Source organism: Neopelma chrysocephalum, unplaced genomic scaffold, assembly GCF_003984885.1.
Source record: "Neopelma chrysocephalum unplaced genomic scaffold, ASM398488v2 Primary Assembly neopelma1_60, whole genome shotgun sequence".
Lineage (NCBI taxonomy): Eukaryota > Metazoa > Chordata > Aves > Passeriformes > Pipridae > Neopelma > Neopelma chrysocephalum.
In genome coordinates this window covers 7350617-7458539 of record NW_020897715.1, presented here as the reverse complement: position 1 = coordinate 7458539, position 107923 = coordinate 7350617, and the positions used below count along the sequence as shown (strand labels likewise).

Below are 107923 nucleotides of genomic sequence, written 5' to 3'. Positions count from 1 at the left end.
AAACTCCTCTACCTTTGGATGAAATTGTGGATGGTTTCTATTTTTTTTTTAATAGTCTTCTTGGCTTCCAACAGCTTTGCCTGGTTAAATTTCTCCCTCCAGCTAAAAAAAGAAATTAGACTGATCTCTTTTGGCAGCTGTGAAATGGTTGCATATTGTGTATGTTTTCTTGATAAGCTTGCATGAAATGGAATTTGGTTTTCTTTGGATGGATACACCACTTTTAGCACAATGTCCCTGCAAGATTAGCAAGTGTCTAATTTTTTTAGAGAATTTTTATGTGCATGTAATGTCATGTATGCCATTTCTATACAGCACTATGAATAGCACATGAAGCTGCTTGAATAGGGAGGCAGAACTGACTGAGGAATGTTTCCTCAGCGAGTACACAATATATGTGATAGTGTGTAGTTTGCTAATCACAAAGCTTCAGTTGATGGCAAAAACTCCACGAGATTCAGGTTTTAATTCTTACCACTTCCTGGAGCCAAATTCAGGTGCTGTAGAGTATATAAAACTGGCTGCGCTGGGTGTGCCCTAAGAACAATTTAGCCCCGTGTTCTGTAATGACAGCGCCCAGATGTGGATGCTTGGGGATGAGGGCAGACATATACTGTAGATCTTACTTTCATACTTCCTCAGCCTCCAATCTTTTTTAGCTCAGACTCTCTGAGCTCCCATTTTCTGCATATATTAGAGCCCACAATGTAGAGAGAGAGAAAGAGGAGGTGCAATTTCCACTGAAGACAACAGATATTACACTGAAAAGTACCGTGGGTGAATGTGATTGCTCTGACTTCTTGTATGGTTATATGCATGAGCCTCAGCCTAGCCTGTGCTTCACTGCAATGCTATTATTAAGAATAAAACCAATGAATGATGAAGGAGATGTTCCAAGACAATAGGGAAAAGGCCAAAATGAGTATAAAAGGGTAATAGTATCATACAAGATCTTTATTATTATAATACTATGAGATCAAGTGGCTGTCATTCTCCCATTCTTTAGCCCAGTGTTTATTTTAGCCATAAAGGTCTTTCACTATTATATTCAAGAGAGTCCAGAAAGAAGTGAGGGGCAAGGAATCAATTCTGTCTTGAAACTAAAAGCTCTTGGGAGGTGGAGGTGGGAACATTTAACCATTTATCTGACAGGACCTCTCAAGATTATATTCAAATGTAAGAAAAACTAAGTACTGGAATAATTAGCAGAGTGTTTTAGTTACTATATACTGTTTGCCTGCCTGTATGGTGAAGCTCTTCAGTACTGGTAGGAGCCAATAATGGCTAATGCAGAATCACAGACTCTAGCCTTGTAGGCTGCAGCCAGACCACCAGTGCAAGCTGGTTTAACTGTGGATTGCCAACAAAAAATTCCCCACTGCCTTCCTTTCATCTGTTTCCCATTCTGTGTCTTCCCAAGGGGCTTCTGAGCCAACTGCATGGGGTGGGTGGGCAGAGGGGGCTTCTACCAGATCAGTTTTCAGCCTGATCTGTGAGCTGTTCCTGCTCATCGAACTGCTGCACGTTGGCAACTCGTGTGGGGAAGTAATGGAAATGTGGAGATCAGGAAACAAAACAGGCAGCTGAACACACAGCAGCAGCTTCTCGTTAGACCAGCTTAAGTGAGCAGCAAAGCTGAAGTCCCAGGGCTGTGGGTTTGGTTTTTCCTTCTCCAACTGCAACAAAGTGCTGCATCTCCAGACAGGCTTCATCCCAACACACACCTGCACAGCCGAGTGGCTCTTGGAGCTGGGGTTTTCAAGGCTTCCAGAGACAGTGTAGGCAGTCCACGAGGCACTGCCATCTCCAGCTTGGTGAATCTCTGTGGAGTCAGGAGTCTTCCCAGGCAGGCTGGCCCAGGCCCAGGGCACAGAGACATATGGTTGGTCTGTGGCTCTGGGGCAGGATGCCAGGGATGCAGGCGGCACTCCAGCTGAACCCTAGCTGGAACTCTGCAACTGGCTTTTCAAGTACAGCATTTTGGCCTCTTCATGTGGGCATTTTTCCACCTGAGTTTGGTTACACATGAGTATTTTCAACCAGCTTGTCATCACAAGTCTTCAGTTTGGAGTAGGGACAAAGAAGAAACAAGGATGAAGTTATTTTCTAAGTTATATGAAACAACTGTAAATTTAGCTTATGGCTCTCACTATAACTGCCTTTAAACCTTCCTGAAGTGATAATTGTGGGTTTTGCTCTTTGACACCAAATTCAGCTTGCAAACAGGAAAAAAAAGGAAGTGCTCAACAGGAACTCCACCGCAGTTACCACTGGTGAACTGAAAAAAACTGTAAAACAGCTTTAGTTTTGTTTGAAATTTCCCTATTACTTGTAAAAATTATATCGAACATACAACATTAAAGAACTAAATCCTGTTTATCTACAGCAGTTAAATGCAGCTCATCTCCAAAGAGAAGGAAAAAAAAAGCAAGAGGCAAAACATAGTGCCCTGGAAAAGGTTACTCTAAGAATTTTTGTACCCTTTCTCCTCAAGGCTGTAGGCAAACAAAGCTTGTAGCTGTTACAAGTAGGCCCTTGCTTGTACTCCTGCAAGAGTTTACATTGCGCTTAACTGTTTCTTTGTGGCTGCAGCAGATAATGTAATATCTCCCTGCCTAACAGCGGGAACACTTCCAGCTATTCAGAGTCCAGAATTGAAGAGCTGCTAATAAAGGAGGTCTATGTGAAAACCAGCACTATTCCTGCATGCTCAGCTCACTGGCCTCTGTCTTTCTGCTCCTCCCCCCTTCCTCTTCTCCTTCCGTTTATATTTCCTTTGCTTGTGTATCTGTTTCTGAAGTGCCTTAGACTCTGTCCTCACCTAACCTTTTGACTCTCCCGTTTTTTCTCCTCTCCTTATTTCATTTCTTCTTGAGGCTTTTGGACACCAAAGATAGGTCTGGTAAACAGGTTGGTTGGTTTGTTTGTATGTGCACATAGGCTGGTGGGAATGTCCTGTGACTGAGCTTATATTAAGGCTGTAGTGAACTCCAGTTTCTTATCAGTCTGTCCTCCCCACTCTCAATAGCACTTTTTTACCTCTTCCTGTAAGCAAGCTACATATTTTTCCTATCAGGTGTGCTTTTCTCTTCCTGGTCACTCTCATAGCAAATAGATTTGCTCCGATGTTTTTGCTTCCTTGCTGGCTTTCTCTGCAACTGCAGCTCCCTTCTGCCCCTTTCCATCACAGAAGGAGCCTCCTCCAGCTAATGATGACTTTCCCATGCTGCAGCCTTACCATTTCTGTTCTGGGATTATTTCTCTGCATGGGCATGTCCAATTGTTTCCTCATGTTCACCAGCTTTTGTCTTCTGAGTCTGTCCATGGAAGTGATCACAACTACCATGTCCTTACCCTTGCCTTTCTTCCCTCTGCAGGCTGAGACTGTTGCAGATGCCTGTAGGGTCTCAGTTCCACTTTCAGCTCTCTCCAAGGCCGAGGCACTGGGTGTACAGTCTGCAAGTCAGGCTGGCCACTGAAAGCAATGCCCTTCTGTGCCTGAAACTTTTCATAGATACCCACAGTCACTCCCTCTTCACAAGGTGACGTGTACACCCAAGAGTATGATTTCTGGGTAAGAGCAAGGTGTGGCTCAGCGATTCTAGTGACGTAACTGCCCACGCTGGTCATGTGGTGGGAACGGAGAAGCAAAGAAATCTTAAACACTGCTGGTTTCTGGATGTCCTGGTAAGAGTAATGCAAAACAGTCACTCAGAATAGCAATTGTCACTTGAAAACATGACTCATTTTGACACTCTTGGCTGTTTTAACTGTATACACCATTTGTAGGGCTCCAATGACTAAGTGTGAAAATTTGCCTGAACAGCTTGGGAAAGGCAGGTCGGTGCTAGAATTAGCCTCAAAGAGAGTCCACCGCAGTTCTAGGGAGGTGGACCTGAATGAAAGGGGGCCCTGAGTGCTGGCAGCTGTATTCCAACATAGGGTGAAAAGCACCAAGAAGTGACTTCCAGTACTAACCTGCCCAGCCTCTGAAACAGATGCCTTTTTGTCTGGCTTTTGTTTTCAAATGGCCAATAAGAACAGATCAGCACTGGCACCATTGTCTGCAATAAATGTCTCTTCACCCAGTGGAAGACTGTGGTGTGTTGTAAACAATCATGGCACTGAGTAAAGCAGAATCGATCACACAAGTGCCACAAAGGATACATTTGCCAAAGCATGGTTTAAAGATCAGGATCTCTATAATGGAGCCACCACACTTAAGCCACAGTGAAAAGGAGGTACCAGCATTTTCTGGGATGAAATATAGAATAGTGTTATAAAAAGACTGCCTAACCCTTTACCATGGTTGCGTTTTCTTCATCACAGTAAAGCTTTATCTTCTGCTTGTCAGAAGGTCCCTCACTGATAAACTGGTATTTTGTATTCTGAGTAACTACAAAATAAATGCCACAGTTCATCTCAGATCCAGACTCAGTTTCTGTTGTGCAGTGACAGATCTTTCTGTATGCCATGGGTCCTTTTCATTGCTAAATTAAAGCTTTTTATTGTTGTCACTCTGCTAAAGTCAGGAATGGCAAATTCGGGTGTTCAGAAACACCCCAGAGTATGAGGCCACAGGAAAAAAATCTGGGTTCTGCAGGGAATATTACAGCTTTCGAAAGGCCACATTCTGTGGCTGTATCTTCTTGCATTTCTCCTTTTCTTCCACCACTGGACAAAACAACTTTTTTCACAAATGAAAGTTTCCCTCCTTCTAGCCAAACCTCATGCTGATAAAGGTCAAGTTAAGCTGCTTTGAAACTCTGGGTTATCAGTACAGCTCTTCATGGTGCAGACAAAAAGGAGGACTTTGGCAGAAGCAGGTGGTTGAAATATAAGCGACTTTGAAAGATGCAACATAAAAATGTCTGTCCTCCAGACAAAGAGATAAGCAGATCCATCCAGAGTTCTGAGGCTTTAGGCATACAAAGAGAGAGGTGATGAAGATCTAAAAAACACAGGTGAGGTAGGAAAGCCAATCCAGACTCAGAACAACATTTAGCCTGACCCCAAGAACAAGCCAAGAGAGCAAATCTACCCGGAGAATACTTCAATTTGTAAGCAGCTTCTGTGTTTTATTTTCTGCTTTTTGTCTGGGCACAGAAGTTACCACCTGGCTTCATCACCACTTTCTCCTCCCCTCAATTAGAGCAATCGATGAGATACTGAGTTTTGATTAGCTGCTTTTAGCAGAAGAGTGACAAACACCATGGTGTTCACCCTCCTGCTGTATGTTGCTGTAATAGCAAATGCAGTCTGACCAGCCTTCTACAGGGTTTTTGTAAATACTCTGCAAAGCTGAGGTTTCTGTGGCAGTATAGGCAGGGGCACCTTCCTGCTTCTCATCTCCTTTTGACACCCACACTGAATCGATGTCAGCAGTGGCTGCTTACACTTGGCACGCTACAGAGACACACCATGTCAGTTCCACCCAGGTTAGCAGAAGCTCAGACAGACTGACAGCATCGGTTTATTCAGGTCATGTTGTCAAACTTCCAATTATTGGCAGGGAAACACCATCACAGAGGAGCACACTCTTCACCTCAGAGGGATGAAGAGTAACTAGAAGCAACTAATGGAATGTAACTAAGTGAAGGCATGTTTTCTATATTGAAGAAAAGATAATATGGAAGACCTTTTAAAGGAAGCTTTTTCATTCTATCCATTTGAATTTGTTACCTGTGTATCAATCCTGTTCACAAGCGAGAGAAAATTGAACTGACTTTCAATAACTTTTATCTTCTCTAACACAGTTACATGCATTTCTTTTTTCAGCACAGTTCTCCCAAACCCAAACACAGTATTAAGTATTCTCTTATTCAAAGAGAAAAGTCAGTGTACTAGAGTACTTATAGCAAAAAACCTCCAGACCTGCCACGCCTAGAACATACCTTTCTGCCCCAAGAAAAGTCTTCTCAGAACAATACTTTTTATTCTGTATTGTTGATGTAGCTGAAGATGATGAAAATCTTCAAGAATGTTTTACTTGAGCTTATAATATGGGCACTCTACAGAAGGCTGTAATGAAATGGCTGCTGGACAGATCAGTACAAAATCAATGAGTGACACTCAAAGATCACAGAGTTTTCATTGTTTTTACTGTTGTTAGATAGCATTTGTCAAATGCAGCAGAAATCCTTCCTGCCGTCACACTAGGAACTTGTGCACTTCCTGTAACAATGGACACAATGATCTACAGATGCTGACAAACCTCTTGAAACCTTCTGCACCAGTTTTTGGCTCTAGTTTCCAGAAAAATTTCACAAACAGTCTGTCTCCCCTGATCTGACTACTGGCTTGTATTCTTTCCCAAATGGATTATTTGAAAAGAGATAAAATGCTCATGGGCCAGCAATACCGAGAGAAGAATAGAGAGAACCCTCTAAAAACTTACAGGAGCCCCCCGACCAAGACAAAACGAGAAACTTCCGCCCTAAAACTAGAGGAGGGATGGAAAACTTTTGATCCCAGGGATGCCAGTTTAATTCTTTGTGTTACTACTGAATAACACTAAGATGCTATTTGAAGTATTGAAAGCCACAGAAAGAGGAAAATATTTTTGAATGAACAATTGCAATTAGTGAGTCATCAAGACGAATATTATCAGAAATAATTACTCTCTCCTTCTGACCTTAGAATATTCACCTTTGTTGATTTTTACAACAGGTAGCTAAGACGTGAGTGAACTGGCAGGTCTCAGCCACTTCTGGGAGTACTGAGACACAACCATTCTTAATTACTAAGACCAGGAATGAAAAAGAACAGAGTAAAACTAGGCTGCAAGTGAAAGACTAGCATTATTCAAATTGTTACTTCTCTTAATGAAAAGCTCTCAACCCTGCTCAGTGTTGCGTGGGAATCATTGCAAAATGGCAGGGCTGTTACTAGGAGGCTGAAAGACAGACATTTCCAGCAACACCAAGCCCTGGAGCAATAGCTAAGCATTAGCTAATACCAGAGAAAGCCCTGGTAATGGCATTTGCTGAATGAAGAAATACATCGGAAGGAGGAAATGGCAGGCGAAAATAACCTTTGCTATCTCAAAGCCTTCCGTGGAACAGTACAGATCCAAAACAGCCAGTGCTCATATCTTCTGTTTACTCAGCCTCACAGCTGCCAATGAACTTTTCCCAAGTTTTATTGCAAGCCTTTGTCGGCAGCCACCCAACCATTTCCTTAAACATTAATTCATCAACAAGCAAGTGGAAAGCGGTGACGCTGCAGGAACTAGGACGGGGTTTTCACAGGCATGTTGTTATGCTGCCGAGGTCTCTGCTGGTCCCAGCCAAAGGGGAGGCGGGAGTGTGCGCATGCACGTGCAGCTGCCTGCGGAGGCACAGAGCAGCATTGACATCCCGCGAGCGGGCAGAGAGCCAGCGTGACAAGACACAGCATCACACTAATGCCTTCTTTTTTTAATTAACATTTGTCAAACTTGGAGAGAAGCCCAGGCTGCAAAATTGGGATGCAAAATTCAAAGAGCGCAGAAGCTGGAAACATTCACATAACAGGCTCTTCATTTATGCCTAGTCTTTTTTATAGGTCATGCAGAGATGACTTAATTGCTCTTATTGTAACCTACAATTAGCAATACAGGGATTTTTTTGTATGTCGTAGTGCACAGTAGAGCTGTACTTCAAAAAAAAAGGGGCAAAGTTTAATAGTAGGTGGACATTTGTTTTCCTTTTCAAGGAAGAATTTTCCCTGACGTTCCTCTCTTTTGGGTGGGGGAAGAGGGGAAGGCCTTTAACGCCACCAGCAGACAGGAGTGAGAATATATTGACCAGATCCAGGAGTTGTTTCTAACTTGGGAGTGGTTTATCAAAGTCACGTGAACTTCTCATTCACCTTCCTGAACAGCACTGCCTGGTGCAAGTTCACATTATTAACTTGTCTCATTGCTGAAACACTGAATTCTCAGCATAAGACTGAAAACCACTATTAAACTCTTGCAATTTCAATAATGAGTCACCAACACCAAGGTCCTCTATGAGAGAATTGGATTAAGAGATAAAAATCCAGCCCTTTGCACTTTCCACCAGCACAGCACATAATATTCAGCAATTTATGCTATCTGCTGTCATTAGAAGAGAATGGGGAGTGGGATACTATATTTATTAAAGTAAGATGGTAATACATGTAACATCACTCTCAGACATCCTAAATGGCCTGTAAACAGCACCTCTAATAGGGTACCATGCACTAAAAGTCTATTTCCAGTTTCCAGCAGAGCACTTACATCCTAGCCTAGACAAAAGACAGCTCAGGGAAATAAGACATTGAGTCATATTATGAGGTTCAGAGGGATGTCAAAGCTGCAGAAACTCTGAGAAGTAATATGCTGCTAGTGTTCCTCTCCTGGAGCTTTGGAGGGTACATGCAAGAGAGTTGGGCTGGCTACATATGAGCCTTCCTCAAAACTCATTTCTAAGAGCCAAGCGTCAGCTTTTCCTGGGGCCATGTACAAGACAGAACTGTTGCAGTCCTCATGGCAAGGACAAAACCCATGGCTTCTCTGACCAGTTAGCAAATGAAGCTCCTTTTTTTGTCCCTCTGCATGACTTCTGGATCTGTCTACAGCTAGCTTCTCTTTGGCTTCTCGATGACATGTGACAGTGACACCATGCCTCCATGCTGATGTGTTTCAGAGGGCTGAAAATGTTAAGAGACCTTGGAAGAGGAGAGCTGTATATAAAAGTTAACTCTTACGAATAGTCCTTCTGCCCTAAATATTCTTCAGAAGAGAGATTCTTTTATAGCACTGCTTCAAATGCATCTTACTAACTTAGGGACACCTTATTTTGTTGCTCTTCAGTTCTGACACTGCATTAGATAATGAGCAATGTAGGAAGTAATGTGAATCAAGTGATTTAATTTTAATGTGGCTTCTGCTTCCTGCATTGATTCAGCAGTGGAGTAATTACACAGATCATTGCTTTTTTAGAAGGGCCTTTCAGGCTGCTCATGACAGGCCTCACTGCTTTCCTCATGCTTTTAAGGAAGGTGGAGTGGCCGCTTGCCGGATCAGTAAGACTGTTTTCAAAGCAGGATCAAGTGGTTTTACTGTCTAAAGGGACAAATGCCACTCTTTGCCAGATGACAAGCAAAGGCCATGTATCACTCCTGAGACAACAACAGAAGTGTCCTACTTAGATTAACGCAGTTTCAGACAGTACCATTAAAAATAATGTAGATCAATTACAGATAATTAGCATGCTATTTTAGAATTACTGTGGCATAAAGGCGGCTAGCTTTTCTTCCGGTGATTTTTCTGTCACATTAGAGGGTTTTTGGCCATGCTTGTCTCAACAGATTCACTTCTAATAGAGTGCTCAGTTCATAAGGGAAGGGTTTTCATTAATTGTGTTTGCTATATTAGCATGAAGGAGGAGTTTTTTGGGGAAAGCACTTATACAGCACAACATTTGAAATCTCAAGGCATCAGAGAGCTGCTTTGCAGGCCATGCAGAAGGGGGTTGCTTTAGCTTAATTTTAACCAACCCCACTGCTAAAAGTATATACGCAGTAGCAACACCACCTAACAAAGGGAATATGAATAATAACTTTTCTAATTTCAGCTGAATGTGGGAGGATATAGGTAGGCAGCAAAAAGAGTTGGAAACCGATTTCCAATGTGATTCATGGAGATTTTCAGCAGTTGCTTGCACAGGTAAATTATAATAGCTGACATTTACATACAGCTTTTCACTTATTAAAATCTAATGGGTTTAGGGCTTTTTCTTTTTGGTAAATGAAATACTCAAGCACAACAAACTTGAACTGGCTCATGGTACTGACTGTGTCAAGTATCTTGACTTTCAGACACAGAACTGATCCACTGATTCTACAAAATACTGTTCACCTTTAAGTGAGAGAAATTGATTGTAAGATGAAGGGAATTGCCTATGATAGTTAGGGGAGGATTTTAATATCACTGGAATTGCACCAATATTGTCCATGGCTTATGAACAACTGGAACCAAAAGGATGTAGTAGTACTTTAATAAGATTATTTCTTTGTTCCATGCTCCTTCATTACCAATAACATCTAGAATCATTCCCTGCCGACACATTTACTAAGACAAAGCGAGCTCCCCTGTTGCCATAACATTTCCAACCCCTTCCGCCTACATTTTTCTTCTCATTCCATATTACTCAACTAGATTTGGCAAGATTTTTCCTTCCCAGAGTTCAAAATTAGGTGTTCTTACAAAAGAACAGAAAACAAGAATAATCCAAATTATGTCCATGGAGCTCTATGACACACTATAAATGAAAGCAGCATTTGACCCAATGCTAATATAAAGTGACTCTGAAACAGTGATGACACATGGAAAAAAATTAGAAAGCCACAGTAATTTCCAAACAGTACTTTCCATCTTCTTTGGTCTTACATAGATTTTGATATCATTGCTGCTGTTAAAGGCAGCGTTGCAGCTGATATCAATTTTGACCCAGCCTTTTAGAAAAGGTAATGCTGTGTTATTTCAATTTCATCAATTAAATACTTTATACTAAATCTATGTAAATGGCAATAACAGACATTTTACATTCCTTTCAAGTCCTTTGCAAGTAATTTCCTTTCAGCACTGTAGAGTATCAAGATTGCAGGCTGTCGGTATCACTCTACAGACTTCCACACTATATAACATTCTCCAATGAAGTAGAGACATCTTCATTAATAAGAATTTATTTGTATATTTGGAAGAGATCTGCAGTAAATCTTTACAGCACAAAACTAAACATGGCTCCATGTTGAGTCCAAAGTGTGAATGTTACTTCTTAAAAAAGTGCATGACAAGCATCTTGTTAAAAAGGAACAAGAAAAAACATAATTCCCCTCTCCCAACAAAAAGGAAACCTCTGAACTCACAAAAAAGCAAATGGTAGAAAACTGTATTTTGGGCAAACCAAGTCAGGTCCAAATAATTTTAATAGGCACCTACTGTGGCTTCTGGAATCATTGTTGCATGCATATCTCTAGTCATATTGGACTTCTCTTTCAGCTTTGACTGGAGTAATGTGTGTTCCATGACACCAATCTGTATGTCCATCTGAATGGTTTCTTGCTTCAATTTTGTTAAGGCCTGTTTAATCTTCACTAGAGGAGCTGCTCAAAAAAAAAAGACAAACAGTGCAACTCTTGACAGCTGCTCAACACAAAAGCATTGTTTTCTATACTTCACTCCTTAAAATTGAAGAGCTGAATGAACAAAAGGGTGTTCTACTCTAAAGACATGATTGTACTGATACATCATTTTAATATGCAAGAATTGTAAAGACAGAAATTGGCAATGATAATTTTGCTCTTTTCTTGACATCTAAGATCTTCATAAAGATTTGCATCAACACTAAGACAGGTTTTTCAATTATGTGTTTTGCTCAGCTGAAAGCCTCATCCCCATACCTGTCTTGAGGTTTGGTAGAGAACAGAAAACACCTTCAATAGAGGGTCATCTTACCTGTGAAAAGCTATTAAATAATTTTTGCTCCAACACTTTGTTTCTAATCCCTCACTTCCCACCATTATGCTGCTGCTGCATCATACTGCTCCTTGTAATTGCTCTTGTTTTATTTTTCTTTAATCAAGTACAAATTATATACCTGTCACTAAGAAAAAGAGTGTTTGGTTTGAAGCAAAAACATACTTACCACCATCAGTCATACTGCTTCCTTTCTCTTCTGTTTCTTGCTTTACTTTCTCTAATACTTCTGTAATCTTAAAATAGATATTTTTTCTTAATTAAACCAGATGAATGTCAAGTTAAAAAAAAAGTCTCTGCTGAATAACTGCATTAGTTAAAAAAAATTAAATAATCCATCTTTCTTATTGAATACAGAGGAAAAAATTTTTCCAAACATTCAGAAAATTTTAATTTAACTTTACCTACGTTAATGTTGTCAAGAATTACAGCAAAAAGAGTAGCAAGTTAAACAAACAGCATGGTGTTACTGAGAGTCTGTGCATCCCGAATGAAAACAACAATGTAAGTGTCTCAGTGTGATGCTGGATGGAAAAAGATAGGAATCCATATCCTTGCAGACCAAGATTCACCAAATAGCCATGCCCACTGCCCCTCTGGAAGTGTCAGGACTTCAGCATCTTACAGTGGAAACCTGAGAAGCAGCACTGCAGCACAAGATGGTGCAGCAGTCAAGCCTGCTGGCACTGGCACAGGTACAGGTATGTAAAGTGCATGTATGAAGAATAAAAATGCATTTCAGCACTGACTATCTATTGCCCAGTGTGCCTTTGTAGACAATGAAGAAAAACCAAATATATCATTCTATGGCACAGTCAAGGTAATAATTCAGTATTTTTGTCTATAATTTAAAAGCAGCCCTTTATTAAGGCTTCAATAAGCCTTTTCAGTAACCAAAAAGAACCATTACTGCACACCTGCAGTGGTAACGGTATCACCAAGCTGGCTGAGGTTTGATTGCACTGAAGGCACATCAGAAGAAACATGCAACATGTCTAGTTTATCTCAGATATGCAGCACTGCATCTACATAGTTTGAAGGATGCCAACCACTAATATATTCATCATCACTAATCAGTCTATCACCTTCCAAAGCACAAACACATTATAAATCTCAAGTCAACATAAAATACATTTTTTTCAAACCTACTTCCTTGAGAGTGAGATAGAAAGCAGCTCTAATTCTGCAGAATTCATATGCTCAGAAATCTTTCCTGGAAAACTCCCATTAAACTGCTGTATTACTTACTGCAATTGGACTAGGTGATCATTATAGGTCCCTCCCAACTGAACTATACTGTCCTAAAACAGCTCAAACTTATTCCACAATTTCCAGCATATTCTTAATGTGTAATCAATTTTATGTTACTTATTCCAGAGACTTTATTGTTTAATAAATAAAGTGGGTTGCTCAAACCCAAACAGAGCCACTAAAAAAATAATTTCAGAATTGGACAAAGGGTTGAAGTATTTGGAAATCGGCCATAATTCTACGTGACATGCCATGAAACATTCAACTTGTGGAGGCAGTTAGGAGTCTGGAGATTTTTCTTTGAATTTGTCAGAGCACTGATTTAAAGGCAAAAAAACCCCACACCAGAAAAACAGATTTGGGTATAATTTTATGTATGGAAACAGTTAATATTTAGCCAAATATTGCTTTTAAGTGCCTGGAAGATGAAAATTTCAAATTGTTAATTTGAACTAAAAATAACAGTTAAGCTTTTCTTCTTCCAAAGAATTTATGGATATGACTTATTACTCCTCAATAATTCTAGGACATAGGTTATAAAATACAGAACATTTACCCTCACTTACAAACTGAGCTCACAATTCAGGACTTAAAAATCAATGGCAGCCTGGGTTTAAAATTTAGGGACTGGACTAGATCACCTCTCCTTAACAAACATTAATCTTTAACATGAGAACAAATCAGAAAGAACTGGTTTCATTGAACTCCAAATACTAAATGCCAACTCCCTGAAGACTGTTTTAAAATAAGATATGTTTTACCTCAGAAAGCACTCTACTCCTTTCAGTTACTCCTCCACTTCCCTCCTGGTACTTCTCTTTAGCCTAGAAAGAAACATGGTTCTTGCTATAATGACAGAGTTGAAGAGATATATGCAGATAGCTCAGAGAAAACACCAAAACTTGCTCTCACATGTTCCAATTCCAGAAACTCTCCCACAAAGTCCTAATGACATTTACAAATGAGGACAGGCTTGAAACATTGGCCCCTGTAATGACTATCATTCAAAACTTAAAAGCAGTTTTCAAAATTGTAATTGCCCAAATACACACCAGATAAGGAGTATGTTTTCTAATCATTGACATGAGGAAATAAACATAAAGAAAATTTGCCAGAACGCAACAGAACTGAATTCCGGAGCCCAGAATAGTACTTTGTCAACAGTAAATTACTATCTTGAAGATATTTAAAAGTTTAACAGCAAGGCAAACAGAAAGCACAGAGGTCAAATCCTGTAAATCTTGTCCTCACGGCCACAAACAGGAGGGCTTGCCAACAGGCAGCTTAAACAGGCCTCCTAACTAGGGTATCAAAAAGCTTCTCAGACAACACTCTATTGGCATAAAAACTAAACAAAGCAAATAAGCAATCAGAGTGCTTTGTGCACATTAGCACAAGTACTTAGTCTAAGAGATGGATGTTGGACTGAGACTGTAGCTTCTCCAGTCCTGACAGATGTGTGAACTGCACAGGGAAAACAGAACTAGCAATTTACTAGCTGTTCAAGACTGGGAACAGATTTAGATAATACTCAAGCAAAAAACATTTACTTTGCCTTGTAGAACAGTTGAATAAAAATTGCTAGTTTAGCTTAGGAAAAACATAATTTTACAAGCAATCAACATGTCCCCTGCTTTATATCCAACAGCAAAATTCATAGATACTCACTCCACTTCTTGGCCTCTAACTCTCACTTAATAGCAACTTAATACTAGAGAAGGGAACAACAAAAGACCAGCAATACCTCACTCAGCAAGGCTTGGGCTGAACGGTATTCTTGAACCAAGTGCTCCAACTGATTGTTGATGTACTTTTCCCTGCTATTGATCTTTTCCAATGTTCTGCTGATCTCATTATGGAGTTTGTCAAGGTAACCCTAGAAAATCACATTCTGTGGGTTGACGGTATACAGACAGTACACAAAGAGTATTGAAATGGTGCTGTAGTTAAGAAAGGATATGGAAACCTACAGTGAGAGAGAAAAATAGTACAGAAATGCTGTGTTTAGCCAACAAAATATTATTCCCAATGTGTTCTGGTTTGCCCACCTCCAAAACACATATTTCAAGCTTTACTGCTTCCATCACAAATGTCAATGTCAGCATGTTACTCCAGCAACAGTATTTGAGAGTATTTTGGTTTTTCTACCAGTACTTATTTTCAGATTCTATTATTCTATTTTGCCTTCTGCAGTCAGCATGTACTTATGGTAATGCATACATTACTGAATCCTGATATCCCTGTTAATCCTCACACATACAACTCTTTCCCACAAGGTATTTTGCCAGTCACGCTGTCCCTAATCATCATTATCATATCTTTCCCTTTTTCATTTTACAGCAATAGCACAAATAAAATGGAGAAAAAAGAGAACAGCTTAGTTCTTAATGTATATCAAATAAAAGAGAAAATAAAAATGCTGACAGATCAGTGAAGTAATCTGTACATACAAGACATACCCTAGTTTCTTTCAAAGAAGAATCAATTCCATCCTTATGCTGGTGCATTTGATCTACATGAATCCTCCAATCCTAAAAAAGATGTCACAAATTAAAACACAGGTAAGTACAACTTTTATCCTCTTCTGGTTACTAAACAAAGGCAGGTATGCAAAGTAGGGTGAGTTCTCTTTTATTTATTACCACATATCATCCTGCCACTGCTTTGTTCATAGCCAGAGGCACTTGCTCAATGTGACACAATTTGTAAATCTCCTAAATGCCACGTGACACTGAGATCGATAAACCAACACTGACATCCTCACTGACACTACAGCAGCTCTGCTTTTGACAGTCTGATCTTCATGGAACTATTTCTGCTAGAAAACACTTCGGACACAAATACTGAAAATATTGAATGTAGCTGCACTAGCTCAGCTTATTCATAGACAAAATTAATGCTTCAGATGCCCAAATCCTACAGTTCCAGACTATCAGTTCTTCCCTTTCTATTTTAGCCCTTACTGTTACCAGAAGAATGGAAAGAAATGAAAGAGGTAGAAATACCTAAACTTAGTTTTGATAATGGGACACAATTAAAAGAGGGAAAATTACTTCCACCTTCTAGATCATAGGAAACATATATGGACTCCGGGCTGGGGGATGAGAAAAGGTGCTGTGAATTGTCACAGGACTTTACACATAAGTTCTAGTTTCTAATGTCATCGATTAAACCATTAACACACTCCTGGTACTACTTTTACATGCACAACTTAGGAAACAGAATATGATGCTTTTCTTGTAGAATGGAAAAACACCAAACACTTCTGTCCAGCTATTTCTGAAAGCATGAAAGCACAGAAGCTAGAAAAAGAATAATCCTCTTTTCATGTTCATTTTGACGTATTCCTTACGGCCAAGAGATGATGCATTAAGCTGGAAGATAGGAAACCTTAGATCCCACAGTGGCTTTAATTTTTCATGTATGTCTTTATTAAGTTTTAATTCCTTACTGTGAGAATCAAGCATCATGTTCTCTGCAACAGATGGGCTTGCTGACGATCACAGAAAAATTGTTTGAACCAGGCAATTCTTCACATAGAAGAATGCAGGATAGTGTAAGACAGGCAAGCAGTTCAGCAGACAGTTGAGAGCTCCCCCCATTTTTGGCAAGATAATTATCTTTCATTGTATTCATGTATATGTATTGTATTGATATATCACTGCTGCAGATTGCTCCAACACCCCAAGTAGCTGGATCACTACAAATGAACAATTTCAATACTGCACTGATCTGTGTGTGCTACCCAAGCTCCTAGAAAAAATGCTTATGGCAATGCCAGGAATAGGTCCTAGGTTTGATTTTGCCAAAGGTAGATGTCTACTTCTAAGCTGCTCATTCCAGACTACTTGAAATAGATTTTGGAGAGAAATACTCATGATGAATATACATATGGGTATATACACATGATGAATTTCCCCTTGAGATAGTTATCTGGATATGGTAAGCAAAATCTGTTGAAAAATTTCTTTTTGCTAAATGTAAGAAAAGCACATAATGACCAGATTAAAGACCAACTTTACTGTCATGTAAAGTTCAGAAAGATGAATTCCACACAATCAACCTTTCATGTGGCAGACAAATGGAACAGTTGAAAGAAGTTCATCAACTCTCTTCCAGGACAATGTTTTAATAGCTGGTAAACTGAGGGTATAATTTTTCAGAAGTGTGATTACATTGGAAATGTCAAAGGATTGAAGAAGTTTCCACTGAGCAAATACACAGAAATAAATATATAGAAGTAAATATACAGAAATAAGGGGCTCTGTAAGTAGCAGAAAAAAATATTACATAACATTGAAAAAACACCCTACTGAAAATTATTGCTTCTACAGTCAAAGTAAGTGGCTAAGGTTCAGACAAGACAGCACTGGAGAGCCCATTTATTCACAAGTCTTGGCATGACAAAAGACAAAACCTGTAAATGGAAAGTAAACAACACTGACCGAAATAACATTTTAATCACCATGTGCACACACACCAATCCATTCTCAGGTACCTTATTGTCGGTCCTGACTGTAACTTTCAGCTGCGGAAGCACACGTTCCACTTCCAGATTCCACTCTGCTGCATCTGTTGTGGACTGTAAAATCTCTTCTTGCTTCGCAGTTTCATTCATGTCCTGTGTAAAAATCACAGTTTATATAGGAAATATCATTGTTATGCACAGTGAGAACTGTTAGAAATCATTATAATTCATATTTAGAAAAATATTTATATCAAGAATTATCTAGACTACAGACATAACAGATTTCTTTAATGGCTTTCCTTGAATTCATAAAGATTAGAAATTAAAACATATATCTTGTCATCATACTTAAAATTGTAAAGAATTAAATGTATAATAAGAAATTACAATACATTTCAGAAATGGTGTTTGCATGTGTCTGTGAGATTAAAATACATTCAAGAAACTAATATCATGTTTCCCTAGAAGTTTCTGCAAAAAATTTCTTGCAAATGTGTCTAGCAGTCCTTCAGTGATTTCAGTTTAGAAACTGGGTGCACATGGTTCCTTTAAAATAAGCTGATTCACGTCAGTTGGAATATTTTTTCAAGTCTAGACTACACAGGGATTTTCAGATTTAAATCAACAGAAACAAATTGCTGCTACAGATGTAAAAACCTTTCAAGAGAGGACTGATGGGTAACAACTTACTGATCTATATGTTTGTGCCTTTAGAACATTCAGGTCAATATAATTTTCTTCATTGTCTGATTCTTCTTCCTTAAGGAAAGTTGCAAAGTTAAATTTCAGTAAGTATTGTAAATCTTTCTCCATAGTTTTATTTTGCAGGAGCACAGAAGAAGAAGTATTAAATTCCATATTTCTGAGCAAAACAAGACATAGAGAGTTTATGATAATAGAGTTTATGAAGAGACACAATACCTGGGACAAGCTGAAAGATGAAAGCTACCCCATATTTCCTTCAGAGTGCCACAGTATTACAAAAATAAACCAAACAACCAAAAAATCCCCCTAAACCTAAGCCCTCTCTCCTCAAATGGGCCATTATCAATAGTTGTATGGTAACTGTAATTTTCTACGTGTTTCTTAAAGCTTTACCTTAAAAATAAAACCAAACCAAAAACCAAACCACACCCAGACCTGAATATAGTTTTCGAGATGTTGTTTGCACTACATATTTGGAGTTGTAGAATGATGCCACATTTTAAGTGTTCAGAATAACACAATTGAAATTGAGGCAACTGGTTTGTTTTCTTGTCTGTGAGACCACACACTGGGCTGACAGTTTTACAGAATTCTCTATTATAGTTTCAAAATTGCATTCTTCAGTGACTATGATCAGCCCAGAGCCCATCACCCATAACATGCATTTTCTGTACATTACCCTCCATCTATCTACACCGTATTTCACCTGCCATCTCATCACCCATACACTTTACCCTTATACACCTTGTCCCTCTGTTAACTGGCTTTTCCATCGAAGTTGAAATTTCATCATCCACCTCCTTTCCAGACAAATCATGAAAGCTGCAATAACACAGGTCTTAGTGAAGAACCCTTCAAGACCCAGTGAAAACCTTGGAGCTTATTCCTCTTGCTTCTACTCTACCCAGTTTGTAACCAAATAGAGACCACTATTTTCTTCTGGCATGTTTGACCCCTAATCCCCGAATACTTGCAAGAAATTACTGGTGACTAGATTGGGACTATCTTTTGCTAAATCGACAATATGTATTTGTGCAGCACTTAGAAGACCTTCCTACCAGAACAGCAAGACTAGTTATCAGAACTGAGAAACCAAACTGTGTAGATTTACTTGCACACCCAGCCTCACTGACTACTGCTGGTCACATAGTACAGGCCACCCAATTCCCCAAGACTTAAAAAAAATTTACAGTTCTGATTTACAGACTAGGCTTGTCTCTGCCCCACCAATTTTATTCAGAAGAATCAAAACAAAAGAACAACCAACGAACCTGATTGCTAGCATTTAACTACTGGAAATATTGCTAAATTCAATTATGGGTACAGCTAATATCAGTATACTGGCAGCAACAATGGACTGGGGGGAAAAACTTACATTGGCCTATAATTAGTCCCTGTAGAACCACTAGGTACTCTAAAACTAGAGTATCCACTTGGTATAAACCATTTGGGAACGAAATACCTGGGAATGAGGCAATAAAACCTCAATGGTTTTATTAACACACACATTCAGGAGAGCCAACAGAACACCTTAGTTGTGAAAATCATGGCCTAGAGCAAACCTGAGAGCAAACCCAGAGGTTCTTTGAAGGGCTTCAACTGTGCTTTGGTTAACTGTTTCATGCCTGCTTCCCCATTTAAGCAGCTTAGACCTTAACAAGATACAGATGACTGTTTTCCTACTTAAACCTTTTAGCCAACAGCTTACGTTTCTGAGGCTGGTCAAAATTGCAACACAGAATGTCTCTTATTCTTCTCAAAATTATTCAAGACCTTTTCCTGTGGAGACTTGAAAGCTGACAAAAATGCAACCAGAAAACCACATCACAATATTTGCATATTGTATGAAAGTTTGGAATTTTTCTTGGCTAATAAAAATGAGCAAAATAATGTAATACTTCGGAAAACTGAGAGAAAAGGAGGAAGAGAAGTAAACTCTTCAACTGTTACATTATTGTGGACTATTGTGTCCTACAAATTGGGACTATAATCAGAACCATATGAAAACGTTACTGGCACTCTATTTCCAACATTTCTGACCTTTATTTTTTCCCAAGCAATTGAACACAAAAGTGGGATAGCTGTGGCATTTTCTATCCAACATTGCTGGGCCTTAGCACTCCAGAAAATTGTTTTTCCCTCAAGTAATTTTTACTGACATGGCAAATGACCACTCCCAGGCTCACAGCTTTCAGTATTTTGGTTTTGATCTACATTTATTTTGCACAGAATCATCAATTTTTGCAGAAATCAGATGTGAAACTAACTTCTTTCTGGAATTTTCACTTTAATTGTCCTCAGCTAACTTCCTCTCCAGAAAAATCTTGTTTAAGTCAACAGCAAAAAGACTCACTTCATGGAGACAAACATGCCTGTTAACATGCCAATGTCTTGTGATCACATTAAGCTACCAGTTTACAATGAGACTCCATCTCTCATAAAACTAATCTTCTGAGAAAGTCAGTCAGCAAGAAAGAACTTCTCTTCAACATCCTCCCATCAAAAAGTCCTAAAAGCATATTAGAACTTTCAGGTGTATTTCATAGGCTGTTTCATAGCCATGACAACTTCACTGTAATTATTACAATTAAAAAGTAGGAATAAATGAAACAGTTGATCCTCAAACATTGCCATATTTTTGATAAAAGGTATTTCAAAGCACACAGAAAGACTTATTCTTCAGTCAGAATGAATGATGAAATACTATTACCACTGCATTCATGGAATATATATCAATGAGCTCCTGTGACCTTTGTCTACAGCAACAGTTCTGCAACCTCTATTTAGGTCTTTGTTGGTATTTTTAAATAAATGTTCTATTTCCAGTTGTTCTTCTCCATCTACTCTGTCCCCAAATTTCAGACAAACTAAATACCAAAGTTACTACTTCCTATTTGCATGAAATCTAAGTTACAATAGTGAGCACTCTATTAATTAAGCACTGGGCAAATTTTAACCAAATATTAGCCAATTCTGTAAACAGGGATTGAAGTTTTGTTTAACATCAAGAGCTTGTATCAGCAGAACACAAACAATTCTGAATCTCTGTGATTTTAATGCATGGTTAGATTCCACTGCACATAAGAACATGTGCTCTGTCTCCGTGAGTTAAAAACCTTATCTGAAAAGCAACAAAAAACTACAGAGAATCTGATGATGCAAGAATGGAGCCACAGGGAAAAAACTGAACAGGTAATAGAAAGGACTTCTTGAACAAAGCCAAACAAACTGAACAGTGAATAAAAACTTGCCCATGGCTGGCCAATACTAGTATCATCAAAAGCGATGACATAAACCTACTGCAACATCCTCTTCCAATTTATTAAGTGTTAATTCTGCATCATCTTCTGTTATTTCTTCTTCTTCTAGCTCTTCTGTTGGATATGCTGGCCTGAAATTAATTCAAAGAACAGCAGAGCTTTTAAACACAGTAAATTGTAAATACCTCTGTAAATTGCTCCTTAGCAAAAAAAACATTTCATGAGAAGTATGGATGGTGTGGATTATAATGAGACAGTGATTAGCATCTCACACATTTAAACAAATAAATTAACAGCCTTAAAAGGCATTGTTTATTTTGGACTGTCTTAAAAGTAAGGGTTATTTACTATGCCAGGCAGAACAGTACATTCATACTACAAAGACATCTGGGGAGTAAATTTTGGTTTTCTTTTTTGGTCTAACCTCTTAAAATTCAAGTGCAAGTCACCACAGACTTATTTTCAGCCCACATTAGAATTTGTGTATTAAACAGAAGTAACAGGAAAATATTTCTAAGGTAGAAATTACTTTGCTACATCCATTTCAAAACCCATCAGAGTGAAGGAATGAAATAAAGAACACTTTTAAAGACATTTTCATACACTTGAAATTATCTGTGATCTAATTTCTCCTAAGATTTCCTTCATATTAAATAAAACTACTGTACCCTACTTGTAACATGATCATATGGTGCCTACCTCCAGTTGAAGAGGTTAAGAATTGATTGATAGAACCTAAAAGGACATTAAATGTTTCAACTCAACTGTCAGATTAACAGGGAGTTATGCATAGGGAAATGAGCAAAAAAAGGTCATCAGTTAAATCTTAATTAGCTAAGTCCAAACTCAAGCTTGCTGGTAACAGACTAAGTTGTGTGAAATTGCATTAGGAATTAATTGGTCCCAGTGCTTCAAGCCTAGTTGAATTTTGCATCTCATGAAACGCCAAGTAAAACATTTTTAGTCATTACTATGTTTTGTCTTTACCATTACAACTTACATCTGTTTGCTGGAAAACAATGCATAAGGGAGGATGCTTGAAAGTGTATTGTACCTTTTCCAGCTAAAGCCAGTGTGTTTCAAGGCTTCTTCAGCTAAACAATCAAGAACATAGCACACTTGCTCTCCACAACCAGCCTTTAATTTTGAGGGAGGAAAATCCACAGGCCTTCCCTAAAATAAAGAGATGTGCTGTTTATTAATGGCCCATTGATCCGAGATTCCTCGCAGGGAGATAAGATCTTCTTACACTAAAACCAAAGTGTCTCTTGTGTATGAAGATTTTATTAATGTTAATTCACATTCTTCCCTTACGCAGCTCCAGTCAGGCAACAGAAGGGAAGAGAAAACATCCCAAGGAACAGATGCAGTGTAGAAATCTTAAAGCACGTGGTAATGAGGATACTAATAAGGAGCAGAAGAGTCAGAAGCCACAAGAGAGATGGATGGTCAAGCACCAAGTGACAAGCTGGCAAGGTAAGAACAGCTATGGAGAAACTTCAGTACTGAGACTTAAATACCAGCTTTTCAACATTGTCTTGTTTGCTCCAGATTTTATTTATAAAATATTTTTATTTATTGCTGTCCTGTAGAATAAAAATATTAGTTTGCTATGGTTTAACTCCTTTAGAGAATAGTCTTAACATCATTCACAGCTCCACTGTAGTATAATCTTCCCTAAGATCATACTTCCGGTAAGTTGATATATTCTCCTGACCTTTGTTTCTGTTAGGTTTTTTTCGGTTTTTTTAATATTGAAAAAAAATCCCAATACTTCCTGGCAGTTTATACAACCTTTTACTCATTAACAAAAAAAAGAAGAAAACATGAACACTATTCTAAACCATTTCCTTCACTGTGAATTATACCATTGATTATGGCAGGAGCAGGATCACATGCACTGTGTAAACTTTCCAGACAAAATCTCTGTAAATTATGCTACTATAAATGAGCAACATATGTGGCACTACAAAAAGTAAACCCAGTTTAATCCATTTTGTAGAACAAAAGTAATTGGAATCATATATAATATTATAAGACCATTTTCTGCAGTGCTAAAAAATTAGCAAGTACGTATAGATTGTATAAACTTCCAATTAACTGAGTAACATAGTAGAAACTTATAAATAGGAAAAGTCTGTCCGGTCTTTGCAAACAAAAGCAGGGAGGAGAGGAAGTGTGTGATTGCAGTTCTTTCTGAAGGTGATGCCCATGTTTGACATATGCCTGGGAAAACAGCCTGCTCGACACTTACAAACGACCGCAGTTCCGAGAGCACGTTTGATATCACTGCATTGGGGTCATCGCATTCCTGGGGCTGCTCGAAGGGACGTCCCGCTTTCGTGATCAGCCAAGCAGCAAGTGTGCAAAACATGAAGAACTGCTCACCGGGGTTGGTGGGCAGTGCAAAGTAGTGCCTGTTTAAAAAGCAGAAAGACTAGCAAATATTTTGAGCTCCTGGAGCTCTTACAGCATTACAGGCCAGCATACACCACAGAGCAGTTTCTTTACCCGACTTTCTCAATGAGTAAGGATGCCTCGTTTCACACATAATCACAGCAGACTAAGTTTGCTACATCCAGCTCACTTGTTTCCAGCTTTGAGTAAGCTATTGATCAACATTAACTTCCAAGGAATCAAATGGAAACTGGGTACTCCTCTCTCCTGCCAGCACCATTATATAGCCTCGGTTAAACACCACCAAATTAGCATTTCCACACAAACCCAAGTTACTCCTCTTGTTTGAGGAGCAACCTGGAGGAGTTGTTTACCTGAACAGTCTCAAATCATGATAAACTCAATTCTGTTACCATTTTAGAGATGCAGAATCCCATCACTTCATAAAAATACTACCACGATGCAATAGATCCATTCAAGTATCCCTTGCATATCATAAAATACTTGGAAGTTCAAAAGAATCCCAAGTCAAAAATCTGCAATTGCCAATAGCTTGTACAAAGAAAGGTATCTATATTTGGGTATATGACTATGCCTCTTTAAAAATAAGCAAGTAAACAAATAAATAAAATTTGCACCAAGTGACCATATGCAAACCTGAATGGCACTCTCTTGTGGAGGGAAGAACAAATTTATGGAAACTTCACTGCCTCACGAGATGTGTCTTATTTCTACATATTGGCATTATCCCTGCCATTATTCCACAGCAACATCACCTCCCTTCTTAACATCCCCAAATTCTATTCTTGACAACAGCAATACATCCTATTCCTTTTATTCCAAGTTCCCCCAAGCACTTGCCCTTCATACATTCCTCATGAGTGGCAAGAAGCTGATGTACCTAAATCAGTGCACTCAGCTCAGGTCAGGAGCACGTTTTGAAGTGATCCTTCTACCCATCCTCACTTACTATGCCTTGGGTTGCTTTGGAGGGCAACCTAGACAAACCAGATCTGCTTTGGATCGCACTAAATTCAAATATATAGTCTTAAGAAGAATTCAGTCCGTAGAACCAGACCACAGTTAGTCCCCCAAAAATGTAAACCACATATGCAGTAAATCACATACTCAGTAAACCATGTTCACACTGGCAACTCAGGACCAAACCCTTCTGTTTACAGACACAACTGCTCACTACAGTACACAAAGGTTTGCTTCCCTGCTCCAAACATTCTGATGGTCTGACAGCTCACTAGAACCAACTTACAGCCGCTGTGCTCGTGCTTGAGCCTCCTTCCCAACAAGGGAATAATCTGGACTGCCTCTTTTTCCCCTACCTACCAAAATGTTGCTTATAGAAAGCTTAACTCTGTGACACGCTGCTGTGGAGCCTGGTTGAACCTGACAAGATGGATTTGAAAGTTATTTGGGCAGATGGATGCTGGGAACGTACTGGTCCCATTTCCCAAGTTTCCTGCCTCTCTCTATAATTAAAAAAAAAAAATAATTACATATGAAACAAATATATACTGGATATGAAAACCCAGACTTAACAAGAATGGATCCAAGACCCTTTTTGTACAGGGTAAAAAAATATACACTCACCACAAATAGTTACTCTGAATTCAAGAATTATTTAGAACTACTTAGAACTTAGGTAGAATTAATTTTTGCACAGATACCTTGGCATGCAGCTATCCAGTACCTGCCAGGGGCAGGGAAGGTCAAGTGCTATTTACTTATCACATCTCAGCCTTCGGCGTTTTGAAAGCTTCCAGATGACACGGGAAGCTGTGCCTCTGGCTGGTTTTGCCTCGAACCAGGACCTGGCTGGACCTGCCAGCCGGGGCCTGCCCTCCTTCCTTCCCTGGGCTCTGACTGCCCGCTGGGATTTCTCCCCCGCCGACCCCCTCCCGCTGCCGCGCGAGTGCCCGGAGGAGGCGGCGCGGGCCAGGAGCACCTGGAGAGCGGCCGCATGTTGTGGCGCCTCAGCGCCTCCTCCTCGTAGCTCAGCAGCTTCAGCTTGTCCAGCAGGTCCTCCATGAGCACGAACATGTGAAAGGCCGCGCCGGGGCCGCGCTCAGCCAGCCCCTCTTCCGCCGACCGCTCCCCTCTCCGGCCCACCCCGGCTTCCTCCGCCATCTTGGTTGCACGTAACCCAGGGCAACCGGGGTCCGGCCACGCCCCCGACCAATCAGCGCGCACGGGGCACAGTAACCCCGCCCACCAATACCATATTTGGCAAAGATTTGCGGGAGCAATTCCCGTGGTTTCGTCAGACTAAAGTTTTAGGCTTTCCCGGTTTAATACAAACTTCCCAGTGCTTCACGCGGTGCCTGCGCAGGGCGGGCAGCACCTTGTGGCCTGAGGTGCGGTACTCTGCAGCTGGATGTGTGGAAGAGTAAGTCTTGGGAGCTGAGGAGCTGTAGCGGGAGACCAGCTGCGGTCGCCGGCTGGAAGTGCCGTGGGGCGGTGGGGAAGGGAGCGGGTGGGAAAGCTGGGACTCCCGGGAATGTGTTTGGCACTGGTGAGGCACTTCGAGTGCTGTGTGACGTTCTGGATTCCTCAGTTTAGGGGGGACACTGAGGTGCTGGAGTGTGCCCGGAGAAGGGCGGTGGAGCTGGGGAAAGGTCTGGAGCACAAGTCTGATGAGGAGCAGCTGGAGGAGCTGAGGGGGCTTAGCCTGGAGAAGAGAAAGCTCAGGGAGACCTCTACAACTCCCTGAAAGGAGGTCGTAGCCAGGTGGGGGTCAGTGACTTCTCCCAAGCAACTAGTGACAGGACAAGAGGACACAGCCTCAAGCTGCACCAGAGGAGGGTTAGGTTGGACATTAGGAGGAATTCAGAGAAAGTGTTGTCCAGCATTGGAATGGGCTGCCCAGGGAGGTGGTGGAGTCACCATCGTTGGAGGTGTTCAAGAAACGCCTGGTTGCGGCACCTTATTCACTAGGTGGTGATCAGTCAAAGGTTGGACTTAATGATCTCAGAGGTCTTTTCCAACCTAAATGAATCTGTATTCAGTGAATGTAGGAAACACACCTCACCTGTGAACTGCTAACACCAGACAAGGTCTTTGAAGAGAGACACCTCTTCTTCCAACTTCTTCCTGCATTTTGTTTGGGTTTTTTGTAAGCCCTCTTCCCAAAAATACTCCAGTTATTCTGTCAGTTTCTCCTACTGGAGACCAGATAGCACATGCAGGGCTTGAGCTGTCCAGAGAAAAAGAAGCACTAGGGAAATATTGTTAGAAAATAATCACCTAACAGTGCAGGCAACACAAGGCACCTACCTCTTGTTTCACATTACCAGCTTTCTGAGAAGAGTGTCATGATGATTTCAATCTTATATTCTTGTTTTCCTGTGCCCACACAGAGCTGACCTCGCTCCCCATGCCAGTGTTCTGGCACTGTAAGGGAATTGTCGGTCTCGCTGCTGCTGCGGTGCTCTGGCTCTCTGGATGCCCCAGCACATTCCCAAGTGGGATCGCCACTGCTATAGGTTTCACATTACTGATGAGAACTGATTTCTTCTCAGTTGCAGCTTGCAGGAATTAAAAGCCAGGCAAAAGAAATGGTTAAGAGAAAAAGTCTTTTAATCCCAAAGAGGGAGAAAGGAACGCGAAAAGTGTGAAAGCTTCACATGTATAGAAACTTAGTTTGCATTGCAGAAACAACTGCTTTCCTTTATGGGAAAGGAATGAACTGTGCCATGTGTATGAGGCAAAGATCAACAGGGAGTGCTGTATATTTGGTTTTTTATATATACCAGCCCTACCTGCTAGTAACGGCAAGACGACTTTGATTTTTGGCTGCTTGTGAAATAAGAGGAGGTAAAAAATCCCTGACGTTCTTATGAGAGCTCTATAATGTAAGTGTACAGAGTGGGGGAGGGTGAGAATATGATAGGTGTATATTGAGCTAAAACACAGTATTTTTGGTCTACTTCCTAAACCAGTTTTGAATGTTTAGATTGTGGGAACCTTCTTCCATTGAGAATATTTCTCAACAAATGAAGTATGAAGTTAGTATTTAAATTGTAAGGGTTTCATTGAAGGGAGATAGAGAATTAATTCTCTTTTCTATTACAGAAAATGCCTCTGAAAAGTCAGTGAGGAAATCCTGAAAAGCTAGTGTCATTATTTCAGGTATGAGATTTTGGCAGTGTGTGATTAATATGTGTTTTTTAGAACTTTACATGTTTGTTTTTCTTGTTTGCTTGTTGGTAAAAATTGAAACCCTCTGGTATTTCCAGTCCTCATAAGTGTGTGTGCTTGAAATGTGGTGTTGTATAGTTACCTTGAAAAGGAATCAGTCAGAATCAGTTTTACTAATAAATAAATAAATTTTGTTTGACAGGGTTAGAAGAATATTTCTATATATCTGCTCTCAAAGTAGGTCACAGAGTAAAGTTCACTGAGCTGATTGCTCTTTGCTAGGGGAGTGGTCTTACCAGGTTTCAGATTGAATGAGAGTTCAAAGAGGAGGAAAGATTTAGGATATGTGGTTTGGTCACTGTTTAACAGAAGAAAAGGAGAGCATGTATTCTTTCCCTATAGTGACCAAAGCAAATGGCCTAGTGGCCCTACCACTATTTGAGCTGTTCAATATGTCTTGGGAGATGCATTTTAGCACCTTGGCTTGCTCTCAGAAACCCTGGCTGAGCTGCTTACCAGTTGAGCCTGTGGTGATTCTGTATGAAGTAATTCTCCTGAAAACTAGAGCATCAGTAACTAACATGACTACAGTGATCTTAATTCTAGTTGTACACTGTCTGTATACATAATTTCATATTTCACTGCAAAGCCTTAGGGCACGATTTCTTGGTTGTACCATTTGTTTTGTGTAACAAACAGGAAAAGCATGTTTGTAGAGTACTTTGTAGTGTGACTCTAACTATTATCATACACACACTTTATGCCTGTAAGACCCCAGACCAGCTGAAAAGACTGGCCAGAGCCTACACTTCCCAGGTTTTTCTGCAGACCAACAAACATTTTTCTCAATATAGTGCAATGGGAAAATCCAAAGCTAAGATTTGTGCTGAACATGAAAATTTTCAGCTGACTAGTTGTAGTTCTGTATTTTAGAGCAGGGTTATTGAGTACAAGTAGAAGATGGGAGGCAGTGTTTGCTGCCCATGCAGCCCCCAAAGGCATCACAGAGGTACTGTTGGAACTACGTTACTCTGAGACCGTCACTGCCAATTAAATGTGACTGTCTATTAAACGTGGCACATCACTCACTAAGGGAAATATAGCATTGATTGCAGTTTTTGAAATTCAAACATCAGGCACAATATGTTGTATCAATCACAAGTTGGAAGTGATGGACAAATGAGTGAAGAATCCAATGAAACATGATGTACACCACTTGCAAATGGAAGGAGAAAAGAAGGTGGATACTGGCAGCTGTTGCTGACATGGAGCAAAGTTATATATCATAAATGTTTGGTTTACTCTTGCGTCACCTCTGTCTCAGATTTAATATCTTGGTGCCTCTTTGTTGTTTTTGGTTTGGTTTGGTTTTTTCTCCTAATGAATAGTGAGAATCCGTAAAACAATCACTGTAACTTTACAAAAGAAATAACATGCAAAAATCATTGGGATGTAGGATTTACGTTCACCACAAATACAGTCACGCACTAGTCAAAATCATTCATTAATATTAAAAGAACTGGCTAGCAAGCTTGGCTAAACTTGTGCCCTGTGTAAGTTAGGAATGGTACCTATAGCTGCCTTTTGAAGAGAAGAAAAGGACTAGGGAAAACTCTTTAAACTCTTTTCAAGCTATTTGATTCGTGAGGTAATTTCTCCACTGTGGTGTGCTGTATTTTAGGATGTTATGCCTGAATGGAGGAAGAGTGCAGTTTATCAGTTACAATAAGATTATTCTTTTTCTATTATGCATGAGAGCCTTCAGTTCATTGCTATTTAATTGACAAACCAGAAGATATGATGAGAGACTCTCCTCCTCCTTTGCATTCCTACCCTACACTTCTATATATACATTTTTGAAAGTTCAGCTGATGTCCTTTTGATCTGGTGAAAAGTAAAGTGTGAAAAGTTCTCTATATCTCCAATATTTGCAAATACAGTCAAATTTCCCATCCAAGAAAGTCAATGTGGTAGTAATCAGTATTATATTTTAAGTAAAAAAAAAAATCAGGGTTGACAAGGGACATATTACATCCTTTTGCAAATTGTACTTGAGCATTTTTCCTTGGTGTCCTGTTTAGAAACAATGATGATTAATATTCCCTAGCCCTGCAAGAACACTGAGAGTAAACACTTTCTATTTATTACAAATGCAATATCAATCTGCAAGGGACTGCAAGGTAATGAGAGGCCCTCAGCCATTATGAAATGCATAGGATCATAAGGCCAAAAATCTGAGCCAAGACTGTTGGAAACAAAAAACATGGTACAAAGGCCTAGAGTTCCTAATAAGATGTACAAAGGAAATGATATCATCATGGTATGACTTTTACCTGCCTTTAAACAAGTTTTCTTCCCTTCTTTTATGTTACCAGTTTGACATGAGTCTACTACGAACCAGTGGAGACCTGAAGGGACAGAACATACCAACTCTTACCATCTATTTATTTTACATCAGTGCTACACTTTGGGGTAAGTTTTAGCTGAAAAATAATAAAGACAACAATTATTACTTATTTCTAATAGGGAGAATTAATTAATTCAAACACTGTTTATTAACGGCAAAGAATCGAGGAATGTGCAAGGAATGCACACCCGAGTTATCTCTGGGGGCTGGGGCAGAGCTCCCTGTCTGTGGTGGCAAAGCTGTTTCAAGAAGTTCTGTCCTTTCTGCCAGTTACATTGTCACGTCCTTTTTCCCTGTGATGGTACAACTGGTTGGCACCATGTGAGGGTGGTTGGTAAGGTGGGTCATTGCAGCATGGCACTGTGAAGGTATGAGGAAGCAGCAAGCTGCATCTCAGAAGGGTTTGAAGTTCAAGGTGGAAAAGGTGTGGAAATACATTTGAAGCTCAGGTGGTGAGGTGGCAGTGTGCTGATTTGAACATGTAGGTGCTTACTCAGGATTTCTACATAAACTGATTGTAAGTTTAAAGACCAGAGCTCTGTGTTATAATATTGATTAAACTGAATGAAGACCCTTTCTGTCCCAAGGGACTCATGCAATGGAAAATCCATGAAAGAGACCTTGACACACTGGGTAGTGCTGCCTGCAAGAGGTTTTTTTTTTTTGTCAGGGATAAGGAAGGGCAGAAATATACTTGTAGACTGGATTAAACTTACTTATTTGTACTTATGGACTTTAGGTTTTACAGAACAGGAAGAAGTTACAGGGCTGTTTTCTGAGGATTGCATCCTTCCTTGTTCTTTTCCACGGGGGGATGATGTTGTAATTCACTGGAGTAAAGGAGGAAAAACTGTGCACTCCTACTACTACCAGAAGGATCAGCCGGCAGATAGCTCAGAATACATTAACAGAACACAGCTTTTCCATGAGAACATCACTAGTGGAAACGCCTCCTTGAAAATTTGTAACCTGACCGTGACTGATGAGGGCACTTATGCATGTTATGTGGGAACAAAGCAAAATCGTACAAACCAGAACGTCACACTACGTGTAAAAGGTCAGTAAGACATCAAAAATGCTTGGATTGCACCAGTGGAAATGGGATGATTTTCTCGTGTTATTTCTCACATGGAATCAAAATCCTCCAACCCAATAGAGCACATTTTGGGCCTGATGGTGTTATGAAGCAATTTGTTTACTCTAGTGAAACACTGTAACATGAGTTGAAAAATTACAGTGCAGCACTTGTTTTCATAACCTACTGCACAGTGATTTCTAAGGGGTTATTAGGTGGTATACATTATGGGTCTTCTCAGAATAGTATAGACCCTGGCATTGACAGTAAGTCGCTATGCTTTCTTCTGAAATCAAACACACATTAAGTGTTGTTCTAATTATTCTCCCCAATGTTATTTCACAAGAGCAATCACTTCAAGTTAAAAACTATTTTGAAAGTAGTAAGATTTATTTTTTTAAACTTTTTTTTTTCATCTACAGTTTCCTCTTATTATGCACTGGAATACCAAAAGACAGACACAGAAAGGAAACTGAAGTGCTATGCCTTTCTCACTTATCCAGCACCAAATATATCTTGGGTACAAGGTAATATATCCATCCAAGAAACAGATCGTGAGGAAACCAGGGATGGAGTTCTCTATTCTCTTAGAAGTGACCAGAACATTATAAACACAAGAGCAGATCCTTACTACTGTCATATTCATGTCCATCGTTTAAACTGGATTGCTGAATGGAAGATGCAAGGTAGGAATGAATGGAAGTCTCTTCCTGCATCATTTCTAAATGTCACAGCTGGCTTCAGAGCCAAACTGAAGACAGTATTTCTGCAGTGGGGCAACATGGATATGGGATAGCACAGAAGGATATGCCTTTCTCTTTGAAACTCATCTATTAGGATTACAAAGCAGCATTACAATTTAAATCCAAGAAGTAGAAATGAGAGGGGCTAGCTCACTCTTCTCTAAGTTGCTTTTACTCTGAATATTTCTTCCATATCAGTTTCACATTTTAAGAGGTACCTAATAAATAAACTTTACAGTCCAGCAAGGAAAGAATGAACTTGGACAAAATACACAGAAATGTATGTGGAATATGTGGGTTATATGAAAGTTTGCCTGCTGCTCTAGATGTGTATGGTCCTTACTCAGTCCATTTCCCATCTTTTGCCAGACTTTTATCAGTACTGTTTGATCCTTCCACTGTATGTGCATTCTTAGGTGCCAGTTTGAGTGCTGGGCTGAGAGCAGCAAACACTGGATTTTAGCAAACAGCAGCTCATTTTGTTAGTTAAGGAAAATCAGGACTATGAAATTTCAACTCTCTGTTTTGTCCTCCTGAATTTCATTGGAAATTCAGTTCGAGTAAATAAATGGTTCTTTTCAACCTCTCCTGTATCTTAGGAAATATTTTTTAATTGGACGAAGAGCAATACAAGAGCAGTTCCCCTGTGAGATGTGCATGGCTGCTTCCATCACCCTGATTTCCCCCTAACATGTACCCAGATGCTCTCAGTTCCTAATCCACTGCATGTGCTTCAGAACAAGAGCGCAGTTTTTAATACATAGAATGGCTTACAATATGGAGAGTTTCAAGTATGGCATCATAGTAGCTAACAATTGCACTGTAAGTGTTTGTTTTGTTAATCTGTGCCTCTGATCCACGAGAGAAAAAGCTACATTTGGTTACACTTTTATTTGAATTTCCCTGCATCCATCTATCCCCTCAGTAGAACATATTGAAAGCAAACTGCTTTACTTTTCCTTCTGTAAGAGTAGTGTGGGGTACAGTTTTGTTTTGTTTTGTCTTCATGATTTTCTGCCCTACACCTCTCTTTGTTCAGCCCTACACACAGAAACCAAGCATAGTTATACCACGTCAAAATAATGTATTAGCTTCCTCTCCAGCTGACTGCCAGCCACCACAGCCTCCTCTGGTTTTCCTTTCTTGGCAGAAAATCCCTGCTGTTAAATTGATAGTTGTGCTATGGTGCTTGTTTGTCTTATCTTAATATTTTATAATTTAGGTATTCTTTCCACTTACCTGCCTTCTCCTTCCTCTTCTTGTTTTTTTAAAGCTATTCATTAACTGTTAAATGTTCAACATAGACAAGTAAAATACTTAAGTCCACTGTAGCTGAAAGCTATTTATAACTAAATACAATGTTTTTATTCTTTTATTAAATTATATTGTAAGAGTTTTATCCTTTTGCTTTAAATGTGCAAGTATCTTATTAGTTGCATTTTCTCTCTGCTCCCAGCATGTGGGATTTCATGCTACTTTACACAGTAACTAAGACTAGACTGAATCACTTCTATTAATGAGCCCCCCAATTAGAGGAGAAATAGTCAAATGAAAAAGAAAGAATTTTTTTTAAGTATTTCCAATACCAATTAGAGTTTTTCTTAGTGTAAGATAGGTTTGTTTTTAAAATCTTCAGATGCTTCTAGAAACATACTGTGATATTTGAATATGATATCAAAGTAGTGAACTCTGTATCTATATTTGTCCGTAGTAGTATTAGACCTCATAAAAAACCCAGAAAACGTCTAAATAACCTTCAGAGTATTTCCAAAATAACCTGCAGAGAGTTCTTTAATTATCTGTTTCAGACCAACTGTCTAAGACAAAAGGAAGTAACGCTGTAATTCCTTGTGAATACATCAATAACACTGCAAACACTGAAGGTGTCTATGTTGTTTGGAAATTAAACAGAAATTCAGTGACTTCAGTCCTGGCCTCCTTCAATGGTACATCCCACTCTTACCAGCCTCGAGCCCAGATAAACAGAAGTGACTTTTCATTGATCCTGCGTGAACTTACTGCAGCTGACAGTGGAGAATATCTGTGTAATATTTCAACACCTCACTACACAAAAGTTATTGTGACAACTTTGCAAGTTGGTAAGTTGCCACTTCTTTCATTTCAGAGGATGAGGACCAGGTAGGGTAATGCACAGCCGAAGAGTCAATTGGAAATCTGTAAAATATTGAGAAAAATCATCTTGTATAATTGGTACAGTTGGGTAGAAGAGATATTTTATTATTGTTGTCCCAGGCAAAAAAAGGTTACCTAAGATGTTTTTATTTAAAAACTAGACATTTCTTATTTTTCAGTCAGCAGCTTTTTTGTGGCCAAGGTCTCAAAATTGGTGGCTGCCTTCAGTTGCCACCAACTGCCCTCAGAGCTGAGGGGACAGGGGGACTCTCAGAATCCTGTCCTAAATGTTCTGCTTACAGCAAATATGGCTTTAAAGGTGGCAGAGGGATGATGGGAAGCCCAAAGACGTGGTATAAGTTTGGCTGCAGAAGAAACCTGATTGAAGAGAACACACAGTTGCTATTTTCAAAACTTTATTTCTACACTGTGGGCCTCTTTTAGGCCTGGGTATATATAAGTTTAAATGCATGCCTGTGTTTTTATGAACTGTAGTAAGTTTCCAGCTGTGAAGTCTTAGTTACAGTTTTTTCATTGTCAGTAGCACATAAAACAACAGTAGCACACAGGCTACTTTAATTTTACACAATTAAATACAATCACCTAAAAGACTGAGAACTAATATAGGGCACCTCATTGGTGTTTTTTAAGAAAGAAGAGAATTTGAAACAAGCCAGGACGTGAAAAATAGTGGCAACATAAGAGAAAAGGGGCTAGAATAAGTGACAATAACTGCATCTTTTTGTCTTCCTTTCTTCCTCCTCCCCCATGATAGCTTAGTTTCATTCTGAAAACTTGATGTTTTAAATGGCAGTGGCTATACACAACCTGAAGGAGGGGAGTTAGATTAAAGAAAACATTGAAGTCAGCCGAACATACTTCCCTACAGATCAAATTCCAGCATGATCTTCCTTATCCTGTAAACCTAATATTGCGCTTCTGAAGTGGAGAGCATTGAACACCTCCAAGGAGTCACACATTTAACTGGCTCTCCTAAGTTACATACACAAGTCCATCAGTCTCCCTATATGTTTACAGAGACAGTCCAAATATGATCAGAGTCATCCCCTACAAATGCCTTTCTCTGGCTGCTCTCTACAGATGGACCTTACAATAGCCATAGGTGATACAAATCCCCTCTTTAGTGGCGAAATTCCTGTGCTGCTCACAGAATCTTCCTGCTCTTGGACCAGAAATACATTATAGAGTACAGAGAAGACACCAGAGAGATTGGCACCTTTGTGGCAGCATAGGCAGAAAGCAGATAAGTGGATAGACAGCAGGGTGGAAGGGAACGAGACAGGTCATTATGTTGCAGAGCAGTCATGGCACAGCAGCTGCTCAAGCATCAGAAGGATTTCCAAGTGTCACTGGAAAGAAGGCTTTTAAGGGGAAAAGAAAGATGAATACACAATCATTTAAGAGGGTCTCTCCTGTGTAAGAAAGGGTTGCAGCTTAAAGCTGCTCTACCAGAGGAACTGACAAGATGTGGATACAGAGTCAAACTAGAGGCAATGACTAGGTTAAATGCTCTGTTTTAGCAGTTCTCATTTTTTAACTGTTTCCAGAGGAGTGTAGAATTTTTCAATTCTTTGGACTAGACACAGCAGTGGAAAGGTAGCCTGAAGTAGAAGAACCATACAGCTCTTCTGACAGTTTGGTGCCACACAGAGGTTTGGGCTAGATGGGCAATTGTGGAATCCATTGTTACCACCCACCTCAGGATTTCTTGTGTCCACCTGGATTGCATGGTTGCACTAAGAAGCTGGGAAATGTTTTAGATTGAAGTTGCAAAGATTTTGCAACAGAAGTCATGAAATCTGTGGTCCAGGCTGGATAACATTTACAGAGCTGCTCTACTGAAAATCGGCAGTGCCGTTAATGGCACTGACACAGTGCCTGGAGACAGTGTTTAATATACTGGGCAGTTGGTTAGTTTTAAATGGGACTACTGTTAAGAAGTCATCAAATCATATCACATCAGCACAAATGGAATTCTTTATCAGCACAATTAAGTAAAATAACGTGCTTTAGGCTATTCACGCTTAACTCAGTAAAGTATTGCTTTAAAGTCACACAGTATGAGTCAAATTACTTGAACGTTGTTGTCTTTGTCTCAGTTTCCTTTTAATGTTTCTTTCTCCCAAAATCATAGCTTTGATATAGTTATTGAACAATAGTGAACATTAATTTGTGATATAAAGCACTTCTGTTAAACTTTTTGTAATTTTTATTTTTAAAGGTAACACCTGGATAGGAGTGGTAGTAGGAGCGGTGGCGGTGGCGGTAGGAGGTGCAGTGGTGCTGGGAGCAGGATACTACGGCCTCTGTATCAAGGTATGTACAATCATTAGAGTATTTATTTTTTTAAGGTACTATTGATACTGAGCCCCTCAAGATTTGCATAGGGGTTTGAGTCAAACTTTGCAACTTTTTATAAAGTTGTTAATCAGTAGCTATAGCTTGACATTTATGATTAAGCAATTGCATTGTGAGCATCATGAGCTAGGATAATCTTTTGTTTTAAGAGACAGGGAAGACAATCTCAGGGCTGATTGGGCTGGCGGGATAGGAGCCACCAGGAGTGAAATCAGCAGAACTGAGCTGTCACTGGGGGAAAGGTTACCCCTCACAAATACTTTCCAGTAAGTTGCTTTAAGAACAATCAAACTGGTGTTTAAAACCAAAGAAAACCCAAACCAAAGCACAAAATCCCTCAAACAATTCATATACCGAGTCTTCATTAGGGCCCAAATTACTGTTTCGGTTGTATCCAGTGTCAAAGCTCATAAAAACCTCAGTTTGAAAAGTTATACTGCATTGCTTTGTTTTGGAGACTGTTATAACCATATGGTCCCTAATCTCATATCTTTGCACACCTCTCCCATTTACTGGAGTACAGCATCTTCAAGTGGATGCATTTTATTCTCATGCATTTGTTATAAGTTGGCTCTGTCTTAGAATATTCTGTCTTTTTCCTCTGCATTTGTTGTGAGTACCCTTAAGAAAAACAAACTTTCATTATTAGTCCATCTTTCTGTGCCTGACAGTACAGCCCTAGCCATGGAGAGATATACCTCCAAACTCCCTGGGTTTTTGTCACAGTCTGAATTTGGTAAGCTTCAGGGAGCATTTGATGATGGTTACCATGAGGTTCAGCAAGAACACATGATTATGCCTCAGGTTTTTTTTCACGTTTCTCTCACTTAGAGATTCACTTACATGCTTTTTAGTCAATTTTAACGCTAACATGCTTTAGAGATGAAAATATACTCTTGCGATGCAGCTCTCTAAAGAATTTAAGCAAGATTAATTTATCTTGGGACCTATTGAGACCTTGAACATACCATAATCAGAGGAAGTGGAACAGTTTACAGGGTAACTCAGCTCTGGTTCCATGGATGAAGGACTAGATGGAAGAAACAGGAATGTTTCTGCACTGTTATGTGGATGCTTATTTTATTTAGATAACGTTAAAATGGAAAATGGTGACTTACCTTTTCAGTGAGTGCATCTTGTTCTGTTCCCACTAGGGGATTAATTTTACACTTCAGTAGTTCTTACAAGCATTTTTGTTTTGCCTAGAAACAGAGAGCAGGAATCCTATGAGCTCCGTGTCCATGTCCTACCAGAAGAAAATGCTTCTCTGCGCACAGGTGCAATTGAAATTGTTGATGAAAAGGACAGAGTTCCTTCACCTTCCCCTTTCAGCAAGAGCCACATGAAAACATGATTCTCTGAGCAACAGTAACAAACAAAGGAAGTGATAGGAGGAAAAAAAGTCAATTGACACTTGTATGCGAGAAGTTGCCATGAAAAAATGGAACTTGGATTTCCTAAAGGAACAAAGAATTTTCCACAGAAGAAGAAATCCCTAAGTTTTGAGGGATTTTTTTTCAGTGTTAGGGAAAGAGAAGGCTTACTGTTTTTCATTTCATTTAGTATTTGTCCTGGGTTACACAAAGACTCTGGTATCCACCTTTTCTCTTTTCCCCAGATATGCTAATTTAGACTCTGGGGAGGGACTTAAGATAAGGAGGGTACTCTATTACTGTAGGAGAAGAAGGTATCCACAAGTGTGAAAAGACTGGGATGCTGATGACTCAGACAATCCAGGTGTGCACACCTTCCACCTCAGGCTAAGGGCTGGATGTTGTTTCTTTGTTCTCACACAAGGGACTCATCTGTGGTAACTCCTCTCAGGGAGGCATCAGGACAAATCACTGCACATGGCCTGAAGATATTCATCTCTGCTGCTGGCCATAGTGGATGCACCTGTGCTGACATAACTGGCAGCCTTAACATCTTAGAAGGTGTCAAAGGTTCTCCTGGAAACCCAAGGCAAGTGCTGTGTGCTGACAGTGGTGGAGAGAACCACTGGATGGCTGGAGATGCACCCTGCACCTCACTCCATTGCCCAGAACACTTCCTTGGGCCTTGAAAATCAAGTCCTGTGGGGACATGGCACCCCAGAAACAACAGCTACTTTAACAATCTGCATATGACATATGTGAGGCTGTGAAGCATTACTGGATTTGCCCTTGGTTTTGATTTTGTCAGAGATCTGACAATTAGGATTTGTTCTAGCATAATGAAGTGGGCTGCTGGCAAGATGTAATCTTTTATTGATCCTTGAGGCTTGGCAAAATAGAAACACAAATAAATGAATGAAATACGCTATAAAGTCTGTTTGGATTTTCACTTGATGTTTATTTCTGTAAGTGCTTATTTTTTTTCTATATCTGCTTTCAGTTGTGCCTGATTATATCAAGTATCTTCTCATATCTGTCAGCTTGGAGTGAACTTACTCCTCTTCATGAACCTGAAATGCAATTGAGTTAGTATACAACTGTTAAAAAGAAAATGAAAGTGTTGAGGGGTTTTAGGGTAAATTCACAAGTAAATGACAAAAGCTTCTATTTACTAATGCTTCTACTTCCTGATATTTTCAGTTTGTATCTGAAATAGAGTAGCAGCAATCTAGCCAACCTTTGCTAACAATACAGCTGTCTTGTCCTGATTCTAGATTATATATATCCCTTTGAGAGCAGAGGACTTCTATACAACCCTGTTTCAATAGATGGTGTTTCCAGGATAATGGGCACTAGTAGCAGTAAACAAGGCATTTCTAATGCTACATGATTAGAGTAGTCTCTACAGTGCCTTTCTCTCCCCAAAGATGTGTCATGACTTTTGGGACAACACTCACTGCCTGAACATGTTTCCTGGCAGCTATTGCTGTTACTGCCACAAAACCCTTTTTTTGGAGCTGACACCTCTGTGTGCACCGTGGAGCCCATCTTTTGGCAGTGCAACACTGCTATAAACCAGAGCTGGATTTGGTGTTGGCAAATAGCATCTGACTAATAAAACCAGACATCCACTGTTCTATGACTTTTGCAAATTTGAGGCAGAAAGAGGGTACTACTAAGATACAGGGAATAAACAGCAATCTTAACAGTATTTAAAAAAATAATTTACTCTCATGGTTTACCTAAATAGGTATGGTGTTGGTATGATGCCATGGCATCATATGTGAATCTGTGAGTTTTCATTTTTTTGTAGGGCTGGAATAATTTAAAGAAAAATCTAGGGAAATTTTTTACTCTTAAAAGCTGCAAATCTTCTTTAAGTTTCAGTTACAGTACTGCTTCCATCATATGTAAATGTGTGAGAGACCAGATATTCATGTAGTTTTAATGTAGCTGTGCTCTAGATGGTGGAGCAACAGTCATTTATATGAGCCAAAGGTGACTCTATTAGTCCAATATGAAATCAGAAGTTACAGTGTTCTCTGCCATAGAATGGTGGCTACAGAAGAGAAGAGGGGAGTGTTGGAATCACATGTGATAAAAATACCAAAATTATAGGGAAAGGTTTTTTTTCACCTCTTTCTTAACTCAGGAGTTGTTATCCCCATAAAACTTAAATAATGTTAAGCATGAAAGTTTATGTTTCACTTGCAAATGAAAGAGATAAAGCAATGAGCCAGCTCCTCTTTTTGTCATTCCTAGAAGTAAGAACCCTACTCTTTTTTGCCACAAGGCAAGCATAGATAAGCAAAGGTTTGCTTTCAGTTCCAGACCAAGAGCTTAGGTACCTTTTAGGTTCATCAACATTATTCTGCTACCATTCATATCAACTGCAAAACACCACAAATATATTTCTAGTAACTAATGACTTCCCAGTACGTAGGTGACTAATCACTAATATTTTATTTTTGTCCAGCTCTTCAAATCAGTACAAGTTCATTAAAAGAGCAATGTTAAAATATCTGGCAATCTGCTAATGGGGTAACCCCCCGGCTGTATTACATACATAGAAAGCTACAACAACAGAGGGAGGAAAATGTGGAGTCTTTTAATATTCCTTGAAAAAGAAAAACTCAAAAAAACGACCATAATAAACCCAACCTTCTGCTGCTGAGCACAGAGGTTAAATGACAACATCAAAAGGACAGAGAATATATTTTGTCTAAGTGTCAGATTGCTGTCCTAAAGGGTTATCTTAATGAAACTAAAAAAATGTAGTAAACAAGAATTTATTCCAGTCTATGCTATTTTTAGAGATGTAACAGATACATAGCATCCACTACTGTGTATTAAATAGTCTCATTTACCCCACACAGTATTACTGTACCTTTTTCATGCCAATATCCCTTGACTTGCTCCTCAGCTTATTAACCTGAGATTCAGCTATTTCAGCCCTTTCTTCAGCATCATCCAGATCATGTTGCTGTTTTCTGTACTTCGAGAGGTACAGATTGGCTTGAGCTTCCTGGTGAGAAAAAACAGTGCAGCAGATTTCCTCCTGTCCACATGAAACAAAGCTTTTCATTTGAAGTGGGATGGAAAGTGCTCAGCGGGATGAGTTAACAGCCATATGGGGACCACTTGCCTCCTGGAGAACTGAGATTGTTGTTTCACAGAGCTAATGTTTCCAGTGGTATTCTCCATTTTAGGTGAACTGTGAGGCTCTCAATGTGCTTTCTGAGGGGCTAGGAGGAAAAAAGTCTTTCCTATTCTTTCCCTTCCCCCCTTCCCTTGCAAATTATACTGCAATCATAAGATAAAATTGAATATCTTAACTATAATCAAAAATATGCCAAATGTTTTATTTTATATGAAATATAAATACAGTTTTATATACTGGGGTTTATATGAAATAAAAATATTAATGCACAAAAAACATGTATTTGTACTAGAAGCTTCTATGGATAAAAGACTGTGGATTTAGAACAGTAAATCTCTCAAAGGTAAAAAGGCCCAAATAGTTACTTACAGCTTCCTCTGCTTGGTGCTTGTAACTCTTCACTTTTAATTGTAGCTTGTCAATCAGATCCTGCATCCTGGCAAGATTCTTCTTATCTTCTTCTGACTGTATCAAAACACTGTTAGTTGGGCTGCTGGAGTAAAAAGGCCTAGAGCATCTCCCACAATGCATGAAGTATAGATGCCATGCATATTTTAGAAACTTATAACTCAAAACACAAACTAGCCATGTTGTGATCCTCCTGTATACAGATGAGAAAATATTCTGTAGGTTCATTGAAGATGTGTGTAAGCGTGGAGGACTGAAAGAGAGTACCCTCTGCATTTATATACATGTAAATATAGATACATATAAACACAGATATATGTATGCACACACTTTCAGAGCTGTACACATACATACACCCAGAGTTCCTCGCTCAGGGATGAAGAACACTCTGGTCATTATAAAGCGTGCTGTGATATAGGGAAACAGACTTATGGAAGAGTCTAAAACGGTAATTTGAATAATTTGAAGTCTGGTTTGGAGGCATTTCTGGCAAAAGGAGCCAGATTTCAGCTGTCACACTCAATAAGCAGAAGGACCAGCTAATTCTACTGGCTCACTGTATTCTAAGAAAACAATCTTCAGCTTCTGCGTACGAAAGTCAAAGTAAAACAACAAGTAGGAGGCTAAATAATCTAAAGCAGATGGATGGGTTTATCTTCTTAAGAATGCTGTTGGAAGCAAAAGGATCAGTGCTCTGTGCTGCAGGCCTTTTTCGAAACAGCAGCTGTTAGCAAACCTGCAGGAGGCTCAAGACTAGACCTTGCTGCTCAGCAATAGGTGACGGGGCCCTGGGACTGAGGAACCCTACACTGAGTGGTGCATTAGAGTCAGCAGAGTCCTTCTGGCTCCCTTTGGCAACAGCGGCACAGCTGAGAGACAGCTGGGCTCTTTCTTCCCTTGCATTGTGAATAGTCATCGAAGCCTGTTCCATATTAATGCTGTACTAAAACTCTCCAAATTCCCAGCGGCAGAGGCTTTCTAACACTAGTTACAACAAATCAGGCAAGAGGATGATGATTACTGGAACAGGATGCCCAGAGAAGCTGTGGATGCCCCATCCTTGGAAGTAGTGTTTAAGGCCAGGCTGGATGGAGCCTGAGCAGCCTGGTGTAGTGGAAAGTGTCCCTGCCCGTGATGGGGAGGTTGGAATGAGATGATCTTAAGGCCCCTTCCAAACCCCAACCATTCTATGCTTCTATGACGGTAGCCCTAGGGAGATATTTCTCCTATGCCTAAAGCTTTGGTTGTAATCAGAAAGCTCTGGGTAATGCCATCCTTTGCTGGAACACTGAGGCAATTTAAGACATGTTTCTTTCCAGTGACTTAGTGGTTACTACAGTCCCCAACATACCTGGTAAGTCAGCTCTTTTATGCGTCTCTCAAACTTGCGGGCTCCTTTTTGGGCATCTGAATTGCGACGGAGTTCAGTCTCAAGTTCATTCTCCAGCTCACGAACCTGCAAAAGAGGAAAAACCCTTGCCATTGTGCTACATATATTTAAAGCAGCAGATAATTTGGCTCACAGTTCAAGAAATGCTTATTTTCTAGGCATCCCCATAGAGTCAAATTTCAAGAAGAGACCAAAATGTCACCTTTCCATTCTGCTTTTTCCTAAATGTATTTAAGCTGCACCAGCAGTCAGAGGTGCAGACATATGCAAAGGCCAGAAAAGTTTAACAAAGCAAGCATTGGAGAGGCTTTTGCTGATTTTAGATGCTGGGGCTTTTAATTTTTTTTTTTTTAATCAAGGGCTTTGGTCGTCTGCTGGTCGCTCATTGTAGCTGGATGATGAAGGGGAAGCACTGCTCACCTGCATTTTGTGAAACAGAGGAAAGCGTTCATACTATCCCTTCTTGGCCTCTATAAACTTACCAGGCCAGCCCTAGGCTACCTACCTAGTACCAATTCTGTAAGAAGGCGGCACTGGTCTGAAGTTGCATCACAAACTTACCCTGGATTCCAGTTTCTGGATCTGCTTCTTGCCACCTTTCAGAGCTATTTGCTCTGCTTCATCCAGTCTCTTCTGGAGGTCTTTAATGGTTTGCTCCATGTTCTTCTTCATTCTTTCTAAGTGAGCACTAGTATCCTGCTCCTTTTTAAGCTCCTCAGCCATCATTGCTGCCTGAAAAATAACCACATTTTACAGCAGCTCTCTTATGCTGTTGGATTATGTTTTGAAATAGAGGGTGGAAGATCAACCTTGAATTGTCTCCTATTTGGATCATTCACTGTACCCAAAGCTCCAGATAATACCTTCTGTGTGTATATCTTGCATGGACAGAGAAAACAGAAGAACAGAAAAACCTTGGAGACCTTTTTTCCCTCCCTATTCAAAAGCTTTAAGATTCCACCTCTCCCTTTTCCTTTCTTTTTTTTTTTTTAAGTTTTATTATCTGTGCTATATCATGTTCTCATTTATAATGCCCACAAGTAAGCCTGTGACACTCACTAGATACATTTTATACAGAAATTATTCAAAATCTAATCTAGGTGTTAGGAGCTCTTGAAAGGTAGTAGCCTAAGACAATTGACAGACAAATTTCCCTGCACAGCCACAGGTGAGAGCTGCCTGGGCAGTTGTAAGAGCAGAGCAACTTCCACAGTCTGTGCTGGGATAGAAAGCTCGGTATCGACATCTTACATAGTCCCTGGTCTTTCTGTAAAACAGGTTAAAAGGGTGCCAAATTAGCTCATTCCTGCTTTGATGTTTGTACCTGCCACCAAGAGCCATTTACAGATTTTGTACCCATCACTGAGCTGTCACCAAAAGACAGCAGTCATTGTAATCCAGGCTGGAGCTGCATCAAGGAGAATCAGCATCTTCTCTATGGCAGGCAGAAATAGAGCTGTCAGCCAAGAACAGTAAAGACCATGATACAGGAATAGCTTCATCCAGGCACTCCAGACACATAACTCACAGAAAGGTCCAGTTTTAGCTTTCATTTTATTTGCCGGTATGATGTGAAACATCATCTGAACTATGAAGATGTGGATTTCTCCAGGTCTGTGGGAAATGAAACCATACCTGCCCAAACACCTCTCCTCCCTAGAAGAATACTCTCCATCTCTCCTCCTGGGATCTTAGGCTTCATGTTTCTCCAATTCAGTAATTTTGTTTCTCACATCATATTCTACGTACACCAGGAGATCAGTTAGTGCTACTTCAGTCTGTGCTGGTTTAAGGTATCCAGGTGAATAACTTACTTCATAAAAAGGTGACATGACCTGAGACTTTGAGGACCAGTGGAAACTGCATTCTTGGGAAAACAAAACCCCGAGAAAACAACCAAAACCAAACCCTAAACATCAGAAAAAAAATTCTGTCCTCTCTTTTACCTCTAGCCTGCTTTATTTTGTAGTTTCATCAGTTATCTGCAGATAACTTTGCATTTATGAGCTCTGTAACAAGCATAGAAATGGTGACCTGAAAATACTTTCTTGGCTGTCCTCAGGCATTGCAGTATGAGAAGAGGTGAGCAAGGAACCAGCCTACTTACATCTGTGATTGCTTTCTTGGCTTTTTCTTCTGCATTCCGGCACTCCTGGACTGATTCTTCCACTTCATTCTGCATTTGGGAAATGTCACCCTCCAGCTTCTTCTTTTGATTGATCAGGCTTGTGTTCTTTTATTAAGTTTTCCCCAGAGGAACAGTGGAAAAGGAGAGAAACTGATGATTAGAGACAGTTCCTCTAAATACTATAGAGCATCAAGACTTACTGATTTTTGCAACTCCTGGATTACACAGAGCAACATTTGGGAAAGGAGACCCAGGTACATGGTAAGAGCTGGCTTCACTAGCAAATGTAGCTTCAGACTGAGGAAATATTAAAATTACTCTCAGAGTTTTAAATATTCAGCTTCTGATTCAGATAAAATAATAAGCAATAAGCTTAGAGGAATGAATAAGGCAGTTCATTCTGGTAAATTAATGATCATTAATAGCCAATGAGGTGATTAAAACAGAAGCTCAACGGCACCAGTGGGCTGGAGGAAACACCGCAGAACATCACCAGCCTGTAGCACATTTTGATTTCTTTGTGACCATTATTTGTGAAGAGAAGCAAAAATGCTGTCGAGTCAGGACATGCCCCTCCGTGGCACCTTAAAAACTGCAGTGTGCACCTCGACAAAGCCCAAAGGCCAATCTTAATGGAGACCTGCAAGGCACAGAGGGCACTGTGCTGCAGGTGGTTTCCTGCCCTGCTTAATCCACCTATTGTTAGAGCCCAACCCCTGTGGTTGCATCACAGGGTTACAACATCAGTGCCCTGCACAAACACAGCACCTGCTTTGCTTCTCCGAAGAAATGCCTCACCATCCCAGACATGGCTTAACTAAAGCAGGAAACTGGCTTTACAGCATGGAAGAATGAAAGAAATAAAATTTACTCTTGTTATTTTCCATCATCACTTTTCCTGGAAGCTGTTTAAAGCAGTTGGATGAATCATAAATCCCAGCTAACTGGAAGGGAGGGAGGTGGCATATCTACAGTGTGACTGAACCGTCCCTCATTTTCTCTCTTGATTTGTGATGGCCATGGACAAACAGTGTCAGTGCTTAACAGAAGGCAGTGAGGGAGAAGGCACAGAAAAATCCAACCTGACTGTGAAGCAGGTTCACACGTTCAGTGGCTTCCAGCAGCTCATGCTCTGCCAGCTTCCTTGCCCGTTCAGTCTGGTCCAGCAAAGCCCTCAGCTCATCCAGCTCCGACTGGAGAAGATTGTTCCTCCTGTCAGAGACTGCCAGCTGCTCCTTCAGATCTTCATTCACATGTCCTGAGTCATCCAGTTGCACCTGGAGCTCCTGAAACAAAGCAGGTGTTTGGTTTTTTTATCAGTATAACTCCATTTCAAACCGCTGTGCTTACACAGGAGGATCCCAGATTGCAGAGGCTAAATGGGGCCCACCTCAAGAATTTCAGTCCTTTTTTTATCTATTATATTTATTTTATGTATTTCCACACTGTAAGCTGAATAGCTTTTGTGGTACACAGTGCAATGGGGGGAAAATCTGTGTGCTCAAATCTGTCATAGCTGGTGGTTCTACCTGAGGCAGAATTAGCTGCTTAGGCACGGGAGAAGCAATAACAGAAGAGGTGCCTTAGCAAAGTGCTTCTTTTTTTTTTTTTTTTTTTTTTGCTACTACAAATATTGATGCAAACAACAAAGCTGAATATACACACACTCCCTGTGCTCCAGCCAACTCACTTGCTCTCCACTTTTAAAAGACTTGCAAGCTCAGAAGAAAATCACAGGTTTTCAGTTTCTCATGCTGTAGCTTTCTGCCCCTGCAGGAGGCTGCAGCCAGCAGGGGTTTTATGACTGGATCTCATCCAGCTTGCATGCAAGTCTGAGAAGAAATCCATATTTCTGTATTCTCTGATGCCAGATGTGATCACTAATTCCCTTTACACTGTTGAGAGTAGCTTCCCTCTTAATTACCATCACCACTGCTGTTTTGATCTGTGCCGATGAAACCCAGCCCGTGAGTACTGTTGGGCACTTGGGACCGACAGTTCCCTGAGTACCTTTATTTGTGTCTGCAAGCCACGTGCTGACTTGGTTGCCTCAGCAGCGTGCCTGTTAGCATGGCTGAGCTGGATTTCCATCTCGTTGAGGTCCCCCTCCATCTTCTTCTTGAGCCGGATGGCCTCATTTCTGCTGCGGGCTTCTGAATCCAGGGTGGACTGCAGTGAATCTATGGCACGTTGCTGGTTTCTCCTGAAAAGGACAAGAAGGATGAATGGAATAATTTTCCTCTCTGCACAGGAATGTAGAACTCCATGCAACAGTACTGTGGTCTCTGAAAGTGTCTCATTTTGAGGCACAGTATATTTCTGAATGCCACGTGTAGCACACATACATAGCATACATAGTTTCTAGTTCTTCACTGCTGTCTAACTGGCTGGTGTGCTTCACACCCTCAGCTAACTCCTGGTCTGTAAGCACCGGTAACATCCTTCTTCTGCATTTCCTTTGGCAATACTGGATCCAGGAGTACTCTCAGACTTCTGGTAAACGCAAGCAAGTACAGATTTGAACCTAACAGGAAGCACTTCAAACCTAGCAGTTACTTCCTAAGGTATTTACTGAATAATTTACTTGGATGTTTTACATCTCAGCCTTTTTATGAAGACATTAGTGGAGGGTATCAATCAAACTGAAGGTAGGTTGCTATGTTCTAAGCTAATTACTCTAGGTGCTCCTTATAGTAAATGGCATGTATAAGCTACAAGTTACTGGGTCTTAAAATAGATGTTGAAAAAACCTTTCTTATGCTAATGGTAAGGGGAATAATTCAGGAATAGAAATCCTGTTTTGGACATCTAAATTTAGAAGAGATTAAACCCACCCAATTAACAGCCTTGCCCCCCTGTGAAAGGCAGCTTAGTGTCAATTTAAAGACAAAATGGATACAAACAGGGGGTTAATTTTCTTGACTCTGCAACAGACAAGTCCTACCATGAAAGTTTTGCTCTCTTACAACCAGAAGGTAACTCAAAGCACAGAATACAACTCACACAGAAACATTTATCTCACTGCTGGCCAAGTTTTGCTAAAAGTGTAGGAGTTCTGGGAAATCATTGAGTCAACAAGGAAAACCTTGAGGGCCTTATTGCTTCAGCAAGATACTGAACTGTGTCCTAGACTCCCAGGAAACAACATAGCCTGTCTGCTGAACATTCATAATGAAGCTGAAGCAGAAAGCACTGGTTAGCTTATCTCTAGGTCTCTGCAATCCAGACATCTGCAGAATATCAGAAGATTAAAGGGCAAAAATATTCTTGGGTGTGAAACAACACTGGCCTGGATGAGCCTTGGACTTTCCCTTCCCTACCCTTTAGTCTACCAATAAACGACATGATTCTTGGGTAAATAGCATTGCAACATTGTCTAATTCAAGGCCAAAGTTTTCTGAATGACTGCACACACACATTGCTGAAAATCTGCCCCAGTGCGGCCTCCTTTTAAGAGTGTAACCCTTCAGTGAATTTGTACTGGGTAGGAGGGAAGAGACAAAAAACGTCATCTTCCTCTTATCTAATTGCTTTCCATTTTTCCTGTTGATCCCTCTCACCTACAAGCTCCTCTCCTGTCATATTCACGCTTTCTGCACCTCTGCAGTTCTCACTGCTTACCCAAATGGTTTACACATAACAGCAACCTCCTCACATCCTCCCACGATCAGTGTAGCTGTAGTTGCATAAATTAACTAAATGCCTTTAGATAACATAGGTTTGAGCACCACTGAGGTAAGTACTGCTGATTTTGCCTGGGGTTCCCCTTGGGAGTCAGCCATCCTACAGGATTAGGAGATGGCAGCACTCTAGATCTACCTGTTTCCATACTGTAAACATAAGAACTTAGTGGCCTTTGATCTGCTGGGAATTTGGTTGTGCCACTCAGTTTTGTTACAGCTGCCACGTGATACACTTGATGGATTTAATTGTGCGCTGACAGAGACTGATCTGACAGGAATATTTGAACTAAGAAATGGTATTGTGATAGGATTACCTTTTGGCAAAAAGTCAGAGCTGTCTTGGTTTCTGGTACAGACAGTACCTGCTTGTTCTGGCATAACTACCTGTGGTGCATTTGACTGGCTCGAGTCTTGAGCATTGTTCTGGTCTTTTGAGACTTTCCCCTTAAAAAACATGCTGCTTCCAGCACGGTACCTTATGTTTTCCATTTCTTCCTCCTTTTCTGCAAGTTTTCTTTCAAACTCTGCTTTAAGCTGAGAAAGTTCAAGCTGAAAACGAAGGGTCTTGCTTTCTTCATGCTCCAAAGCTCCCTGAAATAGAAAGCATCAAGAGCTTGCAAGCCAGGAATTGCCTTTTTTTTTTTTTCCAAATCACAAACAGCTGCACAAAGATGATTCCTTCATGCATCTCTTCCTGTTTCCAATAGCACTACTTCCTCCTTCCCTCTCTCTCTCTAGGCAAGGACATGACTAGCTTACATGGCAAAACAACACACTTACTTGCCTTCTAATGCAACCTGACAGTTGGAAAATCGAGCAGCAAGCTCCTCAGAGGACAAATTGTCAAACAGTCCACAGCTCACAAGAAAATCCCCAAACAACAACACCTTTGGCCCTGCCTGCATGGCTTTGACATCAACAGCTGTTCCCTGCTCTGCACCTCTGTAAAGACACCCTCCGGAAATTCACAGGCTTGTAAGGGATAGGAACAAGCTAAAACAAGATTATTTTTAGGAAGGTGAAGGGCTCCACACATCCATCCTCCAGCTCACAAAAATCTCTCCAAATCACAAAGTGTTGGAAGCCTCCTAATTATATAATCTTATTAGGCAATATGACTTCAAAGGAAGAAATAACAGGTATCATCTCTATATGACAAAATGCAAAAATACTCTGTCATTCTTTCAAATTAAAATGAATTGTCTGTGAAATAGGAGAATTTTGTTCCTATGTCTTTATTGCTACATTTCTCTCATATATGGAAGTGAAGAACTAAGCAGACAACAGCCCATACAGAAATAGCAAGGCCTCTGACTTTCAGGTCTTGCATAAATCAGGCTCAGTGTCATTCTGTCTCCTTGTTGATCAAACAGAGAATGAAAGCACAGAACAGAACATCGTATTTTTTGGAAGTGCTCTCTGAGGGTGGAACTGCACAAGCTTAGCTGTGCTTCCCTTGAGAGATGATGGAAACAGAATGGAGGTTCTGAAAACAGAGCTGTACAAAATCCCTGCTAATCTCTGGCCAACATGCAACAGCTACAAGTCAATCAAATGCACACTTCATGCCAAGGATCCACAACATATTAATGGGAACAACACACAGAAGTTCTGTGTCACCAGCAGTGACTGCCGGAGACCCAAATTCACAAGGGAGGGAGAAAAACTGCATTAAACCATCTCTTCCACAATTAAAATACGATACATCACCCCTTTACTTTTGTTACTTCCTAATATCACAGAGATTTAGGAAGCCATTCCACACAGTCCAGGAAAGTAAAGTGTGCCCCTTAGATTCCTCAAGAACTGATGTATTCTTTCTAGCAAGGGAGGTTTTCTGGCAGAGTACATAATCGTTCTCCACATCTCAGAGCTGTGGAAAAAAGACATGCTCTTCCCTCTGCTCTGGTAATGACACCTGTTTGTTTGGCTGTGAAATCCCTGCAATGTATAAAGCATCCTGTAACAGACCAAAGAAGTTGCACAGCATTTAAGTTGTTAATGGATCCCTGTCACTGGATGATGTTCATTTTAGCAGATATTATTTAGATGCAATTAAACAAAATGCAGCCTTCACTAAAAATCCCTTGCTAAGCGCTTTGTTGTTTCTAGCCAGCACCACCTACACCCTTTCTTAGCTTTGCAATGCACCTCACTTTTGAGAAAACCTGTCAGCTGAGCCCTTTAAGTGAATAACAAGTATTTCCATTTGGCTTGTTCCATATTGTTGTTTCTGGAAATTGGGATGAGGCAACCCTCTTGGGTATGTGCATACTTGTCACTGTAGAAATTAATGCAGTGAGGCCAGATGTCTTTATCAAACTCCTGTTTTCATTTGCTTTCTGAGACTACTGCATCTTTTTAAGTAGGCTGCGCTATCCAACACAATATCTTATAAAACTGGAAGTCATCAGGAGGTTTGTTTTCTTATTCTCATAAACAGAAATTTACTGTTGGAAACTAGATGGCAGAAATATCTGATAAAAGAGTATATGACCATAATTTTCAGCAGTTTGTGTTTTTCAAAAGACTGTAATATTCTATAGTAAAGTGAGCAAGGACTGAATTTTGAGGCAGTGGGCAGAAGATTTCTGAGCTTCCTGAAAGTGAAAAAAAAAAACAAAACACGAAACCAAACAACTAGAGAAGGGCAACAAGGCTAGTGAAGGGTCTAGAAAACATGTCTTGTGAGGAACAGCTGAGGGAGCCTCAAGAAGAGGAGGCTCAGGGGGCATCTCATCTCTCTCTACAACTACTTGAAATGAGGTTGTAGTGAGGTGGTGGCCAGTCTCTTCTACTGCGTCCGCAGTGAGAGGACAAGAGGAAACAGCCTAAAGCTGAGACGGGGCAGATTCAATTTAGATATCAGAAAAAAATTTTCATTGTTAGGGTGGTCAGGCATTGGAATAGGTTGCCCAGGGAGGCGGTGGAGTCCCCATCCCTAGAAGTGTTCATTATATATAATAATGGCCAGTCTTCGCGAACGAAGATTTTGGGAAAGGTCTTTTACCTTTCAAGCCTGCGCAATGGATTTTTTAGGTGAGACACAGCCTGCGCTGAACTGAGCCCACCCTTTAATCCTAAGGTTCATCTGCCGGGGCCAAGCAAGCTTGGACAATGGCAGTGAGGTCCTCAGGACGTAGGTTTGTTTAGAGTGACCTTCTCATAGATGGATGGCCTCACAGGGCTAACGAGCTCCATCTGCCCGGGGGACCGGGGAATCGAACCTGGGTCGCAGCGGTGAGAGTCCTGCATGCTAACCACTAGGCCACCAGGGGTCCCAGAGAAGTGTTCAAGAGGCATCTGGATCTGGCACTGGGCGATACAGTTTAGTGGTTTAGAGGTTACAGTGGTAGTGCTGGGTGGATGGTTGGACTGGTCTGTTCCAACCTTGATGATTCTATGATTCTAACAAAAAAATGAAAGCTGCAAGGCACCTCCTTTAAAAGGGCCTTCACTGATAATCATAGAGCTCACATCTCCAAAAGTCACTGGTCACTCTTGAAGACACTGGTTAGCCAGGCTGGAGGAGCTGAGTGCAGAGAGGTTGCACATGCTAAAAATCAACACATTGGCTATGTTGCTGAGAGGATGAAAAGGATGGAAAATCCTGATAAAGACACCTTTCCCTCTTCCCTTGAGCCTTCTTTCCTTACCTCTGCTTCTTCCAGAGCCAGCTGAACTTCTGATTTCTCTTGTTCAACCTGCTTCTTGATTTTTTCTATTTCATGGAGGCTCTTGTTTCCTTCACTGATCTGATTCGTCAGATCAGAAATCTCCTCTGTAACAAAAGAGGATGGATGGATTTAGCAAACAGAGTGTCTGGACCATACTGCAATTCATGGAGTGTGAATACAGGAATCATGCCTCAACCCGCTGCCTCAAGGGCTTGTCTGTACACAAGCGCTGCCTTATGTTTACTTACAGCAACTTTTTTTGCCTGAACAACTTGAAGGCACAGCCTTTCCTGTGAATACATTTTGAAGTGGTTATAGTAATCTAGATTTTATCTGTGATCTGCAGGCTAGCAACACCATGCTCTGCTTTGAGAGCTGTCTAGGCTTCATCCACTGCACCTCTGTCATTTTTCTTGTTCCTCCCCTGAGAATGGCTCCTCTACCAGTAACCTTTATTGGCAGGGGAACAAAGGGAAGCCTGCTCTTCTCTGGCCATACCAGTTTCTGTGTTCAAAACCTTCATTGCCAGCATCAGTCAGTGTCTTAAATGATATCAGAAAGCTCATCTCAGGATGAGATAAACACCTTTCCCCACAGCTACTACAGGGCACCTGCATCCCTCCAGAAGTCTGCTGATGTGGCTCTTGCACTGGCTGCAGGACCTGAATGAAGCCTACCTTGGAGGTTCTTGTTTTCCCTTTTCAAAGTCTCCAGGTGGTCCAGTGTCTCCTCATAGGCATTCTTCAGCTTGAAGAGCTCAGTGCTGAGGCCACGGGCCTCCTTCTGGGAAGCCTCCAGCTCAGCCTGTGACTCTTCATACTTCTGCTTCCAGTCATTGATGATCTTGTCAAACCCGCGCTGCTTCTTGTCCAGGGAGGCAGCTGCCGAGTTGGCCTTCTCCAGGTCAATCATCATGTCTTCCAGCTCATTCTGCAGCCTGTGCTTTGTCTTTTCCAGAGAAGAGCACTTGGCATTGGCTGCCTCAATTGCTTCCTCAGCTTCTTGCAGTCGAGCAGCAAGCTTCTTCCTACCAGGTGGGAAGACACAGTGAAATGAACAAGTGTCACCACTGATGTGTTATCCAGAAACACTGGCACCAAAGCAATGTCTCAATAAATCAGTTTTGAAAGGGAAAATGGGGAGGGTGGATGGAGGTGAGACAAGGGAAAGGGGAAGAGAGGGGGAAATCAAGCCTCTGTAGAGAAGGGACTATGATGGAATAAAACCCCAGCTTAAATTATGAATGCTGACATGTGGCAGATAATTTTGTGCATGCGTGCCTGTGTATGAATATTTGAAACTGAACTTTTGAACTTACAGGCACCAACTTGCTACTTACGAGCTGTAACCAGAATGGGCTCATTGTAAATATTTCATAAGACCTGGTCTAAATGACAGTGTCATTTTTCTCCAATCAAGAGATATGAGATAACCACCAATTAGGAGGCTGGTCATGCCCTGGGCTTTTGTTCATAGACTATTTAGATTGGGAAAAAAGGGGTCTGGCAAGAAGAAGTCCTGCAAAGACAGGATGGCCCAGAAAGAAGACTGTGAAGATACTAGATGGAGAAAACATGCTGGAAGTGGGAGAAGATCCTAAAGATCAGAGATATATGGAGGCAGATCCTGGAGATGTTCAGAGACCTTGCCCAGTAACACCTGAGCCTGGTAACTGGGAACAGCTGCACAGTGTGAGCCAACATGACTTTCTGCCCTACTTTCCCAGGGCAGCCCATCATCTCCCAGCTACGAAGGGAAGTCAAGACCAAGAAAACGGCACTGGGCCGGGGCAAAGCAAGTAAGTGTGAAAGATAACCAAGTAGGGCTATCTAATTTTGTTCATACTCAAATGAACTCCAGTATCCACAACCACTGCTCCACAGACAAGGACTCAGCAGAAACACTGACCTGCCCAAGCAATATGAAGAACAGAAGGACAGCCACAAATAACAGCAATAAGTCAGAGGGACTTTTCCAACCAGGTTGCCCCATTTCTTAGCACGTAACAAGTCCTAGGAAGTACAGTACTGCCAGACAAGGGCATATATAACTCACTTGGCATCTTCCAGCTCCTCAGTTCTCTGAATGGCATCAGTCTCATACTTTGTTCTCCACTGTGCCACTTCTGCATTTCCCTTAGAGAGAGCCCGCTGCAGCTCTGCCTTGGCTTCTTGCTCCTCCTCATACTGCTCCCTCAAGAGATCACAGTCGTGCCTGGCTGCTTGCAGGGCATGAGCCAGGGCATTTTTGGACTGCAGGGATAGAAAGGTCACAGCATTGCAGGGTTACCTACAGCAAAACCCAAACAAACAGCCCCTAGAAATTCCAGTGGAGGCTTAAGCCTTTTTTTCTTTTTGCCTCTGGCTTTGACAGCCCAGGTCAAGTGAGGTAAGAAGTGTTTGAAGTCATCCCTAATTAGTGACATGTGGAGGAAGCTATCAAGACTGAAGATAATTTAACAGCTTTGGAGAAACATCCAAACATTCAAGATGCAGGATCTGAGACTTTGGCTATCTTACTGGGTAAGTTTTATTTAACGTTTATAGATGCTGATGATTTTCCCAAACTCTTCTCTTGTCACTTGCCTCAGTCAAGGGCAGGAAAGTACATCAGTACAATTGGCACGAATCTCTGTTGCTCCTATGTCTCATTTCAGCTTTTATCCAGGCCTCGACTGAACATAGACATTTTTCCCCATTCCATTCCAATGAATGGACACAGTCAAAGCATTACCTTGGTTTCCTCTTCTAGCTGTCTCTTAAGTTCTTCAATCTGTTGTGTAAATGATGTTTTCCCCCGGGACAGCTGACTTATCAGTGACTCCTTCTCTTCAAGTTGTCTAATAAACTCACCTGCCACAAGATTCAACAAACAAACAAACAAATCAGTATGATGACGTGACAAAGTCCCAGTCAAAAAAATCAAAGTCCCTGTCCAATTCTGCTGAGGAAAAGAACTTACAGTGATTGTGACTGACCTTTTGCGAAGCTTCTTCCAATGTTGTAACCATCAGACACTTCCCCAGGATAATTTTCTTAGGTTTTTTTGGCTTTTTTGTTTGTTTGTTTGTTTATGGGGTTGTTTTAATGGGTTTTGTGGTTTGTGTTTTTTTAATGTAATTTTTTTTGTACTGCCAATACTTTGATTTGTTAATTTTACTTCAGTTCCAGGACTAGGCTAGACTGATGCTTACTTTCACATGCAGCTGTAGCTTGCTTTGTTTATACTCTTTTTCACTACTTTACATTGTTTTTCCACAGACTTCTTTTCAGAGGGCTGCAAGGCATCCTGAGAACCTCGCAACAACCAGCATAAAGAGCAAAAGGATACATAAGGAAAACTTAGTTTAGCACAAGAAGGGTGTCACTGCAGGGTGAAAACTGCAACCTTAAAGGAGTACACAGAACTAATAAGTTCTTTGAAAATATATGGAACAGTTATACCTGATGAGGGTGCAGAAATTAAGTAATACTGCTCTGGCTAAAAAGGTAGCAAGAACTTAGAGGCTATGTGGTATTTTTGGTCACATATGAGCATCTTCTAGGGTGAAATGCCCAAGGTCAGATTGAGGAAGATGGTGTTCAACACAGAGAGCAACAGTATGCCAGCTCCTTCTTTATCCCTCTTGCACTGAAGGATGGGTGTACATGTCCTTGTTCCTGAAACTGGTTACCTAGCTGGCACATCCATTTTGGCTCAAGAGATGGTATCACAGTATGCTAGTAAATATGGGTATAGGTTTGTTTCAAAACCCAGTCCAAGGCAAGGTCTCACCACCAAGGTTATATAAAAGTTAAAGATAGGAATGTCAAAAAACACAAAAACTACTGCTCCATTCAGCAATCCTAATGCAGGTGCCTTCAGAGCAGGTGCCATCACACAACACATCTCACCAATGTGGTGCTGAGGCACCTCTGATAAATTCCTGGGAGACAGTCTATCTGGGCTGAACATGCACATACCATTCTCACTCTGGAGTTTTGTCTTCTGAGTAGTGAGGTCATTCATGAGGCGAGTCATTTCGTCCAGTTTCGTTTTTGTCTCGTTCAGATGGTCTTCATAAGTGCGACAAAGTTTCTCTGCATTGGCCTATTGGGAATCGGGAGAAAAGACAAAGAAAGCTGTAGCCTCCTGGCAGACATTTGGAAGCTGTAGCCTTCCAAATGTATCCTTTTTTTCTGTGTGCATGTTTGTCTTTCAGAGAAATGGCAGATAGCAAAGACACAAATACCAGAGCAGTGGAGCAGGGAAGAATAGCTCCATGCCTATGGTCCCACATCAGGGGACTCCCCATCAGACCACTTTCCCCATTTTTTTCCCCTAAATTGAATTCCACCAGTGTAAAAAGACTGATAAAACTTCAAAAGCAGTCACATGCCTATGAAGATCAGGCATAGCCTCCTCATAATTGCTAGATGGGAAAATCACCTCCAATGAAAATTGCTCTACTGATTCTGCTTTAATTGCCATTTATCATAAATTGGGTTTGATGACAGCTTTCTAACTCTGCGAATATTGACATTTCTTTTCTTCATTTGCACTGAAGGAAATCTATTTAGAGTGCTCTGAAAGCTACCAAGATTATCTACTCAGGAAACAAAATCCACAGTTCATCTGTGAAAATATACAGCATGGTCATGCAAGCCTTTGCTTTGCACTCCTTGCTAACATGAGTCAAAACTGTGAACCAAGGTCAGGATCTGAAAGGACTCTGCTTAGGGTGAGACATTTCCTGCCTTGGATGGCATCACCCCAGTTGTCACTAGCCTGGGGAAGCCTAATTTAAGTGACACATTTTTATGCTCTGAGATACATGGATAAACAGTGTGCCTGGGACTGGGGATGCACTATGTGTTTTAGACAGGCCAATTGCTGTCCCATCTCCAGGTAAGAAGGGTTTTTTACCACCAGCTGGGGAAGTGAGACGCTGTGCACATAAGCACCCTCCAATTGCAAGACACCACCTTCTAAACAGTTCTGGCTGTACCAGGTGTCCTGGGAAACCTTAAGAAAAGCCTTAGCCACACATGGCTTTGGGGGGCTTTGGGAAGTCTCAGGATCCTTACTTTTCCCTTGACCATCTGCTCCATGTTGGATGACAGATCATCCACTTCCATCTTCAGCTCGCTTTTCTCCTTTTCCAGTTTCTGCTTGACCCGCTGCAGGTTGTCCAGCTGCTCCCCCATCTCGGCCACACTGTCCGCGTGCTTCTTCCTCAGGGTGGCGGCCGTGGCCTCGTAGTGCAGCGTGGCCTCCTCGAGGTCCCGCCGCAGCTTCAGGAACTCTGCCTCACGTTTCTTGTTCATCTCCAGCTGGGCAGCTGTGGCTCCTCCAGCCTCCTCAAGTCGCTCACTTAATTCCTCCAGCTCTCGGGCCAGATCTGATCTCTGCTTTTCCACCTTGGCTCGAGCAGCTCTTTCTGCTTCCAACTCCTCTTCTAGTTCTTCTATACGAGCCTGCCAGAGAGACATGAACACCTTTTGATCACCTGCACGAGATTCCCATCAGAAGACCATGGAGCAACTCACAAATTGTTATACCCTCTGACAGCCCACGTTTTACAACACTGGCAACTCAGCAGCTACAGGACTTGCCCATTTGTGCCAGTAAATCAGATCTTGAGCTACAGTAATGATGATGAGTCATATCTTTCTCACAGTACTTTGCTCTACAAGTTCTAGTTCAAGACATTTAGGTCTGGTGCATTGACCTTATACTCCTGTATTTGACATTCAGCTGAAGTATATGTGAGGACTCGCTAGTAGGAGTAGCAGCAATAAATTGTCATTTTAAGAGCTCTGTGACTGAAGTAAATTCTCTTTAGGAGTGTTAAGACAGGATTTCAAATACAGCAGTGTGAAGAACTGCATGGATAGCGAATATTCATTGGGAGCAGTCTTTTTTATTAAAAGGTTTTTTGACCAATCTGCACTTTACATCCAGGTTATACAAATATTCTTTATTAACAAAAAAAGCAGAGCTGATATTTTCAGGTCTAGACATTTTGTTTGGATGGTGCTGACTTTACTTGGCCTTTTCATTTCTGTTAAAAGTTTTCTGAGCATATAAACCCTTTCTCTAAATTTCAAATCCATGCTTATCCCTGCTGAACTCCTCCTCAGCAACTACCCTCAGCTCCATGGTCTGGAACAATAATATTTGGTTAAAGCAAAACACCAGAGCCATTCTGCTTTGCTTGAAACTGCTAGCATTCTGTGGTCATATGTCCTGCTATTGGGGAGGAACTACATCCCAGGGAAAAGGGAAGTAGTACAAAGATGTACCACTTTCTGTCTCAAAGAGGAGCTGCAGGTAGCCATGAAAAGTTTCTGCAAGGCCTTTCAGTGAGGCACAAAGAGAAACTCACCCTATGATATATGAAAAAAAAAAGCAAGCTGACCTGAAGCTCCTTGATCTTCTTCTGCAGCTGCATCACTATAGCTTGTTCATCTTCTATCTTGGAATTCAGCTGGCTCATTTCAAATTCTTTCCTGCCATAGAAAGGAAAATCCTACTGTGACAATTTGCCTTGTAGCTTCAAGTTAGGTTTTGCAATTTTTAAACAGTTGTTCAATAAAACTTCTGACGTATCTAAAAATGAAAACAATCCTCATATATTGCAATTTGCATGAAAACACATTTTCCTCTGAGCAGCGGTTTCCAAGCCAAGCCTCTGCATGCATTTGTGCATGTATTTCTGGCTCTCTGTGTCATACAAAAGTAACACTATTTTCAGACTCAATGGAAAAATACTTTAACAGTCAGATCTTCCAGGTCTTCCAACAATACTGTCACAGATAGTTAGGATGAACAACTTTTTAGAGTGTTCCTTCAGCTTTTTTCTCTAAGCAATGAAAACATCAATAACTTTTTGTGGGTTTTTGTTTGTTTAATCGTTTTGGTTTTTTTTAGTGCTGCAAAGTTTAATAAATTCTAATGTTTCAGGTATACTGTGCAAAAGTAAGGGTTATTTTCCCTCCCTTCTTGGCTACACACTCTCATAAAGGAATTTCCTTTTAGCCACCATCAGAGCAGGATGACACACCTGCAGGCTCTGAAATAAGAATGGTAACTGTGCTATTTTATTTTGTACAGCACTATCAGCTTCTTACTTTTTCAGCTTTTCTTCCATCTGCAGCTTGTCATTCTCCAAGTCCATGACACTCTCTTGGGTCAGCTTCAAATCCCCTTCCAGTTTGCGTTTTGCCCTTTCTAGATCCATCCTCACTTTCTTCTCTTGTTCAAGTGATCCCTCAAGCTTTAGGAACAAAGTCATTCAGTAAATATGTTGAACACAGATGGTTTACAACACTCAGATGGATGCTGTGCCCAGTTCTGTGCTGAGCTCTAGCAAGCTGTGAAGCAGAATTACTTTACCCACAAACATCATTTTATATTTTTTGTTTTCTAGCAGCCAGTGGGCATTTGGACTAAAGAAATAGAACAAAAGGGTTAGTCCCTGCTTTACAGTTGTGCAAGAAGTACAGTTCTCTTAGTAGCAAAGTTCTGTTTGACTTCATGCCAGTTACTCTGCAAATGCAAATTGGGTGGATTTTTCTGGGTTATTGCAATCCTTTCAAAGGTTGAACTACACAGATAAATTTTATAGTATTTCTGTAATTATACTTTTTACAGACAGTACAAGGACTACATTTCTAAAATGAGAGGAATACATTTCAAAGCTTTGCAAACTTTCATTCTCATGAAAACTGTTAAGTGGTGGACAAACAAGCCTGGTGAAACATGAAGGCAGAGCTTACATCATCCACTTGCTGTTCCAATTTCACTTTAGCTTTGCTCAGTGTGTTGACTTTGTCCTCCTCTGCTTGTAGGTCATCTAGAACTTGCTGATGAGCTTCCTGCAAGGACTTCTTCTCCTTAGTAAGTTTGCTGATATTCTCATCAAGTGTCGCCATTTCTTCTGTCAGATTTTTGACCTTTGTGAGAAAGATGTATTTGTGTATTTGTGAAGATGTATTTGTAAGATTTTGAAGGAAGGGATTATCACAACATGGGTCAAGTGATTGTCTGTTCTGAACTTATAAGCAGGAAAACAAAGGAAGAAAAAAGGATCTCTCCTCTCCCAGCACCTTGTGGCTTTTTGATTGAAATTGCCATCAAGGAAGTCAATGTATGCCAGTTCTTGTTGTGAGTGTAGTACATTATTTCAAATATGATAAATTTTTTTCAGAGTCACTCTCATGGTGATGGACTCCAGCTTCTGATTCTTTCTGGGAGAAGCAAGAGATGAGCTTTACATTTACAGGCTCTAAGCAGGAGAGATGGAAGAATTCATGGTTAGGTTACAGCAGAAAATTGTTTACTTAAAAATGCCCAAAATAGACATAATTTCTTAGCTGAATTGCAGCAAAACTCACTTCAGAAAAAGGGAAGCTTGGGCTCAGAGTTAACAATTTTTATCTTATAAGGTCAAATAGCTGTATATACTGATCCTTCAGTGTTACTAACAGTGTAAAACACTGTAAAACCATCAGAAGACCAGTAGCACTTGTCATAGAGGTAATCCATGCCCAACCTTTTCTGAATACATGGTGAAGTTCTAAGCCTACCTTGTTTTCAGTAGCATGCTTCTCTTTTTCTACTTTTGCAAGTGTTATTTCGAGATCATCAATATCTTTCTTGAGCTCAGAGCACTCATCTTCCAATTTTCTCTTCTTGGAAGTCAGCTCAGAATTCATCTCTTCCTCATCCTCAACCCTCTCCGTCAGTTCTTTGACTTTGGCCTCCAGCTGAATCTTGGATTTAATCAACAAGTCGCATCGTTCTTCAGCATCTGCCAGAGTGTCTTGCTCCTGGTGTGGCACGAGAAAGAGGACAGCAATGACTGCCTGGCATTTTTTCTTCCTCACTTTTCCCCTATCACGTAAGTGGTCAGAGAGCCTGATCCAACACTACAGAGCAGCGTAAGGAAAATTTCCTACTCTTGATTTCAGAAGACAAGTAATTAACAAAGCAGGATGAGACCATGGTAACATGACTAGTCGCATATGGGACAACTTCCACTTCTTACTGTTGCAGACAGTGCCTTGTACAGAACCTCTTACCATTTGTTATATGCTAAAACATTAGATTTTCTATCCACTCTAATTTTTGGCAAGACTCTGATGAGATGAACAGCTTATTTTAATTAAATTGTACTAAAACTCTGGTCTATAAACCCTTGAGTTTCAAAGAACATCTAATAAGTATATGAATCTATGTGTCTACTCACAGCTTGGAGCTGGAGAAGGAGATCATTTTTTTCCTGAACTAAAGAAACTTGCTTTTCTTCAAGTTCCTTTCTCCGGGCTTCAGATTTTTCCAGGGCCTCCTTCAGTTTCAAGAATTCTTCCTTCATATTGGCCATCTCCTTTTCAGTTTCTGCAGTCTTCAGAAGAGGTTTGATCTTAAAGAAAAGCTTCATCCAGGGCCAGTTCTTGACAGCCATAAAAGCACGGATGTTCCACTGAATTACAAGAAGAGCATCCCTGGTTTAAGAGAAAACAAACAAAATTCCCTAAAGCTCAGCCTGAATTGAAAAAGTGAGATTAGTTTTCAGTTTCCATCAGTTTCATGGCTTTGTTCTGAGCAATATTAGGAACTTGTACTAGATTCCAAGAGATACAAGAGACTTCCTCCAGATTTGCAGAGATGCAAAAAACTTCCAAATCTGATTTTTACTGGAGCTTCGGGCAACTAATACACAGTTTTGTTTTATACAGTTATTTTCATCATACATCCACTTTAAGCCTTTAATTTAGGGTTATCTATAGCCTTAGGGACCATAATTAATGGCTCTATTCAACTTATAATTAAATGGTAATTACTATTGTCTGCTAAGATTTAAGGGGGTGCTTTCATACCTGCGCTCCACTATCTTCTGAAACTCAATCCTCATCAGTCTGCCGCGTGCTCTTGCCTGGATCATCGTCAAGATTTTTGCAAGTCTCTCATCCCTCATCTCTTCTAGATGGCCCAGGAGACCAGCCTTGAAGAACACCTGGTACATGCACAGATGTCATTTCACCATGACAAGGGGTTTTATTTGAAAGTTACATAGACCTTACTGAAATAGTTCAGAATGGTATTTTTGTTGACACATTATAAACTACACCAGTATGGAGGGCCAAATACTACTTGCATTGGGGACTGCATTGTACAGTTCCAGAGTTGTTTTAAAACTGGGGTTTATCTCCCCGTTTTTGAATAGGCCAAACTACTGTATTGCCACAGTACCTTTCAGCTGTGGCAGGGTTCTAAGTAGGTCAGCTGAACCACAACTCCTGACTCCCAGAAATCCCTGCTAATGGGATCATGTCAGAATTGCACATGGCCTCATTTCAAAGGCTGCAGCTGATCTTGTGGTCCATCTCTGTTTGAATGTACATATATTATCTTAAATAAGCTATTGTTTTACTGAGGGGCATAGAGCATCAGCTGCTGCTGTGTCCGCTTGTGTTGCTGTAATAAAAGCTTTGTGGGAGCTTGAGACAGAGAAATAATGTTCCTCTAAGAACAGCTTAAAACCCACTAGCACTGTGCTGCTATTTTGCTGGTTTCTTGTACTATTAAGTCTCCATTAGTCAGCACCACCAGAAAGTGCATAGTGTCCTACTCTGAAAATTAAATATTAGGTTTTCTCTTTATATAAGCAGTGATGATCTTTTCTGGTTACCTTGGTGTGTCCAAAACGATATTGGTTATGGTCAACATCTAAAGATGCCATCAGTTTTTCAGCAGCTTTTCTGCTATCCACAAACTTGTCCTCTGGGATCGCACCTGGATTCAGAATGCGGTACCTGTTAATAACAGATAAGCAATGAGTAAAATTGGCCTAATTCTCCTTTGGTTTTTCTTCCCTCTTCCTGCAGAACTTTAAAAAAAAAAATAAAATCACCCAGGGTAATTCCCTACTTTGCATCTACACAGACACAGGGAAGAGCAGAATTCTGTCTTCCATGTTCAGGCAAACTGAATGGAAAATAAACTTGAATGGAATAAAATACCTCAAATAAAAATGAGAAGACATGTTTCGCCTATTTTGACTGATGGATTAGGGCAGGAGACAGCATAGCTCTGCATTACCTTTGTTTGAAGTCAGCATAAAGCACCCTGTTTGGGAAACCCTTACGGCAAATGCGGATGCCTTCCAGGACACCATTACAGCGGAGCTGATGCAAGACAAGGAACGCGTCCATTTCACCTGCAGGGGAAAACCAAGGCTAAATTAAATTGAGTTTCTCCATAGGGCTTCATTTTCATTTCCCTGAGGAAACAGGAAAATGTGAAACATCATCTCCTGAAAGAACAACACCATTGAATAAGGTGAAGAGCACAGACAGTATTTAAGTACTATCTGGTGACTTAGAAGTAATAGAATGACAGAGTTAAATATACTAAAATTCTAAGACTGTTGTGTTTTCCATACCTGGAGTTTTTGATTCATTGGGGATAATGCATCGTACAAAGTGAGGGGCTGTAGATTTTAGGTTAGTCATCAGCTTATTTAAATTTTCCTAGAACAAACACATTAAAAACACCATTAGCTTTAGTGGCTTAGTGGAATTCCAATCACTTATTTCTTTCTTTGGTTTGTTGCTTGTTAGGCTTACTAAGGTCATATTTCTAAAAAATCACCAAGTAGTAAGCTTGCCAAAATTATTACAGAGAAATATGTTCAAATAAACCAAAGTAACTTTATTATAGGATTCTACTCAGTTGTGGTAAAGTCTTAAGAAGACATATGTTTTACTTGGAAGCCCGGAAATGTCAAAACCAAGATGAACAGCAAGCAAGATGTAGTATCATCCTGTGGAGCATTTCTGTAAAACCAGCTGCGTTTTTGCCTCATCACTTGCCCATTCATGATTGTGAAGAGTACCTCGATACAAGATAAAGTGATGTGACGAGTGGGAGGTAACTGTGTCCTTCTGTCTTAGGTTTACCTACATTAGAGTTTCCCCAATGTTACCCATAAGAAATGGTAAAAATGATAAATCACAGGCCTCATTTTTCCCCAGGCACAATCCTAGTGGCAGCTTCCACCAGGAGCACATGCCAATCCCAGTAGAAGTGGATAACTGAAGAAAAAAGAGACTATCTGCCACTTCATTCAACCATGACTGCTTTAACCCTAGGATCCAATTCCAAGCAGTAATAAGATAGGCATTAGCAGATTACTTGTAATCAGTTCCTGTTCCAAAGGCAGGCATGAATCTGTAATCTACAAAATAGGTGATAAAAGTTGCTCTCAACATTTTATGATACTTTCTCAAACAAAATAAAAAACCCACTTAATCTCCTGATTGCTCAAAGATGATGAAATGCAACAGCCCCTGACACACGAAATTTTAATAGCCGTGTATTCCCTTAGCCAAGATCAATAACCCAGTCCCCAAATCAAACTCCAGCATTTGAATTTCAATTTTTTCTTGCCCATTACAATCCTTAACATTCTTCTTCAAAGAATGTCTTAACTGAAACCATCAGGTGAGGAGAGGTAAGCAAACCTTGTGCAACGATGACACCGTTTGAAAAGAAGCACCTTTCTTGCGTTTCTTTTCTCCACCCTGGTCACCTAAGGGGAACAAAGAAACATAAAACAATCTGTATCTCAGTAAGAGGTGCAGGCAGGATGTGGGAAACAGGAAGACCGGTTTAATAGTGCTACTCCCTTTGACTGAAAGGCATAGCTAATGACCTGATAGCTCCGATTGAGCACATTATGTGTGATACATCACGAATTTGCAGCTCTCTGTCCATATTTAGGATTTTTGTCAAAGACCACTGTAAGCTTTCTGGATTGCATTTGCATTTCAGATCTATACCGCATTCTTGTTATGCAGAAAGTCCATAAATATGAATAAGGCAGAAAAATAGCTTTTAACAAAAGTAATTTGTAGTTCGTTGAAGGCTCCATAGGGTGAGATGATGTAGAAAAAGAAAAACTTAAATAAAAATAATGCTTACGGAAAATGTGTACTGTACATTGTACTGTATAGGCACTGATTCTCACGTCTGCTGTGCAGACACTGACCTTGTGCAAGTAACATTTGTCTAGAATAGAGGGAAATAACTATTTGTAATTTTAGATATAGTAGCTTTGCTGAATTTTGCTTAAAGTTTGGAAGTCAAAATCACTCAGATCCTCCCAAAGAATGCAGGATTCTGACAAGCCCTTTACAAAGTTGCACAAGTTTCAAACATGACCCAAAAATGTACAGCAGTTGCTGCAGCTTTCTAAACAGTGGACCATTAGACCATTCCCAGGAGGTCTGGCATTCCGTCACCTGTCAAAAATAGTCAACATAAATGGAGAAGTGGAGAGTGCAATGTGCTTGATGGAATTACCCACAGCCTTCCCCCCTTCAGAAAGCGACACTGCTGAGACTGAAAAAGGCCAATCTGGACAGGCTGTTCCTTTCTCCTGACACCTAAGAAAAGCGAGGTAGTATTCTGACAGACAGGAATATCCACAGGCAAATAGGCAGTTAGTAATTTGCAAGGATTTGCTAGTGGCAGGATTTTTGTTATTTATGTTCAGCTCCATCTCATTCTATTATGAAGTCTTCAGTCTGCTTGCTTCCTCAGGAAAAGTCTTATGATTCATGACAACAACATCTACTGAAATGAGGTGAGTAAAAAACAGGCTATAAGTGATTACAACTTCAGGACATAAGAGCTACATCTTTGTAATGAATGCCAGTTATTTACTTAAGAGCAATCTGCTGGATGTTTACTACTTGTCTTCTCACAAATAAAACAGTTCCGTGTAAAAGATAGAGATTAAATACATCCTCGGATGTATATTAGTCTTGTCAAACAAAAAAACAACAGCAAACAAAAGGAAGACATATTGCCAAAGTCTTCTAGTTTGGCCAATGTGAAATGGTGTTCCTGTACCTTCAGTGTCTACTTGCCACTAATCCAACAAAACATTCCAAAACTCTCTCTTAAACTTGGTATTTCTTATTTACTTCAGGGTTGGTAGCAAGGAGGATTATAGCATGGGAAAGAAGAGCTGTTCTTGTTCAGAGGCATTTTGTGTACACAATTATTTGTGTGACACTTGGCTGCATATCTGAACACTTGCATGCCTAAACTCCCACTAGAGTGTTCACAACACAGAGATTTTCTTGCCAAAATTGCTCAGAGATATTACACATTCAAACTAGCTGACTTAATGGTCTCCTTGCTATTACTGGCAAACTCCTACAGATGCTGTGTGCATCTAACTAATTAGTCACTGCCTCATCTAACATTGAGACAATTGCATTTGAGAGAATTGCTTTGTTTCTGAAATTCATTCCCGACCACACATTCCAAAAACCAAAGAAAACCCATGTGAGCTGTTTCCGCTTACCACTGTCAGCACCAATGTAGCTTTCAAACAAGCTTGCCAGGAGTTTGTTGGATGATTTTTGGAAAATACCTACTACGGTTTCATTAAGTGGGTCTTTGTTCTTCTCAAGCCATCCAATGATGTTGTAGGGAACCTACAGCAAGGCATTGAAAACAAACCAGAGGTTGCAAATGTTCCTCGCCAGAGCAGCCAGGAGCTCTTTATGGTTTGGCTTGAAGCCAGTGACTCCTTGTGAAGTGCCGTGCTTAGTGCAGTACCAGCTGCCCAGTTTTTTCATCGCTCCCCCTCCGGTTCTCTGCTTCCTAACACCCAAAACTCTCTTTCTAATAATTACCATCAGAATCCCATGCACCCCTTCCAAACTATCTGGACCCTACATTTCCCATGGACTCAATGTGGTTGTAGAGATACCACGTCATCGGTGGCCCAGAAACCCTACAAATAAGTGCTGAAGTATAAACCACACAAGTAATTATTTAACTTCAAAATAGTATGCTACATTGAAATAATTAGGGTTTTCCGACAGAAATATAATGATTAAAAATCTAACTCCAGGACTTTACCACAGCTCTATTTAGTGTGAAAATACGTTCCATTATGAGTAGCATAAGGGAATAGAAGTTCTAATTTTCTTTGCATAATACATTAACAACTACAATAAAGACCAAGATGGGCATTATTTCTTTTAATAAATAAAAAATGAGCTTAATGCTCAATTATAATTTGAAATTAACAGCGTCAGGTAAATTCCAGCTCTGCTGTGCTGAGGCTTTACATCATCTATAAAAAATGTCCTGTGCCCCTCTCGAATTCTTCCTGTGTATCTGGTCTGAAAACAAAGCTTTGAAACTAGGCAAGTTTTGGCTCAGGTTTCACAGCACTGAATTATATTGTTGTTCACCCCAGCATCAGCAGACCTGTTAATTAAACCCCCACAGCAGAGTTAACCACTCTTCCTTTTGCTACTTTGACACAGTGGTCCTCGCATGAGTAAAAACTGGGTTTTTTTTTTCTTTTTTAAAACCCCCCTGAAGTTAGGCAGAAATTTGTCAGTTCATTTGTCCAGGAAATGAAGGTGAAGAGTTAGATGCTGTTGCTGCTGTTTAATCACTAGTCTTAATCTGAATATAGGAAAAATTAAAAGGGCAAGGCATATTTTCAGCAGAAGCACTGTTAGCCTTCCTCAGTTTTTTTCATTCTATTTGTGCATCCAAGGACCAGATGTCCTGGAGTCTAGTGGCATCTAACTGTGCTGCAATACTTGTGCAGAGACAGTAGGTACCTGCTTTTACTCCTCACTGTTCCTTTCTTCCCCTCTTCATCCTTCCCACCCTCTCTTGTTGTATGCTATGGCCAAAGCCCACCTGGAAGACCTCTAATACAAGGCAGCAGAGGAACTTACTGCACCAGCGTAATGAAGGAGTTCAAAGTGAGCTTCATACTTCCTCTTCTTGTCAGGTCTGGGCTTCTGTAAATTAGGTGACTTGCCAAGATGGTTGTCGTAGAGTTTAGATTTGAATGTCATATCTGTAGCTTTTGGGAACATGCATTCCTCTTCAAGGATAGACAGGATTCCCAATGGCTGTGGATTGAGGAACATCTTTGTTGGAAAATGTTTAGGCTGCCTGCTTTCAGTAGCTGTGCAGCTTGTAAGTTTTATCTGATGGAATTTTAAGCTTGCAAAATTTTTTCTCATTCTGAGGAGGAAGCCTTTGACTATTCAGTATGTCAGTTGTGCCTTAGGAGACCTTATGATGGCTTCCAGAAAGGGTTTGATTTATCTTTCAGGGCAATTGGACCAACTGCATTTTATCATTCTTGTTTCAGGAAAAGATGAACTTCCTAGCGGTGGACAGATTTTTTATGAGGAACTACAATCATACACAGATATCCTGGCCCTGCAGAAGAAAGTGATTAAGTAGAACACTTAATAATCAGCCTTTCTACTCCAGCTCTTCCAAATGTCCTGCTAGTGCAAAATGCAAAATTTCATGTTTCCTTTCAGATCAGCAGGGATAGATGTTGTGCCATAAAACATGGCAGAGAGATACAAAGGGAGATACGGCTAGGGACAGCTGTCCCCACCAGGACCACACTATACTCACAAAGGAGGGAAAAGAAAAGGCATATCCCATGCTGGGGAAGTGGTGAGAGGTTTCTACCCTTTCCAGGGCAAAAAGAGCACAAAGCATTTTGTGCATCAATATGTAATGTGAGAAACAGGAGTCTCACAGGGAGAGGTACAGCGCATGAGACTGAAGCATGGCATTTGCCCTGAAAAGCTGACAAGTTTGATGTTAAGTATATGTGGAACAAACTAAATGGAAGAACAGCAGGGACAGAGAAAGACAAAAGTGCAAATCAGGGAAGGTTATACAGCTGTACAAATTACCAGTTACAGCTTGTGGTTACTGTTTGCTCTGTAATGCAGACTTACAGAGGTAAAACTGAGTAGCCACAAATACTGATTTTCCTTTGATTCTGTACTGTGTGTAGCAAGGCAAGAAACTTGTTCTGCTGTTTATCCTACTCTGTTCAGTGGGCCATGAAGACATATCCAAGGGAGCATCATGATTAAAACCAATTCAGTAAGTATTCCTTAGCACTGTACATACCTTCTCAATTAGATCAATGCAGGCCTGCAGGTCCATGCCAAAATCAATGAACACCCAGTCAATGCCTTCCTTCTTATACTCTTCTTGCTCCAGGACAAACATGTGATGATTGAAAAACTGCTGCAGTTTCTCATTAGTGTAATTGATGCACAATTGCTCAAAGCTGTTAAACTGCAGAAAGAGATAAAAAAAGAAGCATTTGCATTGCAGTTAACCGTGGAACAGCAAGAAGGAAACTGTTTACATCTAAAACCTTCTAAAGAGTAACTGGTTGAGAAACTACTGATTATAAGACTGAAGGCAAGGGAGGAGGGAGTTCAATATCAGACAGTCAGCAGCCCACATTTATTCAGGTCTCTCAGGATACACATGCCTTTCCTTCAGCAGCGTGCCACACCAGTCCTGTAAAGCAGAGCAACGCATTTTTTGCTCTGCATGTATGGAGAGCAACATGTAGCAGCAACAGCACTAAGCACTTATCTTCGGGAATGGATTCCAAGAAACAAGAGTTGTGACATGCCTTTCTCACATACACTCCTGTACAACCATGATAGAACAACAGAACAACCCAGATTGGAAGGAAACTCTGTGCTATGACCTGTTGAAAACCTCCAGTGACAGGGGCTCTACCAAGCCCTGGGGAGGTTGTTTCAGTGCGTGATTGTTCCCAGTGTAAAAACTTTCTTACATTGTTATGAAGATATATCTTATATTGAGATACAAAGAGGAAGGAATATCAAACCCTATAAAAGATGCTTTCTCTAAAAAAGAAAGAATGGGAACAATACATTCTCCTAAAAATAACCCAAAGCATGTGAGACGTTGTCCCCAGGAACTATTGGCGAGTCCAGCTGTGCTAAACGCTGAGTGGTTTTTACATTTGTTCATGGAAAAAAAAAGTATAAAATCATGTACACTATATTCTTTATGGCTTTCTCAGCACTTTGCCTCCTGTTCATTTAGAAGAAGGAATATCCATCCAAGAGCTATTGTTTGACATCTTTTATGTCCTTCCACCAAGTCCTCACACATTAATACTCACATCAAAGATTTCAAACCCAGCAATATCCAGGACTCCAATGAAGAACTGTCTTGGCAGCTTAGTGTCCAAGGTCTTGTTGATACGGACCACCAGCCATTTGAACATTCGATCATACACTGCCTTAGATAAGGCGCCGACAGCATACAAAACCTAAAATACATGTTTCAAAATACCACTGTGTGAGACAAAATCCACTGTGGAAAACAAGGATTTCAGTGCAGTAGCCTGTTTCAATGTCTGCTTACAGTTTAAATGAAATTTCACAATGGTTCTTATAATCACCAGGGTATACTTAATACAACACACAGCTTCTCCTATTATAGGTGCTGAATTTTTTTCAAATTATTACTATGTATATGTGTGTGTATACTACTGTACATAAAGTGTTCCTAAAGCACCTCTTTGGAATAAGCTGGACAGCAAGTTGCAAATGATTTATTCCCTTATACTTCTGGAAGTTAGGTATCAGAAAGCTCACACACCGGATGCCAGCCATGATGTCCAGAGCTACTGCCAGAATAGGGGGTGAGGTCTGTGCTCAGGTTGCTCACTGCCATTTGCTTTTAATTTTTGAGGGATGCAACAGCATGAGCAATAGGAAAAGACTGTCTAAAGTCTCTTCTTTAGCCTAGGTACAACTACACCATTTGGACAGGCCTCTCTGCAGCAGTTTTATAGCTTCTCAGCCCATCTTCAAACAACAACTTCCATTGTAATCAAAATGTTGCAGTATCTTCTACAGCTGCAGCAGTGCTAACCCAAGGACTTTTTTCCTTCCCTAAATTAAGAGATACCTTTAAGTGGATATTGCCTTTAGCTGATTGAGGTCACACAGAGCTTAAAATTACATTAATAATGAATGAGTGATGAGTGAATAAATAATCCATGGCTCAACTCTTCCAGGTAACTATTCTCATCCAGAATTAGATATAAATACCCATGTGGTTTTACTGCACCTGGTTTCCTAGAGTGGCTGCTACTTACACATCAGAAAAACAATCCTATCAAAGGCAGTGCTGGCCACTATTCCTTTGTCAGTCTCTTTACCAGTTTCCCTCACTTTCACTGTCTATTCCACCAAGTTTGGGGATATAAAATGAGAACAGTTACTAGAGGCTCATGTTAATATTTCTAGCAATTTTCTGTCTCTGTAGGATCTAACAGACGAATTCTGAAGGCTTGCAGGGTAGGTTTCCAAGTATCCTGAAAGCTTCATCTTACCTGTTCAACACTTTGACCTTTGGTCACATACTCGTTGCCAACTTTCACTCTAGGATGCAACAAACCCTTAATCAAATCTGAGGAGTTGATTCCCATCAGGTAGGCAGCTTTGTCAGCACCTGGTCAAGAGAAACAAGGTTTGAACTGGCTTTAAACTTCTATATGGAAAAATGCCTAGTCAAAAAAAAAAAATAAAATGGAGTACATCCACTTCCAAAGAGAAATTGGATGAAGACCTTGGTCTGTTAATGATTTGTGTTAGGTGTGCCTATACTCTCCGTTGTGGTAGAGAAGATCATCTAACTATACCCCAATTGCTGCAAGAATCATGCTTAAGAAACTCTTCAGATTTAGGGAAAAGAACATATCTCCGCACTGATTGTAGATAGTTTCAGGTGCAAGAGAAAGTAAAGAAGCAAGACCTGCAGACAGGAAAGAGAAAGCTAAGGCAGCAACATTTTACAACCATTTTGTGCAAATGGTCTCAAAAAGGGAATTTGATCCTGCTGGTCTGACTGTGCATGTTCACCTTCTGCTGAGTAAGGTTACCCACCACTCACCAAGCCTGCTACAAGTAAAGCAGGAGCACCCTTGATTGAGCAGGAGCTACAATGTGCAAGAACAAAGCAAACAGGCTGCTGCTTCCTCAGCACACTGCCTGATACATGCCAGAGTGTTGAAGCTGAGGAGTAGTTTTAGGCGTTATTCTTACTTTCAGTGCCATCAGCCTCTGCCTGCTCTTCTCTGGGTCTTTGTTTGAATTTCATATTCCCAAAGTGCATGATGGCACCTGTGAGCTTGTAGGAACCAGACTTCTCATCGGGCACAAATCCCAAGATGTCCATGGCTTGCTGTGAAAAGGAAACACAGGTATTTTTTCACTTCCCTACTCAAAACCAATGGTATTTTGCAGCCCCACAATCTACCTTTGCTGGTAGATATTACTATTTTGCTGAAGAATGTTATCACCCAAAGCAGCCCCTGGAACACCCTGAAGACCCAGCAGTGACTGGGAGCGGGGAAACAGTTCCCTTTATCCAGCATTTTAAAAATCAAAATTAAAAGAACGTTGTGCCCATGGGCACATGGAGTAAGGCCAGATTCAAAAGCATAATAGTCTACCAGTCCTCATGATCCCACAGTCTAAATAAAATTAAGACCCATTTCTGCTTTCTCTTTAGTAATTCCGGTGACAGAAGTTAGGTTCCTCCCAGAGATTTTTCCTCCCCACATGCACCCGATCTACGGAACCCAAAGTCAAATCCCTGCAGGCTTACATCTGTTGCCAACAACTCTTCTCCATCATCCAAGTTGTCCACTGTAACTACTCCTTGGGAGCAAAAGTGGTAGTCATATGGGTTGGTAGATATCAGTAGCATATCTGTAAAAGAACTGCCAAGGTCAGAACTTCCATCCATTCAGGTTAACTTCAAAGATGGAGATCAAAAAATCAACAGTAACATGCATTTTGCTCTGCACAATTGGGTAGTTTTGTTGGGTTTTTTTTAACAACTGCGGGGCAGCAACCAACTCTCCTATTCTACTGTTCTGGTCTGCAGATGGTAATTTAGAGAAAGTGAAAATAAAAAGAATATGGGAATACTGCATACACATCTATTAAGCATGTATTGCAGTATATTGAGTTTGTACTTTCCTGTATAGCCCTACTTTCTGCCTTGTGTGCCTGTAGGGGTAAAAATACCATCTAAGTAGAGAAAAGTATGATCCAAGACAAGAAGGACGTGCATAGTTTCCCCTTTTTTATAACAGACTCACAAAATAGTGACTTCCATCACTCTTTGCAGAAGACAAAAGTCTGAATACGGCTTGCTCTCTCTCTCCTCTTTCCTTTGCCGTCACACCAAAACCCACAAATGCAGAGTTATTTTCTAGAAAGCTAGCTGGCTCCAAAACTACAGGCAGAGATCTGCTTCCTTAAATCAACAGAAAGTTTCTCCCACGTTCAGCAGACCAAGGTTTGGTATAGATTTCAATCTTTTTTATACATGCACACATTCCTACATGTCCAAATATGCATGTATGCATGTAAATATGTCTATCAATATATGTTTATATAAAATCTTATTGTCTATCACATTGCTATGTAGTCGCTATGTTATATATTCATTTACCTACATTTATACTTGTCTATACTTATTGGTATTTATACTTATCCATATTTAGATATGTATATGTTTATATACAAGCACATACATTTCTTGTCTACAAAACAGAAGTCCCTATTGGTTTCAGCCTCTTCAAGAGCCTGCAGACTTGCTCATGCTGGCCAGAAAGGTGTGTGCTGTTGTAGAGTATACAGACAGTTTATGAGAAAGAGCATATTTTCCCAGCACAGGGATTCTCACAGGAATCTCAGTGCAAAGCTTCCTTGAAATCTTTCCTGTAATGTAATTGTCATTAATTAGGCCATGTAAAGCTAAGAGTGTTAGGGACTTGACTAAGCACTGTCAGGATAATAAGACTTCAAAAGAGATCATGGTTGCTATGGCCTAGTGGGAGTTTAGAAGAGCAATAAAGTGACTCCACAATGTATTTCATAAAATGTGTTCCTTCAGAGCACAAATTGAAGTTAGCAAACCACATCGTTTAAATAACTAGGGAAGGTTTTATTCAAAGCATTAGGAGATGGCAGCAGAGACCTCAGCTGCTCTCTGCCCTTCTGCAGCGGGTCTGTGGGACCGCATTTAGCCAGGGGAATCTTGAAAGGGGTAATCACCACATAATCAGCAGCAGGCAGCTTTGAACATTCTCTCCTGCTACACAGCATGCTGGGATGCCAGTTTTGTCACTTGGGGCAGAAAGAGGAAACTAACTTTTCTTCATAGACCTATAAGCAGATCTTCTCATATGTGAAAATCTGGATAATTAATTTTTATCACTGCAAATGCTTTTGGAAGCATATCATTTTCCAGATGTTTTGAGACCTTGTATTACAGAAATTCAGTGTGACACTTTTTGCCTTTATAATGCTATGTTTTAGAAGTCTTAGACTTTAGAAAAATGGTCTCTGTTGCTGCCACTGGAACAGCATCTCTAAAAGATTGTATTTGACAGTGGAAGTTCAGTTTCATCAAGTAGAAGCGTAAGGGCCTTTCTGCACATGAGTTTGCCCCTAACCCCTCCTTATTCACTGTCCATTCGGTTGAAGGTTGGTTCTTAAAGGCCTTGGATCCACATAGTGCTCACCTAGTAGCTCCGGTTTCTTTCCTGACAGGATTTGGTAGAAGATGTGATAGTCTCTTTCGCCAGGTTGCTGGAAAATCACTCGGGACTTCTCCAATAAATCTAGTTGCACAAAAGAAAATTCAGTGAGAAAGGCTCTTAGAGCTTTCAGATGAGCAATTGTGTTTTTAAAAAGGAGAGAGTTTTCTGCTTACAAATCTCAATATCAGCAGATGACAGCTTGCCTGTAGTTCCAAAATGGATTCGGATAAATTTACCCTAATTCACAAGAAGAATATTCTAATTAGTGCATATAGTATACACAAAGGGAAACAGAGGATGCTGCTTGACAGCAATTATTTGGTCCAAAGAATCAGTTCATGCCAACTCCTTGGATTTGCACAGACAGATTTTCAATGAGAAATATCCAGCAATGATACTGTTCTTCCCCAAGTCTAATTCTGTATATATGGCCATGTAATCTGCTTGCAGAGAAAGGATAACAGTGTACTTATCTGCCAGGCTAAGATACAGGAAAGCACACTGCTTCCAGTTTCATGGTGCAGGTTTACTGTAACACAGGACTCAGAGCAATAAGCCTGGATTTAAGGGACCCAAGCTCCTTTCTTTGGCTTCTCCTCATTTGCAGTCCTAAGTTATACGCAGCTACTTATGTCAGAAGGGTGGTGTGATTTCACACGGCTTTGCTCATTAAATTTGCATATTAATCCATCCCAATTCATAAAAATTTAGTAATTTTCAATTAGTTTCTCATACTCAAACACAAAAACTTTTTAAAATAATTAATTTCTGTTCCAGCTGACAAGCTTCTTGTACAATTGTGTAGCTTAATTTCTGTTCCAGCTGACAAGCTCCTTATACAGTTGTGTAGCTTTCCACAGATGCTTACAACCACACCTTCCAATTTAATTTTTAACTAGGTTTGTTAGGGAAGCATGGGCTCCAAACTCACGCTGTTGTCCTCATGCCATTCTTTTTGGACTTCTGAGCCAATGTCAACTAAATGTGGCAGAGGCAGACCTCCCAAACTATTGCTCTCCTGCAAGCCTAACAGAAAGGAAGAGAGGCCCAAAGTCGTGTCAGCAGTGAGGGACAAGCAGGGGGAGCTTACTGAGCCAAAAAGGTAGATGTTATGAATCAAAAAGTAGGAGTACTGCTGCATGTGCGGGGCTGCAGAGAGGGATGATGTCAAACGGAGCAGGGACTGTGGTGTATTTCTGATACTTAGTGACAAAGTAGAGTTATTATAGGAAGGGGGAGTGATTTAGGCTAGAGGAAAATATGGTAGGAAAATAAGGCTATGTAGCAGAGGTAGTCCTAGAGAAGACATGCCCTTACTGTTCAGTGGGCTTCCTAAAACTTGGCTTTGCTTGTCTCCTGTTAATTTTAAACAATTTAAACATTTTAAACAATTATTCAGACTGGACCTTTCTTTGTTCCTTCTTATTTTTCAATCCTTTCAGTAGGTTTGTTTTTAGGTGTTGGGTTTTTTTGCATGTTTGGGTTTTTGTTTGTTTATTTGTTTTTTTGTTGCTGCTTGTTTGTTTGTTTTTGTTTTTGTTAGATTCTACTTAGTCATTCTCTGTGTGGAAATCCAATCATATTAGTGGGTAAAATGTGAAGCAATTTATGAAGGGCTTATGACAGAGATATTATTAACTGGCCATTGCTGAATTAGACATCACTGCATTATGTTACAGACTTACAAAACGCGAGGAATTGTCGTTTCTCAGGGTTTTGGCATTTCCAAAAGCTTCTAGGGCTGGGTTTGCTTGAATGATTTGATCCTCCAAGGTTCCCTAGGAATCAAGATTGAAATGTTATTGAGAAACCTACAGGCCACAGAGTCAGCTGTCAACTATAACTTAGCCATGCATTCACTTACAGAGTGGAGCCTCTACAGCAAAGTGATTTATTTAGCTTCACCCCAGGGGTGGCACAGTGTGAGTGGCATAACAGCAAGGTCATCAGGCAATTACGAGTGCTTAAAAGGCCTCAAACATTCTGCTGCTCCCTACTGTTTTGCTTTGTAGTTTTCACATCTTGTGCCATCTGCATGCAAAAGAAGTCACTGTATCTTCCCATGTACTGTGGAGCATGTGGGGACACCGGCGTCAATGCGTGTAGGAGAGGGGCTATTGAAGACGGTGACAAGCGCTAGAATGCATTAGATTTGAAAGCACTCAGAGCTTGTAGTATTTGGGATTTTTGGGGATGAGAAAAGCTTTAACTGTCACTCGCACAGACTTCAGTCTGCTAAAGCGAATGACTTTGTCTGCCTGGGCTCCGGGGATGCTTCACCGGGGGAACCACACAAAGTGAAATGCTGAGGTTTGTGACACATCTGACAGAGCCCAGTACCATTTTGGCGTGGAAAAGGTAAAATAGCAAAGCTAATGACTTACCCCGGTTTTGGTAGAGGGTTGCTGAAAAAGTAGAAACACAATGGAGAGGGAAAAAAAAGAGAGAATGTAAATATTAGTATGAAGAACAATACGAAAGATAAAGATTAGCAAGGTTAGCTGTCTTGCGAGCACCAACACACCAGCAGTACTTTTTGAAGCCTTCAAAAAGCACGCGTGGCAGTTACTTTTTATTAACCGTACATCACAATGGTGCAAATAACAGATATTGAAGCTGGAAGATGTTCCATGTAGTTTATCAGCCCAGATTGCATTTTATTTTCATTATCATCACCCTTTTTTCCCCCAAATAATCCAAAATTTTAAGTGCAGCAAGATCTCATTGCCTAAAACTTGTCTGTTTGAATTTACACCCTTCTATTCTTGCCATCTGGCAGCAGCCTCCTTTCCCTGTCCGGTTAGTTGGTGTTTTGGTTCATTGGTTCCTTCATCTCCAGAGCGAAACCACCATGAGCACCACCCATGTTTGCATGCAGAAAGCTGGCTCTGGACCACTCAGTCATTTGTTAAGAAAGCCTTGCAGGCCTCAGATGAATGTGGATTAGACTTTGATGGTGTGAGTTATGTGTAAAGACTCAAAGCCTGGCTAAAATTTTGGTCTTACAAATACAGGTCATAAGAGTCAGTTAATTTAGCATGCAAGAACACTGAGCCTTCAAGTGCAATGAAGCTCATAGCAACACAAGATGAAAAGTAGCATGAATACAGTATTCACTGTAACCTTAGAGAGCACTTATAAGAAAAACAGCACTTATCCAAACAGAGATACAGAAAAGCTGATTGAAAAAAAAAATCTTTTGTCAAAACATTCCTATTTTTTGGTGAATAAAGAAAAGATTTCACCACAACAGACATTTTGTTGAGAAGTTATAATTCTAGTCTTTTTGAAGACTATTTTCCTTGTGGAAAAAAAAAAAGTTAATCTTTGCAGTCTCCCCATCTTCTGACCAGCTTCAACACAATTAGAAGCAAATTTAGTGCACACAAACCCTAAAACTCCAGGAAAAAAGAGCAGCAGCAACAAGCAACTGTCCAGAAACAGAAGAGTGTTTTCTGCTCCATCTGGAGTGTGGCAAGTTCAGCTGTGCATTGCCTCTCTACCTTCAGAACAGCATGCTGTCAGTACTGCAACTTGTGAGGTTAGTTGTACACAACAAGGGAACCTTGGGAGCCTGAAATAAGACAGCCACTGGCAGACTTACATTCTTTTTACCAGTTTCACCCAGGGCTGCCACTGTGGCAAAGTACTGGATGACACGTTTCGTGTTGACAGTCTTGCCAGCACCAGATTCTCCGCTAGAGGAAGGAGGAAGTCAACATAGGCATTGCTCAAACAGCTGTAACTCATCCTTTCAACCCCTTTCCAGCCAGCTCCACCCCTCAAGGCTATTCTCAGAATCACTGACTCTCATGTCTGCAGCCTGTTGTTTGGCCATTTCCATGGAAATCACATCAAATTGACTGAATGAAGAGGTGAATTCCTATGGCAGCAGTGGCTCACTCTTCACATGACTGGGCTCAGAAGTCCAGTCCAAACCAGCGTTACACTAAGATTTCTTTAAGCCTGTGAAGTTTTATTGCAAACTTCCAGACAGAGTATCTGAGGCAGACCTACATACAGCTAATGAGTTAGAAAAAGTACAGCAAAGCTGCAATAATTTGCCAGCGTTATCCAGGAACACATATGAACTGTGTAGAGACACCCTCAAGTCTCCATCTTTCATGCTTGCCAGTAAATGACACACCTCTTCTTCTCTACATTGGTCATTTCCCTCTCTTTCGATGCACCTACATAACATTCTTAAATATAATTTGCAGCAAGAGCAACCACACTGAAAAGAAGGACTCTGTGTTCTGAAGAGGGCAGCTGCAGCAGGGCTAACCCTGGAAGAAGCTTCTCTAACTGCCTACCAAGTTGTCATGATTTCTTGGAATGAACACCGGATGGGGATCAGAAATGGGCCAACCTCTATCAAACCCTTAGTTTCTCATGGAGCTCAAGTTAACCATCAGATGGCCAAATTGCCAGTTATTGTCTTGAATCAAGTTCCAGGTGATTTAGCTGAGATTTCAGGAGGCAACTTGTATTTTACTTCAGGTTTCTTTTTCTTCAGAGTTTCTCACAACAACAGAGTCTCATATCAGTCAAAAGAGAAACACTTACGTGATCAGCATAGACTGATTCTCCCGATCTGTGGAGGAGGAAAAAAAGGAGACAAACTTAATAGGGTGTGCAAATTGCTTATTATAATTGCAAATGAGTATTAACTACTCCAGAATCAGTCCTTCAAGGACGGTAGAGAATCACATGAAGCAGAGACAGAAAGATAAAAACTAGTATCACCTCGAATGACCTCCTTCAGTGAAAGCCCTGCCCTGAATACTTCTCTTGAGTTTGTTCAAATCAGTATTAAAGACCTGTGAGTCATACACATTCTCCCGTGTCTGGGAAACTATAATAAAAAAAGTAATTTCCTTTTAGCAAAACGTTTCTTCTCTTACTTCTGGGTGTGTCTTTGCTTACATCTGACCCTTCTGCTCCTTCAATACCAGACCAACAAAGTAATTTTGCTGGTTTTTCACAGGCAACTCCTTACAATGCTGTAATGAAGCAAGCTATTGTCCAGGCCTAATGGCGTGATCAGAAACAAGCATTTATTAGAACACTTTGCAACGTTAATATATTATTAATTAAGTTCAGAAAATGCTAAATCATGGCAGTTTCCCAAGTCACTTCACCTCAATTCCTCTTTTCTTTTTAAAATCCCAGTCATCATGGCAGGCTACATATTGGATAGTCTTATCTGATAAAAGGGCTTTTCTTTGCAGCCACACACACATCCCCTCTGCCCAGCACTTTCTGTCCCCTCACAGCTGAGGCACTTTCCATTTTATTAAAACCAGGTAACAGCAGAATGTGTTCCAGTCAAGCCTCTTTGGGATTTATGCTGCCGTCTCGCAGGACCTGGTGTTAACACACTGCTGCTGCCCCCTGCTGATAAACTCTTTTTTTCCCAGTAACTTGAGGGTCAGGGTGAGAAAACTCCGTAGGGAAATCTGAGGTTCAGTGCCACAGAATTGGTGCCCAGAGCCACAGCACGTGGTATGACAATGAGCCGTGGCAAGTTTGTGCAAGTGAGGTGCCCACAGCACCCTTGTTAGCTGGCTTTCACTAACCTTGGAATGCATACACCTTATCAGTGTTAGAATACAGAGCCTAAACTGACAGTAAGCGTATTTTTGAGGTTGGGAAAACACAGACGTTTGGGACATGGGCCCATTTCTGTTACAAACTGATGGATTCACCCAGATCAGACAGCTAAATTTGTGCACCTTACAGATAATGGAGCTTACGTGTATGGAGCTTACTCTTACCAGAAGTACCACTGGAACAGGCAGGGGGGTTTAAGAAAAATAATATATATATATATATATATACAGAGAGAGAGAGATACACATACACAACAGAAATCAGCAGACTGCCAAGCCCCGTTGCTTGTAGAGTATTTTCACGTTTGTTACACGCTGCAAAAGCTCTCACAGACTTCCATCCAGTACAACCCCATCAGCTAATTAAAGCAAAACCCAGTGTGAGAGCAAACAGTGCCACTTACTGCGCAGCATGTCGTGGTACGCGTTATCAGCGATGGAGAAGATGTGGGGAGGAGCCTCTGAGCGCCTCTTCCCTTTGTATGCAGCAACAACCTCTGACTTGTAGACAGGCAACCACTTGTAGGGATTTATAGTCACGCAGAATAAACCGGAATAGGTCTAGAGAGGAACACAAAATAAGAGTAGGAAAAAAAACCCTTTCAGTGAATAAGGAAAAAGTTATGGTTAACCAAGCAGGAACTGGTGTTGCCAGCTTCTGATTTGGGTTTGGATTTCAGCCTTTGATTTGAATTTCTGAAGATACTGGTCTGCTACTTGACTTTCTAATGGCAATTGATACCAAAACTACAGATATGGAAGTTTTCGAAAGGGGAAAAGTGGTTTTAGGATGTCAACCAGAAACAGAAACATCCCCTTCAGTAAAACAAAGGACCAGCAAATAGACCTACGTCTGATTTTCTGCCTTGTTACCCCACAAGAGTTGTTTCCTCTTGAAAATGGGCATTGTGATGGAAAGTTACAGTTTTCCCATTTGAAATCCATTCTTAGGAGGAGAAAAAAGCCTCCCATTATTATTTTCATGTGAACACCTTCGGACAATTTCTGGTGGACATTCAAAGAGAAAACAACTTCATAGGGTTATACTCCAAAGATGTGGAGCTTTTGTCAGCTTTTGGAGAAACACAGTTGGTAAAAATGTATCTTTATAGATGTTCTTTGGACTATCTACAGTCCAAGTTCACTGGGGCCTGGATATTATGAAGAAAAATGAGATTCCAGTTGTAACCTCAGGGAATTGGTGTCAGCAGGTACTTAGCCCAGCTTGAGGCAAAAATCTTCAAAGAAACCCAGTTGTTATATGGGCACAATCACTATGTGCACATAGATTAATTAGCTCAGTTAAATTCTAAAAGTTTCAGGTGAAATCTAGGTCTTTTCCCCTAAAAATAGCATTAGGCCTTGGCATGAGTCCTCAGTCCTGTTTTCTACAAGAAAAACAGTAAACCCCAACCAGAAAATGGATTAAAGCAAGATGCCAAATTTAACTTTCTACCTATACTGATCTACAAACAAAGCTGTGCTTCAGGCCATGCATGCCCGTAAAGGGATTATTAGAGAAATGCAGAAAGTGTTTGACAATCAGAATTTAAATGGGAAAAAGTTGGATTCTGATGAACACCAAAAGTCAGAGCAGAGATTGGCTGGAAAATCAATAGATTCCTCTGACTGATTTCAAACACAATTGAATGCAGCAAGCTGAGAGCAAAATTCTGGCCCTTTAAAATTAGATTCTACTGAAGCTTGTTCTGGTGCTGACAGAAATTATGTTAATCATGTCATGGGAAAGATACAGAACAAAGGGAAAGATCAGAACGAAACAAGACAGATGTTAACACTGAAAATGAAGGGCATATAACTACTAAACTAAGATAGAAAGGCTCATACTTTAAAGAAGTTGTGTTTGTAAAGAACTCTAAGCTTGAGGCAGTTTCTTAGCAAAGAAATTCCCATGGCTGGTGTTGACATAGATTAGTATGAGAAGATGAAAAATAAACTGGGTCTCCCCAATGCCTTGATAGAAGAAAATATGCCCCACACCACACCTCTCCTAGGCAAGCAAGCAAAATCGCAGAGCTATGCACCATTTTATTAATTTGATTTTGTCTGTATTCAGACATGTGCCAGCTCTGAGCAACTTCTTTCTTGAAAAGATGAGCGAGACCCTCAGTTTTGTGACCTATCAAAGTTGTAAAACAAATATGAAGAACATAATATGTTCAAACAGGAAGTCTGGACTTGAAATGCAGGTGGCTAAATACACCCTGTGTTGGCCCTTACATAGATCATCCAGTTGCTGTAGCGCTTTCTCAGATTGTACAGCACAGACGCCTCGTTCAGATGGGTCAGCATAGACATGTCCTCGATCATGTCGAATTTGGGAGGGTTCATTGTCTGCACGTCATCTTCTTTTATAGTCATGGTCTGCAAAGACAAATAAGTACAGAAACACTGGAAAACACTGGGATTTTCTGTTGCTTCACATGCCTTATAGGAGAAAATATATATTTCCCCCTGTAGAGGGAAGTTCTTCAGCTCAGTCCATACATAATATCATTTGTTTACACAGATGTCAGAAGCATGAGGGAAGGCTGAGATGACAAAAGTAAGAAACGTGATGGTATGGCTGCAAAAGGAGCCATGAAATTTGGCTACAGCCTGGGTTTTTATCTGTGGGGGCCAAACCAGAACTGGTTGGTAGCAAACCTCCAGGCACAGACTGCCCATGACCGTGTAGTGGCTGACGATTGACTACCCATGACTGTATCACTGGTTTTCCCTTGGTGGTTTTCTGAGTGTTATCTTATCCTGATGTGGTACCACTTACCGGGGCTTCCCTTTCATAGCCCATTTCACAAAACAGGCAACTGAGGTTAAACTAAGACAGGGAAGTTCTGGAGCTTGCAGCTCTGGCCTTGCTAGTCACAGATCAGACAAAACCAGTTTTGTACCCTTCCATCCGCTGTCTGCACAGTCACTTTGCCTTCGCTGCTTTCTGTAATTTCAGCTTCAACGTAAGCTTTCTTTTCATCAGGAACCCAACATTTCTTCTTCCCTGTGAAATTGTGGAGATTGAGGGTTTACAGGCTTGCATCAAACAGTAACACTGTGCCTACCTAAGTGAGATTTCTGGGTTACTTTTTCTGCACAAGTGACACAAAACCTCTGGGATTGCAGCAGATTGGCAGTGCTGGGAAACTGCCTGAAGAAGGAAAATGAGTAGGGCTCCCAAATGTTGTCTCCCTTTGAAACTACGGCTCAGCTTCCTCTAGATCCTTCCAACACAAGGTGTCAAAATATTTCACTAATGCTGGCTAAGCCTCAGCCTCCACGGGAAATCCATAATCATTATCACCAGTGTGCAGATGGAGAAACTGAGATCTAAGCCCAAATTAAGGCGTAAGCTAAAAAGTCACACAGAGAATTTCAAATTGCGCAAGGAATTCAACCCACATTATTTGCCTGCCAGCCATCAGATTTAACCTTACTCCTTCATATTTTTTCTGAGGTTTGTGTTGAAAAACATCAATATTAATAACCTACATCGAGTTATGTATGTACCTTCTTAGAATTTGGAGTAGCTGCACTAGACTTTAGGTCTTTAGTTACAGCAACTGTTGGGAATAGTGAAAGGCTAAAGTTATTGGCATATTTACACTTAATACTAAACTTCAGGGCTCATATAAACCCATTTCATGAAAAATAAATTATGAGAAATTAAAAGCTATCATCACATTGTCATACAGCCTGTAAATCAAACGAGACATCTAGTCAGGCCACAGAATCTCTCATTGCTGAAACATCAATGTCTGTTGTTTTTCTCTCAAAATGACAGAGATGATTCCCCTTTTAGCAGAGCAGTATTGATACACCTTGCTTCTAAATCCAGATAATTACTCATCATAGATTATTTTTATTTTGTACTATCTGTAGTTTTTTAATAGCTTTGCCAAATTAAGGAACCAGAACTTGGTTGAACCAGCTACCTCCAGCAGCAGCAGCACAGCAGTGACAAAGGAGGCTTTGCATCCTGCTTTAGTCTGCATTTCCTTAACTACACTTGGGTGTAACCCTCATCCCTCTTAACCAGCAGCACAAAGGTATTGCAACTCACCATCGAAGGCAACGGTCTGAGCCTTCATCAGCTCCTTCTCGCTCTTTCGGAGGTAGGGAGCAGCCTCCCCAAACTCTGACATATCGACCATCATCTTGGCAAGGATTCAAGGTGGCACAGCTCACAGAGGAAAAAGAAAGGCACCTGATCCACCAAAGAAAGAGGGGGAAAAAACCCCAAACAAATGTCTATTTTGTGAACGATCCAAGGCAATATAAAATGCTCAGCACAACATGGCAGGTGCGTGATCAAAGTGATGATTAATTTGAATCACAGATACCTGGTTTGATGATTAATTTGAATCACAAATACACAGGTTTGGAGCTATACTGCACCCTTAGTTAAACCCTTCCTTGGCTCAGCGTATTTAAAGTCACTCAGATCTTGCAGGGTTCAAAAACCTCGACATGGGTCACAGTTATCTCCACAGGAGAATTTTATCTCTTCTTCATGGCACATATGGTGCTTAGGAGTAGGAGGGACCACTTGAAGCTGTGACCACTTGAAGCTGTGATTTTAAAAACTACTTAGCAGGGGCCTCTTCTGGCCTCTTTCAAAATTGCCTGGAGCAGAGGTATGCCCTCATGCCGGTCTCCCTGGGGCTGTGCCACTTCAAGCACCATCCCAGGCAGGCATTTTCTGGGAAACATGGAGCAAGACTTCACTGCTGCAAACTGAGAACTGCTGCAAGGGTATGCGTTATGCCCTTGATGTGGCTCCAGGGACATATGCCCGTGCTCTCGCTGCAGAAAGTCAGCACTGGAGCTGGAAACAGCTCTGCTCCCTGCAGGACACTCCTCTCATAGCAGGAATCAGCATATTAATAAAAACAGGACTAGCACGGCTTGGGGAGTTGCTGTGCTGGTGCAGCTTCCCAGGTTGCTGGTACCTCCGAACTCACCAGGTCTCCCCCTGCAGCAGGGCGTGACATAGGACAAGTGTATCTGCAGTATTGGTGCAAGGGCTTTGGTTTTAGATTGATTTGAGCATATTAGTCCAGCTTAATACCTACACATGTTTTCTCAAATGACAAGGCCGTGGTGTTTAGGAGCCTTTTATCATGAAAGAGAGGGCAGGGGATATGGGTATCAGTGGGACTAATTTGCTGGGTTTGTACTGCCAAGTAATTAATTTGTTTTGTACTCTCTAAAGTGATCAAACAGATATGTTGTTTGTTTGTTTTTTCACATACACAGACATAAATACTTACACACACACACACATAAACTACTCAAAGTGCTGTCCAGAGAATGTCTAAAAGAAGTTCCACTGCTATAAGGTGTACACACACAATTTTAGAATTTCAGGTATTTTTTTCTTTAAAGTCAAGAGACCATTCAATCACTATTCAAACCTATATAACTGACCCTCAGATATAATCTTTTCCTTTATTTAAATTCTTGTGCAATATCCAGAGCAGTTGGACAAATTTTTGAGACCCTTATCAAGATAGACCCTGTAGTCTTTCAAAATTTAATTCAATGTATTTCTAAGAAAATCCTGGTAGGAATAAAAACTCCTCGCTAACCAAGGCAGCTTTTTTCCAACACATTCCTCCTGGGGAACGTAAAGCCCTAATACAGCAGAGCTGCCAAAGTGTTACATCCAGCAGTACAAGCTGGATACCTTCTGTCTTTTTGCTGTAGAGCAAAAATTTTCTTCTTCAGAATCAACCTTAATTTTTTGTAGACTTTAAAATAATCTTGTAAACCTTAATCTTTTTAAAGATTAAGGGCCTACATAAGCACAAGTATCTCCAATTATTTTAACATGATCTGAACTGACCAAAATTCCCAGCTGGAGACACAACTCAATACCAGCCTGGCAGAGTCTCTCTTCCTCTCTAAGTGTGTCTCAGCTCTAGTGGAGCAATGAAATCACATCAGTTCATACATTTAAACAGAATAGCGTTAGACCACATAAGTGTCATTTCACATTAAACGTGCAAATGCCAGAGGGGCCACTCCAGTGTTAATCTCTAGGACTCAGGGCAGGTTCTCACAAGTCATAATATACACTAAAGTGCTCTGAACCACTTCTGTGCAGCCTAGCTCCATTTGCAGACCTTTTAGGGACAGTTACTCAGCTATCACCTTTTTCTTCAGCAGCCTGTATGCTTGGAGACGCAGCAGAGGTTGGAGCCCAGGCAGCACACACCTTGTGGATGTAGACAACTCAGTGAGGCAAATCTATCACCAGATACAAGAAATTGGAGATTTTGTTTTGTTATGGACATAGGATTATTTTTAAATTGTAGAATACTCAGGAAGGATGAGGCTAAAGCTAAAGATGTTCTAGCTTACAACAAAAAGAGCCAGCCCTTGTATATCAGTTGTGGAAGAGTCTTGAAAACACCTACTCCCTGTAGAAAGCCAATACTGTTGCACGAAATTAGGTGGCATGGTGAGGACCACCGACAATTTGATGGTGCATTCAGACCTGGAAAGGAGGGACTTTGTCTTTCTCTGCTGGGACTGTTGGAAGAGAGACCGTAGTACTAGCGGCAGATAGTAACACAACGGCAACAACATCAGGCATCACTTGGGTTTGAAGGGAGCCCAGTAATTTTCCAAGGGTTGTAACTCAGGTTGGATTAATGAATGCCTTGGACCAGCATGCTGCTTAAAATTGTAAATTACATAAGCCATCATCTCTTGCAGATGATACAGAAGGCAGAAAAGATGACTTGCAGGTACCAGCTAATCATTCCACCCAGATGCATAATTACAAGGGACCTGGCACTTCCCTAAGCAGTTACTCCAGTTGGCTAAATGAACATGCGGGTGTTAGAGAAGAAACATGTACTTGCCGTTCTAGCATTCAAGCAGCATCCTAGGATGACTAACATAGGCTAGATGTTTACTGACACTACTACTAGGCCACATGAAAACCTTAGTCACATCAAAACCACGGTACAGTGTTAGAGCACAGCACCCGCACTTAAAAGTGAGAGAGGTTGGTACTCACCCTGGAGAGCACACAGAAAGTGTCACGACTCCGCCTCGTCCAGACTTTATATGCCCCTGTCTCAAGGTCACTGGTGATAACTGTTTAAAGGCATCAGCAGTTTTCCTCCATGCCTATATTTGTCCGCCGGGTCCCAGCTGAGGAGACAATGCCCAAGGCGGGGACACGTGTGGCTGTGCCCTGACGAAGGGGGGCGGGAATGTCAATGGGGAGAGACACGCTCCTCATTGCCGGCTGCCCCTCACCACACCATTCTTGTTCCATGACTTCATGGAAGAAGCTTTTCCTGCTTCTGTGTTTTCACTGGGGCAAGTGCTTGCTTTTCCAAGTGCCTCAGAACTTAATTAACATAGGCTTGTGCGTGTGTGTGTAAATTAAGACTATTCAGACGTAACTCCCCTGGAATAAGAAAATCAAAGCTTCTTGCACAAGGGATAAATGATAGTGGAATTTGGTTACATGACCCAAACTGCCTTCAAGCAACTGCCTTCAAGCAACAAAGCTAGGATATGGGTTCTCATATTCCAGTCCAGGGCTTTAAATCCCCTTCTTGGGTCGCAGGAGTTTAAAAGCCAAGGCTATAGGCTCAGGCTTGGCATATACAGGTATTCCCCAGAATTAAGAATGTATGGATTCTGCCCGTAAAGTGAATCACAAATAATGAACAAAGTAGGCATCAATTCTAGAGAGTGTTTTGCTTTAGTAAACTGATTTATGAGACCAAGTTTAGGCAATGTCTGACCTTCTTATCGTAAACTCATTTTTCCTGTAAAACAAGCACTGTAAGTAACTCAGGTCTCATTTCACTGCAACCTATAAATAGCAAAACAACTGACACAGCCAGATTGATTTGCTTTTACCAGCATGCGTAGATATATATGTTCCCTTTGGTTCTATCATAAACTGAATATAAAAGCACAAAGGAAAATAAATATTGTGGATAATGCTTGTTGGACACAAGGGAAGACAATATATTAGGGCTTTATACAACTCAGTTTCAAGGAAGTGAGGAGGGAGCTTATCCACAGCTTCATTGAATTCTTAGATACCCACAGGAACAAGTGGTTTGATTTTTGACCAGGCGTGAAGGAAAATGTCTGCATATTGAGTCTGCTATTTTTAAAGCTGTTGCCCTGATGACTGGACAGGGACAGGTTGCACAGACAAAGTAGGTTTGTAAGAAACAGGAATTTATGGAAGTGATAGGCTCAAAGACAGAAGACTGATGTGGCAGGTCTGAGGATCTGAGTGCTTTAGTAACTTGGTATTTTTAGCATTTGGGGAATGCAACCAAGAGACAGAGAATCGCTACTGCTTTGCTAGAGACATGTGCACCTCCAGAGCAGAGCCCTCTGCTAAAGCTAGGGCTGAAGCTTTCTGTCCTGCTCTGGATACACCTGTGAAAGGAACTTCTGTTCAAACTGAACATGATCAGCTTGTGTCACCTTCCAGAGCTTGACTGACTGTCACACTTAAACCAGAATTGCTTCCCAGCCTGCTGCTTTAGAGGTGCTTGGTGCCCTCAGCATGGATCTATGTCGATGTCGGATCAAACTCATCATCTTTTTGCTTTATAGCTGGCAAAACAGAAAACAGAGCTGGTGATTCTGGCTGCTTGGGTGAACAGCGAGTGATTGTGTAAACTCAAGCAGATGCTCCTGATCACGTAGTTTGAAACAAGGTAAATTGCAAGCATCACCAAGATTTATGGACATCATTAATCTGCTGTGAAAATTGAGAATATGATTATTTTAAGTGACGAGCATATAACACACTGATACTCTCTCCCTCTTGCTCCTCTCTCACATTGCCAGTAGCTTTGCTGCTAAACACAACATTCCCATTACCACCTACACTGCTTAGAAGAAGCCATCTTCTTACAAATATGCTGTTATCACTTACATTTTTTCTGTTCTGCAAATATTCATCTTTCATCAGTCCTGCATGAACACTACAATCTTTCTCCCACGCCTCCCTTTTCTTTTTTTGGGGCTTCAAACAACTGTTTCCATCACTGACTCTAATTTCAATGCTTGTGTCACTTAGACAGGGACACAGCCAGCACTGGTTTAAACGTGATCAATTTATCTTCCTTGCTAGCCTGATGTGAATTGATACTGCACATTATTCCTGCATTTTTGGAGTTTATTTGCTTTCTTTTAATATGAAAGAGAAACTGAATCACATTTTCCCTTGATTAAATTTGTAACAGTGACAACCAAAGACATTTGTCTCCTGCAGGGGCTACTTTTAGAAAGGTTAATGCTGGTCACTGTTTCTAGGGAAACGAGGGACTTTGATAAGGAACCCTTGTGACTAACCTATTTTTAATAACATTACATATTGGAAAGGAATGCAATAATGTTTATCAGCTCTAGACACAGATAGTGTCAATATTGTGGTCTTATATGGAAAAGCTGACATCTGGGATCTGTAAAAGCCTAGTTATGAACCCTCTTTATTTTCTTAGACAAAAAGATCAACCAGTCAGCTGGGTTTTGACAAAAGCTGACCTTTAGACTACTCTTAATGAAATGTGCACTGTAATAACCTGGCACTCCCGAAAAGCAAGATCAATGAGAGAGAAGGACACCAGTTCAAGATGCATATGCTTGGGGAAAGCATCTTCTGAATCAGGATCCTCTGGGCTGCTCCATAAGCAAGCAGAAAGACTATCCCTCCATAAGATGCATCTAAAAAGACTGAGAACATACTATTTATCTTGGGGGCTTTTTTTTGTCAGTGGTCCCTGCTGGCGTTGTAGTCTCTGTTTAAAAGACAATGGGAAAGATCCAAAATGATATAGTTGGATGCTCTTTGAAAGAAAAAGTTCATCCATGTGGGAATAGTTTCGGCAGAAGAAACGTGTTAACATCATACCCCGCAGAAAGACCAGGCTTGTTCTGTACAATTGAATGTATTTTCTCTTGTGAGGAATTATGGTTTAATTCTTCAAGCCGTCGAAGGCCCAAAGAGAAATTGAAGGGGGAGAGAAGCTTGCCTTTATAAATAGTTGCACTCTGCTACATCTCTAAAGGAGGAGAAAATTGGCACTAAACAGTATATTGAAAGTGTGTTTATGACAGCTAGATTCCCATTATTAGAACCTTAGATTTTCAGGTTTCTGCAAGCCTTTGTGCTCCCCCTGCTGCAGTGCCTGTGCTCCGCCCTGGACACAAGCATCTGCAACCCAAAGAGGTATCAGGACACCTCGTCACATTCTTTTCAGAATCATATTTTTAAATAGTTTCCCCCACTTAATTCTTTGCTGATAGCTACTGTGTGATGTGATAGTAGAAAGGAAATTTAAATTTCCCTATGGAAAGCATCTGCTTTCAAATATGCCTGAGGGAAATAATTCCTAAGCCACCAAAATGTTTTAAGTGCTTTTTAAGCCACTGTAATCCACTATCTATTGTTATCAAAATGCAGACCTCTGAAACCTCTTCCCATTTTGAGTAGCAGGATTGCACTAGTGACTACAGAGCATTAACCCACGAAACCACAAGAGGAGTGTGGCTGATCTCCCTGGCTTGGTAGCATGGCAGCATCTGTCCCTCGGCCTCTCATCCCATGCCAAGTGCCCAGCTCCAGGCTGCATTGGCACGCTCCCCTCCTAACCCGGGCTAGGATAATAAACATTTCAGAGCTGTCATTGCTGCCTCTCCCCTGCTGACATTCAATCATTACGGTATCTTAAGAATGTTTAAACAGGTCAGGGTTTTAATGGGAGAGCTTGGCTTCTGGGAGTGAGACTGACAGCGCTTTGAGAGCAGATTAACAGCACTGATAAATCAATCTCATACTGACTCACAGCCATAGAAAAAATAGGAAGGTGAAAAGGGAACCTAGTTAAATAAATGGTCTCATCTCTCCAGTTCTGAAGATATACCAGGGAAGGAAAAGAATGTTTTTGTCGTGGACCTTCTCACTCTTCTTTCTCCAAAAGCTGGCACCCTACCACCTCTCCGCGAAAAGTTTTCAGTCTCCAATAACCTCGAGCATCCCACCCTGCCCATCAGGTCAGAGAGTAATGGCATGTTTTCAGAACTGTGGTGCAACATTTTCCCAACTATCACAGATCCTACTTGCCATTACCGAGTTTTGGGGTTCCCACACAGCCCCTGCCCCAAGTTAAATTGTTCTGCATTATCCATAACCACTGCAGGGAAGCAGGGAGTTAAAAACACCAACAATGTGTTCAGGTTAATCTTTTCAGCGCTCATTAACGAAGCATTTGTTTGCACAGCACGCCATCAGAATTACTGTAGCCCAGTCACCGATTCTAACAAGCCCTTCTGAAGCTAATAGCAGAAGTATTTTAGTCTTGATCAATGCCACAGAAAAAAAAATATATAAGTGTCTCTCTAGGGTTTGTATTACACAATCTGACTTCAAAGACAGGGTACTTCATTAGCTTACTTCAGGCTCTGACTATGATGCACTCTCTCTGCTCCACCAGCCTGAAAACCACATTTCCATTTCAATAGGCAGCACTGTCCTGAAATACTCCTAGGCCTTCAGACACAACATATTCTAGCTCCCGGTGCCAAACTCCTGCAAGACAGCTTGCCTTTCCTTGCCTTTCAACTTCAAGTATTCAGAGACTGCCTTTAAGGTATGGGCAGAGGTGGGTATAGCCCTTGCTGATCGCCTGGCTTTGCTACTGTGGAAGCTTATTTTTTGGAGGAACTGAAGGGGAAAGAAGTAAAATATTTATGCCCTTTTAGATACAAGAGATTTTGTGATTTTTCAATTTTTCACTGCTGTAACTATGAGTCATAACTCGACTTCCAGTCAAGGATTGTTTGCTATCTTGTGTTTACCTTATGCCAACTGCAAACTACACTAAGAAAATGCCGTGACAGTTTAATTGGTGAAGCAATTGTCACGGGAGACACTTTATTAACATTCCTAGTGCTAACAGAAGAAACTCGATGTGATTGGCATGACGCTAAATAGTGGGAAAGCACTGCAGGAAGGAGATTGAGGGAGTTTTTCAGCATTCTGAAGACATGTCTTCCTTCCATGGAGAGATGAACTGATATACAGATACATTGAGCTGGTCACCTCCACCAAAAATTCAGTCAGCAAAGCTCCTTTAAAAATTAAGGGCAGTTTTTGAAGAAAATCTATCTCTAGAGGTATTGCTTTCTGCCTGAAAAAGCACAAGTCTGTGCTTCGCACATAGTCTAATGACTTGATGCCTTTTGTCAGTTGAATTTAAACACCTCCAAAAATGGACATGACATTCTTCTCTCCAGCAGCAACATTCTGGAGTGACTGGCTGGTGTGTGCATATAAGTGTATATATATAGAGACACACACATACATATTTATACCTCTGTGTGTATATCTAAACATATCTATACATATATAGAGATTTATAAATATGAAAACAAGTTTATTTTCTAACCTCTCCCCTCCCAGCTGTGATGCTCCACCCTTACAGCTTAATACTAGATAAAACAGACGTTTCCCTTGAAGATCTGCTGAACTGACCCTGTGAATTGCTGCTGTACCACTGCCAAGACGTGGTAAACTCCACCACTGCTGTGCTCCCTCCTTTCACTACACCAGGCTCCTGCTACCCTGGCTCAGCACCAGCAAGACACAGAGGCTGATGCTACAGCTGAAATCCTGCCACCAGCAAAACCCCCAAAGTGCTTCAGGCTCAGCCTCTTTTCCACACAAGGAATTTCTATTTTGCTGGATAAGCACGTCAAGTCTACCCCCAGGTTGGTTTCTGAAAAGGCATAGCAGGGCAAGAGGGGGAAGGGGTGAGCTGCAGCAAATTCCCACTGCTTCAGTGCTATTTGGGGAGGGCAGAGATGGAGTGCTGACATGCCAGGAGTTACAGGAGAGAAGGTTGGGGAGGCCATGGTGAGAAAAGTCTGTGCTGGACCACGCAGAGAAAACCATTGAACCCATTGGAAAAAGATTGCACCACATATCAAGACCAGAATCCACTGGGAGACCATCAGTGAGATCGGCCAGGCCTTTGAGGAGGACGACTGACTTTACCAAACAGCAGCTGATATTTCCAGTGAGGTTACAGGCATAAGTCCCTTCAGAGCCACACCAGCTCCCCAGCAGCTGCTAATCCTGCTGAAACAGAATTGATTTAAATCTATTTATTTATTTATTTATTTTTAGTTGAAATACATATTTTGTCTTTACAGGAAAAAATAATGAAGGAGATGGAACAGAAAAAAAGGCAGCTTATATGCTTGAGTCCTATTGCACAAAGCCCAAGTACTGGCTCAATATGCAGTTTTAGGCACTTCAGTCTCACACAATGGTCTAGAAATGAAAAGGGAAAGAAGAAAAGAAATAACGTATCTGGTATGATGATGCAAAGCTAGACTGCTGTAAAACCACCAAACAAGAATGGGACATCTGCCCTGGTTCAGTGGATGCCTCTGAGGCTTCACTTTAAATACCAGTAGTTCAGCAGCATGAAAACACCAAACAGCTCACTTGACTGGACCACCAGCCCGGTTGAGTAACTCACTCTCTCAACAGAAAACCTCAGAATTTGATCTATGCAGCCTGTCCCACAGAAACTGCTCACCAGCAGGTCCATCTATTCAAACCTATTCACCAAAACAATAGTCTTGATTGAAGATCTGTTTACCACCCTGTGAATGCAGATACTTATTCACCTCATCTTTTCAGATGCTGCTTTGCAGGTCTGGTGCCTGAGTCTTGCCCCTGCTAGAGGAGAGAATGAGATAGCAACAATAACTCCCGCAGGGCAACAAGATAACATTTTTATTTATATAGCTATAGAAAAAATTATATCATCTCTTAAAAATGATCCCTGATGTTTTTCTGACAATCCAAATTTACAGCAGAAGACTAACTGCAAAATTTAAGACAGAACTTTGACAAAAATATGAGCTATCTTGGGGTATAAAAATATGCTATAAAAAATAGAAAAGGAAGCTTTATTTTTTAAGTTGGATTATTCTGCTGCTTGCCTGTCCTATATATAGGTCTAGTCCTGGTAGAAGCTCTGGTCCTTTTTGTACTGCAACTGGTGACCAGGGATTTCCCAGAGCAGAAAAATCTCCCCTCTTGTCCTCACCCAAATGTGCACCAGAACCACCGAGAGGCAATTGCTCAGCGAAAGTGCAGATAATTTCCACTGCATTGCCAGTGTGGTCTGGATACCTACATTCATCCATTACTGACACACCTTCATACTTCAAGATCTGAGAAGTATCCATGCTCAGGAGAAAAAAATATATTAAAAACACTGTGATACAGAAATTACTGACACTTTTTTTAGGAGAAGGAACCCGACTAAAGCAAAGGTAGGGGCTACATCCATATAAACAATGAGGCATTTAGTTCCCACTGCTTTCTCGAGGTGGAATTACAAAGCTGATTACCTTCATGATCATGAACATACTGCTTAGTCCTTCTTCTTTGCTGTTGGATCAGAAAAAAAAACCCCAGGAAATAGGGTTGTAAGAATTTGACAGTGCCCTCGAGGCAAGTCCCACTCTTCTCCACGGGGAGACAGTCTTCTCACCAGATGGGTTGTCTCTTTCATGCTTACTTGGTTTCAAAAGTAGGAATTTTACCTGTGTAAAAACTAATGGCAAGTCATTTCTTGCTTAACCAGTTTATTCTGAAACAAGAACAAGAGGGACAGGCTTTAGATATTCTAAGTATAAGGAGCAATGCAATAATTGGCGCTGTGGTTCAAACAGAATAGGCAGATACATTCAAAGACAATAGCAATGCCCATTATGCTTCAAGTTACATTGCAGGAAAATCTGGCTCACCCTTCATTGGACACACAGCCTTGAATTTTAGCTACTTGCAGCAATCAGAAGGCTATCCTGAATACACCTGAACTACTTACATTTTTCTATTGCCACACAGGATGTCTGTGCCTTGTCAGGTAAAAAGCATGCAAATTGGTATTTGAGACCAATAAGTAGAATTTATTTCAATGAGAGAAAGAATCAGAGAGCAGATATAGAGTCCCATTTCCACAGAAATAGTAACCCAAATGACATTTAAGACCAAGTCCAGCAGTAGGCACCAGTTCTATCCCATACTCATGCAGCGTAGACAGGTCTGACTGATTTGTTCAGAGTACACATAACATTAAATGAAAAACCACCCAAATGCTTCCTTAACCAGAAAGGACACAGTCTTTCAGACTACAACTTCGAGGTGTGTTTTAACGAGCGTTAAAAGAGTATGAATGTGTGCTTTTGTACAGCCTGTGGTAGGAGGTTACAAAATGAAACAGAACCTTCCACACTCTTCCTATTCCCTATACCACAGCCTGTTTGTTAGCAGTAACAACGTGTGACATGTCACACGGGGGTCTGCTGAGCTGAGCTCCAGACCTCTGACCCTGAATCACTGATAAAGTCTTGACATGGAAAAAAGGGCAGCCCGAGTGCCTTCACAGCAGCCAAGCTCTGGGATTCAGCAACACCTGCCTCAATCCAGCTCTCTCCTTCAAGTGTCTCTTACCGCCCTTATCAGAACCAGAAGTGAAGAGGTATCAGCAATGGAAAGATATTTTTGCACTGAGCTCTTTCGCAGGATGTGGTTCCTGTCTGACTCCCCCAGTCCAGGGCCCAGTGAGGGGAGCACGTGCGTGCACGGACACGGGTGAGGGGACCCACCTGCCACGAAGGCTGCTGGACATGGGGTGCATTCAAAGAACAAGCCAAGTGACAACCAGCCAGCCTTGACATATTCATAGCACTTAATTTTACTCCTTTCTGTCCCTCCCCTCACCTAAGGACCAGATGGTCTAGGGGTGAGCCCGTAACCTCCCTTCATGCCTGTCTCTTCCTGGACTTGGAGAAAGCACATGGCAGAAGGAGAACACCAGCAGTCCTCATTGCTTGTAGCTCCACGTTTTTAGCTCCACTAAAAACCAACCATACATGGGCAAGAAAGAATAATTAGCAGATACTGTTTCAGTCTTACTCCTCCTTTATCCATTAATGTCTTCAAAGACACCCCCTTCCTCCCCAAAATAAACCTGTCATTGAAAAAACAGGACGGACACTTCACCTCGATTGTTAGTACAACATGACAAAACACACTAAGCACTGACATGTAATTCATCATTCTCAAGATTCAGCACTTGTCGTGTCTATCAGAATTTCTTTAGAGATCTCAAATACCAAAAAAGGAATCCTGCACTTGCTAAGAGAGCGTCTTCCCAGCAATAAAGGATTAGGGTCCTTAAATAAAAGCTAAAAATTCTGCGTGAACTGATGATAAGAACAAATCATTAGTATTAAAAATGCAAATACACAGAGGATATATCATCCTCCTACACCAGCAGAATTTCTGATCAGCCAGTCTAAGTAAATCCAGCTCAGTATTTATGTACTCAACTTGAAGAAAAATACTTATTAAGGACAGAATTACAGTTAGGAACATGACAATGGTGCTGTCACTAGCCTCTGACCAAGCATCACTGATCCGAGAGATTGAGAGATTAGATAAAAAGAAACCAAACTGAATTGAAATAAGAAACATATATTTAGGGTGTTCAAAAAGTCTTAATGTTACAGTATAGTGAGGACAGACTGTGACTAAAGCATCTGTTTGTATTCCTACAAGCCTTTTTAAAGCCAATTTCACCTTCCTGGATTCATTGAATGAGTAATCACTAGCATTCATTCATTTTATCAGGCTTTTTTTTTCTTGTTTTTTCTCCCCTTCAGGAAGTTCCTGTTTCAAAATGTCTTGTGGAGACTGAAAGAGAAGCACCAGCTGTGGCTCCTGCACACGATTTCTGGCCTTCTGGAAGAGCAGAGTACTGAGGAGCAGAGAGCTATTTTAAGGGCAGAGCTACTGGAGACTACTAAGACAACCAGCAGTCACCAGCCCCCTAATCAGCCCCACACCTAGTTTGCATGACTGAAGCCTCACACAGAGCAGCTCATTCTACTCAGGTTTGGTTTTTAATACGGAGTAGAACTGGGTTAGGGCTTTTTTTCTAGAGGGAGAACACATACAAAGAAATGCTGTAGAGATCCTATTTTCTCAGTCCTGCCAGCATCAAGTGTTCTCTGTGGTTCTCCCTCATTCCCAACAGCAGGCAAGGTTTCAGTGGTGTGGGGGACGTTTCAAGCAGAAACACGCAGGCCACTCAACCATTAAGCCATTTAACCTTTAAAGACTAAAGCTAAGTGACACAGCTAATCCACCAGTGAAAGCCTGTGTGTGCCCTGTTTCCCTCGTAAGAGAGGCATTACAGCCACTGCAGAAGACTGATAACAGGTTGCATTATCTCCAATATCATGCTGGACCTATTTAAAATTTCTTATGCTGTTCTCTATATGTAACATTAAATACAGCCATTGCTAATAACTTGGCTTAATTATTAGCTGATTTCTTCATATACATGCAGGCAGAAGATTTCAATTATTCTTAATTATATGGAAAGTTCCAAATGTCTGTTTTATTCCGTTAAGATCATTCAAAACTCTGAAAAACCTGCAAGCGCTTAGTTCTTTAAATGACAGTTTTTAATTAATTTGAACTCAGGCTAATTAAAAGATTTGCAGACTACAACAATCTAGTTTCATTTTGAAAAGGCAAACTTTTCCAGCAAATACACTCTATTTTCTGTTGAGATTAAAGGTTCAGCCCCTGTTTTAAGTGCAAAACTCTCTTCAGCCTTAAAAGTGGAATTTATAAATGACAGAAGGTAATAGAAGTGCTCCATTGGTTTGGACTCTAAGCTACAAAAAACACCTCTTGAGCATACCCAAATCCACTGCTCCAACTTGCATGAATATCTGGGCATTGGAGACAGGAACAAGAGCTTTAGCCAGTCTTTGGTGGTAGCAACCTTGGCTTAACCCCCTCACCTATCAAATACTTTGCGCAGCACTGTAGAAAGGGGAAAACCAATGGCCAGCTTTGACAGCCACAGACAGCCAGCCTGCAACAAAATAAGGGAATTGAGTTTGCTAGGTACTCCACGGAAACACTTGCTTCAGTGGATAAATTTCAAAGGAAGGACAAAATATTTTACTTTAAATTTGTAACCAACAAAAATAAAGCTGTGGTTATGCTACAAATCTCTCCCCACCCACAGCTATTTTGTCCTCACCGATCAATTCCAATGTCATTGGACAATGGGAAAGTGGCTCTGATGACAGCCCTACAAATTGGTAGCCAGCTAGAAGCTGGACTCTGAAGTCAACTCAGTTAGGAGTTGTTTTTCTCAAATTCAGTGGCCCAGAGCCCAGGCCAGGCAGCACCTCCATAAGTTCCAAGCCAGCATCATGATATGCCATTTCCATCCTACTGCAACAATCTCCCCAGGGACAGAGGAGAGACCCCATTCCTGAAGGGTTTTAAGATGCAATTGGATAAGGTGCTACACAATCTCATCCAGGCTCCCTTTCCCATCAAAGGATGGACCAGATGATCTCCCAGAGTCCCCTCCTACCTGGGCTGTTCTGTGATCACTAGGGGCACAGAGATGAGGAAACTTTTGTGTAGAGCAAAACAAGGACTTAAGGAGGACAAAGGACATGATTCCACCATGCATAAGTTTTGCTGCTTTCAGTCTGCGCTTCTTTAAATGTATGAAAGTCATCAAGTCCTTGACTGGCACGAACAAAGTTGGATTTTCATCACGACACCTTCACACAGCTGCTGGCAATGAGCTTCCTTCATATACAAATATAGTTAATGTATACAGCGATTGTTGGCTTGATTTCTCTATTTAGAGTGAGTAATGCATATAGCCATAGTAACTAGATCCTGCCTGAGTCCTCCTTCTCTTCTGAAGTCAATCCACTTATGCATGGCTCCATGAAGAGGAGTTTATATTTCTCCTGGTTGGAAGAGCGGGGAGATCTGGCTCTCAGTTCTGCCACATGCTGCAGATATGACATGGAATGACCTTGGCTATTGTTCTGTAAGTGGTTTTCCAGCGTGTCACATGCATCTGTTACCCACTTATCGACCCACTTGAGTCTATATAAACCAGCCAATATTCTCTCTGCTAAGCAGGGTTATTAAAAATGCAGCATCAATGTGCAGTAATATCTCCAAACACATTTTCCAGTCAAGGTATTAATAGTTTTAAGGCTTTGGAAAACCATTTTCAATGAGTTTATGGAGTTTTACAGCAAAATAGGCTTGTAGCTAGCATCCACATTAGCATTTTTCCTGCCTAAAGGATATTGAATCTGAGGACATTTAGCTTTTAATGCTTTAAAGATATGAGCATGCCAGAGCCTTTAACACAAGATAACAAAATCCAGTTTCACTTGTGTAGATCAGCTTTTGTAAGTGTTGCTACCCAAGTGCTGAACTGAAGTCCCAGATCTGATCTAAGCTTTTTCCCCTCCTAAATGGGTAAAAATAAACACATCCTTTCTTGCCCTTTATGGAGATAAAAACATTGCAAAGAAGGAAGAACATGTGTACTGTGAAGAACTGAGCCAGACAGCAGAGATCACCTCAAAAGGGCATGCAGAAAGTACTACTTTAGTTGTTGAGCCCTTTATAGTAAATAGCGGTGTTTAGATACAAAACAAACGGTTAAGATGGTAGCTTAGACTGCAGACCTGTTCCAGGAAGAAGAGGAAAGTCTACCTCCTTCCCCAGAAAGCCTTAAAGAGATTACAGAGACCTTTCCACAGAAGAATAATATGTAGAGTTTAAGAAAAAGCTCAAAGCTATTGTGATATTTTAATTGCTACACAGTACCTTTCTGAATGAGAGGGAAGGTGGCCACATGCATGACCGGTGGAAAGCAACTATTTTAGACAACACTAAGACAGGTGCCCTAAATTGATGATCTGAACTTTACCTTGGGCTATGCACAAGAACAGAAGTTACCAGAGCCCTGCTGGCATCAGTATTAAACAATTGTCATTGCTTAATATTTCAGTCCAGCTGAGTTGTCATCCAGGCACATGTCCTTGTTAGATTTTCCTGGGTCTGATGATGTTTAATGAGTCTGGGAAAACTCCAGGAAAATGTTATCACTGAACAACAGACAGAGAATAATGCCAGACTTCAGCTACCTGATCTAAAATTTTTATCACACTTCAATGAATGGAAAATACTTCCCAAAGATTAGGACCACTCCTTCTATCTCTCCTCTAATTACTTTCTACCTTAAGTTCTGAGGAATGGAAGAACTTTGGGGAGGTGATGGTGTAGAGGACACTGTTTTCTGTAATACAAGCCTCATGCTTCTTAACTTGTGGGGCAAAACCCCACTCTTACATCCTTGCTATCCATGACTGCAGTGCAATAGCTTTTTAGATCACACACATCCTACATGATAGTAAAATTCTGACACATTTAAAACACTGATAATTTAAATACTTTTCCTCTGAGACTCACTGACATAAGACATCAGCTTTATCTCAGAAGGATATCAAGGAAAGATAGAGGAGACTTAACAAGTGTCACCCTCCAACAAACAGCAAAGTTATCACCTGGAGAACTGTACCTCAGCACTTGCACTTGCTTGGGATGGGCCAAATGTCTTTTCACCTCCAGCAACTGTCATTTGCAATCCCCCTTGTGAGCAGACTTGGTAAGCTACTACAGCTTAGGTCTAGCTTCTATCCTTTCTTCTCACCAACTTATGAATAAACATGACAGTATCATCAGGCCTTGAGTAGTTAGATTTATAATAAGCAAGGCTTGGGAGCAGGAGGGAAAGAGGGAAGGAAAAATGTCATTTGAGTACTCCAGGTTTCAGAAATAGAACAAAAATTTGAGGCTGTGTGACCTCGCTTCAGCACCTGCGTGCGTAAGCGCTCTGCTTCCAGCGCTGTGATTAGATGCTATTTTTCCCCTGGGGGCTCTGCCTCGTTCTGCATATGAGATAGGTCTGCGTGGGGAGGAAGGCAGAGTCAGGTGGCGAAGGAGACACTGCTGTCTGCATGTCCCTTTCCACTCTGTTGCAGAAGCTGACTTCTGTATGAGTCAGAAGTGGGAAAAGAAAGAGGATTTTAAGATTCAAGTAATTGCTTGCTGCATTAGTATGCCAGGAGGCTTCACTACAATGGCAAGCAAGCCATTTACACGACTTTTAGACAGGCAACCACCATAACTGGTTTTATTTCCTACGTAACTAGAGGTTGAAACCCCGATTTGCACAGAAATGCTGAGTGGGAGCACACAGGAATACTTCAGGTCAGGGCTGCAGGCAAAGCCACCGAGAACCAGCCTCTGGAGCTGTGGAAAGCATACCTGTGCATTCATGTGTGAAGTGCTATGTACTAACAAGTAGAGGTTTTCAACCTTTGACATAAGGAGTGCCAAATTAGCAGTTTACCCTAATGCATCTTGACTCCCTGTTGGTAACACAAAAGTAATGGTATGTAGATACTGTAATGATAGGAACTATACAGAAATGAATGAGTGAGAGAGGCTACACAGTAGATATTCCATCTTGCTGTTTAATAGCTATATACAGGCAAAGGTCCTTCGCACACACACGGATGTTTGAGCACCATATAAGCAGCAGCAGCCTCTGAGCAGCCTGGGGGAGAACAGTCACCTGGAGGGTAGCCAGCCTGAAAACTGGGCAATCCAAGCATACCTGGCCTAAAAATATACAGCACTTCAGCCACAGACACTAAACAGAGATGATGCTGTTTCCCAGCATATTCACACACACACCTTACCAACATAAACAACTTCTGCCCTTGCTAGTGAAAGGCACGAAGGCATTTACTTGGCCTTTGCAGAACACAAGTAAAGCAACAGCACAATACCTCAAAGCATGTTCTGAGGAGCTTTTCAGAGTTGGAGTTTTCAGTGCTGAAGCAAACCCCTAAACTGATGCTGAAATGAACACAATAGCTCTCCGAGGTTCCCCACTGCCTCAGAAAGCCACAACAAAAAACTTGTATTGATTCATCTCATCTCCGATATAAGCAGGAAAATTAAAGGCTTCTTTTAAAACTAGATTCATTTCCAATTGCTAGATGCATGATAAAAATAAACGAAAGATATTTTTCTAAGCCTTAGGCTCAAAAGATAAAAAGAGAAACAATTAAGGCACTCAATATGACACGTAAGCAAGAAGAAATGGCCCCCATCCTCCAAACAAGATTAAATAAAATATATTGTAAATGAGCAACACTGGATTTTTTCCCCCTGGGGCTTATCAGTAGCCTCTGTAGCTTTTTAAATTACAATAGCTCTATATTTTCTTCAAAGGTTATAGGGCATTGTGGCTGTGCTGTAAAACAACTGATATTCAACTCTTGAGTATCAATGTAAGCAAATAACACACCCAGATAGATTATTCTGAAGAATAACTGAGTCAAAACAACAGCTGCTTACAAAATTAGTTTTTAATAACTTAATACAGTGTAAAATCCTAAAACAGATTGTTAGCTCAGTTACTCAGAAGAAAAATTTAACCAGTACAGTATTTTTTTCTCTTGTATAAAGGCTTAGGATCCTATGGAATCTAATTAAATGACAACTACAAGGCCAGTCTTCGAAGAGACTCTGTAACATGAGCCAACCACATTAAAAGAAAACTGCAATCAACAGTTACCTTAGTTACCTTAACTACAGTTACCTTAGCCAAGGAAATCTGGGATCTTTCCACTCCTATATTGGGATCTGGTGGCACAATCTCCCCCTTTCCCTGCGCTTTCTCCTTTCTTTATTCCAGAGTATGAGCAGTGTAGAAAATGTGTCAGAAAAACAAACAAACAAAACTGTCTCCCTAAGCTTCCCACATTGCAACAATGAACGTGCAAGCCACCTTCATCACATTTCTCCAGCACTGAAGAGTTCATTTCTGATGCAGAGCTTTTAGAGGAAAAGATGTTTTCAAGTCCTGCAAACAAGCAGTGCTTTCAAAGTCCATCTAAGCAACAAGAGTACAATGCCCACTCCCAAGTAACATATCTTGTACTTGGTTTGTTCCTTCTTTCTTAAGGAGAAACCCCAGAGGTTTGTATCACGCACAGTACATATATCCCAGTGTACTGGCTGAAAAGATACTTCAGATCATTCCCAAATATGCTTCAAAGTCCTCTGTACCTTCTTCCTTTCTGCCTCCCTACACCAAACAAAGTGTTTCATTACCTTCTTTCCTCAAGGTTGTGCAAAGCTCAGCTATTAGCCCAACAGCTTTGGATTCAATTTCACAACTGTGCACATTTGATGTGAGGTTGAACACTTCTTATTGTTGTTAGGACTTCTTGCCCAGACTGCAGCCAGTTTTGTCCACACAATCCATTTTTCAGGCCAGGTCAGAACCTTCACTGCAAAACTCAAGGGAGGTGGATCCAGATACCTTTCCTCACAGACAGGTGCCTTACCCCCAACATCATCTTTTTTGTTTCTTTGTTTCCCCAGTCAGCATCAAAAATACATAAGGCTAAAAGGGGAAAGTTGCTGCCCCAATAGTTTTGTTATACCGATTTCCCTTTTTGGTGGTTTCTCCACAAGAAAGGAAAACACTGGCAGAAGAAAGCAGCACGCAGCAATGCTCTTACACATTTCTCCTGGGAAGATGGGGTAGTGGGGCAAACACCACAACAGTTCTGACAGCGATACACCAGGAGTTTGCATATTTCCATTTCCAAAGACATCCTCTGTAACAAACCAAACAAAATCTGTTATCATGAGCAAAGTGGCTGCAATGTTTGCTCAAAACCTAACGTAGCTCAAAAAAATTGGCTCAGGAAGACAGACTTCACATAAGGGATCCTATAACTCCTGTCTGTTTTCAGACAAAAGCTAATGGCCACAGAAAAGTCCCAACCCAACCCAACCCCCACCTTCTGGACTCAAACTTGCATTTAGAGCCCAGTTAGAAAGCCATAGGGGCACATAATAGGAGACATGGAGAGTTTCAACTCTAATGCTGAGCTTGAAACACACACACAGACCCAGCTGGCTCTTCTTACTAATTCCCCTTTATAGGAATCACTCATGGTAAGACAAGATCTCCCGGTTGACCACCAGCAGCCAAAACCATCATGTAATCCCAGGTCAAAGGGCAAAGGTTGTGTCCGAAGGAACACAAGATTGTTCCTTAGGAAGAGGTTAACATATTGCAACTATGAGAACTCAGGTACAGCAGATTCAAACAGAATCTGGACATAAAAATGAGTCATACTACCTTGCTAGTTCTGTTCTGAAATGGACATCTTGGAAACAGTTGCTTAATTTTTCCAACAGTGACCAGAACAATCCAGTGACCAGAACTGCCATTCAGGAGGCGGGGAAGCACCTTGCCCTGGTTGTCAGGCATGGTCCAGGACTACCAGGATATTTACATTAACAGCTGTACAGCTTTCAGCGTGGCATAATTCAGCCTAACTAGTTACCCCTCATTTCTACATACTCCTAGGAAAGGAGCCAATTTAGATTGGACTGTGGTAGAGAGAGATGGATGTGTCACTGGGGATGTAAAGCTAACAGACTGTTCCAAACCTCATCAGGCTGCAGAAGGGAAATTGGTGAGATGGAAAGGAAGCATGCTTCAGTGAGCAAAGATGAAGATTTCCAAAGTAACCAGATGGGAACGCATGGAGGAGTTTATTTATATATAAACCAACTTTGCAAGGTTGAAAGAATTTTTTGTGAAATAAGTACTTGCTTAAAAATACTTGATCTTTGGCTGCTAACAATAAACTAAGAAAAAGGAGCAGAGAACCTCTTCTTACATCTTCAGATGAACTCTTAAACCCAGCCTATAAAGCTGGGTTTCACAATTTCAGTGGAATTTGTCCCATTTTTGGCCTGCACTTATTCCAGAAAAGTGCACTGCTAGAGAATTCCTGGAGGACTAGACACGTACCTCTGAATTAAAACTGTAAGCCTAAACGAGACATAAGCCCTGACCAGCAGTGAACACTTTTGGCACTGCTGAATCTGTGGCGTAAGTGGTTTTTAGGGTTCTTTACTCAGATTTTTATGTTTTGTTTATACTGTCACTAAATAAATCCTCCTGCTCACTCTGGGCACCAAGTACTTCCTGAAAAACCTATCCAAGATCATACCAGCTGTTCATTATATTGTTTGTTTTAAACAGGCCTACTTACCAGCATGTATGTTTGGGATCACTTAACTACAGCAGGACCACGCTTTCAGTTTGTGAAGCTCAGAAGTCCTACCATTTGTGCAGGACATTATCTTGATCCTGAAGCTAAGAAAATTTCAGCTGAAGTTTCACAAGGCTGGGAGGAAAAAGTTTTTTGCATACATTAAGCCACATGTACTAACACAAATACCACAGCACAGGTATTTTGACCACACCAATAATAATAAGCAATAGCTCTGTCTTGTTTATAATAGAGATAAGTGTAGGAGGAGGACAAAGACAGCACGGGAATTGGTTCAGGAAAAGCTTCACATCCCATCTTCTGTGTAGGCGAGGATGATCAATGGACGTAATTCAAAAGTCAGAGTACCATTCCACAGCCCAATTTATCAAGGAGGTGGGAAAGACTCCACTAATAGATTCAAATAGCACAAAAGAAAACCTTCCTAATTTCAATAAAAGACAGAGACTTCACCAGGGAAAAGCAAGTAGTAGGCACTGCCACTTGGAATCAGTGGTGAGATAGAGGTGGAGAAACAGGGGAAAGTGAAAGCTTAAAATAAACCACTAGCACGGAAGAAGAAAAAGATCAAAGAATGCAGAATTGAGACTAAAGAGAAGGGGAGTGCTAAGATGAAGACAACATACAACAGGATGATGAACTGAAGAGCATCAGCTCCAAACTCTTTACTATCTCATCATTCTCAATACCTACACAAAAGTAAACCAGAGGGCACAGAAAATGCACACTACAGAAAAATAAATACTGATTTTACGGTGTGACTGAAACAAGGTACAAAGCCATATAGAACCATATGCTGAATGGAAATTTTTCTCCAGCTTATGTAGAATGAAAAGCAGCTACTTTCAGATAAGTAGCACTAGAGTGCTCGATACTGAGATGCAAGGATGCTCTGAACTAAGACATCTCAAAGTCTCTGCTTGTAAAACAGGCAAATCGACAACCTGACGCAACACAGATAATTAAAAATCGACTCTGTTGAAGAGCCAGTTGTTGTGCTGGTGCCAGGAACTCCCTGCACTGAATGAGGGAGCCTATGGAGAAACTAAAAAAAAATCCAATAGCACAGGATACAGCACGTAACAGGAATGTTAAAACTGCACAGGGAACCTTATTAGAAAACTGTTTTGAACACTGATAATATCAAGATGCCTAAAAGCAAGCCCCATAACACAGGTATTTCTCCGCATGAATTAAGTGCAAAAATCTTCAGGTTTTTCCACAGTGGAGAGAGCTACATGTTTTGAACAAAATTTTAAACAGGCATCAATTTATTTGCTAGTTCCACTAGTCACTATTCATTACCATTTGTGAAAACATTGCCAGGAAAGAACACAGAAATGCTGTCAAAGTACCTTGATGTGTCCATGCACTTACTTGCTACGCAACCTTGAGTTCAGCACCACTCAGCTTAGAACAGTATATTGAAACAGCACATTTTTCAGGGGGGGGGTGGGTGGGTGGGAGGGAAATAAAATCACTATTTATATACTCTGGATTCTGTAATGAAAATGCCAAAGATTAATTTACCATTTTCGGCAGACATGTACCTTATTGCTGCCTCACTCTGGGGAGCAGTTTGATATTTTTGCCCTCCCATTCCACCACTTGACAACAAAGTCAAACCACCATTTATCAGTTTAGTTCTTAATATGCTTAACGTTTCCTACTAGAATTTGTTTACTCGAGCACTTCTTGGTAGAAAAGGAGAAAAAAAATAACCCAAACACGCCCCCCCAACATTTACTTACCGTTTCCTCATGACCAAGAGACTTAAAGAGAAATGAGCCCATGTCTGCAAATTTATTTTGACACCAAAAATTTCTTAACTCATTAGAATGAAGCAAAGATGTATGGTTAATGAAGCTCTCCTTCCCAAATGAGTTTGCAAAACTCCAACAAACCCCTTTAACTTAGTAATTCTGATTATTTATTTTTTTTTGTTGTTGACCATGCTAAGCAATAACTGCATTATGCAGAAAGGCAACCAAACTGCATCAGCTGTATATAAAGCTGGCAGTCATCCCTACAATTTACCTCACTTAACAGAATACATAGAACACTGAAAACACAGCAATTATTTTTTATTCCCCCGGTCTTCCCAGAGACCAGAACAATGCCTATAAATCTTCCCTGTGGATGAGTTATAAAAACTTTATTTCAGTAACAGGTTAAAATAGATATAATTCATCTGATGTTGTGTAATTGCTACAGAATGTACAAGGCTGTAGTCAGACACGAGCTGAACAGTTTCACTAAGGCACATCTACTACACAACTGAAAATCAAAGAGTCTCGGGTATTTTAAAATTACAAATTAGCCATTACAAATTAGATATAAATAAAGACAGTAATGCTACAGAGATACTTTTTTTCCCCCCTCTGGTAATTCTGCCAAAATACAAATATTAATGAAATACTTCTGTCAACTGCTAAAAGACATGTTTTTCATGT

The 107923-nt window shown here is 40.8% G+C and overlaps 3 protein-coding genes across 5 annotated transcripts; 1 reads left to right on the top strand and 2 right to left on the bottom strand.

The window, feature by feature from the left end:
- Positions 1-10676: 10676 nt before the first annotated feature.
- Positions 10677-25740, bottom strand: IFT57 (intraflagellar transport 57). The gene is made up of 11 exons (XM_027680976.1): positions 25527-25740; positions 23424-23586; positions 22224-22342; positions 21210-21300; positions 17895-17963; positions 17235-17357; positions 15196-15267; positions 14481-14612; positions 13498-13560; positions 11655-11721; positions 10677-11112 (listed from the first exon to the last, which is right to left on the bottom strand). The coding sequence occupies exons 1-11, from the start codon at positions 25706-25708 to the stop codon at positions 10934-10936; spliced, it is 1260 nt and encodes a 419-aa protein (XP_027536777.1). The 5' UTR covers positions 25709-25740; the 3' UTR covers positions 10677-10933.
- A 1216-nt stretch (positions 25741-26956) lies between these two features.
- Positions 26957-37809, top strand: HHLA2 (HERV-H LTR-associating 2). The gene is made up of 8 exons (XM_027681554.1): positions 26957-27059; positions 28880-28958; positions 30094-30190; positions 30865-31182; positions 31623-31886; positions 33752-34042; positions 36319-36448; positions 37662-37809. The coding sequence occupies exons 2-8, from the start codon at positions 28914-28916 to the stop codon at positions 37807-37809; spliced, it is 1293 nt and encodes a 430-aa protein (XP_027537355.1). The 5' UTR covers positions 26957-27059; positions 28880-28913.
- A 940-nt stretch (positions 37810-38749) lies between these two features.
- MYH15 (myosin heavy chain 15) lies at positions 38750-84566 on the bottom strand. 3 transcript variants are annotated; one of them, XM_027680973.1, is made up of 42 exons: positions 84427-84566; positions 83264-83367; positions 82593-82736; positions 80756-80912; positions 79306-79333; positions 78344-78437; positions 77124-77144; positions 76425-76517; positions 74913-74976; positions 74722-74820; positions 72792-72895; positions 72227-72365; positions 71515-71633; positions 70294-70443; positions 69252-69422; positions 68039-68218; positions 66637-66769; positions 64784-64851; positions 63703-63790; positions 63360-63477; positions 62950-63073; positions 62138-62274; positions 61507-61762; positions 60845-61087; positions 60035-60211; positions 59387-59532; positions 58675-58765; positions 57341-57730; positions 56237-56363; positions 55008-55126; positions 54330-54526; positions 52952-53301; positions 52254-52378; positions 49073-49188; positions 46925-47117; positions 45997-46200; positions 44894-45019; positions 43348-43518; positions 42748-42852; positions 41358-41453; positions 40716-40853; positions 38750-38898 (listed from the first exon to the last, which is right to left on the bottom strand). In XM_027680973.1, exons 1-42 carry the CDS (start codon positions 84518-84520, stop codon positions 38881-38883), a joined length of 5817 nt encoding a protein of 1938 aa, XP_027536774.1. In that variant the 5' UTR covers positions 84521-84566; the 3' UTR covers positions 38750-38880. The 3 variants fall into 3 exon arrangements, with proteins under 3 accessions (XP_027536774.1, XP_027536775.1, XP_027536776.1); XM_027680974.1 differs by lacking the exon at positions 38750-38898 and having other exon boundaries at positions 40707-40853; positions 84427-84517; XM_027680975.1 differs by lacking the exons at positions 38750-38898; positions 77124-77144 and having other exon boundaries at positions 40707-40853; positions 84427-84517.
- Positions 84567-107923: the final 23357 nt, after the last annotated feature.

Excerpts from the sequence above, each read along its gene's own strand:
- IFT57 (XM_027680976.1), bottom strand. The coding sequence starts at position 25,708 with ATGGCGGAGGAAGCCGGGGTGGGCCGGAGAGGGGAGCGGTCGGCGGAA. Across the intron at positions 17,964-21,209 it reads AATTGGAAGAGGATGTTGCA|GAAGAAGAATCAGACAATGA; the intron begins GTAGGTTTATGT and ends ACTTTCCTTAAG. Across the intron at positions 11,113-11,654 it reads AAGCAGTATGACTGATGGTG|CTCCTCTAGTGAAGATTAAA; the intron begins GTAAGTATGTTT and ends TTTTTTGAGCAG.
- HHLA2 (XM_027681554.1), top strand. The coding sequence starts at position 28,914 with ATGAAACATGATGTACACCACTTGCAAATGGAAGGAGAAAAGAAG. Across the intron at positions 28,959-30,093 it reads AAATGGAAGGAGAAAAGAAG|TTTGACATGAGTCTACTACG; the intron begins GTGGATACTGGC and ends TTATGTTACCAG. Across the intron at positions 36,449-37,661 it reads AGAGTATTTATTTTTTTAAG|AAACAGAGAGCAGGAATCCT; the intron begins GTACTATTGATA and ends TGTTTTGCCTAG.
- MYH15 (XM_027680973.1), bottom strand. The coding sequence starts at position 84,520 with ATGATGGTCGATATGTCAGAGTTTGGGGAGGCTGCTCCCTACCTCCGA. Across the intron at positions 46,201-46,924 it reads GCTTGCAGACACAAATAAAG|GAGCTCCAGGTGCAACTGGA; the intron begins GTACTCAGGGAA and ends GCTTTGTTTCAG. Across the intron at positions 45,020-45,996 it reads TGAACCTGCTTCACAGTCAG|AACACAAGCCTGATCAATCA; the intron begins GTTGGATTTTTC and ends ACTTAATAAAAG.